Source organism: Moschus berezovskii, chromosome 9, assembly GCF_049115385.1.
Source record: "Moschus berezovskii isolate FMDL1 chromosome 9, NW_MosBer_1.0, whole genome shotgun sequence".
Lineage (NCBI taxonomy): Eukaryota > Metazoa > Chordata > Mammalia > Artiodactyla > Moschidae > Moschus > Moschus berezovskii.
This window is the reverse complement of record NC_142468.1, coordinates 103,127,616-103,257,766: the sequence shown is the minus strand read 5'-3', so window position 1 is coordinate 103,257,766 and position 130,151 is coordinate 103,127,616. Positions and strand designations below refer to the sequence as shown.

The window sequence follows — 130,151 nt, the reverse complement described above, 5'->3', positions numbered from 1 at the left end:
TTTTTGCACATGTATGGGGCTGTAGAGTCTGGGGAGTATGTGAGTGGTATATGCAGGCTATCCTAAAAGATCATTATAGGAGGCAAAGGGAACATTAGAGAAAATAGGTGGGGGAAATCTTATGCCAACTGTTAAAATATTTCAAGATTTTTAATATTTACATTAAGATAAATAAGCAAATTATTATAAAACACAAAAATTCGGAGAACATTTCAACATGCTTATTTTGCCAGATACAATGAGATACTAGGAATAAACAGAAGAAATTTCTAGAACCATCCTGTCTTTTGTTTTTCATCACCATAGGGTGACTGGTTGTATTTTATTCAGTGTATTGTACATGTGGGTGTGAATAAGATGGAACTTGTCTCAAACAGAAATGAGCAAAGAATATACGTTGTCAACTTGTCTAAAACATTTTTCATGTTCTGACTCATTTTTCTTTGTATTGGCATTTCAAGATATTTTGGTTTTTGTTTTTATAATTTGACGATTATAAAAATCTTGGTAACTGAAGTCAAACCTCATGAGAGTAATATAAACAACTGTAATGGAGAGTGAAAAGATGATACTAGCAATCAGCACTGCAGTATTTCTTGTCAGAGTTCTGTATCACTTAGAATAGTCACAAATACCACATTAACTTGACTTTTTGACCTTTAGTCTTTACTTTGGTGGAAGAATTTCTTTTGAGAATCAATTTCTCTCTCTTTGCCTATTATTTCTTTGCAATTAATTAATAACCATACTTCGATATGATTATCTTAGAGTGGTATCAGTTCAGTTCAGTGGCTCAGTCGTGTCCGACTCTCCGCGAGGAGGATAATTATGCAACTATTTATTAATCTATGGGTTCAGTGAAGTTTAAAGACTTGATGTTCGAATCTTATGGAATGGAACCCCCTTTTCCAGAGGGAAATGAACATATCCATGCACTTATGTCATTTAAAATAAATCAACACAGGTTCGTAGAGGCACCTCCTATTCTAGGCATGGTCAGGTACAGGGAAGAGGAGCAAGAGAGATCCCCAACTCAGCCTGAATACACTGAGAATGAAGGTGAGAGGCTAAGGGGCTTCTCTGGTGGCTCGGTGGGAAAGACTCTGCCTGCCAGTGCAGGGGACCTGGGTTTGATTCCTGTCTGGGAAGATCCCACACGCCACGAAGCAGCTAAGTCCCTGAGCCACAACAACTGAGCCCACACAGCACAACGACTGAAGCCCACACGCCCTCGAGCTCGTGCTCCACAACAAGCCCACGCACTGCGGACAGAGTAACTTCTGTGCCACAACGAGAGAAAAGCGTGCCCAGCAATGAAGACGCAGAACAGCCAAAATATAAATATGATTATACAAATTAAAAAATTAATGGGAAAATAATTTTTTAAAAGATGAAAACCTAAGATGGAAGTGAAAATGTCAGCTAGAATTAAGGATACACTTCGGCTGAAAGTGAACATACTGAAAAAACATGCAGAAAATGCTAAAGATTTCACAAAAATATCTAGTAAAACTAATAAACTTAGCAGTTCATTTGCAGAATACAAAACCAGAATACACATATTACTTGTACTTCTGTACACTAACAATTAACAATCTAAAAAAGAAATCAGGAGAACAATTTCATTTACAAGAGTATCAAAAATAATAAAATATGGAAAAACTTAACTAAAGACATGAAAGACTTGCACACTGAAAACTACAAAATGTTATTGAAAGAAATTAAGGAAGACATAAATGGAACGATATCCCATGTTTACGAATTGGAAGACTTAATATGTTAACATGTCCATATTACACAAAGCTATCTACATTTTAATGCAATACCTATCAAAATCCCCTATTCTTTCAGAAATAGAAGAAATTAGTCTAAAATGTATATGTAACCACACAGAACCTTCAATAACCAAAGCAATCTTGAGAAAGAAAAACAAAGTTGAAGACCTCACTTTTTTTCTTAAATCAAGTTTCCTTGTTATGCTAGGTAAAAAATCTGAAGTCCTTAAATGTCCAGAAATAATCCTCCCAAATGTCTGTTTTAATTCATTCTCAGTGGTAGGGCTTTCAGTGTCTCAGTGGCCTGAGGGATCCTTCCATATCTACAGCTTGGATTTCTGTCACTGACATTGGCCTGGTCTCTCAGGATCTTGGCTGTTCTATCAGTTTATTATGCCCACAATTTAAAAAATCTCAAAAGCAAGCCAGTCCCCACTCCGAGAATAATGAAACTGGGCACATTTTCATTCCCAGAATCCAGTACAGAAATTATCAAAGAACATAGCAGAAACTCAATGGCATTGGAAAGAAAGATAAAGTCTCTTTGATTTTAGCCTCACTAGGATGTCAATGGCAACCCACTCCAGTGTTCTTGCCTGGAGAATCCCAGGGACAGGGGAGCCTGGTGGGCTTCCGTCTGTGGGGTCACACAGAGTCGGACACGACTGAAGTGACTTAGCAGCAGCAGCAGCAGCAGGATGTCCATCAGTCTGTGCCATTTATCTGAAATTCCTGACCTGCAAACTTAGAACCAGGAGGACTTTTCTGGCCTAAGGTTGATTGGTCGCTATGAATTTGCCGTGTGCAGTGCACAGCCCTGAGCACCTATCACGCATAGACTCTTGAGCTATCCTTCCTCTCTGATGATCTTGTTCACCCTGCAGTACTGACCTGATTATGGGTTCTATCCAGTAACATTTTACCTCCAGTTATGATGTGTAGATTCTATGGTCCTATGGCATAATAGCCATTTTCACTGCCTCTGGCTATGGAACTGCATAGACCAAAGAAGCCTGCCTTTTAGAGAACAGTTCTTTTTCCACGGTAACTGACAAATTCCATGTCAGCTTGGATCCACATGTAAAGGGATTAACTTGAGCCTATGGTAACCATACGTGTCAATGCTGAGAAGTTCTGTAACATATACTTTCCTTACAACTACGTCTTTGTCTCAGTCAAGCCTGCTTGGGAAAAAACTACCTGAAGAGTAAGCCAAGGTGAGCAGCTGCCTGAGTATTTCCTGCCCTGTAAACTTCTGCCCACCCCAAAGTTAAGAGCCGGGTAAAGTTCTCTGTATACTAAAGACCCTCCAGGCGCCCTATTCATTCTGCTCCAGGCATTCGCTCAGCCACCTGCAATTCCCTAGGGCCCCTTTTCTTTATGCCAGACCTTTACTTAAGTGGCTTGACAGAAACAGCCACTCTCTCATGCAATAAACTGCAGCCAACTGCAGAGTCTTATTGTTGGTGTAGTGGGTTGATGATGACCCCCGAAAGGATATATTCATGTTCTAATTCTACTGTTACCTCACTTGGAAAAAAGGTCTTTGCAAGTTTCATTAAGGATCTTGAGATGGGATTCCCATCCTGTATTAATCAGATGGGTTCTTAATATGATGACAATTGTTCTTATTAAACAAGAAGGGCAGAGGGCAGTTTGGACCAGATGAAAGAAAAATACAGACATACACCGGGAGTGAAAACAGAGACTGAGTGATGGGGCCTCAAGCCCAGGAAGCTGCTAACCACGGAAGCTCAGAGAGACAAGGAGTGCACCTCGTCTCAAGAGACCAGGAGACGCCGTTAGGGAGTGCAGCCCTACTGACACCTTGAAATCAGACTTTTGACCTCTAGAACTGTGGGATGGTACATTTTTATCATGTTAAGCCTCCAAGTTTATGCTGATTTGTTACAGCAGGTACTGGAAATTAACACAGCACACATTAAACCTTTTCTCGACTTCTGCAGTTAACTGCATAAGCCTAAGTATTTTCAAATAGCCAAAGGTCCCAACATCCCACCACACATTAAAGACCAAGGCACAAGACTACCTTGCATGGAAGCACCGAAACATTCCCATGTGGACATTTTCCTCTCCAAAAAGTCTGCTCCTTTCTTTTTATTTCTCAGTGTTTCCAGGTAACACACCAAATGATGCATTTGTGCAAGTACAACAGATACAACACCTTAATGACATCTAGGTGGAGATCAATCCTGGGTGTTCATTGGAAGGACTGATGCTAAAGCTGAAACTCCAATTCTTTGGCCACCTCATGCGACGAGTTGACTCACTGGAAAAGAGTCTGAGGCTAGGAAGGATTGGGGGTGGGAGGAGACGGGGACGACAGAGAATGAGATGGCTGGATGGCATCACCGACTCGATGGACATGAGTTTGAGTGAACTCTGGGAGTTGGTGATGGACAGGGAGGCCTGGCGTGCTGTGATTCATGGGGTCGCAAAGAGTCGGACACGACTGAGTGACTGAACTGAACTGAATGGAGTTAATTAAGAAACAAGATGAAAGAGCGAAGATGGAGGTCCAAATATTCCTGGTACTGATCTAACCCTGGCTTCGACTCCAGTTTGAATGAAATGATCCCATAACTGAACCCCAGAAATTACTAGTCCATAACTGAACTAGTAATACATAGGATGACAGAAACAGAAGATACCAACTCTCACTCTCAAGGGAGAGAACAGAGTTAGTTAAGACAAACATGCCCACTTAATTCTTTTCAAGCTTCCTATATAAGTCACTTGATCACCCTGGGGTGGAGTAAGTAAAGAAGCAGGGCTGAAATTACCCTAAGATCTCTCTTGACAGGATTGAAACATCAAGATGGGAAAAAGACCATTCCCTCACTCCCCACCACCACCACCCCCAGCATTAAAAAATAATAACCTACACTTACAATGTAAAACAAATCAGAAACTTCTTTAGTTCTGATTCACTCTTAGTATTACTAATACCTAATCAGGAGTCTTGTGCAAAAACATCTTGATTAGTTGCTAATAAAACTCTTTAGAGGCAGAGTCTCCATATGCCTCAAAGGAAAGATGTAGACCTCTTATGTGTCAAGATTTTCTCACCAAAAATCACACAATGTCTTTACTATTCCAGCCAAGTGTAGCCTAGCCCTACCCTCATTCCTGCTTTACTTGGATAAGCAAAAAATATATAGATGGAAATAAAGAAGAGATATCAGGTACAAATACATAAAATAGTGGGTAAAACATTATAAGTGGAGTCAAGTACCACCACCATTCACTACAGTAGAAGTGAACATTCAGCACCAACAGTAATGTTTTTTCCTGTAATGTCTGGAAAGTCATAATAAATCATATGTACCTACCTTTTCAAATTTGTTCAAATCTCATTTTTATATTAACTACTGCATGCCAAGTAACATGCTAAGGCTGCATCAACAGATGAAGAAAAGGTAGTCCCGGCCCCAAGGAATGTTGCCCAGAAGAAGCCCGAGATATGTAAAAAATCCAACTTTGTGTAAACAAGTGCAACAATCAGGTATGCAAAAGTGTAATGGAAGCAAAAAGGAAAGTGATCACAACACTAAAGAGAAGACAGCACAAAAGAGATAATATGTAAACTGAGTTTTGACTCAGAAATGAAGCAGGTTTTCCAGGTGCCCAATAGGGAGGAGAGAATTCTTCGAGAAGGGAAAAGCATAATTCAAGAGAGTGAATTGTTCATATACTCCTAGAAGAGAAGCAGGGAGCAGCAGAAGAAATACTTGGATATAGGCATCATGAATATTTGTATGTTTCATTTTGGCAAAACCATTCTAATGGAAATTTTGAAGATCAACTCTAGAGGGGATAAACAGAACTAGTAATTACTGCAGGAAATACTAGAACCAATTTCTACTATAATCTACCAAAAAGAAACAAAACTGTTTCAATGACAACACAGTATCACAGAAAGGGCTTGGGGGGTGTGTGTGTGTGTGTGTGTCTGTGTGTCTGTGTGTGTGTGTGTGTGTACAGTTTAGTTCAGTTCAGTCACTCAGTCGTGTGTGTGTGTGTGTATTCAGTTCAGTTCAGTCACTCAGTCGTGTGTGTGTGTGTGTGTGTGTGTATTCAGTTTAGTTCAGTTCAGTCACTCAGTCGTGTCCGACTCTTTGTGACCCCATGAACCATAACACATCAGGCCTCCCTGTCCATCATCAACTCCCGGAGTTTACCCAAACTCATATCCATTGAGTTGGTGATGCCATCTAACCATCTCATCCTCTGTCATCCCCTTCTCCTCCTGCCTTCAATCTTCCCCAACATCAGGGGCTTTTCAAATGAGTCAGCTCTTTGCATCAAGTGGCCAAAATATTGGAGTTTCAGCTTCAACATCAGTCCTTCCAATGAGCACCAAGACTGATTGCCTTTAGGAGGGACTGGTTGGAGTTTAGTGTATTAGGTGTCACTTAAAATTTTGACTCCACAATGTACTTGCTTTAGGATCTTGGACAAGACTCATAACTTCAGCGAGTCTCAGTATAGTGAGAGTATGTGATCACCTACATCTGTACCTGCACTGCAATCTTAATGTAAACTCAAGTTCCAGTCCAAGCCTAGGTTCTCTGTGACTCCTCCTCTGGTTAATTCAAAAGCTATCTCTCTCTTCTTCATTTGGCTTCTTTATGGAAATATCATAAGAATGTCTATGACTTCTTGGTGTCTTTTGCTGTCGTCTGTTTTTTAAATTGAAGTCTAGTTGATTTACAATGCCATGTTTGTTTCAGGTATACAGTTCAGTGATTAAATATACATCCTTTATCAGATTCTTTTCCATTAATAAGTTATTATAAAATATTGAGCATAGCTCCCTGTGCTATACAATAGATCCTTACAGGTTATCTGTTCTATGCCTTCTTTGAAATATTGTAGCACTTGTTGTCTGTATCATTTACATGTTTCAATTACATTATGACTGAAAACAAAAAATTTATATTTGCCCATGCCCTGGCCCATACTTTAAAAATGTGTTCATTGATTTCCTATTCATTGGCTACATTTTAGACACTGTGTTAGCTGGTGGTTCCAGAAGTTAGTAAAATATAGATGTTCCTGATCAGAAGGTCAGGTCTTTGTGGGAAAACAAACAAAAATAAACAATCCGTGTCTCAAACAGCTGTTTACTTCCCAAAGAGAACACGCCTAGTTGGTACAGTAAATACATGGATCACAAATAAATGTATCAATAGTTATTTGGTGTTAATAACTTCAGATAACTGCTTTTCTCTTTTGAAGAAATGATGACACTGTTTCACCAGGAGCTCAATACCCCTCTGAGACTGAGGACTTCACTTCCACTTCCATCCTGACTCACCACAGTGCTTTCTTATATGAAAATATACAAGTCCATCCATACTCCCTATTAAAAGGATTATCTAGCATGACTTTCTGACAGCATGAAGAAAAACTCAAGAGGTTCAGAATTTTAGTTCTGAGATGCATCCAGAAGTTCAGATGCTCTAATTCAACTTGCTTGACTGGAAAATGGATCTGTAAATCTCACAAGATCAGATGATCTTTTAAGAATTTCAAAACTTCCTGCTGCTGCTGCTGCTGCTGCTGCTGCTTCACTTCAGTCGTGTCCGACTCTGTGTGACCCCATAGACGGAAGCCCACCAGGGTCCCCCGTCCCTGGGATTCTCCAGGCAAGAACACTGGAGTGGGTTGCCGCTACTAATTAGAAATTCTAGAAGAATAGCTTCTTTTAAAATACACTGATAATATGCTTTACAGCTTAATATCCAGCAGCCTATGTTTCCGTTAAGTGAGCTTCGGGAAAGAAGAAAACTTGTGGTTTAGTTGCATTTACTTTGGAGCCTCTGGTCAAAACATCTACTTCTGTGCTCAGCCATCTTTTCATTTTTAAAATAGGGGCAACTCTAAAAACATGGTTACAGAGATGGTGCACAGCTTCACCTGTCATTGTCTTCATTTGTTTAGAATACCAATAAAATCGAAGCTATCACTGCAAAGAGTGGGATGTTATTTGGTGTCACCTAGTGCAACTCTGTGGAAATAAAGAAAAGGAAAGGGGTCTAGAATAACTACAATTTTCCTGAGAACACAATTGTTTTATGGTAAATCTGGGACAAGATTCCTGATCTCTTTGACCCACTCCATGCTTCTTTCACTGGGATCTGAACAACCCAGAGGAATAAATGTGCTGTGCTCTATGTAACTGGTGCAGGACTTGGCAAGATTGGAATTGTAACACTATGTATGAAGAGTTATCTGGAAATTCTTAAAAATAAGTGAGATACAGCCCAGGTGTATAGAACACTATGTTTTATGAAAATTCTGTGGAATGAACAGAACTGGTAACTGAAGTGTGTGTGCTGTGCTGCAGTTTCAAGTAGGTAGGGTGAATTCTTGTTTTCTGGCACCTTGAAGATTTCACTCCATTATACACATGAAAATGAAATTAACATTTGAACTGTGCTAGTGCTAAGTCGGTTCAGTCCTGTCTGACTTGGTGACCCTATGGACTGTAGCCTGCCAGGTTCCTCTGTCCATGGGATTTTCCTGGCAAGAATATCGGAATGGGTTGCCACTTCCTTCTCCAGGGGATCTTCCCAACCCAGGGATTGAAACCAGGTCTCCTGCATAGAAAGCAGATTCTTTACCATCTGAGCTACCAGAGAAGCCCTAGTAGCTCAGATTTGAACTTGGTCATATTTAATTCTGCATGGTCTTTTAAGTCAGAAAAATATTCCATGTATCAGTTAAGTTGCGATTTATTTTTATCTTGATTTTTTTTTTTGAGTAAGATTTGTTTTATTTTCTCTTATAAAGATTAAAAATATAAGGGTGTGTAATGGTGTGATTCATGGGGTAGCAAAGAGTCGGACACGACTGAGCGACTGAACTGAACTGAATGGTGTTTTAGTCACTGTCATTCTCCCTCTGACCTGACCCTCTCCCCATAAACAAAAATATCCCCCATCCTTAGAAGAAGCCTGTTCTCAATTACTTGTAGATTCAGAGATGATGGTTCCTTTTGCTTTTTACAAATGTGATTGGGACCATACCATCCATGCTGGGGTCTTGAGTTCTTCCACCCAAGAAAGATCTTGATCTTGATCTTTAATTTCTAAAAGTCTTTCCAAACAGAAAACAGAGGTTAGAAATGGTATGTGGGAGGCTTTCCAAGAAGAAATAAGCTCATTTCATTCAGCACAAAAATGAACATCCAAACTCTTCACTGCTGAAAGTGTCCAAAGCTGCTAGCTTCATCTTGTAGTTAAGGCATCTGAAAGAATCATGCTCAAGGACTCCTAATCACCCAGATATCCCATATCCGACTCAGTAGGTATAATTATCCATTATGGGTATTTTTCTGAGTGACAGAGAACAATATCCTGGCTGAACATCCCTCTGCCATGACACAGAGATGATGGTCTCAAGCTATCTTGAAGGTGTTAGAGCCCTCTTTATCCATTACTAATATTAACAGAGGACAAAACTTAATACTCTCTTTGCTCTGTATTTGTTAAATCACTTCTTGCCTTCATTAAAATGGATGGCCCATAATTGAGTCGGTAGTATGTGTATCACTGGAAGCTGAACACATGTTTGTTGGTTTTATTAATGTCATAGATTTCTAGGGAGGGTCTACTCAAAAACTAAGTCTAGTTTCACAGACACAAATAAATTATGATATAATTTTGAACAAATTTAGCCTCATCATAAAGGAAAGATACTGATACTTACTATAACCCTGCCCTTGAGGGGCTCTTGTAAAGCACTAAATAAAGTAATAGAGGCATGCACACATGCATAGATTTTCAGTGATATCTGTGCACACTTAAAAAGAACTCTACACAATGTATTATAAAAATCTTGATGCTGTGTGTCCCTAGTTGCCAGCTCTCTACACCCGGGGCAGATTCATGTCAATGTATGGCAAAACCAACCAATATAATATTGTCAAATAAAAAAAAAAAAACTATCTAAATTAACAAGACCTTATCTATTAGGATAGCTATCAGAGTATTCCAAATTCTACTTCTTGTAGTACCCTGTCCCAACCATTTTCCTTCCTCTTTTCATTAGCCCTCAATCCAGAAGCCCTGGAGATTTGTTCATTAATTTGTGTACCTATTTAGTGATGTGGCCAATTTCTTAATCCCTTATCAAATTTCAGGCACCATTCTTCAGTATGTTTTGTAGGGTGATGACACGGCAGTGATCAACACAGATGAATATACCCTCTCTCCAATTGAGGGGGCAGACAAAAATAAACAAGCAAATATAAAAAAATATAAGTATAAATATGTAAATAAAAATTACATAGATGCATAGAATAACTAGTATATCAGGTAAGTGCTAGGGAAAAAATAGAAAGCATGGTAGGGAGATGGAGATGGCTGATAGAAGGCACCTGCCACTTGAAATGAAGTAATAAATGAAGGCTTTATGGGGAAGATAAAATGTATCAAGGAATTTAAGGTGGTTGTGGAAGGGAGCAAGGTGCATATCTGGGGAATGAATATTCCCAGCAGAAGGAACAGTCAGATGGCAAGAGGAGGAGGCAAGAATGTGCCTAGAGTATTCAAGGACAGAAAGGGTGTCAGCGCGTGGGAAATAGAGTGAGCAAAGCAGAGAGGAGAAGGAACAAGTCAGGAAGAAACAGAGGCCCAGATTTCTAGGCCTGTGGAGGCACTCTGAGGACTTTGCTTTTTAAGTCACTGAAGAGATCTGAGCAATACGACCCGATTTACGTTTTAACAGGATCTCTCTGAATGCCCTGTTGATTAGAAACTGCAAGAGAGTAAGGACAAGCTCCGGAAGACCAAGAGTTGACTCAAAGACATGATTTACTCAAAAACGCACCTCTTATTCAGTGACAATGTAGAGCAGGGACTGGCAAATAATTGCTCACAAATCACTGTGAGCTCAGCCTGTTCTTTTATGACTGCTGAGCTAATACTGAACCTCACATTTTGAAAGGCTGCTGAAGAAAGAGGAGGAGGAGAAGCTACAGAAACTGTATGCGGCCCACCGAGTCTAAGATACATATGTAAAACTCCAGAAAATGTTTTCCAACACCTGATGGAAATCATCGGGCTGGTAGTAGGTCCACAACAAAACTGGGAGGAGGAATCCATGAGTGAATTAGCTGCTGAAAATATTGTAAAGTGACAGGTGTCAAGAGACATTCACGGTTTCACCCTTAACCTTCAGAAATGGTGCTATTTTCATTGAGCTGTTGAAAAATATAATCTAACTTTCAAAACAACAAATCAGAAGGCATCTTCTCACATAAGCAAGGTCATAAATCACTGTCAAGTAAAACTGAAGTAGCAACAAATCAATAACCAAAAACATTTGTATGGACTTTTAAACTTTAGAAAGCATTTGCATCTTCATTATCTAATGTAATTCTCAAATAATCCATGAACTAGTTATTATTACTTTCCCATTAGAAATTTGGAGAAGGCAATGGCAACCCAATGGCAACCCACTCCAGTACTCTTGCCTGGGAAATCCCATGGACAGAGGAGCCTGGTAGGCTACAGTCCATGGGGTCACGAGGAGTCGGACGCGACTGAGCGACTTCACTTTCACTTTTCACTTTCATGCACTGGAGAAGGAAATGGCAACCCACTCCAGTATTCTTGCCTGGAGAATCCTAGGGACGGAGGAGCCTGGTGGGCTGCCAACTATGGGGTCGCACAGAGTCAGTACACAACTGACGCAACTTAGCAGCAGCATTAGAAATTACCACATACTAAGTCCTTAGTGATTGCCCAAGAAAAGCTGAAATCTTGAGTGTTACACCTATTAATGCCAAGGTTTCCCCCCCACCTCCCCCCCCCCCCCCCCCCGCATGGAAATGCTGGATGCTAGAACTGACAGGGATTTTCAGCTCAAGATGCAGACTAGAACACATATTTACTTTCTCTTCTTTCTGAAACCATATTTAAATAACTGTAAAAATACCAAAATTAACAAGCCAATAAAAGCCAAGAGGTTGTGGAAGTCATCAACTACAGAAAGCTTTCAACATATTTCTAGAAGGCAAAAAATGAAAGAGAGTGATGAGTAAAATAATTAAGGAAAGATTGTCCTAAGAAGGGTCAGCACAAAGCCAGTCAGCTTTTGGTGAATTCTGGTTTTAGTAAAGGGCAAGGAGACAAGAGGAACTGAAAAACAAGGAAATTAAAGTTATTTTAGGGAAAAAAGTTACTCGAATGAGCTCCAGAGACCACTCAGCCTGATGTCATATTAATTCATGGATTACAATGGATTGTTGGTAAGCAAGACAAGGAAACAGGGAAGAAACAAAAATCAAGAGGTTGTTCCTTACTGAACTCTTCTCAAACGAGATCAAGGAATTATGGTTAAATGCCACGGCTGTAAATCATTTCTGCTCCTAGAGAGGTCACATAGGGCTTATGACATTTCTCGCTTTTTTCAGACATAATTTAGGTCTGAGAAAAACCTTTTGTGTCCTCCAATCTCAAGTCTTATTGGGGATGGAAGTCCAAATTTACTCTGACATACTAGAAAAAGAATCTCAAGAGCAGAGGGCAAAACTAATTTATAATATATGAATTATGTCCAGTGTTATTTTAAATATATTTTAAATGAAAATATATAAATCAAGTTTCACTGATCAATACAATTCTGGGTTCTGAAACCTCTACATGTCACATGCCTAATGTGTAACCACATGTCAGCCCAGGAGAAAGAAAACACTCCAATGAAGTAAGCCAAAGAAACAAGATTTAAACTCAATAAAGCCATGTTAGACTAGGATTTTTCAGTTCTTTCCCATTCTTTTGAAGCTTCTACCTTGTGAATAATAACATGTTTCCCTTGTTCTAGACACACAAGAGTGCGTCTTCTCTCCTGGGCATAAGAATCTCTAGAATTATATATAGTAGTAAAGAGTGGACCAAGCTGACATGCTCACAGTGACCAAATTGTACTATTCTAAACTGACACAGTGCTCCGCTATGAAGCTGCAATAAATTATGTGTTTGCTTTCTAGACGTGAATGAGTTGCCTCACTGAACATACTCCAGGAAGGCCATCCATAGAAATTGGCTTCTAATCCATACAGAATAATTCACTGGTAAATTTCTTTCAGGAAAGCCCACGCTTTATCTAGACTATAATCTTTACACATCTGGATTCTTCAAACTAGACCAAAGGGAAAACCTCCGCTGGTGCTCTGCTGACAACTGGTGGTCCCTCACCTGCATCTTCTGAGATCAGAACCCAGTGCGGTAGGTGATCAACTCATGAACTGAGCAAAAGAAAACCTCTACAGGGTAGGATATAGGCTCATTATCGGTATGACACTTGGGGCTGATTGTCATCAGGAGTACAAGAAAAGAACAGTCATACATGAAGCATGGATGACCAGGAGGCACCACAGCCCAGAGAAGGCTTGGTTCAAATCCTGGCTAAGCCATCACTCTCTGCACACCCTGAAGACCAGTCTAAAGTCGAACTGTTGTACCAAATTTCTAAAAAGACGTGAAGAGCCTTACCTGCCAGGAAGGGAGGTTGTGGGGGGCAGCATCCGGCCAGGTGAGGGCTCTGCATTCCCTGCCGGCTGGTGATGATGGCAGAGGAGCAGCAGTGGAGAAGGTGCTCCTGGTTCCAGGTCTCGCAGAGAAGCTGGGGAGGTCCCCATAGGTGCTGGACCACCCCCCGACAGGATGGGTGGCTCTTGCACTCAGCTTTGCACAGGCCTCTGAGACACAGGCAGGGAAGGGCTGACCGATACAAATGCAGGCACCAAGGGGGCTGCATGAGGAGGTGCTAGACAGGATGAGCTCTGGAGGAGGAGGCCCCCACAGTCCTTACCAGTCTTTGCATGGTGGCCCCTCTGGTGCCAAACACCTGCCGCCCACAGTGGGAAGTCTCAGCTGCTAGAGAGCCTGGGAGGGGTCATGCGCTGGGGCCCTGCCCTTTGCCCTGTAATTTGCCACACCCACGCGCGCGCAGCACAGTTTCTCTGTGACACGTATACCATGGACTCATCACAAAGGCCAGGCTGAGGACTCCCCCCTCCAGTGCATGCTTGACCACGAGTGGAGTCAGAAGCTAGGGAGGCACTCTCCCAGTTTCACACTCTATTCTCTGGCGTTTTGGTGTGCAATCAATACTGTATGGGCAACTACGCTCCTGAGTTCACTACCTGAGCTACCTGCTCAGGTGGTCAAGCCTGGGAAGCTGGTACCAACCAGTCACCTCCCACTTCCTTGCGCAAAGGAGAGAGAGGTGATGGGCCAAGAAGAGCCCAGGGAAGGCATGACAAAGGAGGAAGGCCACGCAGAGGCCGAAGGACAGGACGATGGTCTGTACCACAGTGGGGATGTGACAGGGACACCCAGGCCCCAGGAGACCAGCGGGGTCCTCACATCCCTGCAGTGCAGTCCTGAGCCTCCAAACCTCCTTCCGGTGCACCCAGAAGGCAGCTTCCGTGAGAAAGCCCAGGGGTCTCGGCTGAATTCCTCCGGAAGCCCCGCCATCTGCTCAGCCGGCACTGGTGGAGACGGCCAGCCTCCCTTGCAACCTGGGCCCCTGGCCACGGTGCTCTCTGCCCCAGGTCCGTGCTGCAACCTGCTGCCCGAGAGGCCAGTAGAGGTGCTGGGAGAAGACCACCGACCCAGCTCCCCAGAGTCACTGATTTCCGGGAAGGTGCTGCAGCATAAACAACCTTCAGACACCCCACGGAGAAGCTCTTCGCCCCTGGGATCTGCCAGCAGTAGGCACCCCGTCAAGCGGAAGACACCCGTGCCGCTTTTTCTGCCACTGCCGCCACTGCTGCCACCAGTGCCACCACCGCTGCCTCTGCCGTGGGGTCGCAGCAACCTTCCCCCTCCTCCGAAGCTTCCAGGCATGACTCTCGCCAAAACCTGGGGCACCCTGAAACAAAGCATGCAGCGTCAGCGGAACAAAATCCTGAAAGATGCAAGGAAGGCCATGCGACGCCACAGTGTCCCTCCGCCTGCCCCAGGGACGACAGGCTCCCTGATTCCGGTCAGTCACACTTTGGCGGTCCCTCCTGCTACCAGCAATTTGGCCGACCGGAACTCCAGATTCCTCAGTCTGGCTGGCCGTCCACCTTGCCTGACAACTTGTCTGGATCAGGGGGCAAGACACACAGCCCCCGTGTACTCTCACGCTGCTACTGCTGCACGTGCTCGTCTTCCTCCAGTTTGCAATCCCATTGTGGGAATGAACCTTAAGAAGGATGAAGGCACTCGGTGTTCAGTCAGAGCAGCACCCCCTTTTACTTCTGACCTCTCCAAACCACTGAGCACCCCAACCCTCTCCTTACCACCACCCTCCTACAGAACTGAATCCCCAACACCCATGTGTGTAGATCCTGCCCCTCCCTTATCCTTACTCACCCCTCTTCCAAACCCTCCCATCGCCCCCGCTATTCTGACTGTGCAGCCCATCCCTGCTACTGCCGTCCCTTTTCCCACCACAGTCCCGGCATCTGGAAGTGTGACCTCCCCGTCTTCTTCAGATCCGGGCATCACAGCCATGGACACTACACCCCCTTCTAAAGCTATGATTTTTCGGTCTCCCCCAGGGATTGGGGTGCAGCAGACACACACTGCACCAGGCACGACACTCTCATTTATGCCCATGGTCTCCACCCGCGCTGGGGCTCCGGCTGCCGTCTTCCCCGGGCCCTCATCTGGGGCTCCGGCTGCCGTCTTCCCCGGGCCCCCACCTGCGGCTCCGGCTGCCGTCTTCCCCGGGCCCTCATCTGGGGCTCCAGCTGCCGTCTTCCCCGGGCCCCCATCTGGGGCTCCGGCTGCCGTCTTCCCCGGGCCCTCATCTGGGGCTCCAGCTGCCGTCTTCCCCGGGCCCCCATCTGGGGCTCCGGCTGCCTTCTCTGTTCTAACTGTGCAGCCCATCCCTGCTACTGCCATCCCTTTTCCCACCACAGTCCCGGCATCTGGAAGTGTGACCTCCCCGTCTTCTTCAGATCCAGGCATCACAGCCATGGACACTACACCCCCTTCTAAAGCTATGATTTTTCGGTCTCCCCCAGGGATTGGGGTGCAGCAGACACACACTGCACCAGGCACGACACTCTCATTTATGCCCATGGTCTCCAGTCGCGCTGGGGCTCCGGCTGCCGTCTTCCCCGGGCCCTCATCTGGGGCTCCGGCTGTCGTCTTCCCCGGGCCCTCATCTGGGGCTCCGGCTGCCGTCTTCCCCGGGCCCCCACCTGGGGCTCCGGCTGCCGTCTTCCCCGGGCCCTCATCTGGGGCTCCGGCTGTCGTCTTCCCCGGGCCATCATCTGGGGCTCCGGCTGCCGTCTTCCCCGGGCCCCCATCTGGGGCTCCGGCTGCCGTGTTCCCCGGGCCATCATCTGGGGCTCCGGCTGCTGTCTTCCCCGGGCCCCCACCTGCGGCACCGGCTGCCGTCTTCCCCGGGCCCTCATCTGGGGCTCCGGCTGCCATCTTCCCCGGGCCCTCATCAGGGACTCCGGCTGCCTTCTCTGTTCTAACTGTGCAGCCCATCCCTGCTACTGCCGTCCCTTTTCCCACCACAGTCCCGGCATCTGGAAGTGTGACCTCCCCGTCTTCTTCAGATCCGGGCATCACAGCCATGGACACTACACCCCCTTCTAAAGCTATGATTTTTCGGTCTCCCCCAGGGATTGGGGTGCAGCAGACACACACTGCACCAGGCACGACACTCTCATTTGTGCCCATGGTCTCCAGCTGCGCTGGGGCTCCGGCTGCCGTCTTCCCCGGGCCCTCGTCTGGGGCTCCGGCTGCCGTCTTCCCCGGGCCCCCACCTGGGGCTCCGGCTGCCGTCTTCCCCGGGCCCCCACCTGGGGCACCGGCTGCCGTCTTCCCCGGGCCCCCACCTGCGGCTCCGGCTGCCGTCTTCCCCGGGCCCCCACCTGGGGCTCGGGCTGCCGTCTTCCCCGGGCCCTCACCTGGGGCACCGGCTGCCGTCTTCCCCGGGCCCCCACCTGCGGCTCCGGCTGCCGTCTTCCCCGGGCCCTCATCTGGGGCTCCAGCTGCCGTCTTCCCCGGGCCCCCATCTGGGGCTCCGGCTGCCGTCTTCCCCGGGCCCTCATCAGGGACTCCGGCTGCCTTCTCTGTTCTAACTGTGCAGCCCATCCCTGCTACTGCCGTCCCTTTTCCCACCACAGTCCCGGCATCTGGAAGTGTGACCTCCCCGTCTTCTTCAGATCCGGGCATCACAGCCATGGACACTACGCCCCCTTCTAAAGCTATGATTTTTCGGTCTCCCCCAGGGATTGGGGTGCAGCAGACACACACTGCACAGAGACCACGCACGACACTCTCATTTGTGCCCATGGTCTCCAGCCGCGCTGGGGCTCCGGCTGCCGTCTTCCCCGGGCCCTCATCTGGGGCTCCGGCTGTCGTCTTCCCCGGGCCCTCATCTGGGGCTCCGGCTGCCGTCTTCCCCGGGCCCCCACCTGGGGCTCCGGCTGCCGTCTTCCCCGGGCCCTCGTCTGGGGCTCCGGCTGCCGTCTTTCCCGGGCCCCCACCTGCGGCCTTGGGTCCTGGTTTCCCCAGGCCCACTATCTAGAACTCCAGCCTATGTCTTCCCCATCCCTCCCTCTTGGGTCCGGCCACTGTCTCCCCTGTCCCACCCCCCCATCTATGGCTTTGTGTCCTGTCTTCCCTCACCCCCCCATCTATGGCTTTGTGTCCTGTCTTCCCTCACATCCCCCCCCCATCTAGGACTTTGGCTGTTTCCCTCAGTTCTCAAATTATGATTTTGGGTCCTGCCTCCCCCAGCCCCCCAACTATAGCTTCAGCCCCTGTTTCCCCCAACCCCCCATCCATGGCTTCAGCTCCTGTTTTCCCCAACCTCACATCTGTGGCTTCAGTTCCTTTTTCCCCAGCCCCACATCTATGGCTTCAGCTCCTGTTTTCCCCAACCCCACATCTATGGCTTCAGCTCCTGTTTTCCCCAGCCCCCACCTATGGCTTTGGCAGTTATCTATGCTCCAGCAGATGGCATCGCGACAGATGCCAAACCAGTCTTTGACACAGATGCTATAGAAACCACACCTGCTCCTCAGACTGTTATTTTCCAGTCTACCTCTGACTCCAAGGAGAACCACTACCCATATCACGTGGCTGTTCTTGGTTGTGAGAACACAGCACCCAGTGGCAGCAATGCCTGGACCCAAGCCTCGACTTATTTACCTGTGGAGTTGGTCATCAGAGGTACCCACATTTCAAGTGAAGCTTGAAACCCAGAAACTTGGACTCAGAACTCACCCTTTAGCCCACATCTGGGGCCAACAATAGGAAGAAGCCTAACAAGTCTATTCCACTGGGAAACCCATTAGCCCTAGCACAAGATAAAAAGCTAACCTCTTCTGCAGTCCAGCTACCCAGAAGAAGCATAATGGATTCAGGTTTGCCAGATCCCCTGTCTGAGACCACCACCATCAACATGCAGCCGGCCTTTGTGTACAACTCAGATATTTTCCCCAGGTATGTATCTGCTACTACTGGTTTTGGAGAGGATACCACAGTGCCCGGTACTGGACACTGGTACTTGTCCCTTCACACAAATTTCTCCTCTATGGTGATGGGATTTGTAACTGTAGCTTTTCTACACTCAGGTGGCTCCTGAGTGCAGCGATGGGAAGTGGTAACACCCCGACCTCTAACCTCTAACCATAAGGATGGCAGTGTCCCCTGCCATCACTCTACCACCTGGATTCGGCTCAGGTAGACCCCAGGCATTTGGATTCAAGTTAGAACCAGATATGTGCCCAGATGCTGGGAGGGCGGCTTGCCCTTCCTACTGCAGCAGCCATGCTGCACTGAGATGCCCCCAGGTGATCTGGCCCACAGTAGGAACACTAATGGTGCTGGGTGCCCCACACAGTTCTGTCCAAAAGTTAGGTGGGCCAGATGCTTCTGAATAAGTGAGGCCTAGGGCATTCACACCAACCCCAAAACTCCCACCAGCCATAGAGGCTGCAGGTCCCATCAACAGTGGGCCTGATGTGGTACTGCAGACAGCAAGCTACCGTCTCCAGTCCTCTGCCAGAGCTGCCCCCGTCTAGGGCCCCAGAAGTTTTTTACTCACGAATGGTCCCCTCCTCCCAGAGTGCAGGGGACAGTCCCTGGAGGAGGGTCTGAGTGAGGAGGGGCAGACAGTAGCATCCAGCGGGGAGAGAAATGACAGGAAGGGGTCCTCCCTCAGGTCACAAGCCAGCGAGGACTAAAACTGACCTGGGTTTCCTTGAGACCTCCCTCTCCCTGCCTCCTCACCCCCAGCCCTGGCAGGTAGCTTAGGTCCCTGGGAAGAAGGGGGTCAGTTCCATCTTACCTGTGGTTTGGGGATAAGGCAGTCAAAGGAACTTGTTTTCATTTCTAAATTATTCCCATGAAGGTGGCCTGGTCCTTTCCTATTGTCCTTCAAAAGTTCTCTCACAGGAGTAATGTGTTCTCTCTTTCCTCATGTGGCTCAACCCTCTCCTCTGAGGAGGTGGTGAGGGACAGCGCTAGCCTGCGAGGAGGAGGAAACGTGGGCCTCAAGGCCCCAGGTGCAAACACTCGAAGAATCAGGGCCAGGCAGACCAAGGAACAGTGAAAGCCTCCAGCGAGGGGCAGCCCTCCTGCTGCTCTCGTGTCCTGAGTTTCATTTGCCACTATGGGCTTCCCTGGGGGCTCACAGAGTAAAGAATCTGCCTGCAATGCGGGAGACCTGGGTTCGATCCAGGTTTCAACCCCTGGGTCAGGAAGATCCCCTGGAGAAGGGAATGACAACCCACTCCAGTATTCTTGCCTGCAGAATCCCATGGACAAAGGAGCCTGGGGGGCTACAGTCCATGGGGTCACAAGAATCGGACACGACTGAGCGACTAACACTTTCATTTTCATGGCTCACGAACCCCTGCTTCTGAAGGACTTGTTACAAATGTTTCCCAGACACCATCCCAGTGGGTGAGGGTGGAGCCCAGGAACATGCAGGTTTAACAAGTTCCAGGTGATTTCCATACAGGTGATCTGTTCACCATGCCTGGAGAACTTTGATGAGCCCTTGCTACGGGCGTACTAAGTCACTTCAGTTGTGTCCGGTTCTTTGCGACCCTATAGCCCACCAAGCTCCTCTGTCCGTGGGATTCTCCAGGCAATACTGGAGTGGGTTTCCATGCCCTCCTCAAGGGGATCTTCCCCACCCGGGGATTGAACACATGTTTCTTTCAACTCCTGCATTGGCAGGCGGGATCTTTACCATTAGCGCCACCTGAGAAGCCGGAGCCCTCCCTACTCACCCCCATAAACATCCACACATTTCCCCAAACAGCTGCACGTTCTTAAGGAGAAGTTCGTCCTGCTCACTGCGAAGATCCAGACTATGGAGGAAAGGGCCTTGCTGAACAAGCGCCGGGACAGTGCGCCCATCCTGCGACAGAGGGTCACTGGTCATGGGAGGCCCATGTACGAGGGTCAGGCCTGGGTGTTGGCAGCTGCTGCTTGCACAGGTACAGAGCAGACTTGCCTGCCACACCCAGGCAAGTCACCTTGGCTACCGCACAGAGTGTCTGCCTTGCTTCTTGCATTGCCCGGTCCCCCCTGCCCCGTGACATCTCCAAAAGCAGCCACTGCCTCCACTCCGCAGCATCCCCCACCTCCACCACACCTGTGCCTGCTTCCCATGCGCCATCTGGCCAAGACGGCTTTTCCCCAGCCACTCCTCCCAACCAACTTCTGCTCCTTTTCCCAGATTCAGCAAAGCTGGGCCCATCTGGCGAGCTCTGCTCCCAAACTCCCCAAAGCTCCTGCCTGCCTCTGCCCCGGAAAAGCCAGTCCCAGCGCTCTGTTGAAGCCCCCCGCTGTCCACTCCACCTGCTGTGTATCTTGTCTGTTTCTCATTACTTGGCCTGCACGTAGCCTAGGTCGGGCGGGTGTCAGCTCCCGTGCCCCTTCTTTCCACAATGTCACCTGGCATTTAGGACCATGAAAGTGCCCGGTGTCCAGAGGAGACACTGAGAACGCTAGCCATAGACCCCATCCCCCGCGTCCCAGGCCTCTCTGGTGCCCTGACCCTCTGCCCGCTTGCCCGCAGTGCTGCGAGGCCTGGGAATCCCTGCCCGTGTCGTGACCGCCTTCACCTCCGCCCAGGGCACCGGCGGGGGCCTGCTGGTAGACGAGTACTACAACGAGGAGAGGCGGCGGAATGGAGAAGGCAACAGAGGCAGAGCCTGGTGAGAAGCCCAAAGGGGATGCCTGACGTCCCAGACCTGAAAGGGCTCCAAACCCGCAGGCTCTCATCCACGGGAACTCCCCGCCCCAAGCAGCCCTGCTTTGAATAGGCCTTCCGGATTCTGGAAGGCAGGATTCCGAAGGTCAGGGTGAATGTGAGATGCACGCCCCTTCCTGGGAGTGTTGGAACCACTCGTCCGCAGTGTCCTCCCAGCCACTCAGTATCAGCTCTGTCATCTCCAGGGCTGCTTCCGGACTCCCCCCCCCCCCCCCCCCGCAACTTGTATTGTTCCCTTTGCTTCAGGATCTTCCAGACTTCCACGGAGTGCTGGATGGCCCGGCCTGCTCTGCCTGAGGGTTATGACGGATGGCAGATTCTATACCCAAGTGCTCTTAAAGGAGGTGAAGGTAAAGCCTGGGGTGGGCCTAGGACCCCTGGGTTACACAGCGCTGCAAGAGTACAGGGAGTCCCTTGGAGAGGAAGCAGGGGCAGCAGGTGTTCCATAGTGGGTCTGCAGCCCCTAAAACAGAAGGGGTGGCAGGACTGATGGTGAGCAGTGGGATGCCGGCCCAAGGCCCCCCAGGAACAGAACAGTCACAGAGCCAGGCACGCAGGAAGTGCTCAACAAAGGCAGCCTGCTCCTGTCATGTCTGCGCTCAAGCTGGCTTAGGAGCTCCCATGTCCTCTGTAACTCTGAGGTCTCGTCCAGCTTCTGAGAGGGCGCCTGCCATAGACCATGACCAAAAAGCTTTGTCACTACAAGTGAGCCTCACCTCCTCTGTGCCCTCAGAAACCCTGCCTAGTGCCCACCTCTGACCTTGATTCCAGCAGAGGGGCAACAGGGCGTTAGGATGGGGACAGAGGTTTGGCTGCTCTGACCGAAGCCAAGGTCTGGCTGTGGTTCCTCTCACTCACTGACGTTTCTCTCCCTCAGTCCTGGAGGCCTGTGATCTGGTCCCAGTCAGAGCGGTCAAGGAGGGGATAGTGCAGCTGAGCCTGCAGCAGCAGACATTTTTGCCTCCATAAATGCCTCATGTGTGGTCTGGAGGTGCCGTGAGGACGGGACCCTGGAGTTGACTGACTGCAACCCTAAGGATTTTGGCAATAATAGCACCGAGAATGTGGACGGTGACCGCCGTGAGGACATCACACAGAACTACAAGTATCCTGAAGGTACCAGGCAGTGGGGGTCCTCTCAGGTGGCTCAGAGGTAAAGAATCTGCCCACCAATGCAGGAGATGCCAGTTCGATCCCTGGGTCGGGAAGATCCCCTGGAGTAGGAAATGGCAACCCACTCGTTTTCTTGCCCAGAAAAATCCCTTGGACAGACTGAACGGATGCAGTCTGTGGGATTGCAAAGGGTTGGAGACGACTGAAGCAATTTAGTATGCACGCACCAGGTGGAAGAGGGCCCCAAACAGCAACAGAGGGAAAGGAATGGGCCAGACACATGCAGGTCAGGGAGACGTGCTGTCCGCTCCCCATCACATAAAACAGGACTGCTCAACCTTGTTTGACTTTACTCACATTTTGGACCAGATATCTTTGCTCTCTGGGAGGCTGTGCGACCTGGGACATTCAGAAGCCTTCCTGGTCTCTCTCCTCTAGATGCCAGCCCCTCCTCAACCAGCACCACCAGTTGTGACAACCAGAAATGTCTCCTGACATTTCCAAATGTCCCCTGGGGGCAAAATTGTCCCCAGCTGAGAACTACTGCTATAGAACAGAATACTTAATACCAAGCCCAGGTGACTTCCCTGGTGGTCCAGTGGTTAAGACTCTGCACTTCTACTGCAGGGGGTTAATCCCTGGTTGGGAAGCTAAGATCCCATATGTCACATGTGGCATGGCCAAAGACAAAAGAAAAACCAAGCCCAGCTGCCAGGAAATATTCTCTGTCTCCTGCTGTATTCCAACACTCCCCACCCTCCCTGTGGATTCCCCTCCATATTAGTTATTAGAGTGCCCCGCGGCCCTGTCCTCCCATTTGTCCAAACAAGAAGGCCTGCACTGTTCTTGAGCCGCCCAATGGCACCCTCACCCCCATCTCCTCATCTCCTTCCCCGTTGCCTGCAGGTCACTCAGGGCCTCATCATCTCTTTTCTAGAGGATTATAGTAGCCTCCTAACTGGACCCCTGCCTCCAGTTTCCCCATCATTATTCCATCTCTAACTTACAGTTTCCAGAGTGAGCTTCCCAGGACACAGATATGTTTATGTGACAGAATATTCCTGCTCCAGAATATTCCATGGCCTCCATTTCCCTTGGAATAAGTCCAAACTCCCTCACTTAGGAAAATACAAGTTCCTGCAACTTGGGCAAAAACTAGCTTTCCCACCGTTCAAGGGGCAAATTCACAGTACTTGAAGAACTTGACCCCTGAGTGACTTGGAAGAGACACACTGTATCTGTGGTGAGTTTGTCTAACACAAACCTTTCTTTTAACTACACGTGGCGCAAGAGGTTTGCAAGGCTCTTGTGGCCTTGGGCAATTTGAGCAGTAGTGGGTCAATGAACCTTAATCCTGAGCTTTTATTAGAAGAGTCTATACCTGCTGGGTAAGAGGCCTGCTTTGTTTATTCCATTCTTCAGGATCTTCTCAAGAAAAAGTGGTGCTGGAGGAAGTCCAGAAATACGTAATGAAACACAAGAAAGATGGTGCCATCTATCCTCCTTGTTGTGAGACTGATGATCCTCTACATCTCTTTTTGAAAGCACCGAGTTCCCTAGCCCTGGGAAAGAATGTAGAGTTCTCTGTGAACTTGTTAAAGCCCAGGGACCAGGAGAAGGAAGTGTAGCTGGCAGTTGGGCTGCAGGCAGTGTACTACAATGGCGTCCTTGCTGCCAAGCTCTGGAGGAAGAAGTCTGTCCTTACACTCAGTGCCAACTCAGGTAACGCTCTGGGGCCCCTTCCCAACACTCTACACACCCAGCTCCCACCTGTATGGCAGCAGCCATACAGCAACCCCTGCAGATTTGAAGACATGGTTTCTAGTTCCTGATGGGCTCGCTCGCTCTCTGTCTCATTCACTACATATTTACTGAGCGTCACACAGGAAAAACAAAACCCACAATTCTGATTGTAGTCGTCTGAGTCAACAGACTGTGGAGCAGGGTAAGAAGTGTTTGACGAAGTAAGCACAGTACAATGGTGGATTAGCATCTCTCCCAGGCAGGAGCAGGCTGCCCCCAGGTAAATCAGGCTGCCCTGGGTCTTGAAGGATGAGTAAGGCAGTGTCAGACAGAGAAGTGAGTCATGGGCTTTCCAGGCAGAAGGGACATATGCCCAGGTTCTTCCTCCTCCTTGAGAATCTTATGTAATTGATCTGGAGCCGGATCCAGGCACTGGACTTTTTTCAGAGCTCCCTGTGTTATTCTAGGGTTGAAATTCTCTGGACTAGAGCAGCTAGTTCTGCTCTAGTTCTCATGGAAAAGTTCTCCAACTTTGCTGCATGTAAGAACCAACTGGGGGAAGTTTGATGCTCACCTTGCACCCCAGACCAATTAAGTCAGAAACTCCACAATTTGACCCAAACATCAAAAATATTGTTAAGTCCCTGGGTGACTACAATGTGCAGGCAAGAGAATCAGTGGAATAGAGCTTGTTTACATGATTGCAGCTCCCTCCTGACTGGTCCCCCTGCCTCCAGTCTTTCCACCCTGTTCCCTTTCCAAGAGTGGGAGGAGTGGAGTGGGGGAGTTGCGTGAGAGCCAGACTGGGCCAGATCTTGAAGTGGCTTGTAGATGCTGCTCAAGAGTTGGGTTTTATTCTCTGGGCAATGCGGAGCTGGTAAAAGGTTTTAACCAGAGGAGTCAATGGGATTAGAAATTCATTTTTGAAAAAGAACTTTTGGTAGAATGGAATGGAAGGGGTCATATTAGAGTCATGTATCTCAGCCTTGTCTGTATGTTGAATCACCTGGAGAATTTTAAATATACTGATTCTTAGGTTTCTCGGTCGGAGTCTGTTTTAATTGACTTGGGGTGTGGCTTGGCATTGGGAATTTTTAAAGCTTCCCATATGATTCTAATGTGTATCTAATGTGTATCCAACAACCACAGATTAAAGTTGGAAGGTTTTGAAAAAATCGAAGGACAAAGTAAACTAGCAAAACTTTTCAAATGAAGTCATATTATAGAAGTGGGCTAGATTGAACTTGGGTATGCGGCTAGAAGGTGCTTCCAGTTTGGATGAGCCTCTAAAGTAGGGCCAATGGGAAAGAACAGGTTTGGGGAGAAAGATGACGAGTTCTGTTTGTTGCGTGTTGGGTTTGAAATCCCAGAAGACATCTGAGCTGTGATGGACAGTAGGCAGCTGGAAACCTAAACCTGGTATTTTGGATAAAGTCCTGGATGGGGGCAGGGGCGAGTGGGGAAGGGCTGAGAAAATGAGAGGGTGAGGAGGAAACCCAGGCAGCACCAGCGTGCAGGCAGCAAACAGGGAGACCTAGAGTGGGAGACTAAGTCAGAGAGGAGGAGGGGGAGCCCAGCACGGCCAGCGGAGGGGCTGGGAGAGGTCAAGGCGGGGAAGCCTCTACTGACAGGGAGGTCGGTGGAGAAGCAGTAGGATCCTGGGGCTTAAACTGACCGAGAGCTGAGGAGGTGAGACAAGGTACGCAGTCTTTCCTGGAAGAACGGATGGAAAAAGAAGAGAGGCTGGGTGGCAGACGGGGACACTCGGGAGAGGGAAGGTGTTCTTTCTTTTAAGATGACAGAGAGCAGAACCTGCTTATATGCTGAAGAAGAATTAATAGAGAGAAAAAGACAAAGCCTCAGGAGAGATGGGTTATAATCGATGGTGCAACCTCTGAGGAAATGAGACACAACTAGAATAATTATAGCTCACATTTATTGAGCACTTATTTTCGGCAAACACGATGTTAAGTGTTCTGTATGCATTATCTCATTTATCCTCATAATGACCTTATGAGGCAGGAACCATTATCATCCCACTTTACAGATGAGGAGACCAAGACACAGAAAGTTAACTAAACTGCCCACAGTCACACAGCTAAGCAGCGGTGGGGTTGGGATGGAGCACTGATCTAAAAAGCAGAGGACAGGATCTGCGCACAGAGCGGGGCCGCGCCCTGAAGGCAGTGGTGAGGAGGGAAGCTGGCTTCCTTTTCTCTGCAAACGGGAAAGAACAGAAGCAGAGAAGGGGAGGGGACCAAGCAAGCGTATATCCAGCCGTGACTGGGTGGCAGGTCTGAGGCCAGCACTTAACAACTGCCTCATGAACCAGAAGCCACCCTGCCAGGTAGGTGTTACTACTAGACAAGGGGACTGAGGCTCCACTTGTCGTCCACAGGGCCCTTTCCAGAGCCCTGTGGAGGCGGTCTGCCAGGAGTGTTGTGCCCATGGTGCTGATGCTGGTCTTGGATGGGTTGCTCGTTGTTTTATTTTGGCTGCCCCTGGTCTTAGTTGCAGCATGCGGGCTCTTGGTGGTGGAATGTGGGAATTGTTGTTTCCTGACTGGGGGTTGAACCTGGACCCCCTGCCTTGGGACCACGGAGTCCTAACCACTGGACCGCCAGCCAAGTCCTTTTGGGTGGGTTCTTGAGCGAGTTCCTTCTGAAATTGCTGTGAGGAATGAGGCATCTTTCTGGCGTCAGTGAGGCCCTGATTCCTGGGAGTCATGTGTGAAACCACTGCTTGTCTCCGGGGCACTCCTGGTCCCTGACTCCCCCTGTTACGTGTTTCAGCTAAGAAAATCTCTACCTCCCTGTTCAACTCCAATTTTGAACAAAGCCTGCCAGAGAATAGCTTCCTCAGACTCACTGCCATGGCAACGCACTCCAGCCTTACCTGCTTCGCCCAGCAAGACATCGCCATTTGCAGACCACACCTTGCCATCGAGGTTGGCACCGGTCCTTCCCCAAGTCGCTGTGTTTGCTGCTATTCAGAAAGAACAGAGCCCCTCAAGCTTCAGAGCAGGTGACCGTGCTGAAGAAACTATCAGGAAATGCTGGGTTGAGAGCTCCTTCTCTTGAAAGAGATGATTTCTTATAGATGATACTAAGATTTAAATCTTTCCACTTTAAGTAAAGGTTTCTAAAATCGGAGTCTTCTCAGTGGCTGCCTCCAAACTTACAAAGATAATAGCCTACGGTCATTTAGCACTTTATACAATACCAGTGTATTTTCACGTTTTACTTCTTTGAATACAACAGCCCTGGGAGGTGAACTCTTCCCGTTATTCAGATGAGGAAAGCATCATGCCTACAAATCTTAAAAATGGCCTGTCTTAGAGGCTTAGGGCTCTTAGTCCAGTCCCCTTTCCACATGTGTACTCGGACCAAAATGAATGTGACTTGGTCTCTGCCCTGGAGGGGGTTACAGTTGGGCAAGGGTGCCACCACATGTGGTCTATGTACCAGCTTTCAGAGGAGCAAAGTCACTCTGGCACAAGTGAAGTAAAGAGGCCTATTTCCGGCTGGGGGTTTGGGAACACCTCATGGAGGAGGTGGCATTTGTGTCAGGCTTTGAACAATAGGAGAGCTTTCAGTGCAGAGGAGGGAGAAGGCCATTGCAGATGGAAGACTGAGGAAAGAGGCCCAAAGGAAGGGAGCCTGGGGGCTGTGCTGGGGCTGGGAAACTGTCCACAGAGGCTAGGGTGGAGTCAGGGGTAGGACAGATGAGCCCGGGATAGATTGGGGTTAGATTGTGACGGGCTCTGAAGGCCAATCAAAGCTGAATTCTGAAGACAATACGAAACCATCCAAGGTTTCCAAGTGAAGGAAAGGCACCATCAGTGTTGTCAGTGATGGATCAAGGCTGAGAGGACATTCAGAAGACCACGTAGAGGGGAGGGAAGTCAGCAGTCGAGTTTAGGTGAGGATGGTAGAGATAGGAGAATAACCAAGAAAGGGTTCAGGACGGTAGCCAGGAGGGGAAGGCGTGACTACAGCTCTGTGCTCTTGGGATCCCCCATAGATGCCAGAGACAGCAGAGCAACATCAGCCCCTGATGGCCTTGGTCAGCATCCATAAGCCCCTCGATGTTCCCTTGGAAGACTGTGTGATCTCCATCTTCGGAAGGGGGCTCATTCACAGAGAGAAGAGCTACAGGTAAGAGACCACAAGCTTCTCCTCCCACAGAAGTGTCTCACCCTGTCAGAAAGGCAAGAACCTGGGCTTCCCTGGTGGCTCAAATAGTAAAGAATGGCAGGAACCCAAGACTGATGACACTCTGTTTGCTATGTCCATGAGGACAGAGCAAATACCTGCTAGAGTTGAACTAAAAGATCAGGGCCTCTCTCACCCTGGGGCCACCAATGTTTACTGGGTACAGGAGAGAGGGGGGCTCTGTGCCCCTTGGGCACCTGATGCTGGCTGAGGCCCTGGTCATGCAGAGAGGGCCTGAGGATTACTGATGAGCGCAGGTGAGGGGGTTAGGGAACATCACAGGCAGGAGTCGCACTCTACCAGTGACAACACAGCACAGGATTTCATTTCCACATCCCTTTACTCCTATTCCCTACTCCCATTCTCTCAGATCCTTGTCTTAGTATGTGTACAATGTGTACTGTTGCTTCTCGAGCCTGTATTTTTAAACTATATAAATGTCAGGTCTAATTCATTTCACTCAGAACAGGTTTTCACTCACCCACAGGTCGTCCATTGCTTCTGTTACAAATTCCTCCGTCACGTATACCCCTGCTTCCCACCACACCACTCCACAGTGCCTCCAACTCTCAGACACCGCAAGTACACACATTCCCTTATCACCTGCTTGAAAACGTGTGTGTCGGGGGGTAAATACACAGGAACGGAGTTGCTGAGACATGGGATAAGACCTGGTTTGACCACATGCTACCAGATTGGTTTGTAGAATAGCTGCAGTTCCCTCCAGCAGTACTTGACAGCTTCTATATTCTTACCATTCCTCCATTCTTGGCAATACACAGTTTTCTCTTTTAATCCAGTCTAACAGGAATAAAATAACATCTCATCATTGTTTTAATTTGCAACTCTTCATGTTTATTAGCCTTTTCCATTTCCTCCTCTGTATAGTTCCTTAACTTTGCCCACTTTTTTTGCCGTTCCTTTTTTCCTTGTTGATCTGTGGGTATATATATACACACATATATTCATACACACAAACCCTGTATAATCTAGGTTATTAGCACCTTGTTGGCTTTAGATGTTGCAAGTATCTCTGTTAATCATTGCTCCTTCTCTCGTCAGGTCCACAGCATCCTCCACTAAACACACACATACAGTTTAGAGTTCACGATGCCTATTCCTACAACCCCGAGGTCCCTGACAGGTTGTGTGGTTGTTGAGCCACCACCTCAGCCTCAAGAAACTCAGTCAGTCACTCTTGGCCATAAGTTGACGGAAGGACTGCCAGCATTTAACCAGACTTCTGTGGTCTCCCAGATAGATTGTTAAGATAAAGCTTCTCAAAAGAAATCTGCACTATGTGCTCAGTCACCGTATGAAGGTCCACAGGTAGACAAGAAAGCTGCTGATAGGCCTCCAAACAGCAGCTGCCGGCATCCTGACGTCTCAGCATGCCCACTACACCCGCTGCAGTTAGCAACGAGGATTCTAAAACCATAGTTTTCACAAGCCTACTATTACCAAGAATGGGACCAGACTGAAGTCACAGGTGATGAAACAACAGATGCAACCTGGAAGCCCTTGGAATAGGATGTTTCTCTTCTCAACCATACAGCTGCTCACCATGGAGGCTCCTGCCTTCCACCCTCTTCCAACCTCCTCTGTTTTAACAGCTGGGTACTTACATGTTTATTTCTTCAGGGTCTGTAAGCAGGTAAGCATCAGATTCACTGGGACCAGCAAAGGAATGGCCCTGAGACAGAACTAGGACGTTTCTTTTCTTCTATTTCAGCGTGAATTCGGTGCAGCCCAGAAACACTTTGCGCACCCAACTCGAGTTCATGCCAATGAAGGTGGGGCACCAGAGGCTCACTGTGGAAATGGACTGCAACATGTTCCAGAACCTAACCAACTTCAGAACTGTCACGGTGGTAGCCCCTGAGCCTCCAGCTTAAACTTCCAGCTCCCGCATCACGTTCCCCAACCACCTCCTCAATCTACAATCTAAAACCAAGCATGCTGGGAAGAGAAACTTTGCTTATCAGACAAATGATTCTCTGCTCAGGTTAAGCAAGAGAGGACCAAGAACAAAACCAGATTCCCCACCTCAAAAAAACTTATAGTCTCAGAAATCAACAGAAAAAACACTCATTTCTGTCACCCCAGCTCAAGGCATCTATGAAGACTAGTTGTCTTAAAATAGAAACTATTGGGCTTGAGGAATTTTTTTAAAAAGCCTTTATAAAGGTATTCAGATAATTAAGATTTTTTTTGAGTTCAGGGTTTTTCATAACCATTAATTTATAGGTAAGGAAAATAACCTAATATTTAAAGCACTCTTGTATTTCTGATGAAATGGGACAATATTAAATAAAAATATGATTTTTAGACAATCCTGATTATACTGGTCAATGCCATCCCTGACCATTATCCTTAAAGATCCAAAGATGACTAAAGAAAGTTATAAAATACACAGCATAAGACCTGAGTGGAGAATGATCGTCAATATTTAGCTATGGATAAGTCCTTATTAGAGTTGAATATTATAAAAGCGTAAATATTCCACAATTAAGTGTCATGTTAAAAACATGAATTTGGTCCAGTAGAGAAATATGCAGTTATTAAGTATAAAGAAAATAGGACCTATAAAAAAAACTGGACTCCTTTTGTACAAAGTTAACATTTGTTTCATTGTTTCCATGTTGTTGCTTTGATACTCTCGGTTTTAGTTCCTTTTCTTTGGAATACTTGTGAACAAGTACAGAATGGCACTTTATTAAAGTAAAGTAAAACTCCTGACCCAAAGAATTTCAGCCTCAAGTACACAGTATTCTCTCAAAAGAACGGATGCTGGTCTTGCAGGCTACTATGCTAAGTGAAATAAGTCAGACAGAGAAAGATAAACACTGTATGATATCACTTACATGTGGAATCTAAAAATAACAAATTAGTGAACATAACAAAAAAGAAGGGGTGGTGGGAATAAAAAACAGGACAGCGACTGTTGCTGAGTGCACCTAGAGAGACCATGGGGATGTCAGATGGGCTGATGTGATGAAGAACATCTACACAAGACAAAGGACGCCCAGAAGAAGTGCGGAGACCTGTAGGACAGGCATGAGGCCTAGTCAGGTATAGCACTGTATACCCTGCTTTCTAAGATGTACTTTCCAGGTTTACCTTGCTTTCCAATACGTGATCTTCCAGACTGATGCAAAAATATAATTAACCGGTGATGGTTTTGCAAAAGGATTAACTGAAGAGGCCCTTAATACTACATAAACCCTATAATCTTATACATTCAAAATTTTTTGATTTATAAAAATTTTGTACTTACATTTGGGGACAGGCAATACAAAACAGAGAACAATATAAATATGTATAAGGAAAATAAGTCTGTTCAATACAGTGAACACACCTAACAACTGAGCTTGTTGACCTAAAATATGAAACAGCCAGTTATTTTACCAGCAAAACGGGTTTATTCGGGAACAACAAACAACTGCAATTAGGGTCAAGCCAGCGACAGTAAAAACCACAGCCAAGTTCCACAAAGGAAGGAAGCAAAGGGAGGAAGTTGGGAGCAGTTGTTTGGAACAAAATTTCATGGAGGAAAGCGAGAGTTCAGGGTGACGAGGGGTTCTCATTAGCTTCGTAGCTAGGGTCAATTTCCTGGAGGAGATAAAATGTACAACAGTCCTGTCTATAACTGACAATCCTTCCTGTTATATACCTAGAGTAATACTGTGTGAGAGCTCCTCCTTCTGGCCTCTCGACTCCATTTTAAATAAGGTTTCACTTCATTGATTTTCCAGCTTCCCAGGTGGCACTAGCAGTAAAGAAACTGCCTGCCAATGCAGGAGACGTAGGAGACTCGGGTTTGATCTCTGGGTTGGGAAGATCCCCTGGAAAAGGAAATGGCAAATCACTCCAGTATTCTTGCCTAGAAAATCGCTAAGACAGAGGAGCCTGGCAGGCTACAGTCTACAGGGTCACAAAGAGTCAGACATGACTGAGCGACTAACACACTTAATAATTTTCACAAGCTCAACACCAACAGAACTCTCTCTTGTGTGCTCAGCTGTGAGGCTCTTCTGTCCATGGAATTTTTCAGGCAGGAATACTGGAGTGGGCTGCCATTTCCTTCTCCAGTAGATCTTCCCAACCCAGGGAGTGCACCTTGTCTCCTGTGTCTCCTGCATTGCAGGCAGATTCTTTACTGCTGAGCCACTGGGGAAGCCCTTCAATAACAATATAGTAATGGAACAAACTGGAAGAACATTCAAAAGAACGTGCTGGTAAGAATAATATTCAGCAACATGCTAAAATATACCTTTGACAATGACACATTTTATTGAGTAGGGAATACGGCAGCTTCCCCAGGGATCTCTGAGAGGCAACTCAATCACAAAAACTCATGTAATTGTCTTTTGTATCTAGCACAGAAAAATATACTCATATGGTTTATAAATAATTGCCAGTTTGGCCTAATCACCAAACTTTGGTAATTGTGTCTTTTAGTAAGTACAGATACTCCCTTCTAATCCAGAAAGCATCCTAGCTCTATTCTCAAAGCAGACATCAGAGCTTGGCTGTAACAGTAAGACAGAGAAGAGAGTTCAAATGAACCATGATTAAAATTCATGATTCAACTTCATTCTGAGTGAGTTCTTTGATTCTGTTCATGCAATGATCAACAGCATTAATGAGTAAAGGAATCCAATTATCTTCTGGCTGTGGGGTCACATGACTTGCTCTGCAAATGCAATGGGGAAAAGAGAAGTTAAATTTATTACACTGTCAAGGGAAAGACCTATCCTCAAAAGGGGGCACAGGGAAAACTACAGTAAAAGAGGGCAAGGGTCTCAGCTGCTCCATAAGCAAAGCTGAGAGAAAATACCACATTCACTCTCGACGCTTCGAGATGGGGGTTTGGGAGTTGAGAATGGCTGTTCAGGCTTATTCTCAAAAAGCTATTTCGGGATAAGTCTTCATACTCACTTTGTTATTTCCAGTGCCGCCTTTAAAACGGATACAAGTTTTGCAGACTAGAAAAAAAAAGAAACAAGAGAAGTTACTCACTCTGAGCCCTATCACAAAAAGGAAAGGATAGGGGACTTCCCTGGAGGTCCAGTGGCTGGGTCTCTGAGCTCCCAGTGCAGGGGGCCTGGGTTCAACCCCTGGTCAGGGAAGTAGACCCCCCAGGCCACAACTAAAAGATCCTGCATGCCACAACAAAGACCAAAGATACTTCGGGGAATAGCTAAAACTCAGCACAGCCAAACAAATAAAACAGATACTTAGGGGAAAAAAAAGGAAAGGAGGAAAAAGGGGAGGGGGGGGAGTAAAGCTAAAAATATTTTACTTGAATATTAAAATATTTAATACTTTAGCTCTCTTCCCCTTTTTTTTTCACATTCACTTTTTAAAAACGGACTGAAGAAATAAACATCTTTAGCATTTCGCCATGTCAATTACCCTAGAAACAATTTTAAGGAATGCACATTGGTAGCATTCATACATCCTCACGTTATTTTGTCACTGGTATTCTTAAAATTCTGTAAGTTAAAAAAAACAAAAACAGTTGTTTCTGCTATACATATCCTGAACTATCAGCAGAGGTGGGACAAGAAGTCAATTTTTTAAAAGTGAAAGTGAGAAAAAAGGAAGGAGAGTTAAAATATTACAATATTTTAATACTCAAGTAATAAGAAGTCATTAAAAAAAAAAAAAAAAACCTTGGAGGAAACAGTCAAAAATAAAAATGTTGATTAGGTGGCCAGATCATGGACTCTTTTCTATTTAGCAAAATCTTATTAATACTGCTGCCAGAGTATCTTTATAAGCTTTTTTATATTTAAAATTTTTTTAAAGAAAACAAAAAAAGGAAAAATATAACCTAAATTTGTCCTAACTGCTGATAGTTCAGGATATATACAGCAGAAACAACTGGGATTTTTTAAAAAACTTAAAATTTTAAGAATACCAATAACAGGGTAACATGAGGATGTATGTATCCTACCAACATACCATGCATTCCTTAAAACTGCTTTTAGGCAACTGACATGGCGTATTACTAAGGATGTTTATTTCTTCAGAAGTCAATTTTTAAAAAGTGAATGTGGAAAAAAAAAGTTAATGTCCAAAAGGATCCTAATTCTACTCCAAGGTGTTTCCACATTGTGAAGATACATTTGATGACTCTATTAATAATTTCCACAAATTTACCAAATATTATTGGAACTGATACATCTGATGGTAAAATATAAGCTAGCCACAATTTATTTTTCTTTCCTATGAGACATAATAACTTAAAGTTTATACAAAATAAGAGAACAGAACTCTAGCACAGGACCTAGGAGTTCAAAGAAAACAATAAAATCAGATTTTTATAAAGAGCTTAACCTACTTCATGACCACTCATGGTTAAATCACATAATATGTCGATATTAGAATAGAGAATAGATACAGAATTAGATATTAAACATATTCTAATATTTTAAATTATTCTCTATTAGACTATTCACCTATTTTGGCCAATACTGGAAATGAGAAACTTGTAACTTCACGGTGAAAGAATCCTAAAGCACTGTACTAATTTCTCTCAAGGCATGGTTATCTAAGGTCTTTGGGTGCGTGCATACTAAGTCACTTCAGCTGTGTCTGACTCTTTGCGAACCTATAGACTGTGGCCCACCAGGCTTCTCCATCCATGGGATTCTCCAGGCAAGAATCCTGGAGTGGGTTGCCATGCCCTCTTCCAAAGGATCCTGCTGACCCAGGGATCAAACCATGTCTCTTACGTCTCCCACATTGGCAGGTGCGTTCTTTACCGCTAGCACCACCTAGGAAGCCCCTCTAAGGTCTTTGGGTTTTTCTAAACGATTACCCAAGTGGTTATGGAAGAGAGAGTACTATCAGAGCTCACTGCTATCAGAATTCAAATTCAACAACTATTTATCAGGCACAAACACATTGTGACATTACTATTGTACTTGCATCCAAGTGTAACAAACAAACATATTCCCCACAGTTAAAGAAAATACCAGTGATTCCTGAAATTCTACCAATTAGGTCTGCCGCTATTCCCTCAAAGCTAGTACTTAACATTGTTTCGCACAGTCAAAGGGCACACAGGTGGGTAAATGCTCAGAGCCAAATCATCCACACTAAAGGGAGAAAGAAAAAATAACCATTAACCAAGAAGGAACAAAGCTCAACTAGGTGGTCTCCAGGATACAACTAAGAATGCAACGAGTGAGGAAATAATTCCCAGAAATGCATCAGTTCCTTATTCTGGCCAACCAATAAATAACCAATTCAACTGGTATTTATGGAACACATACATACCCTGTTTTACTAAGAAGTTGAGGGTGGGGGGAACTCCCTTGGCCAGTAGGATGGGATATTATTAATTCAGTTAAAATTTTGGGATCTGAAACCATAAGTTTAATAACCGATATAGGCAGGGTTCATCCCTGAATGCCATTAAAGGAGGCACCACTTTAATCAAGCAATCAAGTTAGTGCTGTACCACCAAAAAGAGGACAAACTAATACCATGTGCCTTTCTGATGTGATGCAGTGAAAAGCATGAAACACTCAACCAAGTGATATTCTTGCCAAAAATGTTTAACCCGAATATAATTATGAGAAAACAACCACACGAATCCAGATTGCTGGATATTTTACAATGCAACTGACTTGGATTCTTTAAAAATGTCAAGAAAATTTACAAAATTTTTAAATGTCAATGACAAAAAAAGCTAAAAAAGGACAGGGACTGCTTTAGTTGCAAGATGCCAAAGAGAAGACAACCAAATGCAGTACGACCCCTTGACAGAACACTGAATTAAACAAACAAACAAAAATGCTATAGAAGACGTTTTAGAGACAATTTGGGAAATGTGAATATTAGATAATATTATTATATTCAGTATAACCTTTATCATCAGGGAATGGCAAACCACTCCAGTATTCTTGCCTGGAGAATTCCATGGACAGAGGCGCCTGGCAGGCTACAGTCCATGGGGTTGCAAAGAGCAGAACACGACTAAGCGACTAACACACACAAACACATATTCAATGTAAATTTCTGAAATGTAATACTAAAACTGTTTGTTCTTAGGAAATACATGCTGAAATATTCGGGGAAAACGTCACTTACGTCTGCAACTTACTCACGAATGCTTCAGGGATAAAAACAGCACATCGATTTCGGTTTTTAAAAAGGTACATCTAATTACACAGAAATAAACCAATACAGGAAAAAAAGCGAACAACAGGTGAACCTAGACAGAAGTACAGGTGCTCACTACAATACTTTTTAACCCTTCTGTGAAGAAAGCTGATTGCCGAAGAATTGATGCTTTTGAACTGTGGTCTTGGAGAAGACTCTTGAGAGTCCCTTGGACTGCAAGGAGATCCAACCAGTCCATTCTAAAGGAGATCAATCCTGGGTGTTCATTGGAAGGACTGATGCTAAAGCTGAAACTGCAATACTCTGGCCACCTCATGCAACGAGTTGACTCACTGGAAAAGACTCTGATGCTGGGAAAGGTTGGGGGCGGGAGGAGAAGGGGACGACCGAGAATGAGATGGCTGGATGGCATCACCGACTCTGTGGACATGAGTTTGAGTGAACTCCGGGAGTTGGTGATGGACAGGGAGGCCTGGCGTGCTGTGATTCACAGGGTCGCGGAGAGTCAGACACGACTAAGCGACTGAACTGAACTGAACTGAACAGGTTTGAAAACTTTCAAAACAAAAAGATGGGGAAAAACCTTCAGGTGACGGCACAAGTTGAGATCAGAATGCTGCTGCTGGGAGGTTTTGAGTGGAGGTCACACCTACCTAGGGCTGATCTCATTAGAAATGTCCACAATGTCATCCAGCTGGGCCACCTGACTCTTCTTCCCGTTCTCCGCCACTGAGAGCCGGGTTTTCTTCAGGCAGGCTTTGGATGCTCTCGCCAGTGCAAGGCATGGGATTATGAGCTCCTGGTCTTCCTCTGACCAATGAGTCCCGACTGTTTGGACATCCCAATATATCCTCCTCATCAACACGGCTGTCAGAGCTGTCCTCCTCAATGTCATTCAAGAGGCCACAGGAAGGGTCACATTCTTCCACAGCCTAAGAGACAATATGATATATGTGAGTGCCAGAAAAAAAACACAAGTATTAATACTTTCAGCATCATGTCTGGGTTGTTCCCAAACTTCAGCCAGCTATTTCCCTAAACGGCTACAGAGCTGAATCACCTCACACATGCTGTTCTAACTCTCCTAGTGCAGCAATGGAGCAGAGAGGAATGGTACAAATCGCACCCCCACGTGGGGTGGGGGAGACGGGAGATGGAGGATGGGAGTGAGGGGGGACCCATGTGGTCCACGCTTGACACATCTTCTCTCTCTATAACCAGTTCTCATCTACTAGACACAGAGTGGCCTTCCAATGACCATCAAAGACAGAGGTCCTCTCATCTGCTCCACCTCCTCATGTGCATCCTTCACAAGATTCACTCTCTGTCAGCACTGAAAGGGCTGCAGCTTTGTTATCTATGAGTGAAGAATCAGAAGCACCAGTTAGTGGAGAATCCCAACAATCCTCTTGAGTCTGCAAAAAGCAACAGTGTGCTCATCTGAAGGGAGTGCCAAGGACAGTAAACAAGGGCAGCAGTTGAATGTACAATTCTTCTCATATACATCCTCTGGGTGCCCAGACGGGGGTAAAAAGCTTTCTGTCATTCACCATAGGAAGAACTACAACAGTCACATGCTGGTTCTCAGCGTGGTGCCCTGGCATGACCACTGCTCTCGGCCTAGCAGGCTCTACCCCGTAACTGCTTCAGTGTCCCCAGAATACTGCCCCTGAGGCAGGACCAGAAGAGGAAACCACATCTGTTCAACAAGAGACAGAGCCACAGCCAGAGGTGTTTGAGTCTAAAAGTTATGTGAACTAAAAAGACTGGCAACAAGAATTAACACCTATCATTTCATGTCGGCGATAAACTAGACCTGTTTCACTAAGTTCTTTACGTAAGTAAAGATACATACATACTATAAAACCGGCAGTTAGATGTGAGGTCTGTCAGCTTTGGCCAGCAGAACCAATGTCTACTTTCCACTCTCACCCACCTTTAGGGATCTGAGGGACACGTTGGCACGCATCCCAGACACTGTTATAGGAAATCAGGTTCTCAGGGCTGCTGAAAGCCATCAATAAGGTTATATCAATAACTGGGTTCCTGTTTCCTACAAAGGTCCTTCCTGCTGGTCATTAATCTCAGTTATCAGTAACTTTGCTGTTAAAATGACTTTCCCCCCCTCCCAGAACCAAAGAACCCCATTACCCAATAACTCCAGCTATGGCATCACTACTCTAAGCTGGATTGATGTAAAGTGCTTCCCCAAGCTGAGCCATGTCATCCACGATGTCCAGAGTGGCGCTCCGCACCAGCTTTCGCAGGGTGATGCCTGTAGCCAGACCCAAAGACTAAGCAGCCTATTCCTCTTTCCAGAAGTCTGGAAAGTCTTCCCGAGAATCTAAGCCCTACAGAATTTGAGGTGATGTGCACCCACGTGCTTTAACTGCAGTGCCAACACAAAACCCAGGTCTCATGTATATCCCCATGTCATTTGCTTGCTCCTCCCACCACTCCTTAGTGGTATTCTCCAAAAGAGATCTGGAACAAAACTGTTCCATGACAGCATGTATTCACTCATTAAAGAGTAGTTTCTTTCCTGGGGGTCCAGTGGCTAAGACTCTACGCTGCCAATGCAGGGGCCAGGGTTCAATCTCTGGTCAGGTAACTAGATCCTACACGCCACAGCTTAGGAGTTCACACGCTGGAACTGAAGACCCTGCGAGCCACGGCGAAGGCTGAAGAGCGCCCCTGCCACAACCAAGACCCGGCCCAGCCAGAACAGAAAAATCACAAAGTTTTAAAGAAACAGTGACTTCTTGACGTTTGTGGATCAAACACTTCAAGTTTAAACCACATGAGTTAACCCTGAAGATCCATGAGACATGTCTTCATCTATAATTGTAACCTGATAATAATCAAGACACGAATATGCAAGCAGAGCTGGAGGCTACTTAACCTATAAGGGAGCTCAGAAACAGCATGTGATGAGGAGGAGGAGCCTGGGGATGGCACTGATAACCAAGCAGTATCTGTGGTGATTATAATGAGTTAGAGACAGAGAAGCCAGTGAGAATTAAAGACGTAAGGCAGGGGACATGAGAACACAGGATCTGAACTTTAGCACAAAGGCTTACTTACAGAGGTCACTTATATAACTACCTTTGACCGCATTTAATGGGAGAAAGTTACATTACATACTCAAATTGAGGAAAAGGTAAAATTCTCAGGACATAAGCTGTCACATTAGCAAAGATCTACCCCATAAACTGAATACTTATGTGTATGGAGTGGCTTACCCTGATCCTTGGGAAACAAATAGTACACTGCAATAATTGCCTTGATGGCAGCATGCACTTGTTCACAGAACCCCTGGGTTTCCTATGAGAAGATAAGCCAATTTCACAAAGAAAAAAGAAATGGATTAGATCAATGTGGTCAATCCATCTACAGGGGAAAACAGCAGACATCTGTACAGCATCATCAAACATTTTCTGAAGTCCTTTTATGCATCAGGCCCTGTGCCGTTCTCATCACATACCAGGGAGGAGTTAGCTGGATACCAGATACTGAGCAGAAACTCAGTAAGACATGAAGAAACTAGGAAAAACATCCCTGATAATCTATATCCCAAGCTATCTGTGACTGGCTTTGAGGTATTCACAGTATCTTAGACCAGGAGTTGGCAAACTAGGGCCCAAGGGCCCAATCCAGCTCACTGCCAGTTTTTGCAAATAAAATGTTTCTGGGACACAGCCACAATCATGCGTTTACATGTTATCTATAATCGTATTCGCACTACAGAGGCAGAGTGGAGTAGCTGGACTGCAAAGCCTGGCATGTTTACTCTTTGGCCCGTTACAGAAAAGTTGTCAGCTCCATCTTAGACCATTAACCAGCTGTCTGTCTCTCTGCCTCTGTGTCTGTCTCTGTCTGTCTGTCTCTAACAGAATCTCAGTATACCTAAAGGAAATTAGAATGGACTTTACAATGCTCAGTGCTGACTATTTTCCTTTGAGGCAGTCACTGGCTTTCCCTTATCTTCCTTGTCCTCACTGCTCTGCTAAATTCCAAGCAAGGGCTACGCAAAATGTGATCTACGAGATTGGAGCCAGTCCATGAATGATCTGTTACCAGTCTGAGATGGATAGGTACAAAGATTGAGAATACTTAGAAACTTTTATGCCAATTTGACATTGTTTCAACATCCAAACATATAATTTTGTAAAAACACCACTTTGTATGGACTGCAATTAAAAAAAAAAAACAAAAACACCCATTCTTTGGCAGAATTAATGTGCTGAGATCCTAAGAAAGCAATCGTGATTCAAATATATATAATTCATATAAAGCCATATTCTAATTTTTCATCTACGAATGAAAAAACCACTGCCCTGAGCATGTACAGAGTAATCAAACTGATAACAATTAAAGACAAAGATAAAATATGAAAAGCAACAAGGGAAAAGTGACAAATAACATACAAGAGAACGCCCATAAGGCTACCAGCTGATTTCTCAACAGAAACTCTTAATCACATGTGTAAAAAGAAGAAACCATATGCATTTAAGTGTGAATATGCATAGCATATATATGGAATAATACCAAAGGAACCAGAGACAGGAGATATAAACTGTTTAGTACATTTAACTTTGATATCTTCTGAACCTTATACTGTCTACATTATTAAAATTAAGTATAAAAATAATTCAGTACAAACGAGTATTATGTAGTATAATAGAAAAGGTAGAGCTCAAACATCAGACAGAACCTCATTTAAGTCCTAGCTCCACTACTTATCTACTTTAAACTGAGCCTCTGAGCCTGCCTGTTCATCTGTCAGAAAGGGATCATGTATGTGAAAACACTTAGCAAACAGAAAGTACTTTTAAAAATGTCAGCAAGGAAATAGCCAGGATGAACCGCAGAATGAATCAATATTCAGAAGAGCCCTCTACCCCGTGACAACTACTGCATTTGACAAGCTGATCTTCAGAACAATCCTGTGGTTTGAGAAACTTCATCTTACTCGACAGATTGAGGCAATTAAATCCTCAGATTTGAGTGAAAAAGGTGGAAAGAAAATGAGAGGCTTCCTAAGGAATACTGAAGCAGCACAAGAATTCTAGAAAAGTGAAGCCCACCTGTGGAGATGGCAGTGGAAGTCGAGAGAAGGCTACGGTCAGAGTCGTGGCTTCCCTTGACACTGTCACAGCTGCCTCATCTGGGGGGGGGGGTGACAGCAGGTGGCAAGAGCCAATATGTTAGTGCCAAAAGGACAAGGCTGCAACGGCTGCAAGGCCTGTGAAGATGATGCGTTCCCTCTCCACCCATGCCCGCTGAGACGTCTCAAAAACAACTCCAAAAATCAGTGTTTTCTATTTCAACCTCGGAGGTACCAAGGATGGGTAAGCAGGAGTATCCCCGCAGAGAGGCTGGGGCGGGGGGAGCAGGAAGGAAAGGAGGCGGGAAGAGATGAGAGACAGCAGGCTCCAACCGGAGAGGCACTCGCTGAGTCTTCTCCAAAAGGCCTCCCGATCTGACTCCTTGGTGGTTTCCTGCGCTTCGCCGACTAGTGGGTGCGGGGTGTGGGCCGGGCGGCGACACACGACAGAGCACAGGTAAGCGGAACGACCTCCCGGCCCCACCTCCTCCGCCCGGGACGCCGCCGCGGCCGCCAAGGCCTGGCCCCTTCCCACCCAAGCCCGGCGCTGCGGGCGCCCGTCCCCGCTCCGGCAGCTCACCCCGCGCTCCAGGAAGCGGGGCCGCAGCTCCCCGGCCAGGCGCCGGAGCTGCTCCAGAGGCGGATCCACGTGGGGTCTGGGGCTGCAGCTCCAGCTGCGCTCTCCATCCCAGCACCGCGGTAGGAGGCAGCGGACCGAGCCACACCGCGGCCTCCGGAGCCGCCCCGCGGCCGCAGCTCCTCCTCCAGGCCGCGGTTTCGCTTCACAACAACCTGCCCCGCCTCGGAGCCCCGCCACGCCCCTTCCGCTCTCAGAAGCCCCGCTCACTCCCGCTCCAGGACACAGGCAAGACCCAGACCGAGCTGTTTCTTATTCATCCTTCATTCATTGGTATTTGATTAGTGGAAAACACCCCCGACTGAGGAAGCAGAGAGCCCATAATTCTGTTGAAAAAAAGACTAGGAATTAATCAAGGGTAGTCAGGGTCAGGTCCAAGTTTGCACGTTCCCTGTCAGATTTTATTTTTTTGGGCTCCAAAATCACTGCAGATGCTGATTGCAGCCATGCAATTAAAAGACGCTTGCTCCTTGGAAGGAAAGTTATGACCAGCCTAGATAGCATATTGAAAAGCAGAGACATTACTTTGCCAACAAAGGTCCGTCTAGTCAAGGCTATGGTTTTTCCCGTGGTCATGTATGGATGTGAGAGTTGGACTGTGAAGAAAGCTGAGCGCCGAAGAATTGATACTTTTGAACTGTGGTGTTGGAGAAGACTCTTCAGAGTCCCTTGGACTGCAAGGACATCCAACCAGTCCATAATAAAAGAGATCAATCCTGGGTGTTCATTGGAAGGACTTATGCTAAAGCTGAAACTGCAATACTTTGGCCACCTCATGTGACGAGTTGACTCACTGGAAAAGAGTCTGATGCTAGGAGGGATTGGGGGTAGGAGGAGACGGGGACGGCAGAGAATGAGATGGCTGGATGGCATCACCGACTCGATGGACATGAGTTTGAGTGAACTCCGGGAGTTGGTGATGGACAGGGAGGCCTGGTATGCTGTGGTTCATGGGGTCGCAAAGAGTCAGACACGACTAAGCGACTGAACTGAACTGTCCCTAAAGTGGCCTCCTTACAGGCTGCCAAGTTCCAGACACTGTGCTAGGTACTTTACATGAGGTATCTAAAAAACACACTGAGTAGGCCTCAGATACTCCCGTATCCATCAGCCCCTGCCCTGTGGATCTCCTAGATAAAGGCTTTCTCTTCACAAAAGGAAATCAACCCTTTACCTTCTTGGGGAAAGAAGGAATCACGGCATTATATACAGAATTTTCTGCAGTCCATTCTGCAAGAATCAGTAGTAGGTAATCCCCCAAACTCCCAGGTGTCCAAGGAACAGCAGCTCCCTGAAGTTTGCCCATCAATACTGGCCTTTCGCCTGCTGCTGAGGCAGAGTCCTGGGCTCCAGAGGTGGATGAGGAGATACAGACTTCAGGAGCTCAAGTGTCTTTTGAACCGCACTATGAAGGTTCCAAGCTCAGCAGAGTTCAGTGTCCAAACACAACGAATGAGAACAGGTGTCGCCAGTGTCAACCAGGTCCGTAAAGGGGAGAATAGTAAAGCTAGAGTGCCATATGTCATATGAAGAAAGTAGTAGGAATAAATCTGCCAGATGTACAGCAGTAACATAAATAGGTGGACAGGTATAATTTTCAAGTATTTTCCTTGATGGAGATGAGACCTGAAGCTGTGACCAAAGCACCGCTGCAGCAAAATCCAACACAGGTAAACCATCAAGGGGATGTTAAAAAACACCAGCTGGAAAGAACAGAACAGAACTATTAGCTTATTAAGCCCTGGTGGGGTCAGGTCTCACTAACACATTATTGGTGGCTCCTAAAAATATGTTGCTTTCTCTCTTGGGGGTTAACTGATCCTTTATGCTTTAATCACACTTGTGTCAAAGTCGTTTATTTGCCTGCATCCTTCTGTTCACCTTAAAGGCAAGTGTCATTTCATTTCTGTTGAAGCCCTCAAATGTTTAAGGTAGAAATGAATATATATGTCTATGTACAAACACACACACATACATACATACAGTACTCTTTTTTTTGGCAGAGTGAGGGGGGAACTTGGATATCAATATTTTTTCTTGACTTTGCATTTGTAATTGAAGTAACATAATGAATACTGGAATACAAACTAGAAGATTTAAGATTTATAATCCAACCATCACTACAATATGAGTTTTCATTCACCAAATAATTATCGAGCACTCATTATGTGGCAGGCACTGTGCAAGGCTCTAGGCAAGGGACACACTGATGAACAAGTCAGAAAAGATGCTTCAGACAGCTTACATTCTAGGACAGAGAAGAGGAAACCAACCTCCCAAAAAAGAGGAGGGGGAAGATGATTTCAGATGGTGATAAATTCAATGGAGAAAATAACTGGTTACAGGGCAACGGGAGATGGGCCCTCTGAGGTCTGAAGGACAGAAATGAGTCAGTGGAAGAGCATTCCAGGCAGAAGAATAAATAAAAAGCCCAGAGATGGGCCCATCTCCCCTTACCCTCCTGTTGGCCTAGAACATGATAAGGCAGGTGGAATTGGGGGCAGTCAGCAGGACCCAGATCATGTCACTGATCTGTTTTAAGCTGACAACAGGGAGACAAGAGCAATTAGGGGGTTAGAGGGTTACTGTAGTAGCCCAGGCAAGAAATCATTACTGGGGACTTCCCTGGTTCACTGCAAGAATCCACCTTGCAATGCAGGGGATGTGGGTTTGATCCCTGGTTGGGGAACTAAGATCCCATACGCCGTGGAGCAACTAAGCCCATGCACCGCAATTACTGAGTGCCTGTGATCCAGAGTCCAAGCACCACACCTGGAGCCCACGTGCTGCAAGGAGAGGCCCCTCATGACGCAACGAAGAGCCTGCATGCTGCCATGAAGACCAGACCCAGCCAAATAGTTTTCTTAATAAAGAAATATGATTAGGTAAGAATGGTGGTAACAATGACAGAGAAAAGACATGCACAGTGCTACTTGCTGATGAACTGGATAAAGAGTGTGAGGGAAGGGGAAGAACAAAGATGCATCCTAAATAATGTATTGAAACGGAGAAGAACTGGGGAGAAACAGGTCTGGGGATTCAAATGAAAGGTTCTCTTAGAGGTACATTAAGTTGAGGTTCCTGTGAGATATCTAAGGAAGATGCGAAATGCCAGTTGTATACACAGGCACCTGAGGAGCAGAGAAGTGGTCCAGGTCAGAGATAGAATAGATTTATGAGCTAGGGGCCTAGATGATACATAAAATCCATTCTGTTTATTAAAATAGGACTGTAAACCCACCTTTTGGTAAAGCTCAGATTTTAGTTGGAATAAGGATGCTCCTGTCAAAGCTATGGTTTTTCCAGTAGTTATGTATATAGATGTTAGAAGTGGACCATAAAGAAAGCTGAGCACCAAAGAATTGATGCTTTTGAACTGTGGTGTTGGAGAAGACTCTTGAGAGTCCCTTGGACTGCAAGGAGGTCAAACCAGTCAGTCAGTCCTAAAAGAAATCAGTCCTGAATACTCATTGGAAGGACTGATGTGAAAGCTGAAGCTCCAACACTTCGGCCACCTAATGGCGAAGAACTGACTCACTGAAAAAGACCCTGATGCTGGGAAACATTGAAGGCACGAGGAGAAAGGGACGATAGAGGATGAGATGGTTGGATGGCATCACTGACTCGATGGACATGAGTTTCAGCAAGCTCTGGGAGCTGGCGGCAGACAGGGAAGCCTGGCGTGCTGCAGTCTGTCGGGTGCAAAGAGTCAGACATGACTGAGAGACTGAACTGAACTGAAGGATGCTCCTGAGAGACAGTCTCCATCTATGTAATAGAAAACTGAACTAGACCTGGATCTCGTCACATATGAAATGCTGCTAACCAGAATATTCTGGCTTGTGGTCAGTGTTCACTAGGCAGAGATCGTCCCTACTTGTCTGCAGATCATGCTTTACTGTCCTCTTACGAGGCTGTGAACTTATTTTGAACCGTGTTTTTGGATCTCTTATAAAACTTCAGATCATCACCTCAGATTTTGATCCATTAGCCCCATTAGGTGAGAACAATAAATAAATAAATTGTTAGGTAAACAGTTTTCAAACCTGTTTACAGAGGTTTGCTATAGGTCTGGGTTTTTTATTTGCGTTTGTTCTAAAGAAATCTCAATCCAAATGTAAACCTAATATGTCAGTGTTTTCATAAACAACTGAACTGCTAAGACAGCTAGATAGCTTACACTGGGTAACTGATCCACTTTTCTTGTATGTCTACTTTTCCTTTCCTCCCTCTAAAGTAGTTTCCTTCTTCATTATCATAACCAATTTTGGTTTACCCAGAGGTCTGTCATTTATTCTACTATAAGTCTCTTCTTTCACTGTTTGTAGATGAAAAAGCACAGTGAAACAAACAACAAAAACCTCTCTCACCTCTTATAAACCCTCCTGCCAAAAATGTATTTTAGATGCTTACAAGAGTGGTGGAAGAAAGAGCTTGGAAAGCACTATAAAAACAAATAAAACACCAAATACTAAAGACTGCCCTGCCGGTAAGTTAGGACACATGATCTGTGGTATTTAATTTGGGATTTGGGATATAATTCATAATTGTTATGCAATTAGTCCAGCAAGACCAAGATGTTCTTAAATTGTATTTCCGAATTCTTACCTGGAGAATTCCAACTATAAACGTCATACTGCCTTGTAGGAAATGTCCATCAACAAAGATCCCAAAGGAAAAGCAGCAGCCCAATTTGCCTTTAGTGATTTCACCAACAAACCATGGGCCTGAAAGAGGCAATGGACAGGAAAGGAATTTATATAACTATGACTCTGATTACACATACCACAAGATACATTTTAGGACTAATGAAGAAATATGGGACGAGTCATCTATAAGCATTCATTTGCATAGCTTTTCTTCTCTGTTAATCTCTGGTGTACCCAATATCCCAGCTAACCAATTATTTGCTCTTTTGCTCCCTCTTTCTCTAGATTATAAAATTGCCTAAGTGCTATATCTGGAATAGATTCCAGTAACAGACTGGAGTACATACACAAACTTTAGAAGATTCTATTGCAGTAATGCATTTACTTTCCTTTAAGAAGCAAAGAGGTACTCCATCGACACCATACTTAATTTTCCAGATAACTGAAATTTACTCCTTTAAGCAATAAGACTTCAACCACTTTAATCATTCTAAAATGTACTTATCTTTCTTATTAATGTTAATGAATATATTTTATCCTTTTCTTGCTGACCCACAATCCTTACTTTGTACATCAACTACATACTCTGGGTTAACATGTTCATAGCTTAACTCACTTCTTTAATTTTTCAGCTGCAATGCCAGAATGACTTTTCTCTACTCCCTGTGTATTTACTGCTCCTTCTCAATGTGCAGGCTTCTGGAACTACTATATTGTCAGGAGTGATTAAGAGACAGTCGGATTTCCCTTCTCAAAATGCAATACTATGATTTGCTGGTAAGAGTAGAGTTCAACTTTAAAAAGTCACAGGTAATTTTCTCAGATATATATTATATATACTCCATTAGATACATCTTAGTTTAAGTTTTAACCTTGAAAAATGAAACAACTTCTCCTTTTCTAATGTTTCCCTTTACAGTCAGGAAACAAATCACTTGCTTTGGTCCTAGTGGAAAACAAGTGTCTGAAACAGCCTCAACCCATCTTCTAACAAAGAAACCGACCTCCAAAGGGGAATCTGCCATAGCTTGTTATACACAATTGTAAAGGGTCATATTTTTATTTAACTACTTTCTGTTCTCTGGTGAGAGTAACTAATGAGGAAATAAAAGTCCAAAGATGGACTAAACGTATGAAATATAGACTAAAGATATATTAACTCCTAAATGACTCTTAGTAAAGAACATTTGTAAAAAGTTTTAAAAAGAGACTCACAGGACTTTCCGTTTCCATAAATGACTAAAGTGATTTTGTCCGTATTGAGTGTAATAATTAATATGAGAAGAGCTCAGATGCCTGAACTCACTGCTTATCTCGGCTTCTCTCTCGTTTGAGCTGAGTGTTTAGGAGTCACATGGCAGTAAAGAGTCTTTCAACTACATAATAGGCATTGTGCTTACTGCTGTGCATAGAGAGGAACAGGATAGATAAGACATCAGTCGATATTCTAATGAGGGGAGAGAAGACATACACAGAAGATAATCACAAATTCTGACAAAGTAATGAAAGAAATAAAGTGTGGTGAACTAGAGGACAAAACTTTCATATGATCAAAGGCTGCTCTGAGGAGACGACATTTAAACGGAACTCCTGTCTTCTATTAAGTTTCTACCCAAATACTAATTCTCACGGTCCTCTCGGCACCCTTGAGTTAGCGTGGTGTTGATTGAATGTGCTTTAAGTTAGGACATCTGTATCCCCCAGATCATGCCCCAGGAAATGGAGAAGCCACGTGCCAGGCATCGTGCTCCTCAGAGCCTAAATGGCTAATGTGAAAATTTTCAGTACATTCTTGGGCAGAATTCTCCACAATTTTCAGGTTACCTAAATGACTTACCCAGCACTGTATACAGGGTCAGCAACAACACAGAATAGTAGGAGAGATTGAGTTTGCTCAAGACATGAAGGGAAAATGACGTCAAATTTATAAATCCCGGCAGTCCTAAACAGAATAAATTTGAAAACTCCAGTAAACACATTCAAAGTTCAGGTTCTTTAAAATACTTTCTAGAAGACTTCCAATGGCTATCTACTACATCTACAGCAAATCATTTGTAATATGGATGACTTGACTTTAAATCAGAAGTTGGCAGGAATTCTGGTAAGCCATTTCACTTAGAATTACAGAGAAGTTCAAAGCAATGGTGTAGTTGCAAGACAGACAGACACACACACACACACACGCATAAATATTCTGTGCTCAAAAAATGATCAAGTCTTTGGTTTCCATGAGACTTAGTATCTGAATGTAGAAACTTCCAAAAGTTATATCAAAGTAAGTCAAAGGTCACCCAGTGTTCTGGGTGCACTGCAACACTATTTACAACAGCTAAGACATGGAAACAACCTAAATGTGTGCATGCGTGTGTGCTCAGCCATGTCTGACTCTTTGTGACCCCACAGACTATAGCCCACCAGGTTCTTCCATCCATGGAATTCTTGAGGCAAGAATACCAGACTGGGTTGCCATTTCCTATTCCAACACACTGTGTATAAGACAGATCATCAACAAGGATCTACTGTACAGCAGCTTTGGTTCCAAATTGGGAGAACTGTACATGAAGGTTGTCTATTGTCACCCTGCTTATCTAACTTCTATGCAAAGTACATCATGCAAAATGCCGAGCTGGAAGAAGCACAAGTTAGAATCAAGATTGCAGGGAGAAATATCAATAATCTCAGATATGCAGACGACACCAAACGTACGGCAGAAAGCAAAGAACTAAAGAGCCTCTTGATGAAGGTGAAAGAGGAGAGTGAAACAGTTAGCTTAAAACTCAACTAAGATCATGACCCCCGATCCCATCACTTCATGGCAAATAGGTGGGGAAACAACGGAAACAGTGACAAGACTTTATTTTCTTGGACTCTAAAATCACTGTGAATGGTGACCACAGCCATGAAATTAAAAGACGCTCTTTCCTTGGAAGAAAAGCTATGACCAACCTAGACAGCATATTAAAAAACAGAGACATTACTTTGCCAACCAATGTCTGTAGTCAAAGCTATAGTTTTTCCAGTAGTCATGTAAAGATGTGAGAGCTGGACAATAACAAACACTGAACGCTGAAGAACTGATGCCTTCAAACTGTGGTCCTGGAGAAGACTCTTGAGAGGCCCTTGGACAGCAAGGAGTTCAAACCAGTCAATCCTGAAGGAAATCAGTCCTGAATATTCATCGGAAGGACTAATGCTGAAGATGAAGCCCCAATACTGGCCACCTGATGTGAAGAGCCAACTCACTGGAAAAGACCCTGATACTGGGAAAGATTGAAGGCAGGAGGAGAAGGGGACCACAGAGGATGAGACGGTTGGATGGTTTCACCAACTCAATGGACATGAGTTTGAGCAAGCTCCAGGAGCTGGTGATGGAGAGGGAAGCCTGGCGTGTGACAATCCACAGGGTCACAGAGAGTGGACAGGAGTGAGTGACTGAACAGAAACAACTGTACAGCACAGGGAACTCTGCTCAGTGTTCTGTGATGACCTCCATGAGGAGAGAGCCTGAGAGAGAATGGACACATGCATGCGTTTACCTGAATCACTGTGCTGTGTACCTGAAACGCAACAGTATAAATCAAATGTACTCCAATGAATTTTTTAAAACTATATATATATATATATATCTCAAAGGCAAATATCAAACTTTAATCTTAAGTATGAATATCTAAAGTTACCATGAGTATCTGTCCAAATATTCCCTTCCCATATGTGATGCAGCTCTTAACTCAGTTATCCTCTTACTTCAACTGAAAGGGATCCCTAAAAGATCTCCAGATTAACACCTCTGAAAATACAGTGCCAGAAAGCCAAAGCGCCAGGGCTTTATTCTGCAGCCACAGACTAGAGCATCACAGATCCTCAGCCCCAGCCAGCCAGTTCACTGGTCTGCGGCTGATCATGTACCAGGTATCAGAAGACTGTGATGGGAAGCTCAGGACACGCTGAGCAACACCTGAGGGCAAACTCTCTAAAGGACTGGCCCCAGGGAAAGACAGCCTGAGAGAAGTGAAATGGCAGGTCTTCCCTAGTAGACCAGCACGTTCATTTCACACTCATAACGCTGCGCAACCCGACAGACAGTCACAGACGAAGCCTGACGCCGCGCGGCCTTTCTCACCCTGGGTGTTGCATCCTTCCTGCTCAATCCTCTCTCGTTCCAGCCTGGGACTCCTCAGGGGATGGTCCACGTATCCATCCATCATCATTGTTTATTTATTTTAAATATAGCATTCTTTAGCCTGAGAGGCAGCTATGCTCTACATTTTAAGGAATGATTCTCTACTTGGACCATTCATTAGAATAACCTGGGGGAACTTTTAGCAAAGACTCATGCCCAAGTCTCACCCTCCAGAGATTCTGATTTAGTTGGCCTGGGAAAGAGGGGAGTTGAGGCAGCAACCCAGGGGATTCTAGGCAGCAGGACTGAGAAATACTGCTCTGGACAGAGCCGTGCTTCTCAGCCCTACCACACACTGGGATCATCTGAGGAGCTTTAAAAAATACTGATGCTTAGGTCCTACCCGCAGACATTCTGTGTAAGCACTGAAAGTACTGTGTAGACACTGCGATTTTAAAAGTTCCCCAGGGCATTCTAAGGTGTAGTCAGATTGAGAAGTGTTTACAGAAAAGAACTGACCTGGAGTCAGACTCTTATTAGTTATAAGACACTAGATAACCTACATTAACTCTGCAATCCTCAGTTTTCTAGCCTTTAAATGGGAAACAATAATACCTACCTCACAGGATTGTTGTAAGATTAAGATAATGTAAGTAAAAATACGTTGTGAATTTTAAATAACTGTACAAAAATACTGGTAATCCCACATGAGGCTGAGGCCTCCCTCAAATATTTATTTATTTACATTTTGTGCAATAATGCTTTTTGAACTTTTTCACAGAATTTAAAAATATATATATAAGCAGGAAAACATTCAGTAGGATATGAATACTACCTATGCAGTTAACCATCTTATGGTTTAATCTTTACTACAGTCCTCCCCTTCCCCACAATCAGTTCCTGGGATTTCATCCAAGCCAGGAAGGAATAAGGAACATTTACTTCAACAAGTGTCAATATTTATTGTCTGTAATACACAAACTCAGAGCTGGGTGCTGTAGAAAACAGAAAAGAAGTACTAAACAAGGACTCCTATATTGAGGAACTTGAGTCTGATTGAGGAGAAAATATATACATTTGAAGTGGTGATGTAAACAAGGTGATTGGCTGGTTAAGTACAGAATTAATCCTTAGGAAGGACTCTTGGCATTCAGAGACACAAAAGTTCATTATGACCTGGAATTGTTGGAGAAAATGGTACGGAAAAGGGGGTTTGAAGTGAACACGAGAGTTTGAAGGATGCACCTCACAGAGTTCAGGCAAAGACAGTCTGCACTGGTATTTGTTTAGTCAGGAGATTATGGGATGCATAAAAGTAAGGTCTTCTAAGAATAAAAGGAACCCATGGTGACTAACCGCTATGCTCTGCATATGCTCGATACCGAAAAATAATGCGAACAATGAGCCGCATCAGCGCAATCATCACAAATATGACCCGGGCCTGCAGACAAAGAGAGATTAACATGGAACAGACAAATGGCTACATCTTCAGTTTTTATAAACAGCCCTTTAACACAAATGGAAATGACATCATTAGGAGAAATGACTATCTAAGAAAAATATACAGTCAAAGAGAATTGAAAATCTGATGCAGCAAAGAAGATAATTATAAGTTGCCACAGCATTTGTCTTTTAAGATTTGGATACCTGGACCAACATTGAAACTAAATAATCTCATACAGTTACATAAAATCAAATTAAAATAGTCCACTTTCAGTGTACTAGGTTAAGTATACTTTGTGCTGTTTTATTTAAAGTGTTCAAAGGGTGTTACAAACTTACAGTTACAGGGGGAGGGCAGAAGGGGAGAAGGGATAGTTAGGTAGTTTGGGATGGACATGTACATACTGCGATATTTAAAGTGGATAATCAACAAAGACCTACTGTATAGCACAGGGAACTCTGCTCAATATTATGTAACAACCTATATGGAAAAAGAATTTGAAAAAGAATAGATACATGTAAATGTATAACTGAATCACTTTGCTGTACACTTGAAACTATCACAACACCGTTAATCAACTACACACCAATATAAAACAAAAAGTTCTTTTAAAAAGTATAAAAGTGGAAAAAGAAAAAACCCAGCATGCAGTACACTACAAGCTGAATGAACAGAGACTGTATTTCCTTATGCTTTCTCCACCAGGAAATCACTTACTTGAAGGTGAATTCATAGTAAAGAGACATGTAATCTAGGTTCTTGTGCTCCAAGGACGGGCCCCAGGTCATCTCTGGAATCACCTTGAGCCTCTTAGGAATGCAGAGTCTCAGGCCCCATTTCAGCTCTACTAATCAGAATCAGCCTCTTATTCACATTTCCAGGTGATTCATAAGTACAGCAAAGTTTTCAAAGCCTGATCTAGGTGACTATTAAAAATCACCCAAAAAAGAAAAAGTAATAAATGATTTGTAAAAATGAGATGCAAATGCCCATTAGGCATATTTTTTAATGTTCAATCACACAAGAAATAAAAGTATATTAAAATAATAAGTAATGCACATTAGGTCTGTGAGGATATAAGAGGATATTAAGCTATCTTTGGAAGGTGAAATGAAAGGGGCTTAAATTTTCTTCTCAACATTGTAGTGCACTTTATGTTAATACCCAGGAGACGGAGATCTGAGGAAACTAGACTGTAAATTGCCAAAGATTCTCTGAAAGACAGTTTGACAGTGTATTAAAAACTAAAAAAACAACAAAAAAATTTATTCATTCAAGAAATACTTATTTGAGGGTCTACTTGTGTTAGGCATACCAAAAAGACACACTTGCCCTCATGGGACTTATCTTTTCGTGAGGGAGAAGAGACCAAAAACAACAAATGTAATAAATAATTTTAAAACCTGTGTAATTATATAAATTATATAATAAATAAATGAAGCATGTAGAATAATGTGTCCATTCTTTGATCCAACAATTCATTTCTAGAAATTTCCAAAAAATCTATTAAATGCAGAAACAAGCAATATGTTTACAGTAGAGGGAAAAATTGGAAACAAATGCTCAGCAATAGGGAAATGGTCAAATAAATTAAGATATGTCTATGACAATATAATACAGCCAATAAGAATCATTTATAAAACAAATCTGACGTAAGAAAATCATCAAAACAAATTCCTCAGTAGAAGAAATCAAATGGAAAAACAGAATGAAAAGTATATTACCATTTTATACTAAAACTTATATCCAAATGTAAATAAGAGAAAAATAAACAAATAGTATTCTAAGGAGAAATACAATGGTTCTAATGGTTAGTGTGATAAAAGAATGATGTGGGGTTCATAATACTTTATTTCTAAATTTTCCAGTTTTTCTGTATTAAGCATGTATTATTTATGTGGGAAGAAATATTTTTGAAATATCCTAATTTAGCCCAGTTCCTATAATTCCCTTAGTGATCCTTGTTTTACGTCATTACTTAGAACCAGGTTCCAGAACAGGTACTCCATGTCCGTGTCTCCTCTTCTTTTAATTCAAATCAATTTAAAGTCACTGTATTCTTCTAGACAAACAACTAAACTTTTAATCTGATAAGGTTCTGCTTTCTCATCACATGAGTATATTATTTATGACATTAGACCTACCAAATCTAGTAAAAACATATATAATACTAAGTTGAATTTACTCACCACAGTACAATGGTCAGTAAAGAGAATAAATGATGCCAGGGGATCAAGTCTGAGATGAACATCCTCTCGAGCTGAAAATATGCGGTGAGCACTCTTACTTCTTCCGGCGGAATCCTAGTAATAGGCACAATAGGAAAGCAGCCCTCACGTGCAAATATGTGCAACGGCCCAGGATTAAGTTTCCAATGATTCTCGTCCATTATCTCAGAATAAGTGACACCTTTTTCATTTATTTTTGAGTCTTCCTATAAGAACTTGACTTTTTTCCCAGAGTTATCTTCGTACTTTATTTTTTTTATTTCACTTTAAACTTTTTATTTTGTACTGGGGTATAGCTGATTAACAATGTTGTGGTAGTTGCAGGTGAACATACGAGCACTTCAAATAAAACTTCTTTTAAACTTTGTAATTCTAGATTTGAATTGGAAATAGCAGTGTATATCACAAAGTAGTCTTAGATAAAACATCTGTATTTCCTTTTGTTTATTGAAAAGACATAAAAACAGTAATGAGCTGTCTCAAAATAAAATTCTCCACTGCATGAAACCAATGGTCTTTAGAGAAATAGCTGATTCCAATTTTTTAAAAAATTTATTTATTTATTTTAATTTTTGAGTAAGAAATGCATGAGGGCTTAGAACATCTTTGTACCAGAAAGCAAGAAAATGTAACAAGGACTATTAGAATTGTATCAGAGGACTTAGTGGCCAACTTAAAGAGGCTCCTACCAGCCAAAGATGGGACGACTGAGCATCAAAAAAATAAATAAATAAATGCAATGGAGTGAAACATACCAACCACGTTTTTTTAAAGTATGACTTCATAATGATACTAAAAGACTCATTTGGTGACCTTTGGCAGACGGTGGAGAACTCATTATTCTGAAAGCAGGTTTAGAAAAGGGAAGGTGGAGGATGAGTGAAGACTCTATCCTGCCTTTCCCGTATGAACTCTGTATCTGGGGATCAAATAGGTGAGGCAAATTTTTTCTTTATGGGAATCTTCTAATTAATACTCATGTAAGTAAGAGTGGCAATTTGAATATCACCATTTTATAACTCCAGTGAAGTAATGTGTTAGTCTCAGACTCTCAGTAGGTGCTAGAACTCCCACAGTGAAAAGCTGGCGGGTACTTCATAATGAATGGAGGATAAGCCAGCAATGTGCTGGCACTGACTTGTCTGACGAGGGCCAATTGCTACATGTTCAGGAACACTGCAGACCAGCTAATGTGTTGGTAGCTTAAAACCAGCTACAGGAGGAATATTTATACTATGGAAATTGGGATAAATCAAGTTCCTCCCTTCAAACATGCCCCAAGTTAGTAGTTAAACATTTACCAGCACACCACTGTGTAGGGTCAACAATATGTACATACAGTGATCAATTTTGATATTGTTAAAAGAGAGACAACCAGATATTATAGACTTCTGATAAAAGCATAAAACACCAAAGGAAGTATTCCTGCCAAAAAACAGACTCAAATATGATCAAACCTTAAAATGTAACTACCAGTTATAGAAACTAGAGGGGACGGAGAATCATACTACATAATACCACATGGATACAAACGGCAAAAGTCTAGAATACAGAAACACTAGAGGATAAAAGGTCCAGTTTCCAAAGTAAACAAATTGCAAGGGGGAAGAAGGAAGGAGGATGGAAAGGTAACCTACAGATTAAGAAACTGAAAAGACAAATCAGCTAAATGCAATATTTGAGCCTTGTCTGAATTCTGATTTGAACCAACCAAGGGCAATATAAATGACAAAATGAGAAAACTGGAACATTAGCTAAATAGTTTGAAATTAAGGTATAAGTGTTAATTTTTCAGGTGTGATATGGTATTATCATTACTTTTTTAAAACAGTTATCTTTTAGTGATACATACTAGCATATTAATATTTACACAGATGAAATAACATTGTGGTACACGAGGAAGTAGATGGGGTATACATGAAACAAGACTGTTCATGAGTTGATAATCTTTAAAGTTGGTCAATTCGTTAAAGTTGGGAATTCATTATAGTATTATCTCTTGCACTTATTTAAAAAATTCCCTATCGTGAAAAGCTTTAAACCAGCAAAAAGAACTTGCACTGGTGTTTATCGAACTTTTATTTCTCAAATGTTCTTACTCTGAATTACATATTCTTGGTTTTTTTTTAAGTTCTTATTTTAATGCAGGGATTCTCTTTGAGAGAGATTTCTAAAGTTTACTCTTTAAATTGGCAAAGTAGGCACAATAATCTTACATTCTGGTTTTCAAACTTTAATGTACATCAGAATCACCTGGAGGGATTGTCAAAACATAGGGTTAGCTTCCATCTCCAGAGTGTCTGATTCATAGGTTTGAGATGGGACTTCTAATGAGTTTCCAGGTGATGTTGATGCTACTACTTCAGGAAGCACACTGAGAACTGATTGAAAGGTCTAGTTGGTACTAGGTTGCCTGGAAATGTACAGATATTCAATAAATACATGCATAGATAAAATAAAATAAATCAGTGTCTTCTCCCATGAAGTTTTCTCTCAGACTTATCTTTATCTATATGTAAACTATATTTGTAAATACAAATATCTATATGTAAACTATATAAACTTATACATAAACTTATCTATATGTAAACTATATGTAAATCTGCATGTAAAAGGACAGAATTTTCTCATTGATGAATAAGGGGACTAGGTTCCCTATTTTAGTATTCAGTAGACTAATTTCTTAGAATTATATTCATATAGACAGAAAACAGATCAGTGGTTGCCTTAAATGGGGGTAGAAGGAAAGCAGTTGCAAAAGGACATAAGAAGACTTTCGAGGGAGACAGATGGTATTGATTGTAGGAATGGTTTCAAGGATGCGCAAGTCAAAACGCACCAAACTGTACTCTTAAATAGATGGGTTTTAAATATAAATTACATCTCAAAAATGTAAGAAATATGAAACATATAAAAATATATGTTATTTCACATTTTTACTAAGGATTCAACTAAGCAGGCAGGAATGTTTTGAGGAAAGTGAACTATGGTTTCTTCCTTATAAAACAAGCAATCCAAAGATTTGGGAGTTCTACCTTCCTACAAGGAGCAGGTCTCCTGTGGTTGCTCTCACTTCTTCCCCGTGACTGTAAAGATAGGGAACAATTTATTCTATGTGTACTTAAATCTTCAAGTCGTTTTAAAATAAGCCAACTTCTAATATGAAAGACATTAAGGAGAGCATCCCCTCCTTCCACATCCTACCCATGAGTTTCTTCTTCCTTCTAAGCAGATGGGTGGCACTGCCAAGTGCCTTCTCCTGTTTCCTCATCTATGAACTGGGGATAAAACTTACATCATGGAACATTGCTACATGGATTTAGGAAAAAAAAAAAAATCCTAAGTGTCTTAGAAAAAGAAGCTCAGTAAATAGCTCCTTCCTGCTCAAAATCCTTCTCTGAGACACACATATAAAAAAGACGAGACTAATTACATGTGTTTTCTGAAGGATTACTTGGCAATCTTCAAACTAAGACTTAACATTAAAAGATCAGCTTCAAACTGTCATCAAACCATAGTGTGGTAGAGATTGACAGGTTTTTTTTCAAGAAACTAATTTTTCAGCACAGTCTATCACCTAACGCGTTTCAGTGTATTGATAAAACTGCTCGATTTTGGTAATGATGATCACTTTCTACTCTGGCAGGTCTGCTGAATTAAATGCCCCACAAGCTGAATCACAAAAGGGATAGGCAGGCAGTCACTGCACACCCTATCAAATGCCCACTCCTCCCCAAAAAGATCTCTTTGATGCCTTGAAAATTCTCTATCCTAGGCTTTCAAAACAGTAAAAATAATTTTTTTTACTATGTGTACTTATATCTTCAAGTCATTTTAAAATAAGCCAACTTCTAATGTGAAAGACATTAAGGAGAGCATCCCCTCCTTCCATCCTACCCATGAGTACAGCAGTCAAAGGTGTGGACACATAAATACATGTTTTCTGACTTATTCTCTTTAGATACCTTGGGGAAATTCTGGTCAAAGTTGGAAGAAAGCACAAGAATGATTCCCTGGGATTAAAAGAGGGAACTGTAGTTGGTAGTTGCACACTCATGTTCTCTGCCCAGTTTTCAGTCTAACAGCAGAATTGCTCCTGAGTGGATATGTTCAGAAGATATTAAATCCAGTGTATTCAAAATTTTTTACTTAGTTTCATCTTAATCAACTGACTAAGAAAAAAAAAAATCAAAGTTCAATGTGGCTACTAAGCATTTACATACCAAGTTCAAAATTACTAACTTACCTGAACGATTACTTCTATGTTATGTGTCTTATTACTGTAGTTTTTCGGGTTCCACTTTAGTATGAAAATAGGACCAGACAAATGACTAGCTTGCCCTAAATGAACTCCATCAATCTTAACTGCAACTGAAGTAATGGAGGATAAGGAAAAGGCCAAGACTCTAAAATGAAAGCATAAATGCAGGGTTTTAGGTATTTGCCATTGTTTCTATAAAGAAGAATAACCCTGTTATAACCTGAAAAGATGTAAGTACAGTAAACCTTCTGTCGGTTGGTCTTCAGGTTCCTGAGATGTGGAACCTGTGGATTCAACCAACCATGGATTGAAAATATTCAAAAAAGAAAAATTTCACAAAGCTTGCATTTGCCTTGCACCAGTAACTATTTACACAGAAGTTACATTGTATTAGGTATTATTAAGTAATCGTTATTGTTCAGTCACTAAGTTGTATCCAACTCTTTCGCAACCCCATGGAATATAGCCCAGCAGATCCTTTGTCCATGGGATTTCCCAGGCAAAAATACTGCAGTGGGTTGCCATTTCCTTCTCCAGGGGATCTTCCCAACCCAGGGATTGCACACGCATCTCCAGCATTGCAGGCAGATTCTTTACCACTGAGCCACCAGAAAAGTCCATAGGTAATCTAGGTAAGATTTGAAGTCTAGGTTATAGGCAAATACTACACCATATTACATAAGGGACTTGAGCATCTGAAGACTCTGGTATTTGCAGGGGGTCCTGGAATCAGTCTCGCAGAGATACTGAAGGGCAACTGTAAAATAGACCATTACACTCTGCAACTGTTCATACGACACTATTCATATGATCTGATTTCTTTTTAAACGGTGGCTTCTGGAGTTGTATAACTCAGCAAACATGAAAAGGTGAGAAATTAGAAACTACTCTAAATCTAAATCTGATATCCAGCTCCTATCAAGAAACTTAACTGAGAGATATACGTTCCACTTACCTAGTAATCAAAAGAAATAAAACAGCTTGGTACCCTTTTTTTCCAGAATAATGAGTAAATATTTTTAAAAGTACAATATCCAATAATGATAAGAGTTCTGTGAAATCTGCACTCCTATTTCTTGGTAACATTATAAATTAGTTACAGTTTCCAAATAAGGAAAGGAGTATATCAAAGCTGTATATTGTCACCCTGCTTACTTAACTTATACGCAGAGTACATCATGAGAAACACGGGGCTGGAAGAAGCACAGCTGGAATCAAGATTGCAAGCAGAAATATCAATAACCTAAGATATCCAGATGACACCACCCTTATGGCAGAAAATGAAGAAGAACTAATAAAGACTTGATGAAAGTGAAAGAGGAGAGTGAAAAAGTTGGCTTAAAACTCAACATTCAGAAAACTAAGATCATGACATCTAGTCCCATCACTTCAAGGCAAATAAATGGGGAAACAATGGAAACAGTGACAGACTTTATTTTGGGGGGCTCCAAAATCACTGCAGATGGTAACTGCAGCCATGAAATTAAAAGACGCTTGCTTCTTGGAAGAAAAGCTATGACCAACGTAGATAGCATATTAAAAAGCAGAGACATTACTTTGCCAACCAAGGTCTGTCTAGTCAAGGCTATGGTTTTTTCAGTATTCATGTATGGATGTGAGTTGGACTATAAAGAAAGCTGAGTGACAAAGAATTGATGCTTTTGAACTGTGTTGTTGGAGAAGACTCTTGAGAGTCCCTTGGACTGCAAGGAAGTCCAACCAGTCCATCCTAAAGGAAATCAGTCCTGAATATTCATTGGAAGGACTGATGCTGAAGCTGAAACTGCAATCCTTTGGCCACCTGATGGGAGGAGTTGACTCATTTGAAAAGACCCTGATGCTGGGAGGTATTGGGGGCAGGAGGAGAAGGGGGTGACAGAGGATAAGATGGCTGAATGGCATCACAGACTCAATGGGCATGAGTCTGAGTAAACTCCGGGAGTTGGTGATGGACAGGGAGGCCTGGCATACTGCAGTCATGGGGTTGCAAATAGTTGGACACGACTGAGCGAGTGAACTGAACTGAACTGACATCTCCAGACAAGTTCTGGATTTAAAAACCAGCTCCATATTGGATGTCACCAGTTATTTCAAGGCTTGTGAAGTGCCCCTTGCCTCATTTGTGCTTCTTCAAGTGACAGTTAAAATTCACTGTAATAAATCCCAAATACCTTCCTAATCACCCACTAGAGTAAACTGCTGGTCCATTTTTCTCTCCCAGTACTGAGGTATTAAAATTTCATCTTCTCTTCCATCTACAGGTCATTCAGCAGAGGAATTGATGCTACCGGAACGGTCCATAGCCTTCACACTTCAACGTGTATAAGAATCACCTGGAGTTTAACATAACCTTCAGGTTCCCGGGCCCTCCTCACAAGTCTATCCCAGGCCAGGCACTGTGCCAGAAGATTTTACATGCAAAATGTGAGGGAGACATTATTCTTTTCAAGTGATAAAACAGAAACTTACAGACATGAAGAGAATAGATTTTGCCATAATTCAGCTAGGTGTTTTATCTTTCAAGAGATTAGGATAGCCCTAGTGAAAATTATACCTAATCTGAGTATGGCTTCTAGCTAATGTTTAACTGTAATGTTTTCCCTCTTTGCTCTGGTCAACATTATAACATCATTTTTTTTTTTTAGCTGATTTCTTAAATAATGTCACCTAAAGCACTATGGACATGAGTTTGAGTGAACTCCGGGATTTGGTGATGGACAGGGAGGCCTGGCGTGCTGTGATTCATGGGGTCGCAAAGAGTCGGACACGACTGAGCGACTGAGCTGAACTGAACTGAAAGCACTATACTTGATCAACAGCTCGATTTAATAAAGAAACACTTAATGTTAGCTCCTGAGAGACAAGATTAATTAATCTTTGCCCTCAAGGATTTCACCGTCTAGCCAGCCACCCTGATCAGACCATAGTCCTAGGGGCAAAAATCTACTCAAGGGCAGAATTTCAGACTGATTCATTTTTATCTAATGAAGGAATTATGTTGTCATCCGAGGCTGATATTGATGTACAATCTTGGCCAAAGTGCTTTCTGTAGGGAGGAGAGAGAAGGATGTGTTCTTCCGTTCGGCACTCTGATCCCTTCAGCACTGGCCTCTTTTCTCCAAGCTGTCTGCACATTGGCCCAGAGTCACAAGGTGGCAGGATAAGCCTCATCATTTCTCATCCAAATCAACTGAAGCCATAGGCTTTTAAGAGCATGCTCGCTCTGCCCATACCTCTCAAACACATGCTGGGAGATATTTAGAGCAAATATTATCCACATTAGTTTTAGCTCGAGTAACTTGTTTCCCTCTACCACCCACCCATCAGTTCTACTCTGCTTTCAGTGCTAACTCAAGGACATTCCAAGGTTATACTTTGGAGTACCCCTGGAGCATCTGGGATTTCATCCTGCGTTTCAAAACCTTTTCATGTCCTACTCATTGATCTGTTTGCATAAAAAATCTGTTAATTTTGCCATTTTAATGGCTATCTAGCTGCTTTAATATGAATGTCTTGGTATTACAATAGCTTGTATATTTCCAAATCAGTCCGAGATTCTTTTTCTTTTAGTCTAAAATGAGCTGTAGCGCAGAATCTGTTCTTCCATGAAGCCATATCTCTCCAGGACTTCCCTGTAGCTCAAATGGTAAAAAATCTGTCTGCAATGCAGGAAACCAGGGTTCAATACCTGGGTTGGGATGATCCTCTGGAGAAGAGAATGGCAATCCACTCCAGTATTCTTGCCTGGAGAATCCCATGGACACTCAAGGAACTAGGTCCCGGCGCCGCACCCCCGGCCGGGAGCCGCCTGTTGATCGCGGTGCTCACCGGGGCCATGGCGCCGCCCTGCTCGCCGGCCCCGCTCTTCGGGGCAGACGCACTGACGGCCCGCACTGCCCGCTCCGGGATGGGCGCACGCACGGTATTCTGAAGTCTCAGGAAGCTGGCCCAGTTAAATGTTCATGGCCCAGGAGAAAGGCATATAAGAAACCATGGCACTCCCTTTTCAAAAAGAGCTGGAGAAATACAAGAACATTGATGAAGATGAGCTTCTTGGCAAACTCTCAGAAGAGGAACTGAAACAGTTGGAAAATGTTCTTGATGACCTAGATCCCGAGAGTGCACTGCTGCCAGCTGGATTTCGACAGAAAGACCAAACACAGAAAGCAGCCACAGGCCCGTTTGACCGCGAGCATCTCCTTATGTACCTGGAGAAGGAGGCTTTGGAACAGAAAGACAGGGAAGACTTTGTGCCCTTCACTGGAGAAAAGAAAGGGAGAGTCTTTATCCCCAAAGAAAAGCCAGTGGAAACTCATAAAGAAGAAAAGGTGACCCTGGACCCAGAACTGGAAGAAGCTTTGGCCAGCGCCTCCGACACTGAACTCTATGACCTTGCAGCTGTTCTTGGAGTACACAATTTGCTCAACAATCCCAAGTTTGATGAAGAAACAACCAACACAAAAGGCGGCAAAGGGCCTGTGAGAAATGTGGTCAAAGGTGAAAAGGTCAAGGCAGTATTTGAGGAACCACCCAATCCCACAAATGTGGAAGTAAGTCTACAGCAGATGAAAGCCAATGATCCCAACTTGCAAGAAGTCAACCTCAACAATATTAAGAACATTCCAATCCCAACCCTGAATGAATTTGCAAAGGCTCTGGAGACCAACACTCACGTGAAAAAGTTCAGTCTGGCCGCAACCCGCAGCAATGACCCTGTGGCAATTGCCTTTGCAGATATGCTAAAAGTAAACAAGACCTTGAAAAGTCTAAACATAGAATCCAATTTCATCACTGGTGCTGGGATCCTGGCCCTGGTAGAGGCGCTAAAGGAAAATGACACCTTGATCGAGATCAAGATCGACAACCAGAGACAGCAGTTGGGAACAGCTGTGGAGATGGAAATTGCCCAGATGCTGGAAGAGAATTCCAGGATCCTCAAGTTTGGATATCAGTTTACCAAGCAAGGACCACGAACAAGAGTGGCAGCTGCCATCACAAAGAATAATGACCTGGGTAATACAGGCATAATATGGGCTGTTAGTAATTACAAGAGCAGGATAACCATTCATTTCTCCACTTCAGATATAACATCTCACAGATAACCATTCCATTGGCCTTTGGTGTGAGCCCTTCATCAGAAGTATATTATTACATGGTCATAGGAATCCACATCATCTTTACAGTGTTTTTATCGTGGCATTCTTTCAAGAGAAATTTTTTTTCCCAAGCAGCCTTTGATTTTTGTTTAGTTTCCTTTGTGTATTTACTTCTGCTTTACTTACTTCTTATGCGTAATCACCCTCTGTTGTTAATCTACACCAGAAAGTGGACACAGTGACATGGAAATTTCCAGTTCACTTATGTTTGACTCCCAACTGTGCTTTTGTACTTGGGTTTAAGTATGGTTATGTCTGATACTTTGGTGAGTTACATATGAAATGACCTAATAGAGCTATGTTTTTTAATGGTTAAAAAAAAAAAAAGGAGCTAGGTGGGCTACAGTCCATGGGGTTGCAAAGAGTTGGACATGACTTAGCGACTAACACATGCGTGCCTGCGCGCGCACACACACACACCCATCTCTCCAAGTCATGGGAAAGTCAGCCTTTCTGAGAAAGTTTTTGTTTTCCTCAGAAGTTTCAACACTTTTTCAACTCCAAGGTTAGAAACTACATTTTTCTATTATTCTTCAAGTGTTCTTGCATTTTTCTCTTTCCTTTCGCTTCTACCCTTCTCTGTGTTATCGTCTAAAAACTGCTGGCGTGGAAAGAGGCTCAGTGACATCTCTGGTGAGCTCATTGTCTTCTATTATGCTTAATTTTGTAGGTATCTGGCCCCAGACAGTAAAACTCCGAGAGTACTATAACCACATAACCTTAGTGTACCAGAATAATTCTGAGCTCATCCACTGCCAAGTAAGACAAATTATTTCAGTGCAATGGCAAAACAAAACAAAAATAAACAAGCGAAAAAACCTCCCTGAACATTCTTTCAGGACTCAGGAGCCATTAATTATAATAACTAAGAATTCCTGAAGAAAATGAGATCCTGACTGGGTTTCTGAATTTGGCTGCTGGGTAGAAACTAGGACCGAGAAACAATTAGAATGAAATGGCACACCTGCAGTGGAGCCAGCTTTCCCAGATACTCTATTTAGGTAAGAATAGGTCTGGAAGCATCACAGGCTTGATTACGGGTCAGGTCTCTTTAAGCGGTACTGCTCAAGACACTTGGAGCCTTCCCTTTCACTCTGTCTTTTCTGGGATAATGTATGTGGCTCTGAAATCTTTTATGTTCCCTTCTGTAATCTAGAAGAGGGGAGAGAAGATGCTCAGCGCATATCCTGTGTCGTTTAGTAACTGTGTTACAGCAGTAATTTATCATCTTTTGAAATGAGATTTGGTTTTTACCACCCTGCTCTTATCCTTCCCTGATCCCTCCAAATACGTTGTAACAAACTGTGTGTGTACCTTCCTTTTGAGAGTATCAATTGCACCCACCTTTGAGGTAACTCTTTGTATTTTGCTGCTGCTGCTGCTCCTGCTGCTAAGTCGCTTCAATCGTGTCCATTTTGGTTGCTTTCAAACTTTGTCAATTTTGAATAAAAATGCTAAAAACATCTGTGTGCAGGTTTTTGTGGGCATAAGTTTCAGCTCTTTTGTGTAATTACTGAGGAGCACACTTGCTAGGTTGTATGGTAAGAGCGTGTTTAGTTTTGCAACAAGCTGCCAATTCTTTCCAAAGTGGCTGGACCATGTTTCATTCATACTTGCAATGAATTAGAGTTCTTGTTCCACATTCTTGTGAGCATTTGGTGTTGTCAGTGTTCCAAATTTTGGACATTCTAATAGGTGTGGTCATGTATGGATGTGAGAGTTGGACTGTGAAGAAGGCTGACCGCCGAAGAATCGATGCTTTTGAACTGTGGTGTTGGAGAAGACTCTTGAGAGTCCCTTATACTGCAAGGAGATCCAACCAGTCCATTCTGGAGGAGATCAATCCTGGATGTTCATTGGAGGGACTGATGCTAAAGCTGAAACTCCAATACTTTGGCCACCTCATGCGACGAGTTGACTCACTGGAAAAGACTCTGATGCTGGGAAAGGTTGGGGGCGGGAGGAGAAGGGGACGACGGAGAATGAGATGGCTGGATGGCATCACGGACTCTGTGGACATGAGTTTGAGTGAACTCCGGGAGTTGGTGATGGACAGGGAGGCCTGGCGTGCTGTGATTCATGGGGTCGCGGAGAGTCGGACACGACTGAGCGACTGAACTGAACTGAACTGAACTGAAAGTTATTTGTCTGTTTCCTTGAAGTGAAGACAAATGCTACACTCTGGCAAGAGGAACTTCTTCGAACTCAGATCTTTTCTATCAGTCAATATATCTCAGTGGAAAATCACCAGCTTACAGTACTAATCCCCAAGTCAACCTATGATCTCTATTACATGTGTATTATTAGTTGCTTCAGCGTAGTAATGCAAAGTAGACTTCTATCTTCTTTTTAGAAACCAAATTATGTATAAAGGGACTGATAGGTTTAGACATAACAAATCTCACTTACTTGATAGTAACTTTGGGGGCTTCCCAGGTGGTGGAGTAGTAAAGAATCCACCTACCAAATGCAGGAGATACCAGAGACATGGGTTGAATCCCTGGGTCAGGAGGAAATGACAACCCACTCTAATATTCTTGCCTGAAAAATTCTATGAACAGAGGAGGCTGGTGGGCTACAGTTCATGAAGTCACAAAGAGTTAGACACAACTGAGTGAGCACACAACTTCAAAGTTGAATTCACTTGTTAAAACATATTTTTTCTTAAATAAGACTACTGCATTTTGTGGTGAGTGGTAGTAAGGTGATAACTGGCCCTCAGTACAGTAGCTTAATAAAACAATGAATTTGGAGACAAATATATCACATCATTTTTGTAGGCTTACTGTTTATTTGTTTTTGTTTTTTAATTGGACTACAGTTGCTTACAATGTTGTATTAGTTTCTGCTGTATAATGAAGTAAATCAGCCACATGTACATATGTTCCCTCCCTCTTGGAACTCTCTCCCACCTCACCCTCCATCCTTCCCATCTAGATCAACACAGAACACTGAGCTGAACTTCCCACACTATACAGTGTGTTCTCACTAGCCATCTATTTTACACATGACTTGTTAAGGTGAGTTACATTTGAGAGATAAAATGTAGCTCTCATTTGTATTTTATTAACATGTCCAATCCCAAGACTTTCATTCGGGCACCCTTCATCTTCTTGTTCCTGAGGCTATATATTAGAGGATTGCATAAAGGTGTTATCACAGAATAAAATAAGGTAATGAATTTTTGCATTTTCACTGGGTGTCCTGATCCAGGACTAACATACATCACCATAACAGAGCCAAAAAACAGAATTACCACAGCCAGATGAGAAGCACAAGTAGAGAAAGCCTTGCGTTTGCTGGCTGCTGAGGGCATCCTTACCACATTCAGAATCACCAGTGCATAGGAGCAAAGGATGAAGAGAAATGTACCGATCATGAACATAACATTAAAAGTAGAGTAAATGAGTTGTGTGGTGGTGTCTTCAGAACAAGACAGATCATCAATGGGACAGGATCACATATAAAGTGGTCGATGATATTTGGGTTGCAAAAGGGCAACCGTGAAATGAGAACAACTGGGGTTACGAAGAGAATGAACCCCCCAGACCACCCAAAGATGACGAGGCCAGTGTAGAGCTCTTTCGTCATGATGCGTGGGTAATGCAGAGGTTGGCAGATGGCAAGATACCTGTCAAAGGCCATGATGCAAAGGTAGAAGCCCTCATCACACCCGAAAGAGAAGAAGAAGTAGAACTGTGCAAAACAACTCACAAAGGAGATGGACTTGCTTGAGGACAAGAAGTTGGCCAACATATTAGGGACGGTTGTGGTGACATAACATATTTCCAGGAAAGAGAAGTTCCCCAAGAAGATGTACATGGGGGTGTGAAGGCGCTGATCCCACTGCACAGCACAGACAATGGCTGTGTTTCCCATCAGGGCCAGAATATAGGCTGCTGAGAAGAGCCCGAAGTAGAGGAGCTGCATTTCTGGGCTTGAGGGAAAGCCCAGGAGGATAAAGTGGGTAACAGAGTGGGTGGTTTCTCTGCTGGACACATTCATTAGGCTGGAAGACCTGGAGATGACAGTGGTTTGTGCTTTAATGGACTGCACTGATTTTTCCTGAAAAAAAAAAAAAATTTCTTTACCTTGCATTTCATAAAATTGCAAACAAAATTTTAGCAACAAAACTGTGGCTTTCATGGCTCAGCACTGAACATATATTACTTTAAAAATTCACAGTAAGAGAAGAGGGAAAACATGAAACAGGGAAACATTTTTACTTTTCTAAACTTAACTAGATACTAGGAATGTATGTAATTCTGATAAATTACCTATGTTAGTGTGTTCTTTCATCTGTTTACCTATAGTAATGATATTACATGTCTATGCATATGACGTTTTTCTAATGTGCCTGTGTTTGGTATCCATGGTCAACTTAGATTTTATATATAAGTGATATCACACAGTGTTTGTATTTCTTTGACTGATTTCACTAAGCAGAATGTTCTCTAGGTCCATTCACATTGTTGCAAATGGCAGATATGGAAGCAAGTCAAGTGTTCATCAACAGATGAATGGATAAAGAAGATGTAGTATACACCCACACACACATATATATACCACATATATTATTGTATCAGTAATATTCCATTGTAATAGAATATTCAGTTCAGTTCAGTTCAGTCGCTCAGTCATGTCTGACTCTTTGCGACCCCATGAATCACAGCACGCCAGGCCTCCCTGTCCATCACCAACTCCCGGAGTTCACTCAAACTCATGTCCATAGAGTCAGTGATGCCATCCAGCCATCTCTTTCTCTGTCGTCCCCGTCTCCTCCCACCCCTAATCCCTCCTAGCATCAGAGTCTTTTCCAGTGAGTCAACTCGTCGCACTCAGCCTCAAAAATATCTATTAACATGTTCATTGTGTCAGGTAGGCTTTTAAGTGCTGGAGGAACAGCTGCAGACATGACAGATCTTGAGCTTCTAGAGCTTATAATCAAGAGATTACTATAAACTTTTAATATATTTTTTGCAAAATTTTGATTTGTTTTCCACTATTGGAAATATTTTTGCATTTTACAAAGAATATTTAATAAATCAAGGAATCTTTTTCGAGGTGGGAATCCAAGACTTTGAGTCAGGGAGGCCTTTGCTATATTTCTGTGTAGGAAGGTAATATCTGGATTCCTAAGTCAGACCACATAGAAGACTGACTCTTATTTGATGATTGAGATGGCACCCAAATTGAAAGGACTATTTATAGATCCTCAATGCCCTTTGGATTGTATAAATCTGGATGTAGTAAATTAAGCCAGCTAAATATGTGACGGTGCTATCTAAAATAGTCTGTTAATACTTTTAAAGAAAGAACCCACTATTTACACAAGGCTTCTTAGGAAACACATCTTCTAATAACTTGTTTGAAAGATATTTATGTATTTGAATGGATTATCTCTCTGTCTTTTAGAAATTTCTAAATCCTTTTTACTCAGGATCCTAGTATCAGCCACCTCTGTTAATTTATTTTACGTACAGAAAAGTCATTGACAAAGGATTCATTTTAAATCATTACTGATACTTACCTTTTTGTTTTGGAATATTTCCTGGGGACAGTAATTGTCCAGTGACAGATTTAGAATAAATCTTGTATGTACAGCAAAGACTCATACATGTGAAAAATTGTTACTTCAAAAAGAATTAATACATGTTAAACCAGGGCTCATTAATCTAATGGAAGTGAGAAACAATATATGAGCTTGGAAAAGAATAAATCTCTGAGATGAAATACTTGCTGTATTTCCTCTACTACCAAACAACAGAAATCATCCAAATAAATTCTTATCCAACAATTTATGAGTTAATATGAACAACAACAACTGCATCTTCATTTGAAATCTTAAGCCTCTTTGCTTATATCTCTTATTCACCCTTTAGAGAAAGAAAGAAGTGAAACTTGGAGCTTAAGATTCTAGGATTTAAGTAAACAAGAAGGAACATATATTATTTAGGGTTTTTTTGGGGGGTGGGTTAGCATTTTGCCCTCATGAAATATTTAGTTTTCTCAAAGAAGAAAATGCTTCCTATTAAATTATTTTTGAAAACTATGGAGCACATGTGGCTCACATGATATGGTTTCCACTCACGTTTTGGCTGAATGCTGAGAAGAGTTCAGGGATGGAAGATTAAATATTACTCCATGGAGCAAAAGGCATGTGAGGGACTTTCAAGAAACTGGATGATCCAGTCTGTATTCTTTTAAGAGTTGCAAAGGGTGAACCCTATAAGATATTTTTTCTTGAGTTTCAAGGCACATGTTTGTGGTTAAGACAAAAGCATAGATGATGGAAATATATATGCATACTTCCTTGCAACATAATCTTTCGGGATTTGGGGTTTTCTCTCTTAATGATCTATTAGATTTTTTTAAAAGAGGAGATAATTTTGAATTTTCACTTATATATAATCAAATGCCAAGTCCTAGTATTCTCCAAAGAATAGTGAAGATGTGGAAATCGATTTTATTTATTTATTTTCATTCTCTAGTATTCATGTATAGTTGAAGTTTCCTGGGGAATAATTAAGTAATAATTGGAATTGTCATAATAGCTACAATAGGAAACTTTACCAGTGGGTTCCTGATACCAACTTTGAAGAAGAAGAAACCATTCTTCTTGTCCATCAGATATCTGTTCTTGTGTAGCTTGTTAGAGATATTTAAGCTGCTTTTTTTTAGAGTAAAAAGAGTTGACAACTCAAATTCGTAGAAGTATTTGAGGCCAAAAATTTTTTTTCAGTTTTTTCTGTAAGGTGTTATGGAAAAATTCGATGAACTTCTTGGCCAAAGTGAGAGAATGGTGATTGCTGGGAACTGGGGAATGAAGGAAATGGGGGGAGGTTGGTCAAAGGGTGCAAACTTCCAGCTATAACGTGAATAAATTCAACTGTACAGCATGGTGGCTATAGTTAAACTATATTACATACTTGAAAGTTGCTAAGGAAGTACATCTTGCATCTGCTAATGTAGTGTATTAATTAATTTTCATAAGTTGAACTCTCCTTGAATTCATGGGATAAATTCTTCTTAGTCATGTGTATAAGCCTTTTAATATGCTACTGAATTCAGTTTTCTAGTATTTGTTGAGAATTTTGTGTCTATATTCATGAGGATATTGGTCTGTAGTTTTCTTATCTTGTCATATCTTTTCCCGGCTTTGGTATTTGGATAGGACTAGCCTTTTGAATAAGCCACTCCATTACTCTTACCTAGAAAATCCCATGGATGGAGGAGCCTGGTGGGCTGCAGTCCGTGGGGTCGCTAAGGGTCGGACACGACTGAGCGACTTCACTTTCACTTTCCACTTTCACACATTGGAGAAGGAAATGGCAACCCACTCCAGTGTTCTTGCCTGGAGAATCCCAGGGGCGGGGGATCCTGGTGTGCTGCTGTCTATGGGGTCGCACGGAGTCGGACACAACTGAAGCGACTTAGCAACAGCAGCAGCAGCCTTTTGAATGAATTAGGAAGTGTTTATTCCAATGTCAGCACAAAGTCTCTCAATTCTGTTGATATTTTCTATATTGTTTCTTTATAAATCAATTATGATTCTTAACACTTTTTTCTGCTTTTTCTTTAAAGCCAAATGAAATGTTGTTCTAAACAGTTTATAATTATTAACTCACATTGATCCTATAAACTGTTGTTAGTAGTTTCAGAATCAATAATATTTATTTGTGCTGAATCTGTTAAAGACAATCTCAGGCACATTGTGGTATGGCTTGAAATTCAAGAGGAAAATTAGGAAGAATTCCTGGATATAGATAGAGAGGCCTGGAAGAATATGGGAAAAGCTAGACACAACTATTAACGAAGCAAAGCTTGTTGAAATACACAAATCGTGCCACTTCCCCATACATAGGGCTGATACAACTCTGAGAATATTGTCTCAGGAAGACAGCTTCAAAAGCCTGAGACTCACGGGACTAAATCTCTCTGAAAATACCTCTTCTAGTGCACTCTCATCCCAGAAATAATATCACTGACACCTTTTGCATGTAAAAATTTTAATTAAGTTTCATACCACTGTAGGTATTTGCTTTTTGACTTGTTACTAGACATTTACACTATGTCAGAAAATTATGTGACTAATTTAGAAAATAAAACTAAGAAAGATAGTCAAATATGAAAATATAAAGCAGAGCGACTAAACTGAACTGAATACTGGTAAAATATTCTATCACGTATACCTACTGGGAACTTCCCAAGTAATGATAGTGGTAAAGAACCTGCCTGCCAAAGCAGGAGACATAACAGATTTGTGTTTGATCCCTTGGTGGGGAAGGTCCCCTGGAAGAGGACATGGACATCCGTTCCAGTATTCTTGCCTGGAGAATCCCCATGGACAGAGGAACTTGGCAGGCTATAGTCCATAGGGTCACAAAGAGTCAGACATGACTGAAGCAACTTAGCATGCATGCGCGCATACTATAATGGTCTTAACAATTTATTTATTGGTGCATATGTAATTTATTGACAGTTTCAGATATTCTCCAGGGAAGACTTCGTATGAGAAAGCTTGAGGAACTGAGATACAGAAGAGAAACTGTAGATGACAGAAAAGAGAACTGGTTTGAGGAAAGAGCACAAAACCAGGAGGAAATTTTGGTCATAGTTGGGGTACTTATGTGATGAGTCTATAACACTGATGCTATTAAGAGGACACTGGTGACGTCCCCAAGACTACGCATGCAGCAATTGTGTCTTAAGTGAGCTCTAGGTAGCAAGTAAAATTTCTAAGAACATTTATAGGAAATACAAGACTTAACAAGTTGTGTATTTGTGTGTTTTACGTAGGCTTTATTTTGTTCTTGAAGTATCAAGTATGCATTCAGTATACTGGTTTTGAACCAGTTTTAGTTTTGGAGATAGTCTACCATCGAAATTCTTTCCAGATTTTGCTGCTAAAGGTTTATCAGTGGCTGCTTCAGCCAGCAATGTATTAACTCTGGATCAAAGTCTTAGTTTGTTGGCTCAGCTTCAGTTCCACAAGCAAGATTCCCCCGTTTCATTCTGAGGGAAGAATTCAGTTCAGTTCAGTCCCTCAGTCATGCCTGACTCTTTGGGACTTCTTGGACTGCAGCATGCCAGGCTTTCCTGTTCATCACAAACTCCTGGAGCTTGCTTAAACTCATATCCACCGAGTCAGCGATGCCATTCAACCATCTCATCCTCTGTCGTCCCTTTCCCTCCTGCCTTCAATCTTTCCCAGCATCAGGGTCTTTTCCAATGAGTTGACTCTTCACACCAGGTGGCCAAAGTACTGGAGCTTCAGCTTCAACACCAATCCTTCCAATGAATATTCAGGACTGATTTTCTTTAGGATGGACTGGTTGGATCTCCTTGCAGTCCAAGGGACTCTCAAGAGTCTTCTCCAACAACACAGTTCAAAAGCATCAATTCTTCTGCGCTCAGCTTTCTTTATAGTCCAACTTTCACATCCATGCATGACTGCTGGAAAAAAAACGTAGCTTTGACTAGATAGGCCTTTGTTGGCAAAGTAATGTCTCTGCTTTCTAATATGTAGTCTAGGTTTGTCATAGCTTTTCTTCCAAGGAACAAGTGTCTTTTGATTTCATGGCTACAGTTACCATCTGCAGTGATTTTGGAGCCCAAGAAAATAAAGTCTGTCACTGTTTCCATTGTTTCCCTAAATATTTGCCATGAAGTGATGGGACTGGATGCCATGATCTTAGATTTTTGAATGTTGAGCTTCAAGCCAGTCTTTCACTCTCCTCTTTTACTTTCATCAAGAGGCTTTTTAGTTCCTCTTCGCTTTCTGCTAGAAGAGTGGTGTCATCTGCATATCTGAGGTTATTGATATTTCTCCCGGCAATCTTGATTTCAGCTGATGCTTCGTCCAGCCCAATATTTCATATTATGCACTCTGCATATAAATTACATAAGCAGGGTGACAATATACAGCCTTGACATACTCCTTTCCCAATTTTGACCAGTCCTTTGTTCCATGTTTGGTTCTAACTGTTGCTTCTTGACCTGCATACAGGTTTCTCAGGAGGCAAGTAAGGTGGTCTGGTATTCCCATCTCTTGAAGAATTTTCCAAAGTTTGCTGTGATCCACACAGTGAAAGGCTTTAGAGTAGTCAATTAAGCAGATGTAGACATTGTTCTGGAATTCTCTTGCTTTTTCTATGATCCAATGGATGTTGTCAATTTAGACATAAAGAATAAGCCTTCTTTAACATTGTTAACTTGAGACTTTTGAATTAACTTTAAAAAGATTTTGGTAAGAAAAATTAACAGCAAGCTTATCATAATAAATTTGTAAAACACTTCAGGAAGCAGAACAAAATCTCCTATCAGTTCAGTTCAGTTCAGTTCAGATGCTCAGTCGTGTCTGACTCTTTGTGACCCCATGAATCACAGCACGCCAGGCCTCCCTGTCCATCACCAACTCCCGGAGTACACTCAAACTCGTGTCCATCGAGTCGGTGATGCCATCCAGCCATCTCATTCTCTGTCGTCCCCTTCTCCTCCTGCCCCCAATCCTTCCTAGCATTAGAGTCTTTTCCAGTGAGTCAACTCGTCGCATGAGGTGGCCAAAGTATTGGAGTTTCAGCGTTAGCATCAGTCCTTCCAATAAACACCCAGGACTGATCTCCTTTAGAATGGACTGGTTGGATCTCCTTGCAGTCCAAGGGACTCTCAAGAGTCTTCTCCAACACCACAGTTCAAAAGCATCAATTCTTCGGCGATCAACTTTCTTCACAGTTCAACTCTCACATCCATACATGACCACTGGAAAAACCATTGCCTTGACTAGACGGACCTTTGTTGGCAAAGTAATGTCTCTGCTTTTTAATATGCTATCTAGGTTGGTCGTAACTTTCCTTCCAAGGAGTAAGTGTCTTTTAATTTCATTAATACCTACTTATTTTAAGAAAAAATGAATAAAACAGAAATATATAAGAAGTTTAAATTATTCACAATTCCATTTCTGGGGCCATTTCAAATTTACATTGCTAATCTTCTCTCTTCTGGAGGTGGTTTACTCACTAAATTGTGTCTGACTCTTGTGACCCTATGGCCTGTAGCCCAGCAGGCTCTTCTGTCCATGGGATTTTCCACCCAAGAATACTGGAGTGGGTTGCTATTTCCTTCTCCAGGGGATCTTTCTGACTCAGGGATTGAACCTGGGTCTCCAGCATTGCAGGGGGATTCTTTACCAACTGAGCTACCTGGGAAGTCCAATCTTCTCTCTTCTACACATTTCCTATGTTAGGTACATATACAACTTTTTCAAAATTGGATTATAGTACATGCAATGGGTAAATTTTTTAAACATTTTTAAATTAGAGTAGAATGTTTGTTTCAGGTGTACAGCAACATGAATCAGTTATATATATACATATGTCCACTATTTTTTAGATTCTTCTCTCATATAGGTTAATGCAGAATATTGAGTAGAGTTCCCTGTGCTATATGCTGAGCTGTGCTCAGCTGTTTCAGTCATGTCCAATTCTGAGGCCCCATAGACTGTAACCCACCAGGCTCCTTTGTCCATGGGATTTTCCAGGCAAGGAGACTGGAGTGGGTTGCCATGCCATCCTCCAGGATCTTCCTGACCCAGGGATCAAACCCGCATCTCCTGTGTTTATAGCATTTCAGTCAGATTCTTTACTGCTGAACCATCAGAGCAGCCCCTCTGTGCTATATAGTAGATCTTTATTAGTTATCTTTGTATAGAGTAGTGCTTATATGTTAATATTATGTTACAAGTCTTTCCCCATAAAAGTACATATCCTTCAAGCATGATTTTTAATGGGTTCATGATATTCCATTTTAATCAATGTACTTAAACTATCTTCCTCTTTGGGAACACTTGTAACATCATGCAATTTTCTGGTAATCTTTTAAATTTTTCTTTCTTTAAAAAATTTTGGGGAATTGATCCTATATTTGCATATTTTTAAGATATTATCCATATTTGCCTATTTTAACTTTTTTAGAAGGTCAAGTTGTCCTAGGTTAGAGATCACTGGAAGGCAGTAGAGTGGAGCTAAGCAGCAGCCTCTAAGAGAGGCCCAAGCCTCTGAAGTGGGAGACGGAGTATTTCTGAGATTCAGGTTGCTCAGTGCCAAAACCTGTAACTTTAGAGGCAGCTCCTCAAGTAGCATCTCCAGCTTCACTGAACTTGGGGCATAGCACATCCAGGTCTCCCAGCTCCAACACTTGCAGCCTGGGCATCGCAAATAAACATAGACCTTCTGTACCCTCATGATCAGACCAGAAGTGCAAGTGCTCCAGGAGCGGAAGCTGTGGGAGGAATCCCTAGATGAATGGCTAGAGAAGATGAAGGGGCTGCAGCCTCTCAGAGTGAGGTGACGCAGGGTGGACGGTGTCATCTGGATGCAGCGATGTGAGATTCTCCAGGAACAGGAAGGGGTCTCTATAAACTCACTGCAAACTTCTGTCCAGTCCTCCAAGCTGAGCAGTGCTATGATGCCAAGGAAAATAGGTCTCCAACATCTCAGGAGAATCCAGTTGCAGATGGCTCAGGTTCTGGGAACCCTGGAGCTGCCTAAGATCCACTCAGGAGGTTCGGTGAGGTGAGGGCAGGAAGGGAGAAGAGTCAGCCTCAGTTTAGTTCCACCTCAGGTTTAGGGTCTCTTCAGCCACCTCAGTCCCTCCAGGTTCTTGTTGGGTAAATTGGAATGATTGTTACCACTCAGCCAGAGCTCCTGGAGTTGAGGGAGAAAGGAGGGGACCCCAGAGCTTGTTGTGGGACAGATCTAGCACCCTCAGGCTGAGCTGAACTGGCCCACTGGGAGCCTTCTGGGCTGTTTATTCTTTGATAGAGTGAGCCTCTGTAGCTGGGGTAGAGCACTCAGGAGCCTGGAAGGAAGTGACTGCAAGCCATTGGCATGAAGTCTGAGGTGTTTCAGGGAGCAATAGCTCAGGAAATCCCTGTCCTCTACAGTTTGAATTTGGTTCTTCCCAAGGTTCAAGTATACAAAGCTGGAAGCAGTAGAAATAAGTGGTAATCACACATCGCTCATCCCAGTCCAAGAAAGATAGAGACAGGCGACCAGACTGGTGCCCTGAGAGACCAGATGTCAGTTACCACAGTGAAGACACCCTCCTAAGAGGGATTTAGCTTTTTCAGTAACTCGAGACTTTGGGCAAAGGACGATTTTGTATTGAAAGACACAGACTTTTCCACCTTCCCTTCAGTTCCCCATGAAGACAACATGCTTGGGTGATCACAAAAAGGCTGACTCTGGAAGCACTAAACTACCTTTCCTCAAGCAACACAGTTGTATGCATCTCAGACTTCAAAGAAAAGTTCAGGGGAGGCATGAGGAGAATTCCTGGGGATATTTGTCCAGGTAACTTTACCTTGCAAAGCCACCAGCCTCACTGTGTCACTCAACATACTCCATGCTGAGTCCTTCTGTCTCCATGGCTATTCCTTGCATTCTAGAAAGACTGTTTCTTGAGCTCACCCCTATAGTCCTCTATATGTCAAGTTGCATGCCCTTTATTTCTTGGACGTCCCTCTCTTTTCTAGTACCTATGAGATTTCAGAGCCTGGAATAGATCTCAGACTAGGAACACACAATGACCTTGGAATAGAGATCCAAGGAATACAGAAGAGTTATGGACTGTGGAATGCCCTTTGTCCTTAGGAAATTAGCTTTGTTGGCATCACTTAGATTGTCCACAAATGATGGTTCCTCATTTGGCCAGTTAAATGTGGCAAGTTTTAACTCAAATGTTCCCCTTGAGCTCTGCCCAGCCCCTGCCTAACTTGAGGCTTCGGGCCTTCCCTCAAGAGGTCCAGGGTCTCTATGTAGGAGAAATTCTCCATTTTTGCTTTCACCCTTGTTTGTTTTCACTACTTACTCTTCCACACTGTCCACAAAGCTTACCTGGCACTGGAACAATTTTTAACCTTTGAACAGAGGAAATGAAGATCAGTGGAGACAGAGCTGACAGGTCTCAGGAAGGCCTTTTTCTCATCTCTTCTATTTTTGGGCCTCGTTGGATCTTTGTTATGGTGTGTGTGCTAGTTGTGGTGTGCGGGCTTCTCTCTTGCTGTGGCACCCGGGCTCTAGAGCGTGCAGACTCAGTAGTTGCAGAGCACGAGCTTAGTTGCCCCGTGGCATATGGGATCTTAGTTCCCTGACCAGGGATCGAACCTGCATCCCCTGCCTTGGAAGGTGGATTCTTCACCACTGGACCACCAGGGAAGTCCCTCTTTCTCATCTTCATTTCCTCTGTGATCTTTCCTTCCTCTCATCCATAAGTGTGACACCCTTTTCAACTGAAGGTGGGAAGTGTCAGGGCGAAGAGTAGGGTGCTTTGTTGACCTCTTAACTTCTCCAACTTACAAGGTTTTCTTTCTCTTTTCCCTCCTAATAGCCTTTTCTGTTTCAAAATTTCTCTTTTCCAATCTGGTTTGGGGGTTTCAGTTCTCACTGCTTTCGTGTCATACCTCCTGATGTCTGAAATAATGAGATGCTTCTTTGTTTCCCAGGAGAGTCTATGTTCTTCCTTATCGTAAGTACAGCCCACTGTCTTCACCACGTCCATCTCTTTCCACTGAGTCCTTTCACTAGTCTTAATGCTGAGTCCCTTTGTATTAGGAAGATTAAAGATGGGCCCATGGCTTTTCTGGAGAGAGCTTGACCTTCAAACTCTAGATTGGGAGTGTAGAGGAGGAAGGAAGAAGAAACAGAATGGTAGATTTCTACCTGAATGGTGTATCTCCTTACCCAGAGGATATGGGCTATTGAGATACTTCTGTGAGGAAGTCATGAAATCAGAACCAGGGTTGGGTTTTGGTAACTTAGTGTCCCAGAGAGAAGGCTCCCTTGATTCACATCATGCTTGACTTGACTGAAATTCTTTTTGGATTTTTATTTTTTGGGCCTGTTTTTGGAGTAAGAATCTCATAAATTTGCATATGGATATATTTCTTTTACCACTTGTATCAATAATTCTTTTTTTTTTCAAGTACTGTATGAGGTGATTTTGTTTGTTGAGGGTCAGGGAAACAAAATTTTGTTTTTTCCACGTACATTCATGGGTTTTTACTGCTTTACAACCTTTGCACAGTATAACGTAATTTGTATCTGACATTTTTTCAAGGCCAAACTGTATCCCAAAGACAGAGAAAAAGACAGAGAGAGATGGAGGGATAAAGAGCACTAGGAATAACAGTAAGAAGATAGTGTTCTTTTTGTCTGTTTCTCAGTACTTAAGCTTTCAAAAGAACACAGAAAGGTGATGCTTAAAAATAATTGTGATGGTTAGTGGTTTCCTCAGAGGAAATAAAAAGAAAAAGTCAGTATTTTTTTTTTATCTTTAATTTGAGTCATCATATTTATTAGCAGCCTTTGTACTGCAAGGAGATCCAACCAGTCCATTCTAAAGGAGATCAATCCTGGGTGTTCATTGGAAGGACTGATGCTAAAGCTGAAACTCCAATACTTTGGCCACCTCATGCGACGAGTTGACTCACTGGAAAAGACTCTGATGCTGGGAAGAATTGGGGGTGGGAGGAGAAGGGACGACAGAGAATGAGATGGCTGGATGGCATCACCGACTCTGTGGACATGAGTTTGAGTGAACTCCGGGTGTTGGTGATGGACAGGGAGGCCTGGCGTGCTGTGATTCATGGGGTCGCGGAGAGTCGGACACGACTGAGCGACTGAACTGAACTGAACTGAAGGAGTCCTAAATTAGGTTTTCAATGTATCTCCATGGCAAATCTTTATAAAGGTTTTATTAAGGTACTATTTTTTACAATAAAATAATGGAAATAATATTCAAGAAAAAGATTGGAAGTGGATGGAACAGGAGTCTGATTCCCTGAGTACTACTTCTTAAGCAGTCATTATTACTTAGTGGTAACATATATTTTTCTCTTAATATATGTTCTGGAAATTCCTTTTTATATCCTTCACAAGTCAGCTACAAGGGACTTGGAAGAACAATTTTCCTTCTAGGAGAATAGTCACTTCACTACATAAACAATCCATGCCATATATTTGAATGGAATATTATAGTTTCTAAAAATAATTATAAAGACTTGTCATAATATGGAACAAATTTGACATTATATTAAATGACGCATAAATACAAATGAAAATACCTTTATTGCAGGGATTGAATTCTGGATGCTTTTCTTTAAAATTGTCCCTCAATGTTATTTTAACACTATTTTAGTAACAAATAACCTTGAACTGACATTCATTTCTTTGATCTTAAGTAGTATATCCCCAAGACTGTTTCCCTCTCCAGTTTCTAGGTGGAGATGTTCTGTTACCTAAAACCCCATTACAGGATCAATCTTTTGGTGACACTTTGATGAAAATATTAGTATTCAGAATACTGAAGTGAATTAACACACATGCACACACAGCTGATTAACAATGGTGTGATAGTTTCAGGTGGACAGAGAAAGGACACAGCCATATATACAGATGTATATATTCTCCCCCAAACTCCCCTCCCATTCAGCCTGCCACATAACGTTGAGCAGGTTTCCATGTGCTATACAGCGGGTTCTTGTTGGTCATCCATTTTAGATAAAGCAGTATATATAGGCGAACATACGTTCTCTACAGAAATTTTGGATAATTGCTTTCAAGTGTTTATTCACTAAGAATAATAAAGTCAAATATGATAAGAACTACAATTGGAAAATAATATAGTAATGATTCCTTTTTTACTTTACAACTAGCCAACTAAACAAGCAAAATGACATAATTACAATTTTATTGATCCCAGAACTATTAACCTAAATTATCAAATAGAAGATAGGAATTTTGACCACAGGTGAGTCATATTAACTCTTCAAAAACACCTAAGTGTGGTGTACATTCCTTATTTAACATACAGGCTAAATGCCAAGGAGGAACCCAACACTATCAGTTATCTATAAAATCTCAGCATTTTATGATTGTAAGTGGCCTCATAAATGTTTTATTTCACAGGCTGATATAAGTTAATATCACTAGACCCACATTTGAAGCTTAGATAACAATATAATTCTGGTTGTTTCATGTTAGACTATACTGACCTGACAATGGATGGATCATCTAATATGTCTTACATTATGTTGAAACTCCCGAGAAGTTTCCTCAAGGCTGCTTTTATCTCCTTATTCCGGAAGCTATAGATAAAAGGATTGAAGAGTGGGGTCACCATAGCATAGAACAAAGTTGCAACTTTCTGCATCCCAGCAGAATGTCCAAGTCCTGGGCTCACATACATGACCATCAGAGAGCCACAGAACAGGATACCACAGCCAAATGAGACCCACAGGTGGAGAAGGCTTTCTGTCTCCCAGTAGCTGAAGGCATACACAACAGAGCTGTTAGGACAAGAGAATAGGACCCCAGGATGAAGAGGAAGTTACCAAAGATAACTATTGAGCTTAGACTGTAGCAAAGCAATTGGGTTTTGGGGGCAGAGACACATGCTAATGCAAACAGTGGCCCTGGGTCACACACAACATGGTCAATAATGTTTGGTCCACAGAAGGGCATCTGAGAAATGAGAACAATGGGGATCAGGAACCACAGAAACCCAGAGACCCAGCAGATAAGGACCAGTTTGGTACAGAGATGCCCATTCATGATATTAGGGTAGTGCAAGGGACGGCAGATAGCAAGGTACAGATCAAAAGCCATGACAGCCAAAAGTAAGCATTCAGTCGTTCCCAAGGAAAAAAAGAAATAAAATTGTAGGAAACATCCAACAAAGGAGATGGTATTTTTATCTGAGAGGAAGTTGACCAACATCTTGGGGACTGTAGAAGAGACATACCAGATCTCTAGAAAGGAGAAAATCCCCAGGAATATGTACATGGGGATGTGGAGTCGCTGGTCACACCATAAAGCACAAATAATGGCCCCATTCCCTGTTATGGTCAGAGCATACATCGTAAGGAAGAGTGAGAAGAGGAGCCTCTGAATCTTCCACTCACAAGGAAAACCTAGGAGTATAAATTCTCTTGCAAAGACAAAGCGGGAATCTGGCTCAGAGATGTTCATTGGGTCAGTAACCTGCAACGTCAACAGACATATATTTATCATTTAGAATTAGTTTCAAATGTGTTCTTGTTTGAGAATGAGGAGAAGATATTTCCCTAAATTCATCAGTTAGGAAGAGAATATAGTCTGCTTGTTCTTGGCTATATACTCTGAGTTCTGGGCATAGTAGGTAACTGGTGGCACAGAAACAAACTTTTGCCTGCTTCTGAATTTCTCCCTTAGTTTGATAGAACTAGAGAACTTTAAACACATTTTGTAAACTTGTTATTTTGGGGACAGAGATGATCTGTGACAGTTTCTATACAGCATGTAACACAAAGTTAACCCCATAAATGTACTAGTTTTTTTTTTTTTTTTAACTAAACCTATCTTATGGTGAAATACTCAGCAGAGAAGGTTTTACAATTTACATCTCAGTTGAATATATTCCTTATCATATCATTAAAATGTGAAAAATAAATGGATATATTTTACAGTAAGTTGGTAGTAACCATTTTAAAGGCACTACCTCTGCTTTTCTGCAACATAAAAAATACAAGAGCATAATGTTACTCACCGACATTAGCTTTTGTAATGTTACAGTGATTCTCTAGAAATCAGTGGCTTTCAGTTTGCACTTAGTCTTTTACTTAAAATTTTGGAGAAAAAAAAAGCTAGGTATGGGACTATATTTTGTAGTATTTTTTTTTCCACAAGTTTTTGGGATTGATTTTACTTATAAGCTAGTTTAAAGTAAAACGTTTCCACAATTCAAGAGAAGGCAAATGCTTTCTTTTGTTGTAAGCAAATTTCTTTTTACTCTATATTCTCATGGAAACGATGCCAGGTATCTGAACTTCTTGAAATTTTTTTTTTGTGTGTGGCAATATGCAGGGATGTGAGTCCTAAAAGTTATGAAGGCTTATATTTTCAGCACAAACACACCATTTTCAAAAGTAATTTTCTTCCACTTATTTTCCACACCAGTGTTCTGAGAAGTCTTTCATAATGACTTCATAGAAGTTTGTGCATCTTTTAGTAATCTAAATCCTTTTAAAGTCACTCCAAATCAAAAGCATTAAGAAATCAATGTAAGGAGATGGGGATAAAAGGGGATTAGACTAATGGTGTCAGGACTCTGCTATTCTCGAAAGAAAGACCTGTGGTTTTGATGTTGACCAGATCTCTAAGGACCCGTTTAATAAATCATATCCTTCTGTCTCTAGCTGGATAAAGAGTTTATTGCTTCACAAAATTAAGATTTCACTTTCTTTATCACAGATTCTCTTGAGACGTGGCCTCTGTGGCTTTAGGGAAGTTCTCTTCCAAGCCAAAGCTTCTTTATAAAGTTAAACTACTGCACATTCTCTGAGGGATCAGTAAAGGGAAGTAGCAACTTCTCTGAGACCCCATTATTTGCAAATAACTTGCCCACCTGAAATATGGATTCCAAAAGTTTCCAGAAAACACAGTTTGTGGAGCAAAAAAAGATACAATGTGTCAGCCAAAGTTCTGATAGGAATATTTCAAATATCATTGTGCATATTTTACAGAATAGAGAGGGGATGCGCAGAGACCCCAATGAGGCAAATGTTGATATATAGAAACTGTAGGACACTGATGATAAAAATTTGGAGAATTTAGAAGTATCTTTTAGAAGGGCATTATGGTAAAAGTCTTTAGATATGAGAGAAAAGAGCGAGAAGTATCAATATTTAAGCTTATTAACTAAAATACTTCAGAGGAACGTGTGATTTCCCAGTTAACACATAAAAGTAAACTCTTTACACTGAAAGACTAAAGAGGAAAAGATTACTTAGACTTTATTACCTCTTGGTTATATTCAGTTCAGTTCAGTCGCTCAGTCGTGTCCAACTCTCCTCGACCCCATGAATCACAGCACGCCAGGCCTCCCTGTCCATCACCAACACCGGAGTTCACTCAAACTCACATCCATCGAGTTGGTGATGCCATCCATCCATCTCATTCTCTGTCATCCCCTTCTCCCGCCCCCAATCCTTCCCAGCATCAGAGTCTTTTCCAGTGAGTCAACTCGTCGCATGAGGTGGCCAAAGTATTGGAGTTTCAGTTTTAGCATCAGTCCTTCCAATGAACACCCAGGATTGAGCTCCTTTAGAATGGACTGGTTGGATCTCCTTGCAGTCCAAGGGACTCTCAAGAGTCTTCTCCAGCACCACAGTTCAAAAGCATCAATTCTTCAGTGATCAGCTTTCTTCACACTCCAACTCTCACATCCATACATGACCACTGGAAAAACCATAGCCTTGACTAGACAGACCTTGGTTCCCTAAAGCAGTCTTGATTCTATCATTTGCCTGCTTAAAATCCACCAGTGGTTTCCTTATTAAAAATTTTCCCAGTTCTCTACAAATAGACTTCTAGTGACTTTCTTTCTTACCTTTTCCTACTCTTTCTTTCAGAATAATTTTGGACAGCATTTCATTCTCTGAGGTAGCTTTCCGTTTTTCATATTTGATTCTTTGTGGCCATTTTCTCCATATGGAATTCTCATTACTTCCCTCTATACCTGCACATTGATGCTTTTGAGCGGTGGTGTTGGAGAAGACTCTTGAGAGTTCCTTGGACTGCACAGAGATCAAACCAGTCAATCCTGAAGGAAATCAAACCTGAATACTCATTAGAAGGACTGATGTGGAAGCTGAAACTCCAATACTTTGGTCACCTGATGTGGACAGCCAACTCATTAGAAAAGACCCTGATGCTGGCTGGGAAAGATTGAGGTCAGGAGAAGTGGACAACACAGGACAAGATGGTTGGATGGCATCGCTGATTCAATGGACATGAGTTTGAGCAAACTCAAGGAGATGGTGAAGGACAAGGAAGCCTGGCATGGGGTCGCAAAGAGTTGGATACGACTGAGTGACTAAACGGCAGTACCTGCAAAGCCCCATCTATCCTTCAAGGTCTAGTTCAAATGACATTTTCCCATAATAATTCTCCTTATTCCCCTAATGGAAGCACCTTTTCCATCTCTGAATTTTTATTTCACCATTTGCGTATCTTTCTTTTTACGCTTTTCATAAGCTGCTTTATGTTTGCTTGTTTATATACATATCTTTTCTCTCCTCCCAGATTTTAAGATGTAGACAAGAGGTATTATTCAAGTTTGAACTAAATCAAGATGATAAAAATACATTGTATTTACTTATCCACATTAAATATTTGTTGAATATATGGAACTCTTGTTTTATGTTATCTGAGTTTTATTATTTGTATTGGCTTCCCTGGTGGCTCAGTAGTAAAGTATTCGCCTGCCAATGCAGGCGACATGGATTTGATCGCTGGGTCAGCAAGATCCCTTGGAGAAGGAAACCCAATCCAGTATTGTTGTCTGGGAAATCCCATAGACAGAATAGCCTAGCAGGCTACAGTAAGACATGACTTAGTGACTAAACAACAACCACAATTATTTGTAAAATCAACACCTGGTGCACCAAAGTAAAAAAAGACAACACCAAGGTGCCTGACAATATTACATTATATTCACAGATGGGAAAGAAATTCAGAGGGAAAGAGAGATGTATGTAGGTTACAACTTATATTGAGAGACTTTTTAGGAAGCTCATTGAAGAAATGGCTTGAGATCACATATAAGTGATAACACACAGTATTTGCCTCTGTATGACTTATTTCATTACATATAATACATTTCAGTTCATCCATGTTGTTGCAAATGGCAGAATTTAACTATTTCATTGACTGAGTAATATTCCATTGTGTATATATCTATAATTATATATAGAAATGTCACATCTTCTTTATCCATTCATATATTGATGCATACTTAAATTGTTTCTGTATCTTGGCTACTGAAATAATTGTGCAATGAACATCAGGATGCATGTATCTTTTCTATTAAAGAGGGATTATCAAGGAACATAAAGGCTGGTGGATATGTTCACTATCTTCATTGTGATGATGTTCATTGTTGAACACATATGTCAAATTTTATCAAATTGCACATTTTAAGTATGTGCTGTTTGTTATATATTAATGACACCACAATAAAATTATTAAAAAGACCTAAAAGATCAAATTAAATGTATTTTATGCTAATATCAGTGTTCTTTTGAAGATATTTTAATAACTTGACATCCAGTGCATAACTATCAGGACCTGAAGTAATCATAAATAATGTTGAAACTAATTAGTCAAGTGACCAACATTACCTATCTATTTAGAAAACATTAGGCATGCATCAGAGCATGCCATCCATATCAAGGTTTTCTGTTGGTGGTCATATATCATAGTGGTCAAGATATGATTTCTCGTGGAACTGGAACTATTAATAAAACCTTAACTGTATCTAATGATTTAGATTTAGTTAGAGACTAAGATCGCAGAAGACATCTGCCTAGTACTTATACGTTAAATGAAAAATAATCTGAAACTTCACTTATGGTTAATGCTTAGCTGCTTTATATGTGGATTTTCTTGTCTCCCTCTTTTGATTCTCAGAATATGCAAAATTTATTGCTCTTAACAGAGAAGTTCCCAAGAGATGTCCAGTGCAAATTATTTTCATGATTCTTGTTCTGTCCAAAACAGAGAATAGGAAAATTTCACTCAAGGGATTCCTTCCAGTGGTGAATATGTGTCAGGCTGAGGGAAAGTTCTCTCATAGATACTGTCTCTACCCAACAATGGAGATTATCTCAAGCATATATCAGAAGAGAAGAGTAAAAAGTAATCTGGTCTTAGAGAGAATTGTGAATGGTAAGTTATTTCATATTCTCTGGGACTATCTTTTTTAAAAGAACTTTAAAAGTATATCTGTTTCTGTCTCACACATGCCTGTTATGCTTGGAGCTGAGTATGGCTCGTTTCACTTCTGAACTTTAAAGAGATCATTCATGGGTTTTCTCCTTGTATTCTATTCCTACTGAAATCTCTGCGGTTTCTTTAACAAATGTACATATCATCATGATGCTGTGTCTCAGAGATGCTCTCAAGTCTGCTTTGGGAGATCAGAGGGCTTTGACAGCTACCTGATTATGAGCAACTTCCAGCTATCCTGGCTAAATGGCTCTTACCATTTAAGAAAATAAGTGTTTATACCAGAGAGAGTATTGCATACTAAGACAAATTTTAGCATAGAGATAGAAGTGAAAAAAGTTATGTACCCAGTGAGAAGTGATATAAAACTCATTTATTATGGGACCAACAGGATTAAAATTTGTAACTTGAGAGAAAAGGAAGGCAAATTTAGTTAGAAGAAGGAACTTGGAATATCTCCCTGTGTACCTCATCCAGTGTTTATATCAGGCAATCTATTAAATTCTCTGAGTCCAAGTTTCTCTTTGTAATATTATAAATGTTGAGAATCTCACAGCTTTAGGATTACTATCATGAAAAAATTAATGCAAGGACATTGGATCCAGACTAGGATGAAAAATATGTTGTTATATTTTAATACTCAAAAAGAGTAACTCAGTTTATCTCCTTTCCCTCATTCTTCACTTTCACTAATCCCTACTGAAAAATTCAAAATTTTCAATTTCACTACCTCCTTTTGTGAAAATCCACCTTAAGTTACAGAATTTCAAAGGTGCTTTAAAAGAATGTGTAACTACCTTTTGTCAGTCTTTTTAAAATCTTAAATGCCTCCTGGATAAAAGCAGAATTGAAAGGTAAAAAGGTTGTTAAGCTCGTGGAAAGCAAGAAGCAAGTCTGATAATTCACTTGCATCTACATCCTATAGGGTTGCTAAGCATCTACTTATTACTTTAGAGAAAATATAAGCAGTAGGTATTTTAGGGTCAAACTGGGGTCTCCTGCATTGCAGGCAGATTCTTTGCCAGCTGAGCTACCAGGGAAGCCCACAAAGAAAGGTTATCCCATGTATTTTGGTTACAGAAGGTGGTTGGCCATTCACTAAGATTTTTGCCAGTAAGTTCTGGAAACTGTAGAGCTTTAGGTTGCATTTTAGTGAATGAAGACGGGAAATAACTAATATTTATTAAACATGCACTATCAAAATTTTAATTGCTTTTGGTATATTTTCTGACTTGACTACCAGTCTATTAGATTGAGTGTTCTTTTTTTTACAGATGAGGAAATGGAAACAGAAATAAATTTAGCTCAAAGGCATAAGGTCAATATGTAACAGGGTTCAGACTAGATCTGACTATTTTAAAAAGTCCACGGTTATTCTATGAATTATCCCAAATGTTGGACTGATATTGATCGAATAATATCTCTACTAATATTGTGAAATATTAGCAATTTCAAAACTGATGAAAAATATGATTTCTTATTGATAAATTGTTCTGTTGCAATGTACATATTCATCTTTTAGCAAATTTCTCTCTCAAACACAGTTGAAATTCTACTTTTGTTATTATCTATCTTCCATGTCTCTTATTCCAACAGGTACAAAACTAATTATTGAAAATCAGTTTTGGAAAGATTTACCTTGACGAAATTTAAGTTCAAGGTAAAGGTCAAATTATTCAAATTTCTAAGGAGACATTGGCCTTCTTTTGGGTATAATATCAGAATATTTTTCTTTAGAAATTAAATAAATATTATGGCGGTTATATTTATTTGTTAGTTGTGAAACTATTATCACATGTTCCCATTTTCACAGCAAATATGTGACTTACATAATTCCTTTAAGAAATTCTTCTTTCTTTCCATTCTTTATCTATGCTTCATAGTTCTCAGTATAAGGGAAGGGAAAACAAGTGCTCATGATGAGGTAATGGTTTTCATTTTTGCTCACCTGCTCTCCTTGGTACTACCCTTGAGATTTCAAAGGATAAAAGAAGATGCAACATACGTACAAATGAGATTACATACAAAAGAGAAATAGACCCATAGACATAGAAAACAAATTTATGGTTATAAAAAGGGAAAGGGGTGGGATGGGATAATTAGGAGCTTGGGATTAAAATGTATGCACTATTATACATAACTAGATAGCTAGTAATGACCTACTGTATAGCACAGGGAACTATACTCAATATTTGTAATTACCTATAAGAGAAAGAATCTGAAAAATATGTGTGTGTGAGCATGTGTGTATACAACTGAATCACTTGGCTGTACACCTAAAACTAATACAACGTTGTAAATCAACTATATTTTAATTTAAAAAAATTTAAAAAAGGAGGTGTGACAGCCTAAAAGTAAAATGAAGTCAAGGGAAATAAATAAAATGGAAAGAGAGAGATATAACTACCTTTCCACCAGCCAGCTTGAGAGGAATTCTCAATTTACTTCAGGATGAATATAAGCAATATCATTATTCATTTAGAAGTGATCTCTAAAGTTTTAACATCACATCAGTCAGTACTAACCAAGACGTACTTTGCTTACACATGTCTGTAGCTTATTTTCACTTTAGAAAAGATACATTTAAAAATTTTATGTCAATATTTCAAAGAATCCATTGGCATAGTAGAAGGTAAATATTTTCTATTGATAAACCTGAGTTCTAAAAACCTCTGTTCAGAGGTCATTAAATCAGAATGATTTAATGGGTTGCCACCAAAGTGGAAACTTTGGTCCATCCCTTTCTCACATAACACTCCCCTGACATTTTTTTCCTAATAGATTCAGTTTACTAAATGAATTGCATTTAATTGTGATCCTAATGGTAAATTATGTGCTTATTTTGCGTTTGAATGCTCATGCAATGATATTTTTGTATGGCCTTGTGTGCAGTTTCTCTCCTAAAAACGCTTGTTCAAACATATACTTGAAAAGTGAAGTGGAAGTGTTGGTTGTTCAGTCAAGTCTCACTCTGTGCGACCCCATGGACTGTAGCCGCTCGGATTCTCTGTCCATGGAATTCTGCAGCAAGAATGCCGGAGTGGGTTTCCATTCCCTTCTCCAGGGGATCGTCCAGACTCAGGGATGGAACCTGGGTCTCCTGCATTGCAGGCAGATTCTTTACTGAGCCACCTGGGAAGCACATATTTTAGAGTAATAAACTAAAAGTTTAGTTTAAGTTCATCTGAGGCTTGAAGAAATCATTATGCTTAACACAGAGAAACTGTAATTTTGTGCCATGTTATTTTTTCTGGATTTCAGTATCTGTTCTCCATCATCTTCCTAAGTAGACTACTTGTATTTTAGTTATTAACTTATAACGGTTTTTGTTGGTCACCCATCCAGATTCTTTTCACTGGAGAAGCAGACTGAAGCTAGATTCTAGGTGGCCCAAAAATCTTTTCTCAGCCTTTCATTTTGCTGTCCACCTTTCTCACTTCCTCATTGTGAAAGAACCCTCTCAATCATTCATAAGAATCCGATCTTGGAAAGCCAGTTTTAGGCATTTTACTTCTCTTTTGGGCACACTACCCTGAGTATTTTACCAATATTTATCTTCTCAATTATACTTTTCACTTTCAGATGTAGATGCTAGATTTCAACGAAATTTAAATGTCAGTGGATAAATTTTAACCAAAGTCTAGACAATAAGTACCCTTTTCCATCCTACTAACTGACAATCTATCTTTCTCTCTAGGTTATTTCAGAGGACATGCTGAGTAAAATGGATGAAAGAAATCTGTCTGTAGTGTCAGAATTCATGCTTCTGGGACAAAAAAAAAAAAAACAGAACAGGCCTTCACATAGTTAGATCTTTTCAGAAAAAGGATTTATGAGTTCCAATTCTTGCATCTTCTCATACCTAGAAAAACACTGACATCATTAATGGTGAAATCTGCTTTAGCTATTAAAAAAAAAAGTTTTTTTTTTTTTTTTTTACAATTAAAAGTCAAAATAGAGTAGCTATGGTTCAGACATCCTGGGAAATAACTATTTCCAAGAGATCCTGAAAAATGATATTATGAGTGTGATTTCAGATTAGATGCTGTGACCTAATGTAGAACTTAATGCTCCTGTAATGCACTTTTGCTTCTGTACTTTGCTTGCAGCTCGTAAAACCAAAGTTACTCCATTTTAAGACAAGGTTGTTTTTAAGTGAAGATTCCTAAAATTGTTTTTGAAAAAATAAATTAAAAATAAAATAAATAAATACAAGGGAATGAGAAAAAAAATAAAACAGCAAAAAAAAAAAAAAAAAAAAGAATAGGGTGGAAGTTAAAATTTCAGGATATTTTTAAATTCAAAAAAGTACTTACTAAACTCTATGTATGAAATTAGACAAGAAATGTTTTATTTCTGAGTTGAGGAGGAGAAAGAAAATGAGAGTGCTTGATAAAAAGTAAAAAATAGACTGCTGTGATATAACTGATATCCAGTTCAATATCTAAAAATAAAACACACTATTGGAGTGTGGAAAAAAATTATTTATTTATTTTGGGCTGTGCTAGGTCTTCATTGCTGTGCAAGCTTTTCTCTAGTTGCATTGAGCAGAAGCTACTCTCTAAGTTGCAATGCATGGGCTTCTCATTGCAGTGGCTTCTCTTCTTGCAGACTCGAGGGCATGTGGGCTTCAGTAGTTGTGGCACCCTGGTTCTAGAGCACAGGCTCAGTAATTGTGGTGTAAGGGCTCAGTTGCTCTATGGCAGGTGGCATCTTTCTGGACACAGATGGAATCTGTGTCTCCTGCATTCTTTACCGCTGAGTCATCAGGGAAGCCAACTCAATCTTTTGAACACAATTACGACAAAACAAGGCAACACACTTGCACGGGAGAAAGCCTCAATCCGTGCAAACAAGATCCATGAAGGGCGCCTACTCAAGGCAACCTCCCCCAACTACCTCTCTCTTTGAATCACCTTGTCTCTCTTTATATCCCCTCTATCCACTCATCTTCAAGCCCTGTGCTTTCTTATTGTTGCTAAGTTATGATCATGCTTTAAGGTGTTTGTTGGTGTGTGTCTGTGTGTGTGCGTGTGAACAAACACTCTGGTTTTGCTGTCTGTTCTTTCAGTATTTTCCTGTGTCTAATTATAAACATTTTAATTGAGTGACTTTTTAAATGGGTAAGTGAACTGTTTTATATTTCTCCCTCTTAAAGAAAATGTGTTTACAGTCTATAACTGATTTTTCCCCCATGTGGTTAGCCAAAGCACTTTAATAGAAAAATGTACTTTTCTTACTGTCTCATATTTTCTTCTGTCTCATATTCAAGGTCAAGAAATCTGGTATATGTGACTTGAACAAGTAATAAGGTATAGAATAAAGTGATCATTCTACAATTTATTCCTGGCCTATGTGGTTTTGTGGTTCAGTTAACATCTCAACTTAAGTGAGATATTATTTTTCTTAAATATATTTACTTATATATTTATAAATAACACACATATAGTCTAACATTTAATTAAATCAGTTTTGATACTAGATGCTATGTTATACAGTTGAGAATCTGACCAATCATATGCAAGCTATTCTAGTTTACATTTTTATATGAAGAAACTACAATACAGGATTAGAGAAAAGTGAAAAAGACACTATGAAAATTTTTGAATTGTACCTTACCTGAAGTTTTCATGTGAGAATTATAGTATCTGGTAGAGGCAGACTCCAAATTTATATTTCTCTCTCCTGGAGTATGCAGTCGGCCTCAGTCTCCTTGTTCTCTCATTTCAGCAGAAAGAAATGCACCACAAATTCGAACTGGCATCCGAGTATCTTCTTAATGGAGTGGGGTCGGGGAGGTAAGTGATGGAATGTAATATTATTAAGTATAGCAATTATTTGAAGCCCACAGAATGACCATATTATTTAAACAATTTGAAAGGGTGATTCCATGTGGTTATAAATGGCAATGTGGTCTTTCCTGATTTAAGAAGAACCAATCACACCCTTGTCTCTAAAGAAGAGTATGTATTAGTAGCAACCACATTCTGAGACATGGTTATTTTGTTCTCAACACTCTACCCTGGGAGGAGATGATCCAATGTACCCCATGTGTGCAGTCAGGCCTTACTACTGAACTCCTGTTCATAGCATGCTTTTTAATAAATATATGAAGATTGTGTCTGACTCTCCTAGATCACCAAACTTCTCCCAGTGGCTTCATCTAGGGATAATGATGAGAAAATTTTGGCCAGATGTCAGAAAGTGTTGGTTCAACCTTTAGGGGAAAAAGGAAAGATGATGAGGCAGGCCTGAGGTCCAAGTTGAAGAATAACTTGGCTTTAAGCCTTGAATCAGAGCATTAAATACAACCATCAGCATCTGTATATATTTTTATAGTAGTATAGCTATGTTTCTCCACAATAGAGGTGATGTTGGCTTTAGGAATGAGAATGTAAAGGCAAAAGTTCCACGAAGTCAACAGATATAAAGACAGAAGTTAACTATTGCAAAGAATTTACAAAACACTCCAAAATCTTGCTCCATCTGTTCCCTTCTTTCCACAATTCTACCCCTGAACCAACCCAAGTATGCTATGGTAATGTTTAAATTTTGGGATCAGTAGCAAGTGTTCCAGGCTTCCCAGGTGGCACTAGTGGTAAAGAACACACCTGCCAATGCAGGAGATTGAAGAGACATTGGTTTGACCCCTGGGTGGGGAAGATCCCCTGGAGGAGGGCATAGCAACCCACTCCAGTATTCTTGCCTGGAGAATCCCATGGACGGAGGAACCTGGCCAACGATAGTCCATAGGATCACAAAGAGTTGGACTGTAGCTACTTAGCATGCACACAGCAAATGTCCCATCTCTTCAGTTCAGTTTAGTCGCTCAGTCGTGTCCGTCTCTTTGCGACCCCATGAACCAGACCTCCCTGTCCATCACCAACTCCCAGAGTCCACCCAAACCCATGTCCATTGAGTCGGTGATGCCATCCAACAATCTCATCCTCTGTCGTCCTCTTCTCCTCCTGCCCTCAATCTTTCCCAGCATCAGGGTCTTTTTCAAATGAGTCAGCTCTTCGCATCAGGTGGCCAAAATATTGGAGTTTCAGCTTCAGTATCAGTCCTTCCAATGAATATTCAGGACTGATTTCCTTTAGGATTGACTGGTTTGATCTCCTTGCAGTCCAAGGGACTCTCAAGAGTCTTCTCCAACACCACAGTTCAAAAGCATCAATTCTATGCTCAGCTTTCTTTATAGTCCAACTCTCACATGCATACATGAGCACTGGAAAAACCAGAACCTTGACTAGATGGACCTTTGTTCACAAAGTAATGTCTCTGCTATTTAATATGCTGTCTAGGTTGGTCATAACTTTCCTTCCAAGGAGTAAGCGTCTTTTAATTTCTTGGCTGCAATCACCATCTGCAGTGATTTTGGAACCCCAAAAAATAAAGTCTGACACTGTTTCCCCATCTATTTGCCATGAAGTGATACTTGAGTGTAAATATTACTCCACTTGTTTTGTGATCTGTCCTTTCAATATTACTTCAGCCAGAGAAAAGTAAACATTGAAATCAACACTATGATCGCCACAACTAATAACATGACATTAAAATATTCAAATGAAGGTAAAGATCTAATCCTGTTTGATTTTATCTGTAGATATCAGATATAGAGCCCTTCACAAGTTCTGGGTCTCATAATTTAAGAAGACCATGGGCAAACTGCAGTAAGTTTGTAGAAAACAACTTAGAGATCCTTAGAAGTATGACATATAAGTAACAGTGGAAGGAATTAGAATTTTAAATTGGAGAACAAAAGATTCCATTCAGACAGAGGAAAGATGACCATTTAGTAGAGCAATCCAATCTGTTCCATTTATCCCTCAAAGTAGAGAATTAAAAATAATAGTTAAATCTATAGTGAGACACATTGTAATTCAACGTGGAAAGTAATTTTGTAACAGAATCTTACACAGTGCTATTTTCTATCAGAAGACTAGTTTCTAGCATGGATTTCATCAGATAAAGGCAGGGAAAGTGGTAGAGGGGGTTTAAGCATCAGAAACAAATGTCTTTCAATATTGAAATTTGATTATATGCATTTAAGATGTGTCAAAAACAAAAAGAAAAGAAAACCTATCCAGGCAAAGTCAATGACAAAAAAATGTAATGGGAAATATTAAGGTTAATGAGAACTTGAGGCTTTCATTTATATTGATAAAATGAATGGTATATTTTAATGGTTGTTAGTTGACAGCAGACAAGGGGAGGAGAAAAGAGAATTCTGGACAGTGGTTTGGCCAGCAAAGTCCTTGAGTTATACCCTGGGAATACAGATAGTCTAATTCTATTAATTGAAGAAATTGCATTTTTGTTTCCTGAAAAAATGTGTGTGGAACTTGCTCTCTGAGCCAAAAACTGAGTGGCTCCTCAGTTTTGGTCAAAGACGATTCTACAAGGAATGAGTAGGGGGATCAGAAGAACTTCAGGTCTGAACAAGGAAAAAGAGGTGGCAGCAGCATAAAAAGTTTTATTTGGGGACACTGCTTTGGCAGATTTGCATGCAGGAAATCCCTCAAAGCAGGAGACCTTCCAGAGGCTGTAGCCTTGGGGGCTAGTAAGAAGGGGAGAAGGGATAAGGAACTCCTAGGAGAAAGAAGGAGAAGAGAATTTACTTGTTGAGGTGATGTCAGCCTGATGACCTGAGGACTCCGTGCCAAAGACTGCAAAGGGCAGGAGTAACTTGGGATCTTTATCTCATCTGCGGTTGGCAGAGGCGGGGCACGTTTTCCTGGTACATGCGGAGCAGACAGGCCCTGAACAGCTAAGAATCTGTGCGCTGTGCCATGCTCAGGCTCTTCAGTCACGTACAACTCTCTGCAGCTCCATGGACTGTGGTCGCCAGGTTCCTCTGTTCATGGGATTTTTCAGGCAAGGATATTGAATAGGTTCCCATGTCCTCCTCCAGGGGATCTTTCTAACCCAGGGATCTAACCTATCTCCTGCATCTCCTGCGTTGCAGGTGGATTCTTTACTGATGAGCCACTGGGGAAGCCCAAAACTCTGCATATTGGGGCTACATATGAAACAACTGGACATGTTCAATTTTTAGCCCTGGTGGGTATTTGAGTTAACAGGATTCAACTTGCTGTGAAGAAGTAAACAACTTACAAGTCAATATATAGAAGGCATCTTTGGTTCATTTATATGACAGGTGATCTTTGATGTAGATTGTTTTGGGTGACTTTTCACTCTATTTTCTCCATTTATCTGAATTTCAGCATTCATGCTTTCTCTAAAGCTCCCATTGTGCCACCACAAAGTAGAGAACTACCTAAACTGGTCTGCACTAAAGGCTGTTACTTTTGAAATAGAATTATTTTATTTTTATTATTTTGAAAGTAACATGCTTATTTCAGAAGAAGATGAACAAAACTGAAATATATAAAAAGTTTAAATCATCCATGAAGGGCCATTTCTAGTCTTTTTTCTCTTTCTACATATTTCATATATTAGGTACATATGCAACTTAAACAAAATTGGAATTATAGCACATGTGGTTTGTCAATATTTTTGTTTAGTATTATGTCTTGAGTTTTTTTTTTTTCCATAGAACTAAATATTCCTTAAGTGTGATTTTTAATGGGTGCATGATATTCCATTTTAAACAAATGTACTTTATCATTCTCTTTGGGAAGACTTATTTTATGTAATTTTCTGGGAATCTACTTTCTTTTTCTTTAGAAAATATTTTTGGGACTAGATCACATGTCTATGTCTTTTTAAGATGTTTGACTCTTTTAACTTTGTAGCAAGCCAAGCTGTCATAGGTTAATGATCACTGGAAGATAACTGCATAGACAGCATACTGGAATGTGACTTAAGGAACTGGGGCCAGATCTAAACTTTAGTGATACACTGGCTGCCTGGATAATAAATCCCTAAACTTCATGTACTTAGATTTTCCATTTGTAATATAACATCAAAGATAATATTCTGACTCATGTAATATTGATATTGTGAGAGCCTCATGAGTTAGGGAAACTCTGAATTTTTGGAGTTTTGGTAAATTGCAAACATGATTTCAGTCTAGCTTCAGAACACTGACAAATAGCTCATTGATTCTTGCTACATTCTGCTAGAATATGTATATATATATGTGTGTATATACATATATGTGTGTATATATATATATTTGCTTTTTAACCAGACAAGTAAATACATTCCTTTCATTAGGCAGAATGAATTTATTATGAAAAATGTATATTTTATAACATAGTTTTGTATATTCTCCCCCTCAAACAACAGAATGTCTTGTGTTGAAAGGACTGGCAGCTATCAGAACTGTTTTTTGAGTGAATACCTTGTTTCCAAGTGATTTCTAATATGTTATTCCATTGGGATTTGGTTTCTTTATCTGTAATTTTTAGTGTGGAAAATGAGGTTGAGCTAAGCATTGCTTATAGATTGTCTTTCTGATTATGTCCTCCAGTGATGTGATAGCATATAGGCCCTAGCTGAGAGTTATTATTCTCAGCATGGAGAATCTCTCTTTCACATCCCCTAATCCCCTCTCTCTCCCAGCTTTCCTTAGCCTTTTCCAGAGCTGCTCACAGAAACATCATACTCCACCCACCCTTCCTTAGGACAAATTGAAGTAGTCCTTCTTCTGCAGCCACAGGGTAAGTTTGTGGTACCTGTGCAGCTGCCACCGACAATAGGTTACAGAAATAGCAGCAGGAGGTGAGCAGCCCTAGGCTTGGCCACCTAGTGGTAGGTGGTGCGTCTTAACCCCAGATTGTACCAGGAACTTTCCAGGGCCTGGCAGTTGAACACATAGAGGCTGGGTCTGCTACTCTCCATGCTCGTGGACATAGCATCCATCCTCTCCCGCTCAACACCAAATTCCCTCTCAGGCAGTCATTGCCTTAGACCCTCGCCAACTGGAAAAGATTTCTCCAGGGTGGGAACCAGATCTTCTGGCACCCAGGCTTGGTTTGATTCTTAGCCATGTAATATGTATTAACCCATATTACTATCCTTATTCTATTGATGAGGCAACTGGGTGTTAAAGAGGTAAAAGTGACAGTGTTTTAACTACAGTCCAGGTTTTCTACCTCTAAATTCAGTGGTCTTTCCACAACAGAAGTCCTCAGGCAACACTAAGGGAGTATTTCAAGTGAATTCTCCTTTTGAGTTTATTTTGAGTTTATAAAGAGAATCACAAAATTTATTTCAGGTAAAATATAAAGAAAGTATAGAAATTAATAAGGTGAATGGAGAAATCTAAACAGCAATTGAAAGAAAATGAAACTTTGATAGTTTTATGCTCAGAATATAGTGTGGAGGTAGGAGCTCCCATTGACCGTTTTTCATTGCTTACTTATCCTCCTCCATAGGAAGAACTCCATTTCCTCTTTAAGAAACGGGCCATAAACATGTGTCCCTCATCTAGGTCCCAGAGAAGATAGAAAAAGGCAGTGGACCAGATAGCTGCTCTGGGAGAACAGATGTCAGTTAACTGCAATGAAGGGTGCCACTCTCCTGAGAGGGATTGAGATTTTTCAGTAACTTATGGCTGGGCAAGGAGGATTTGATAGGAAAAGACACAGACTTTTCTGTCTTTCCCTTGAGTTCCCCATGAGGATAACATGCTTGGATGATCACAAAAATGCTGGCTCTGGAAGCTTTGAAGCTACCTTTCCTCAAGCACACTGTTGTATATGTCTCAGACTTCAATAAAAAATTTAGAGGAGGCATGAGGAGAAAGGCCTGGGGAATATTCACCCAGGAAACTTGACCTTGTAAAACCATCAATTTCGTTGTGAACATTTCTCAACACATTTCATGCTGAGTCATTCTGTTTCCATGGCTATTCCCTGGTGTATTACCCCACAGGTGTGTCACCTGCAGTTCAACTGAAGGTGGGAAATGCCAAGGCAAAGAGGAGGGTACTCCATCAACCTCTAACTTTTCACAAATCTACACAAGTTTTTCTCTTATTTTTTTTAACAAAATTTTCTATTTCATGATGTTCTCTTTTCCAGTCTGATTTGGGGATTTCCGTTCTCACTACTTTTGCACCATGTCCAAAGAACAAGATGCTTCTCCATTTTCCTGGAGAGTTTTCTCTCTTGCTTCTATTAATAGCAACACACCATCTTCTCCATTTTTATCCCTGTACTCTGAGTCCTCCCAATGTCTTAATATTAAGCCCCTTTGTGTGAGGAAGATTGAAGATGGGCCCATAATTTTACTGGAGAGAACTTTATCTTCAAAGTGAGACTTGCAGTGCAGAGGAGAGGAAGAAGGAATGGTAAATTTCTATATGAATGGTACTCCCTTCCAGAGGATATGGGCTATTGAGATACTTCTGGGAGGAGGCCATGAAATCAGAACTAGGGCAGAGTTTTGGTAACTTGGCATCCAAAGAGAGATGGTCCCTCCTCCTCTTCTTCCTTTCCTTTACATCATGCTCGATTTGATTGAGGGGCTTCCCTATAGCTCAGTTGGTAAAGAATCTGTCTGTAATGCAGGAGACCTCGGTTCAATTTCTGGGTCAGGAAGATCCACCGGAGAAATGGATAGGCTACCCACTCCAGTATTCTGGCCTAGAGAATTCCATGGATCCATGGGGTTGCAAAGAATCGTACATGACTGAGTGACTTTCACTGACTTGATTGAAGCTCTTTTGACTGAAACTCTTTTTTGATTTTTTTGTCTTTTTTTAGAGTAATGATTTCATAACTTTGATTACGGATATATTAAAATATTTCTCCCATGTCTTGTACCAAGCATTAAATTTTTGAAGTGCCACATGAGGTACTTTTGCTTGTTGAGGACCAGGAACACAAAGTTATGTATATTTTTTTCCATACAGCTTCATGAATTTTGGTTAAAAACATAGGTTCTGTAGTGCCTCATTTTTTTGTTTTAATTAAAATTTTCATCCTTCAAAACTTTTCTGGCCACTAGCTCTTCCAGCCACTATCTTTCTTGCTGTTCCTTTTATATAAAGATTTGCTTGAATATTGACTTCCAAAAGTGGCAGCATTGAGAAAATAGGCTATTTCCAAATTTCCACCCTTATATTCATTTTTTAATTTTCTGCTCAGTACATGTGTGGTTGAGTGTGTTAGTGCATACTTACTACCCATTTTTCTTATATTCCTGCCTAACACAATCTCCATTCTCTTACGGAGGCAATGTGCCCAGGTTGAAAAATCAAATGTTACAGCCTCCCTGGTACATAGGAGCCATTATGTGGCACAATCTGGTCCATCAAAAATATATGTAGAATATAGGTGGCCTCTTTCCTGTTGCAAAATTCAGCTTCCATTTTCAGAGATATATATATATCTTCAAATTCATCTTATTATATAAATATATATATGAATATATATATGCACACATGCATACCCACATGTATATAGCAAAAACAAGAAAACAAGACTGGGAGCTGACTGTGGCTCAGATCATAAACTTCTTATTGCCAAATTCAGACTTGAAGAAAGTAGGGAAAACCATTAGACCATTCAGATATGGCCTAAATCAAATCCCTTATGATTATACAGTAGAAGTGACAAATAGATTCAAGGGATTAGATCTGATAGAGTGCCTGAAGTACAATGGACAGAGGTTTGTGACATTGTACAAGAGGCAGTGATCAAGACCATCCCTGAGAAAAAGAAATGCAAGAAGGCAAATGATTGTCTGAGGAGGCCTGACAAATAGCTGAGAAAAGAAGAGAAGTAAATGGCAAAGGAGAAAAGGAAAGATATACCCATTTGAATGCAGAGTTCCAAAGAATAGCAGGGAGAGATAAGAAAGCCTTCCTCAGTGATCAGTGCGAAGAAATAGAGGGAAACAATAGAATTGGAAAGATTAGAGATCTCTTCAAGAAAATTAGAGATACCAAGGGAACATTTCATGTAAAGATGGGCTCAATAAAGGACAGACATATTATGGACCTAACAGAAGAAGAAGATGCTAATGCTAAGAAGAGGTGGCAAGAATACACAGCAGAACTATACAAAAAAGATCTTTATGACCAGATAATCATGATGGTGTGATCACTCACTGAGAGCCAGACGTCCTAGAGTGTAAAGTCAAGTGGTCCTTAGGAAGCATCACTATACACAGAGCTAGTGGAGGTGATGGAATTCCAGGTGAGCTATTTCAACTCCTAAAAGATGATGCTGTGAAAGTGCTGCACTCAATATGCCGGCAAATTTGGAAAACTCAGCAGTGGTCACAGGACTGGAAGAGATCAGCTTTCATTCCATTCCCAAAGAAGGGCAATGCCAAAGAATGCTCAAACTACTGCACAATTGCTCTCATCTTACCCGCTAGCAAAGTAATGCTCAAAATTCTCCAAGCAGGACTTCAACTGTATGTGCACCAAGAACTTCCAGATGTTCAAGCTGGATTTAGAAAAGGCAGAGGAGCCAGAGATCAAATTGTCAACATCCGTTGGATCATAGAAAAAGCAAGAGACTTCCAGAACAATGTCTACTTCTGCCTTATTGATTATGCCAAAGCTTTTGACTGGGTGGGTCACAACAAATCGTGGAAAATGCTTAAAGAAATGGGAATACCAGACTACCATCAGTTCAGTTCAGTTCAGTCGCTCAGTCGTGTCCGACTCTCTGCGACCCCGTGAATCACAGCACGCCAGGCCTCCCTGTCCAACACCAACTCCCGGAGTTCACTCAAACTCATGTCCACAGAGTCGGTGATGCCATCCAGCCATCTCGTTCTCGGTCGTCCCCTTCTCCTCCGGCCCCCAACCTTTCCCAGCATCAGAGTCTTTTCCAGTGAGTCAACTCATCCCACGAGGTGGCCAAAGTATTGGAGTTTCAGCTTTAGCATCAGTCCTTCCAATGAACACCCAGGATTGAGCTCCTTTAGAATGGACTGGTTGGATCTCCTTGCAGTCCAAGGGACTCTCAAGAGTCTTCTCCGACACCACAGTTCAAAAGCATCAATTCTTTGGCGATCAGCTTTCTTCACAGTCCAACTCTCACATCCATACATGACCACGGAAAAAACCATAGCCTTGACTAGACGGACCTTGGTTGGCAAAGTAATGTCTCTGCTTTTTAATATACTATCAAGGTTGGTCATAATTTCCTGGCTGCAATCAGCATCTGCAGTGTTTTGTGCCTGTGTCCTAAAAAATCTGTAAGCAGATCAAGATGCAACAGTGAGAACCAGACATGGAACAATGAACTGTTTCTAAATTGGGAAAGGAGTACATTAAGGATGTGTTTTTTCACCCTATTTATTTAACTTATATAAAGAGTACATCATGCGAAATGATGGGCTGGATGAAGCACAAGCAGGAATCAAGATTGCTGGGAGATATATCAATAACCTCAGATAGGCAGAACACTTGTGACAGAAAGTGAAGAGGAATTAAAGAGCCGCTTGGTGAAAGTGAGAGGAGAGTGAAAAGCTGGCTTAAAACTCAACATTCAAAAAATGAAGATTATGGCTTCTGGTCCTATTACTTCATGGCAATTTCGTTCAGTTCAGTTCAGTCACTCAGTCGTGTCCGACTCTCCGCAACCCCATGAATCACAGCGTGCCAGGCCTCCCTGTGCAACACCAACTCCCGGAGTTCACTCAAACTCATGTCCACAGAGTCGGTGATGCCATCCAGCCATCTCGTTCTCGGTCGTCCCCTTCTCCTCCGGCCCCCAACCTTTCCCAGCATCAGAGTCTTTTCCAGTGAGTCAACTCGTCGCATAAGGTGGCCAAAGTATTGGAGTTTCAGCTTTAGCACCAGTTCTTCCAATGAACAATTAGATGGGGAAAAAATGGAAACAATGACAGACTTTATTTTCTTGGGCTCCAAAATAACTGCAGATTGTGACTGCAGCCATGAAATTAAAAGACGCTTACTCCTTGAAAGAAAAGCTATGACAAACCTAGATGGCGTATTAAGAAACAGAGACATTACTTTGACAACAAAGATCTGGATAGTCAAAGCTATGGTTTTTCAGTAATCATGTGTGGATGTGAGAGTTGGACCATAAAGAAGGCTGAGAACCAAAAATTAATGCTTTTGAACTGTGGTGTTGGAGAAGACTCCAACATGATCATATTGCTCTATTTTCAGTTTATAAAGGAATCTCCATACTATTCTCCGGAATGGCCACACCAATCCACATTTCCACCAACAATATAAGAAGTTTCCCTTTTCTCCATACCCTCTCCCGCATTTTATTGTTTGTAGATATTTTGATGGCCATTCTGACTGGTGTGAGGTGATACCTCATTGTAGTTTTGATTTGCATTTCTCTAATAATTAGTGATGTTGAGCATCTTTTCATGTGCATCTTGGCCACCTGAATGTCTTAAATATCACCTTGCAGTGTTCTTTTGAAAGCTTAACTACCAAGAGACAAACAAACAAACAGAACACTATCTTTTCACTGCTATTTCTTGTGCTTTTTCTCTCTTCATTTCTTTCTTTGGGAATGCATGTAGGCCTTTAAAAACTATCCTTTACAAGTTGTAATGTTATACTATGGAATTGGTTGTGAAAATATCATAGTATTTTGGGTTTTAAGAAGGGATCATTGAAAACCAGAGGATGCACAAACATATTAATTTACTAATCCAAGGTAGGGAGTCTGACAATATGGTGGAAGCATTTCTTGCCTAGTCAACAGGTCACCAATCCCTTCTTCTTGAGCCCCGTGTTTATCTAATCTCAGAACATTTAAATGTACTGTACCTTGGAAAGGGGTCTAGAATTAGAATACTTCTTCAATGGACTAGATAAGTGAGAGATATATGGTCGAGGTTTGAAAGTAAGATTGACAAAGGAGCTTAGCAAGTTCTCAGATCAAAAGAAAAATTGTCTTACCCAGGATATCTGTTTCAAAACTCAAAATTTATTCCTATCTTTTGAACCAAGTGCTTCCCTGGTGGCTCAGACGGTAAAGCATCTGCCTGTAAAGCTGGAGACTTGGGTTCGATCCCTGGGTTGGGAAGATCCCCTGGAGAAGGAAATGACAACCCACTCCACTACTCTTGCCTGGAAAATCCCACGGACAGAGGAGTCTGATAGTTTACCATCCATGGGGTTGCAAAGAGTCGCACTGCGCGACTTTACTTTACTTTGAACCAAGTCATTCATCTCTTTCCCAGGAAACTGTTCTAAGAGAAAAATTCTACAGGGAAATTGCTACATGCACAAAATATTCTTATATCTTAGATTTTCTGGAGCAGGTTTGTTTTTGGACTAAATGTGTCCTAATATAGATTTGCAGTTTATCGTCATAGCAAACCTTTTAAAGCTTTTATTGTGATAATATTTTTTTAAGTTTATTTATTTATTTATTTTTGGCTGTGCTGGGTCTTCGTTGCTGCATGTGGGCTTTATCTAGTTGCAGCAAGTGAGGGCTAGTCTTTGTTACAGTGTGCGGGCTTCTCATAGTGGTGGCTTCTCTTGTTATAGAACCCAGGTTCTAGGCATGTGGGCTTCAGTGGTTAAGGTGAGTGCATTCATTCATTGTGGCTCACGGGCTCCAGAGTGCAGGCTTCGTAGTTGTGGCACACAGGCTTAGTTGTTTTGTGGCATGTGGGATCTTCCCAGACCAGAGATCAAACCAGTGTCCCTTGCATTGCAAGGTGGATTCTTAACCACTAGATTGCCAGGGAAGCCCTTGAGGTGCTATTTTTAACATTAAAAGAGTGGAAAGACTGTTCAAGGAAAGGATGATACTGAATGGAAGAGTCTGATTCTCTGAGCACTGACTCTGGAAGCAGTCATTATTGTATATTGATGACAGTCTTTTTTTTCCTAACCTCTTTTCTTATACCCTTCACTTCTGAGTGCCAAAGAATTGATGCTTTTGAACTGTGGTGTTGGAGAAGACTCTTGAGAGTCCCTTGGATGCAAGGAGTTCAAACCAGTCATTCCTAAAGGAAATCAGGCCTGAATATTCATTGGAAGGACTGATGCTGAAGCTGAAACTCCAATACTTTGGCTACCTGATGCAAAGAACTGACTCATTGGAAAAGATCCTGATACTGGGAAAGATTGAAGGCGGGAGGAAAGGGGGATGACAGAAGATGACATGATCAGATAGCATCACCGACCCAATGGACATGAGTTTGAGCAAGCTCCGGGATTTGGTGATGGACAGGGAAGCCTGGAGTGCTGCAGTTCATGGGGTTGCAAAGAATCAGACATGACTGGGTGACTGAACTGATAGCCTTCACAAGTCAACATCAAGCTACTTCGAGGACAATCCTCTTTCTAGGAAAATTTCACTTCACCACATAAAAATCTACAACCCATACCACATTACTTGAATGGAATATTATAGTTTCTAAAAAATAATTATAAAGGTTTGCTATAATAAGGGACAACAGAGACTTTATAGTAAATAATATATGCATATAAATGAAAATAAAAATATTGCCATTGTATTACAGGGATTGAATTCTGGATGCTTTTCTTCTTTAAAAATTTTCCTTAATGTTATTTTATCACTATTTCAGCAACAAGTAACAATGAACTGTAATTTTTCTTTTAAATATAAGTGATTTATCCACATGATCATTTCCCTCTTAAGTTTTTAGGAGGAGAGGTTCTGTTTCCTAAAGCCCCATTATTGAACCAATCAGATTTTTAGTCCCACTTCATTTTGGTGAAAATATTATTACTGATAATACCCTCTTTCTGAATATTTTGATAGATACTGTTATATATGGAATTAGAATCACCTTTTAAAGATTTCAGTTCAGTTCAGTTCAGTTGTTCAGTCATGTCCGACTCTTTGCGACCCTGTGAATCACAGCACACCAGGCCTCCCTGTCCATCACCAACTCCCTGAGTTTACCCAAACTCACGTCCATTGAGTCAGTGATGTCATCCAGCCATCTCATTCTCTGTCATCCCCTTCTCCTCCTGCCCCCAATCCCTCCCAGCATCAGGGTCTTTTCCAATGAATCAACTCTTTGCATGAGGTGGCCAAAGTATTGGAGTTTCAGCTTCAGCATCAGTCCTTCCAACGCACACCCAGGACTGAGCTCCTTTAGAATGGACTGGTTGGATCTCCTTGCAGTTCAAGGGATTCTCAAGAGTCTTCTCTGACACCACAGTTCAAAAGCATCAATTCTTTGGTGCTCAGCTTTCTTCACGGTCCAACTCTCAAATCCATACATGACCACTGGAAAAACCATAGCCTTGACTAGACGAACCTTTGGTAGAAAGGGGTAATGTGTAAAAGAAGCAAATTATGCCTGGATGTCATTAGGCTAGCTTGACTTTTATTGTCCAACAGAAATTTTGGATGATTGTTTTTAAGGGCTTATTTACTAGGAATGACCATCACAAAATAATAAAGTAAAAAATGATAGGAACCACAATCAGAAAAGAATATATTTCCTTCTTTTATTTACAACTAGCTGAATAAACATAAAAATGACATAATCATAATTTTATTGATCCTAGAATTAACAACCTAAAATTCCAAAAAGAGTATAAAAATTTTTATCCCAGATGAATCACATGAACTATCAAGAAAACACCCATATGTGTACATTTCTCATTTAATATGCAGTCCACATAATAACCCAACACTTCTACTTATCTGAATAATGTTAGCACTTTAGGATTATAATGACCCTATAGATGATTAATTTCATAGGCTAATATAAATTATTATCACTAGACCCATTTTTGAAGATTAGATAACAATATAATTCTGGCTGTTTTATGTTAGACTATACTGACCTGATAATGGATGGATTATCTAGAATGTCTTACATTATGTTGAAACTCCCCAGAACTTTTCTCAGGGCTGTCTTTATCTCCTTATTCCAGAGGCTATAAATGAGGGGGTTGAAGAACGGGGTCACAATAGCATACAACAAAGTTGCAACTTTCTGCATCCCAGCAGAATGTCTGAGCCCTGGGATCACATACATGACCATCAGAGAGCCATAGAACAGGGATACCACAGCCAAATGTGACCCACAGGAGGAGAAGGCTTTCTGTCTTCCAGTCGTTGAAGACATATGCAACACAGCTATTAGGACAAGAGTATAGCACCCAAGGATGAAGAGGGAGTTACCAAAGATAACTATTGAGCTTAGACTGTAGCAAAACAATTGGGTTTTGGGGGCAGAGACACATGCCAATGCAAACAGTGGCCCTGGGTCACACACAACATGGTCAATAATGTTTGGTCCACAGAAGGGCATCCGAGAAATGAGAACAATGGGGATCAGGAACCACAGAAACCCAGAGACCCAGCAGATAAGGACCATTTTGGTACAGAGATGCCCATTCATGATATTAGGGTAGTGCAAGGGACGGCAGATAGCAAGGTACCGATCAAAGGCCGTAACGGTCAAATGCAAGCATTCAGTTCCTTCCAAGGAAGAAAAGAAATAAAATTGTAGGAAACATCCAACAAAGGAGATGGTCTTTTTGTCTGAGAAAAAGTTGATCAACATCTTGGGGACTGTAGAAGAGACATACCAGATCTCTAGAAAGGAGAAATTCCCCAGGAATATGTACATGGGGATGTGGAGTCGCTGGTCACACCATCAAGCACAAATAATGGCCCCATTCCCTGTTATGGTCAGAGCATACATTGTAAGGAAGAGTGAGAAGAGGAGGCTCTGAATCTTCCACTCACAAGAAAAACCTAGGAGTACAAATTCTCTTACAAAGTCAAAGCGGGAATCTGGCTCAGAGCTGTTCACGTTCATTGGATCCGTAACCTGCAATGTCAACAGACATGTATTTGTCAGTTAGAACTACCTTCACATGTGTTCCTGTTTAAGAATTAAGAGAAGACAAACACAAATTGGGGCACAGGAGATAGTTGGCTTCACAGAAACAAGCTTTGGCTTGCCTCTGAACTTTTTCCTTACTGTGATATCACTAAAGAACTTTAAACTCATTTTGTAAGCTTGTTATTCTTTGGGGAAAGCATGATCTATGATAGTTTCTCATAGATTTGATAGCATATAACAGAAAGTGTTAATTGCTTAGTAGTGTCCAACTCTGCGACCCCATGGACTGTAGCCCTCCAGGCTCCTCTGTCCATGGGATTCTCCAGGCAAGAACACTGGAGTGGGTTGCCATTCCCTTCTTCAGGGGATATTCCTGATCCGGGCATTGAACTTCGGTCTCCTGAAGTGCAGGTGGATTCTTTACGTCTGTGCCACCAGGGACACCCCATAACATAAATTTGCTCTTAATAAATGTACTAGTTTCTTTCCCTAAACCCATTTTGAGGAGCAATAGACTCAGTAAAGAAGGTTTTAATTTTACTATTTATCTTTCAGTTATATGTGCTACTTAACACACCATTCAACAATGAAACAATTGACAATGTTTTACCAACTTGTTAGAAATCATTTTAAAGTCAATACTTTTGCATTCCTGCTTAAGCACCATAAAAATATAAGACCATAATATTACTTACTGATATTGACTTTTAATATTGTAATGTTGCAATGTCTTCTGTAGAAAGCAGTGGCTTGAAGTTTTTGCTTAATCTTTCACCTAGATGGAAGTTTGTAAAATAAACCTAGGTATGAGACTTTAAATTTTTAAGTATTTTTTTTCCACAAAATTTTGGGATTAAGTTTCTTTATAATTTTGACGACGGGGTCACAAAGAGTCAGACATTACTGAGTGACTGAACTGATTCTTTCTATACTCATTTAAAGTAAGCAATTTCCACTCTATGAGAGAAATCAAATGCTTTCTTGGTCACAAGTAAACTTCCTTCATCCTATATTCTCATAAAACTATGACAAGGATATGAATTCCCTGAAATATTTTGTGTGTGGCAATATGCAGGGATGTGAGTCCTAAAAGTTGTGAGGGTTTATATTATGGACACAAACACACAATTTTTAGAGGGAATTATTTTCCCCACCTATTCTCCATACCAGTGCTCCGCGAAGTCTTCTATAATGATGTGGTAGAAGGAATTAAAATTCCTTCGTTTAGTAATATGAATCTTTTCAAAACTGCTCCAAATCAGAAACATTAATAAATCAACATGAAGAAATCATAGTTAAAGGGACTGACAAAGAGGTGTCAGGACTCTCTGCTGTGCCAAAAGATACAGGTGTTGTGGTTTTGATATAGATTGAATCTCTAGGGACCTGTCTAAATAATGATATCTTCTTGTCTTCAGATGGATAAAGCATTTATTGCTGCACAAAAATTAAGATTGCACTTTCTTTGCCACAGGTTCTTCTGGGATTTGTCCTCTGTAGCATTATGGAAGTTCTCCTCCAAGCCAATGGTTCATTAAAAGTTAAACTATTGCATATTCTCTGAGGAATCAGTAAAGAGCAGTGACTATTACTCTGAGGCCCTATTGTTTACAAATCACTTGCCCATCTGAAATATGGATTCCAAAAGTTTCCAGAAGACACCGTTTGAGGAGAAATAAGATACAATGTGTCACAAAACATTCTTATAGGAACATTTCAAAGATCATTGGGCATATTTTGGAGGATAAGGAAGTGATGGGCAGAGAACCCAAAGAGGCAAATGTTGAGGTGAAGAAACTGCAGGACACTGAGGATAAAAATTTGGAGAATTTAGAAATAGCTTACAGCATAGTATTCTTTAGATATGAGAGAAGTATTTAAGTTCGTTGACTGAAATACTTCAGAGGCACACGTGACTTCCTGATTAGTATGAGACATCAATATTTTTTACCCTTCAATTTTTACCTTAAGCCATTTAGGGTTTACCTAGTATACTAAAACACCCAGGTGTGAAAGAAAACTCGTATCATGGAGCATAAAATAATTGAGGACATAAGGAATATATGCCTTGGAACATTGGCCTGTGAACCACAAGCTGCTTATGCATGCACATGTGCTCAGTCACTAAGTCGTGTCAGACTCTTTGCGACCCCATGGACCACAGCCTGCCAGAATCCTCTGTGCATAGGATTTTCCAGGCAAGAATACTGGAGTGGAAATATTTAAACGTAAATTGCTCACACTAAAAGTGTCATTCCATGGTGGTTCAGACAGAAAAGAATCTACCTGCAATGCAGGAGATCCGGCTTCAATCTCTGGATCTGGAAGATACCCTGGAGAAGGAAATGGCTACTCACATCAGTATTCTTGCTTGGGAAATCCCATGCACAAAGGAACCTGGAGGGCTATAGTTCATAGTGTCACAAAGAGTCATATAGAACTGAGCAACTAACACTTTCAAACTGAGAGACTAAAGGGGAAAAAGATTACTTAGACTTTTATTACCTTTTAGTGATACTACTTCAGTCCTTAGAAACTCTTAAAACATTGTTTTGATCTTGTTATTTGTCTGCTTAAAAACCACCACTGGTTTCCTTATGCAAAATTTCCCCAGTTCTCCACATAGACTTCAAATGCCTTTCTCATCTTACCTTTTCCTACTCCCTCTTTCAGATAAATTGAATAATATTTCATTCTGTGAGTACCTTTCAGTTTCTCATATTTGCATCTTTGTGGTCATTTTGCTTATTGGAAATCGTCATTACCTCCCCCTGTACCTACAAAACGCCATCTATCCTTCAATCTCTAGTTCAAATGACATTTTCCCATAATACTTCTCCTTATTCCCCTAATGGAGCACATTTTCCATCTCTGAAATTTTATTTAACTGTATTTGCATTTTTCTTATGATGCTCATCAGAAACTTCTTTGTGTTGTCCTTAGTTATACACTTATTTTTTTTCCCTTCCCAGGTTATAAAGTGTCTGGAGGCAGACAACTATTATTGTTCAGCTTTGAACTAGCAAATGGATAAAAATACATTGCATTTATTGACCCTCGTGAAATATTTGATTAAATGGCATTTTTTTTGGCTATATGAGTTTTGTTATTTGTAAAATCAGCACCTTTGAACCAAAGTTATGGCAGAAAGTGAAGGAGAGTAAAAAAGTTGGCTTAAAGCTCAACATTCAGAAAACAAAGATCATGGCATCCGGTCCCATCACTTCATGGCAAATAGATGGAGAAACAGTGGAAACAGTGGCTGACTTTATTTTGGGGAGCTCCAAAATCACTGCAGATGGTGACTGCAGCCATGACATTAAAAACACTTACTCCTTGGAAGGAAAGTTATGACCAACCTAGACAGCATATTAAAAAGCAGAGACATTACTTTGCCAACAAAGGTCTGTCTAGTCAAGGCTATGGTTTTTCGAGTAGTCATGTATGGATGTGAGAGTTGGATTATAAAGAAAATTGAGCGCCGAAAAATTGATGCTTTTGAACTGTGGTGTTGGAGAAGACTCTTGAGAGTCCCTTGGACTGCAAGGAGATCCAACCAGTCCATCCTAAAGGAAATCAGTCCTGAATATTCATTGGAAGGACTGATGCTGAAGATGAAACTCCAATACTTTGACCACCTGATGCAAAGAACTGACTCATTTGAAAAGACCCTGATGTGGGGCAAGATTGAAGCCAGGAGAAGGGGATGACAGAAGATGAGATGGTTGGATGGCATCACTGACTCAATGGGTATGAGTTTGAGTAAACTCTGGGAGTTGGTGATGGACAGGGAAACCTGGCATGCTGCAGTCCATGGGGTTGCGAAGAGTCAGACATGACTGAGCAACTGAACTGAACTGAACTTGAACCAAAGTAAAACAAAAAAAAAATTCAAGGTGCATTGCAATATTACTCTACATCTACAGATATTAAGGAGATTCAGCCAGGGATAGCTCTGATGCTGTTGCTGCTGCTAAGTCACTTCAGTTATGTCTAACTCTTTGCGACCCCATGGACTGCAGCCTACCAGGCTCCTCCGTCCATGGGATTTTCCAGGCAAGAGTACTGGAATGGGGTGCCATTGCCTCCTCCGAGGGAAAGCTTTATATAGGTTAAAATCATTATGAGAGACTTCTTAGAAAATTCATTCAAGAAATGGTTTGAAATGTGACATAGAACAGTCCTACTCCAAGTGCAGTTAAAGGATTAGCGTAGTCCTCAAATTGTTAGCTGTCTGTGATAAATTCAGATACTAAGATGAAGCATTTAGAAACTTTCATAGTTGACTAGTTTGTGATGTGTTGAATCTAATAATATAAAAGTGAGCTATATTTGTGTTTTTATATTTCATTTTCTAGTTTTTTTTTTTTAATTTTATGAAACTATTAATCTTAGCTGCAATGAATTTGGTTCTTTCACTTCAGTTAAAGGCACTGACTTACAAGACAAGTAGAATTCAAACTGAATGATGAGGGCATTCTAAATAGGAACTGTGTGTGGGGTACATGGGTTGTTAGGCTGTGATGTGCATCTTTGAAGTTGATAAGAGAGAAGAAAAAGAGGGCAGTGGTGGGTGGGAAGAAAGCCTTACTTAGGGTAAGGAAAATGCTTTGGTTAAGCCAGAGAATTAACGAGGAAGAGGCAGAGTAGAGACCGATCAGATTAACAAAATGCTCCCCTAAAGGAATGTCTCTGAAAGACCACGGTGCAGAAAGACTGCTTCCTGAAGTGTCTTTTCTGTTTGTGCTGCTTCAGCGGAAATACTATAAACTATATGTGCCATATTAACAGAATGTTATTTCTCACACATCTGGAGGCTGGGAAATCCAAGATCAAGGCGTCAGCAGTTAGAGTATCTGGTGAAAGCGTGCTTCTTGTTTAGACAGCCTTGTTAACACTGTAACCTTACATGGTGGGAGGGAGGAAGGAGCTCTCTGGGGTCTTTTTTCAAAGGGTACTAATCCCATTTATGATGGCTCCACTCTCAACCTATTCACCTAAAGGCCCCAAATCCTAATAGCATACCATCACACTGGGGGTGTGGATTTCAACATTTGAATTTCAGAGGGACACAAACATTCAGGTTATAGCTTAAAGGTTATAAAGATTCCAAAAAAAAGGAGTATAGCCATCCCTCCATATCTATGGGGGGATGGTTTCCAGGATCCCCTAAGGTAAAAAGCCAGGGAATGTCAAGTCCCTTACATAAAAATGGCACAGTATAGTCAGGTCTTTGATACTGCAGATTCTCTACCCCCAGGGCACCAGACACAGAGCACTGACAGTATTTTCAGATTTAGCAGTGGAAGCAATCCTGCTTCACAACTAACAAATTGTTTTGTTCTGAAATGTGAGAGCATTTATAAGATAGAACACTGGGTTGCCAGATTTCTGTCATGCAGCAACAGAAACATTACATGATATTGAATGATATCTGTACAGTGGAGAAGAGTATTTTCAGGAAGTGCCCGATTTGAAGGCAGATTCCTTTCCTATCAAAAGTCAGAGAGGTCTGTGATCCCTAAGAAGCAGAACAGAGTATGTGGAGAGAGAGAGAAAGAGAGAGAGGGGCATGAGAAGAGAGGAAGCGGGGTGAGGAGTGCAGGAAACTGCAGTCTGTAATTCTGCATGTCTCATGTTCTCTTACACAAGGACATCGGTGTTTAAAACTGGTGATTCAGTGTCTGCATGTTCATTTGCTCATAACTCATGTCATGTCTCTGTCAGTCATATTACTAAGAAAACCATCTTGTTCTTCAACACAGTAACATCTCTGCTTTGTGATTCAGCAACATCTGTGTTATTGATATACTCTTCATTTCTCTCTAATCCTTGTATGTGTGTGGATTCCCATCTCTTTCAGAATGTTCCACAGTTTATTGTGATCCACACAGTCAAAGGCTTTGGCATAGTCAATGAAGCAGAAATAGATGTTTTTCTGAAACTCTCTTGCTTTCTCCATGATCCAGCTGATGTTGGCAATTTGATCTCTGGTGCCTCTGCCTTTTCTAAAACCTGCTTGAACATCTGGGAGTTCACGGTTTACATACTGCTGAAGCCTGGCTTGGAGAATTTTGAGCATGACTTTACTAGCGTGTGAGATGAGTGCAATTGTGCGGTAGTTTGAACATTCTTTGGCATTGCCTTTCTTTGGGATTGGAATGAAGACTGACCTCTTCCAGTCCTGTGGCCACTGCTGAGTTTTCGAAATCTGCTGGCATATTGAGTGCAGCACTTTCACAGCATCATCTTTCAAGACTTGAAATAGCTCCACTGGAATTCCATCACCTCCACTAGCTTTGTTCGTAAACTGTGGAACATTCTGAAAGAGATGGGAATCCCAGACCACCTGACCTGCCTCTTGAGAAACCTGTATGCAGGTCAGGAAGCAACAGTCAGAACTGGACATGGAACAACCGACTGGTTCCAAATAGGAAAAGGTGTACGTCAAGGTTGTATATTGTCACCTTGCTTATTTAACTTCTATGCAGAGTACATCATGAGGAACGCTGGGCTGGAAGAAGCACAAGCTGGAATCAAGATTGCTGGGAGAAATATCAATAACCTCAGATATGCAGATGACACCACCCTTATGGCAGAAAGTGAAGAGGAACTCAAAGGCCTCTTGATGAAAGTGAAAGAGGAGAGTGAAAAGGTTGGCTTGAAGCTCAACATTCAGAAAACAAAGATCATGGCATCTGGTCCCATCACTTCATGGGAAATAGATGGAAAAACAGTGGAAACAGTGTCAGACTTTGTTTTTTTGGGCTCCAAAATCACTGCAGATGCTGATTGCAGCCATGAAATTAAAAGACGCTTGCTCCTTGGAAGGAAAGTTATGACAAACCTTGATAGTATATTAAAAAGCAGAGACATTACTTTGCCAACCAAGGTCCGTCTAGTCAAGGCAATGGTTTTTCCCGTGGTCATGTATGGATGTGAGAGTTGGACTGTGAAGAAAGCTGATCGCCGAAGAATCGATGCTTTTGAACTGTGGTGTTGGAGAAGACTCTTGAGAGTCCCTTATACTGCAAGGAGATCCAACCAGTCCATTCTAAAGGAGATCAATCCTGGGTGTTCATTGGAGGGACTGATGCTAAAGCTGAAACTCCAATACTTTGGCCACCTCATGCGACGAGTTGACTCACTGGAAAAGACTCTGATGCTGGGAAAGGTTGGGGGCGGGAGGAGAAGGGGACGACGGAGAATGAGATGGCTGGATGGCATCACCGACTCTCTGGACATGAGTTTGAGTGTACTCCGGGAGTTGGTGATGGACAGGGAGGCCTGGCGTGCTGTGATTCATGGGGTCGCGGAGAGTCGGACACGACTGAGCGACTGAACTGAACTGAACTGAACTGAATCCTTGTATACAATGTTTTGACTTGTTAACTCTTTATTATACTGCCCACGTTTTCAGCTACATTATAGTAATTGGGAATTTGGGATAGAAAATTAACTTCCAAATTAGAACTTGTAATGAGAGCAAATTCCCTGTGAACTAAAGCATGAAGTATTATAATGATGGAGATATTTTAGGGTTTACTCTTTGCTAGACTCTCTGATAAGCAGATTGATTCACTTCATCCTCACAATGGCACTAGGAAGAAAGCTCTATCACTATTGCTTATTTAAATATGAGTTAATGGAGGCATATACGAAGTCATTCAGTCAGTGGAGACAGAATTTGAAAAAGTTTGGTTCTGACCGTTACCACATAGTGCCTGTTAACTGCAAATTATTTGTAACCTGCTATCAGGATAGTTAAGTAGCCTGTGTAGTGAATATTTGTGAGCTTCCTGACCTACCTCTGATTTTAGTTTCAGAGGTGGTGGGCAGTCCCTTGGGAGCTCAGAATTAGTCTTATGGCATCCCTCCCATCTCAAGCCCTATCCAGGAGTCTTCCTGCTTTCTTCCCAGGGCCTTTTCTGAAGACATAATGGCTCATTTGGTGCATCAGTCAATGTGTTTTTGGAAACATGAGTAGTCAATATCTCCCTGTGCAACCATGGTTAGTCAATAAATATCTTAGACCTGTGCCATTCACACGGACCATTCTCAGAGGTTCTAGTGGAATCAGATTTTCATTGGTCATAGTGGCTTCTTCTCCTTCCTCATTCCTACTGCCTGAAACCACCTTCTATTAATAATAAACTGCTTGCACCCAAGTCTTTTCTCAGCTTCTTTTATGACAACCCAAAATTGTAAACCATTTGTTACAAAAGGATGTATTATCTGTTAGATCCACTCACTTTCACAGTAGAGTGATCATTATTTCAAATTATTTGTTCAGTGTCCCAACTAGAAGCTTATATACCCAAACAATGCAAAATATTGAGGTCAGAACTGGTGAATGGCAGTCTTTATATCTGAAGTGGGAGAAAAGCAATTGTGAAAGAGGATGTGTGAAATAAGTCCATGTGAAACTTCAATAAGAGATGTGTTCTTAGGCACAGCAGCTTTAGGAAAATGTGCATATGTAAGTTGAGGATCCAGAAATTGAACTATGCATGCTTGTGTGCCTTTTGGAAAGTCTTCATGTATCTCGGGGGTAAACAAGTCCCAGTTTCAAAGACTTAATTCTCTAGAACACTGTAAACACACACACACACACACACACACACACACACACACACTCCCAAACCAAAATTAAACTAAACACATGGTATTTTGGCTATAAATCGAGAAAACATAATTTAGTTTATGTCTCAGGGAAAGTTGAGAAGGAGAGCCGTTGTAGAAGGGCTTTGCCAAAAGTTATAGGAGGTGACTTTCATGGAGGAGCTGAGATTTTGATTCCAATAAAGAACATGAGAACAAAGAATTCATTAACATTCAAATTTAATTAGTATTTATTATGTACTTTCTATGTACTGTTTTAGGAACTTTTGGACTCATGATTTATTAAAACACCACACTAATTGTTCTCTGGGGGTGGCAATTACCATTTTAATTTTAGTTGAAATGAAGTTACCTACCAAATTCACAGTTGATTAATGGAAGAATTGAGTTCCTACCAAGATCTTTTGATTTTAAGTCTCACATCCTTTCAAAGACATCAGAGTAAGATTGAACAGAGATCTATCTCTAGCTTTTTAAGGAACATCCCTACTGTTGTCCATGGTGGCTGTGTCAGTGTACATTCCTACCAGCTGTGGAGGAGGGTTCCCTTTTCTCACACCCTCTCCAGCAGTTATCGCTTGTAGATTTTCTGATGATAGCCATTCTGAGTTGTGTGAGATGACACCATCTTGTAGTTTTGATTCGTATTTCTGTAATAATTAGTGATACTGAGCATCTTTTCATGTACTTTATAGCAATCTGCATGCCTTCTTTGGAGAAATGTCTCTATACATATTCTGCCCATTTTTTATTGGTTTTTTTTTCATGTTGACATGCATAAACTGTTTGTATATTTTGGAGATTAATCCCTTGTCAGTTGTTTCATTTGCAAAAACTAAAAACAGAACTACCATATGATGCAAAAATCCCACTCCTGGCATATACCTGGAGGAAATCATAAACTGAAAAGATACATGCACCCCAATGTTCATTGCAGCACTATTTATAATAGCCAAGACATGGAAGCAATCATAAATGTCCAACAACAGGGGACAAGATAAAGAAGATGTAGTACTATACATAATGGAATATCAGTCAGCCATAAAAAAGATCAAACAATGCCATTTTCAGTAACATGTATGGACATAGAGATTGTCATATTGAGTAAAGTAATTTGGATACAGAAAAACAAATTTCATATGATATTGCTTATATGTGGAATCTAAAAAAACAAGGGTAAAAATGAACTTATTTATGAAACAGAAGTAGAGTCACAAATGTAGAAAGCAAACATGGTTTCCAGGAGATAAGCGGGGGGTGGGGGTGGGGAGGGATAAATTGGGAGATTGGGACTGACATATACACACTACTATATATAAAACATAACTAATAAGAACTTGCTGTATAGCATAGGGAACTCTACTCTGTAATAGCCTATATAGGAAAAGAATAAAAAAAAAAGAGTGGATATATGTATATGTATAACTGTTTCACTTTGCTGTACGCCTGAAACTAACACAACACTGTGAGTCAACTATTTTTTATGAAAATTTTGAAAATATTAATAAAAAGAGAAAAAAAAGAAATCTAGCTAGAAGTTAAACAGAACACAAGGTTTCCCCAACTTCATCACAAAATATATGTGTCTGATATGATGTTGACTGAAGTTTTCCCTAACACTAATCCTGGCTGCCCACAACCCTGCGCAAAATTAGTTGCTTTTTCCTTGTGTCTCATATATTGTACATATATTGGTTAGAATATTTATTGCATTTAATGTTAATTATTTTCTTACTTGTCCACACCATTAGGATGCAATTTGAGGAAGAGATCGTGTCTGCTTTATCTTCATAATTATGCTCACAATACAGTGCCGAGTGCAGTGTCTAACATGGAGGAGGCATTCAGTTTCTATTTACTGAGTGGATGATGGTACACATGTGTGAGAGTTCAAGGATGGCCATTTTATCCACATCATACTAAACCAGATTATCCCACATTCCTCCTGCTCCTGCTGCCAAAGACTTTTAAAGAAATTTTAAACTTTCCCAGAACTTTCCAGAGAGCTTTTTTCATATCCTTATTCCTGAGACTGTAAATCAAAGGGTTGAAGAGTGGAGTCAGCATGGCATAGAACAAGGTCATGATTTTTGGCAACAAGGTGGAGCGGCTGGATCCAGGGCTCACATGCATCACCAAAATGGTCCCGTAGAATAGCAACACCACAGCCAAATGGGACCCACAGGTGGAAAAGGCCTTCTGTCGACTGGATGCCGAGGACTATCGAAGAACAGCAAGTAGAACCAGGGCATAGGAGATGAGAATGAAAAGGAAGCTAAGGAGGATGATGAGGGAGCTTAGAGTATAGCTGGTGAGCTTGGACATGGGAGCAGGAACACATGAGAGGGTCAGCAGTGGGCCTGAGTCACATACAAAGTGATCAATTGCATTAGGACCACAGATAGGCAGCTGGGAAATAAGAATAACAGGCACCAGATACCAGAGAAAGCCACACACCCAACAAGCAATCACTAGGTTGAAACAACGTCTGCCAGTCATAATTGTGGCATAATGCAGAGGATGGCAGATAGCAAAGTATCGATCAAACGACATTGCTGAGAGAAAGAAGCACTCAGTGGAGCCTATGGAAAAGAAAAAATATAATTGAAGGAAGCAACCAGTGAAAGAGATGGCCTTGTTCTCTGAGAGGAAGTCGATCAGTGTGTTTGGAACAGTGGAGTTGACACACCAGATCTCCAGGAATGCAAAATTCCCCAGCAGGATGTACATGGGGGTGTGGAGATGCTGGTCCCAGCACACAGCACAGATAATGGATCCATTTCCTATGAGAGTCAGGAGGTAGATGATGGAGAAGAACATAAACAGAATGACCTGAATCTCCCTGCTGCAGGGAAAACCCAGAAGGATGAATTCACGCACTGATTCAGCTGTTGATGCTTCTAAAGTGCTTTCACCTTTCAGAGAAGCTTCTTTACAGACTGACCGCGCGGAGGGAGGCTGGAACCTTTCACCACAGGGACTAATTCCTTCCCCGTGTTCTCACAGTTCCTTCCCTTCTGCTAACAAGGAACCCCCGGGGCGGACTGGTCCTCGGCCATGGCCCGGGAGCAGTGGTGGCCACGCCAGACTGACCTGTGGTGACTCAGTGCCACGAGGGACCCTGTCACTTCTCTGTAGAGCTGCTGCCAAAACGCCGGCACCACGGCTGCAGGTGGCGCTGGCCTGCAGGACCACCGCCTGCCCGAGGCCGCACCCAGGGGCCACGTTTGGCCGTGTAGGTTCAGTGTCACGTCACTGGTGCCGCCTCATCTCCTGCCTGAGAATGTAACTCGTGGAAACCCACTGGACCGGTGTCTGCAGAGGCCTTGCCGACGGCTCAGTGACTCTAGCTCCAAACACTATTCATTACAGAAGCCAGTAGTTCAGTTGAAGTAACCACCAATGACTCTTCAAATCAAACGAACTGTTGTAGTTTACACGAAACCGTACGGTAGAGGTTTGTATTCAGCGCTTATTTTTGCATGTTGGTGTTGATTAGCTAATAAACTGTAAGCATAGGACTCGCCAGGAAAAAAAAAAAAAAAAAGCTGTGCTGCAATGAAACATTATTATTGTGAAGCCAAATACAAACAACTGAGCATAACATACAAGGCCCTTCACAATCTGGTCTTCATCTACTTATTTAACTTCACCTCTTGAGTCCTATGTCCCAGATAAGAAAAGAATAATCACATTTTTGTCAAGTGACATGCTATTCTTCCCACCTAAGATAGCTGTTGCTCCTCCTTCTGGGTTTCCCGCAGGTGGCGCTAGAGGTAAAGAACCTGCCTGCCAACGCAGAAGACGTGAGAGACAGGGGTTGATCCCTCGGTAGGGAAGATCCCCTGAAGGAAGGTAATTTTGCCTGGAGAATCCCATGGACAGAGGAGCCTGGCAGACTGCTGTCCATAGGGTAGAAAAGAGTCGGACACAACTGAAGGAACTTGGCATGCACACAAGTAGCACCCCACACACCTTCCTTTCTGCCTCCCTCTCTTTCTCCCCTCCCTTTCTTCCCTTCACCCTCCCTCCACCCTCCGTCTTTCCTTCCTTTCTTCTTTCTTGCCTATCCCTTCTGGATCCCTTCCTTTCTCTTTCTCCACCTTTTTACTGTTTATTTACTTTTTTTTCTTTGATTGAATAACTTGTACTTGAAATCTACACCGTTTACTGATTGCCGCCTTCATGAAATATTACTGGACTTCACCATCATACAGTAATTCTTTGTTTTTGCCATAGCATCTGACATATGTGTATGTAAATTTATACTATGCCTTCTTGTAACTGGTCACTTTTCTATCTCTTTGCCAGTCTGAGCTTCAGGAAGGCAAAGATGTATTTTTCATCTCCATATTATGAATTCCGAGCACAGTTCAGTTCACTTCATAGGCATGCTAACATATTTCCTGAATCAACATTAAAGAAATGAATTGCTATTTTTTAAAGGTTGAAACAACATTCTAAAATGTTTTCCAGAAGGAATGAGAAAACACTGTAAAAGCTACAGCATTTTTCTACACTAAAGAATTTTCAGTTTATACTTTGCATCATTTTTTTTTTTATTTTGCATGTCTTAATATACCTACTAGACTGTAAACCTCTGAAGACAGAGGCCAAGTGTTAATCATCTTTGATCTTTTTTTGGTATCTACTACATAGCTGGTAAAGAATCTGCCAGCAATGCGGGAGACCTGTGTTCAATCCCTGGGTTAGGATGATCCCCTGGAGAACGGAAAGGCTACCCACTCCAGTATTCTGGCCTGAAGAATACCATGAACTGGGGTCACAAAGAGCTGGACATGACTGAGCAACTTTCACATAATTTTTTAGGCAATATGTACATTGTAATTGCTTATTAAATGAAAATCATTATTTCTGCCCCCCCAATTGAATTTTAATTCAGATAACTTTCCACTTGGAAGCCTTAATCATTTCACATATGCAGGGAAAGAACCATACCATTGGACCTTGAAAAAGAAAGTGGGGGACAGATGCGTGCAAGGATATGGCAAAAAGAGGAGATGGTGGATCAATGTGGTATGAGACTAGAGAAACCAAATGTGCCAGTTCGCCTGGGACTGGACTCATTTCAACCCTGAAAGTCTTGTAACTCAGGGAACCCTCAGCCCCAGGGAAGCAGGGATAGCTGGTCACCCAAGTGAGGTCCAAATTTGACCCAGCTACCTCACAAATGCATGTGCACTGGTCCCCTTGGATCTTACTTAAGTCCCTCCTTTCTCTTATTTGTCCGCAGAGAAAAAGGAAAGGGCTTCACCATGACCATGAGAGTATTCAGAGGACGTAAAAACGTACTGAGAAGACGCTTGGGAACAACATCAGGGGCTGTCCAGATGGACTTCCAAGAAGGCTGGATGTCCTGTGCAGCCAAGTACACTCATTATCGACTGATGTCACACTCCGGAAATGCAGGCTGTGTGGAAATACATGGCCAAGGTCCTTGGGTGGGTAGATGCAGCCCTGATACTCTTTCCACTCTAAACTAAATTACTCAGTAATGCTGTGTTTTTTTAACCCACATTTCCTTTGACTAACTCTGCTTTTTTCTCTTCTTACGGTTATCTGAAGGCAGTTGATTCTTTCAATCAAATTTCTCTGAAGAAGAAAAAGACTCCATGAAGACCTTGGAAATGGGGAAATATAATGGGAGGAAGCAGCAGCCAGTGAGACAGATTGACTTGGCATTGTATTTAAGAAGAAACTGGGGCTGGTATTCTGATCTAGTTTGAGCTGATGATTTTTCAAAACATTTAATGATCTGGTTTCTGATGATCAATATACTGAAGAAAACATATAGCAACCTTGGAAAAAGAAAGACCTAAAATAGTTTAATTTGGTTTCCTTACTTAAGGGAAAGAAATACTTTATTATTCCTGAGGGACACTCTGGTATTGGTATGAACCACACTGATGTCTGACACTTCCTTCAGAAGAACTTTGAATGTCTCCCTGACAGTCGTTAGCCCTGGTTTGGCCAGGATCTGTGTCTCTGTCTCTTCTTTCTAAATGCAGTGATATCATGGAATCTATTTTATCAGATAAAACCATTGTTATGATTTCCCAAGACTTGATTACTCAGTAGATAGACAATTATATATACACATGAGCAAAAACAAAACAGAGTTAGTATTCTTTTAGGTTTTAAAAAGAATTTGTGAAACATTCCCAAACTGATTTGCTTTTCCTAATTCCTTAACCTACCTGGACTTCCAAGTGGATGGTAATTATTGTAGTTTGTCGTCGGTTTTGTCTCTCTGAAACAATGTAAGGATATGTAGATACAGCTCCTATAAGTGGAACCAGGGAAGCAATACTTTTAATCCTATTTGACATCATCTCCTATGAATTGCTAGTCATAACTCAACTCTTTTCCTGCTTTCAAAAGAGAGCATACTGTTACTTAGAGTTGTGAAAAAGCTAGCAAAAGGATTCATCTATACTTACTTCCTTTAATGCCAAACGCCACAGATTTGCCTGGGAATTGAAGCTATTTGGATTTTTGGCCTTCAGATCTTTTATCAAGAATACCACCACCACCAAGAAACAAATTTAGGATTATTTCTTGAGGAGAAAAGAAAAGATAGGGACATGATGTGATTTCTGCATACCTGCGAGCTATGCTCAGGAGGAACTGAGTCAGCTGTGTTCTTGCTTCTTAGCTCCTATCTCAAAAGTGTGATTCCCAGGACTTTCACTGAAAAACAAACCTCCTTTTGTACAATTAACTTGGCAGTGACTGCCAAGATTCTCATCAGGGGAGATGTCTGGAGGATGATGAAGGTTAGACTTTGGGAGTGGTTTCTAGTTTCTAATTTGGAAGAAAGGATTCAAGTACCATCTACGTAAAGTTTTTAATCTAAAAAAATGGAGTTCTGAACCAACACAACATTGTAAAGCAACAGTTCTCTAATTAAAAACAAATTTAAAAAATGGAGTTCTGGAGAGCATCTTATTCTCTATTTTTGATCAGTATTTCCAAAGATTTGGTTCTTTGTATATTTTGAAAAGTTGTCCTTTGGGAAGGCTAGTCTCTCAGGCCAGTATCTGCCTTTGCCATCTGTGATTAAATACCTTTTAGAGAGCAACTAGGAAGAATAAGTAGTTGTGTGAACTGAGCATATGGTTGTGTCTTCTGAACTCAAAGTTAATTATGAAATATCTTTTTATTCTGTAAGACCACGGTTCCTCTAGGGAAAGGTGACAGCCATATAATCGATCACCAGAGAAATGTAGAAAATTGAAAATGTTTTTCTTGTGAGGAAAAAAAAGGAAAAAACTTAAGGAATATGAGATCTTTCTAGTGGTGCCATTATGGTTTATCTTTTGTTTCCTTCAGAATCAGCGGTCTAACTGTATTAGCTCTGTACTATCATAGTATGAGGCCTTCCCAGTGGAGCTAGTGGCAAAGAACCTGCCTGCCAATGAAGGAAATTTAAGAGACATGGGTTTGATCCCTGGGTCAGGAAGATTTCCTGGAGGAGGGCATGGCAACCCGTTCCAGCATTCTTGCCTGGAGAATCCCATGGACAGAGAAGCCTGGCAGGCTATAGTCCATAGATTCACAGAGTTGAACACGACTGAAGCAACTTAGCACACATCATAGTATGATGAGGTTTCTGTTAAGATTCTTGAAATTATCCCCAATATTATTCTAATTTTTTTGTGTAGAAAATATAATTATCTTTTTTGATCAATATAATAGGCCCAATAATGCTATTCCAAAAATATCTTCTCTGAGGTGTTACCTACATATATTTTCAGAGTCACTCTCTGAATGACCATTTATTTCTTTAAACAAAAATCACATTTCATTTAGGTTGAAATAACCTTTACAAAATTAAATTTTTCACTAAAAAATATAACGGGAATATTTTCTGTATTATTCCTGGATAAACCACAAAACACTTATTTTTGTAGTTTTGCTTGTAAATCAAGATGAGGCAGTACATACAGTCGTGGAAAAAGACAGAAGGAAACAGAAAATTCAGTTGTGAATGACCATTTTTTTATACCTTAATTTAAAGAAGTAACTCTGGTCATGCTGTGCACCGTGTGTGGTTTTAGTTCCTCAACCAGAGACTGTACCCAAGCCCTTTGCAGTGAGAATGTGAAGTCCCAACCACTGGACACATTCCTTGAATGACCTGTTAGAGGATCTCTGGAGTCAGCTATAGTAACACAGATCGATATAATCAGTCTATTAGTGTCTATTTCTATGTGGTAGTGAAAGGTTGAGCAAAAAGTATTAGAAGTTTAAAGTGTTTATAGGTCATTATAGTGCAAGGTGGGGAGCCGTGAGCACCCAGAGCCAGTCTGAGGAGGCAGAACTACAGCATGTGTATGACTTAGAATGGAGGACCCAAGGGAGCGTGAACGTGACCAAGACGCACTTTCCCTCCTGAACGGTTTTGTCGGGTCGGTTCCATCTTAATTCCTTCTGTGCTAGGCACGCCATAGGTTGCCAACTCTTGGTTTTTACCCTGTCCCCAGGAAAACTCTTTCTGCGTTGTGATGAAATAAGACCAGTGTTTCAAACTTCACGTGCATTGTGGTGGGAGGTTTTCCACTGTGATGCAAATATTTTCATTAGTATCAAGTGTGCAAAGATATCTATTCTATTTCACAAATTGGGAATTCATTGGACGTATCTTCTGTTTAGTGGACAGAAACACTTGACATGTAGATTTGTTTTCTATGATATTTAGGGTCATTTTAGCTGACACAGTCCCTCTTCTGGCTGCTGGGGGAAGCCACTGTTCCCTAGCATTGGGTTTAGAACCAGAAGGCATCTTTTTCTCTTCTCCCTAAAAGCTAAGGCTCAATGGTAAAGAATTCACCTGCCAGTGCAGGAGATGTGGTTTTGATCCCTGGGTCAGGAAGATCACTTGCAGCAGGAAATGGCAACCCACTCCAGTATTCTTGGCTGAGAAATCCCATGGATGGAGGAGCCTGGAGGGTTACAGTTCATGGGGTGGAAACGACTGAGCGACTGAGCACACACAGACATCGTTTTCTCTTCTCCATAAAAGCTAAGGCTCAGCATTTTTTTTTTTTTTTAAACTTCCACCTCTTTCAGTCCTAAAAAGGCAGAAAAAGATAAGAAAATTAACAAAGGGAAATTCCCTGAAGCCCCGGGGGTTAGCTCTCTCCGCTTTCACTGCTGAGAGCATGTGTTCAATTCCTGGTCAGGGAACTAAGATCCCTCAAGCCAAGCTGCTAAATAAACAAGCCAAAAAAGAATGTCAACATATTTTTTAAAAGGCTAGACATCTGCTTTCCTAATAACTTTTCCTTGAAAGGGGACGGAGACCTTCTTGCATTCTATCATGGCGATTGATTTAAACTTCTCTGTCATTTAACATCTTTACCCACTAGCTTCAGGTAGATGTGTCAACATGTTGATTAATGGATGGGGAAATATTCTTTGGAGAAAAGTTAATGACCATCCAGAAATTTAAAAGAAGAAATTTAATGGTCTAGTTTAACAGCAGATTGGAGAGCAGTTAAAAAAAATATATTAACTTGAGACTACATCAGAAGAATAAGTAATGCATTCTGAATAGATAAAAAAGGGAAAAATGAAAGAGAAGTTAAAGTGGAAGTCCAATATTAGTTTGACAACTGAGAAAGATGAGAGAAGCAGACAGAAGCAAATATTTAAAGACAAAATGTTTGAAAAATTTTATAGATTTGGTCAAGCACAAAAATCTACAGTCTCAAAGAGCAAGCCTAACACATTACAAATAGTATAAATAAGAATATAACTCATGCTTATATGAGTTATATGTAAGCAACAGAAAACTAAAGACAAAAATATTACTTGAAAAGGAACAAGAGGGAAAAATTGTTTGATTACGTCTCCAGAAGTAGGACTTATGCAGAGAGTTGATTTCTCTATATCTACAGTGGAAACCGGATGTGGAATTATATCTTGAGGGAAACTGCCAAATCAGAACCGCATCAGCTGGAGCAACATCCATGGAGGATCGGTGTTAAACAAAGACACGTTAAATAAAAGCAGTGTGGAAAAACATGTGAGGTGTACCCTTCCTAACTCTAATAAATATCCAAACCTTGTGTTTCACTTCTTTAGACATAATTTTTAAACCATCTATATCTGAGAGTTCTTTTATAAACCACGTGTGATAAGCCCAGTGTCTGAAGTCTGGGAGTCTGTCTCTGCTGTCTGAGTTTTTTGTTGGCTGTAGTTTGTGACACTTTGTTATACTGTATATTGTGGTAAGAAAAATAACAGCGCCAAAGATATCAGAGGCTTAATCCTCAGACTACCAAACCTGTGAATCTGCTACTTCACCTGGTGAAATGGACTTTGATGTACTAAGATAAGGAGTTTCAGCTGGGAAAACTTTCAGTTTCTAGGTGGCCCCATTCAAGGTGTATCCTTGTGTCCTTAAAAGCATTGAACCTTTCCTGGTTTCAGGAACCAGAAAGATGGTAGGTGTGAGACAAGGCTTGATTTAGTGTTGCAGGCTTTGAAGATTCTTGCCAAAGCCTCCAGAAAGGACTATAGCCCTGCCAACACTGATTTTTAGCACAGCAAGACATTGTTAGACTTCTGACCTATAGAATTGTAAAGATAATAAATTTATTTGTTTAAGCCACTGAGTTGGTGGTAGTTTGTTGCATTACTGTAGCAGTACAAAAGTATTACAACTAAAAAAAAATTTTTTTTAAGTAATACAGTTATCTTTGGCTTTGTCTGCTCGTTGTCCTTGAAAAAGATGTTAGTGTGGATCCTGTGAGACAGAGGAGGAAAATGCCTTCCTCACCCAGAGTTTGGGCTTGTGGCTGTCAGGCACCAGAGGACACTGTTTGTTAAGGATATCCTTAAATGAAAGCAAAGTCTGAGATTCCTGATATGTAAACTAAGGCTGCCACATTCGTGAGGGCCTCTCTGTTACCCCAGCTTCTCAAGGGCTTTTTTTTCTTCCCATCTACTTATTACCAAGGCAAACTTCCCTGTATACAGTTCCCTAGAATTGGAGTAAGAAGCATGCTCAGTTCTGATTTTTCTATTTTTATGCATTATATATATTATAGAATGGCTATTTGATAACAGTTTGATAGGGTGTTTAGCTACTCTGAAACCATGTTACGGCACATTTTTATTTTCACCTCTTTAAGAAACAAAAAGGAATTTTTGTGACTATAGGAATTCATGAAATGTGTGTTTATTCCTAATCTGCTGAGATGCTTGTGTATGACAAAAATCCTCAAGTATCGTTTTGTTGACAAGTGTAAGTAATATAGCTGGTTGAGACTCTACTAGATACATAGGTGGCAAGGAAATACGAATGTATGTGCAAGATAATAGATATGTTTTTACTTATTAAGAGCAAAGAAGAGTAATTTGTTTGAAAACATAAATGGCTAATTCAGTTCAGTTCAGTTGCTCAGTCGTGTCCAACTCTTTGCAACCCCATGAACCGCAGCACGCCAGGCCTCTCTGTCCATCACCAATTCCTGGAGTCCACCCAAACCCATGTCCATTGAGCCGATATGCCATCCAACCATCTCATCCTCTGTCGTCCCTTTCTCCTCCTGCCCTCACTCTTTCCCAGCATCAGGGTCTTTTCCAATGAGTCAGCTCTTCGCATCAGGTGGCCAAAGTATTGGAGTTTCAGCTTTAGCATCAGTCCTTCCAATGAACACCCAGGACTGATCTCCTTATGCCGGATATATATAAACTAAAAATGATAAAACATAAAACTCGAGATGAAACAGAAAGATTTAGAAGCTTGAAGGAAAGTAAATTATTCACTTTAGTTCAAAGTAACTGCAATAATTTTTCTAAATAAATATTATTTTGGGTTAATTTCTATCTCTGTTCATTGAAAACCTAAAAATGGTGGAATGTCAACTATGTTAATGGGAAGTAATTCTTAGGATAAAACTGATTTGGAAATTTTTATCTCGAGTAAGAAGATAATGAATGGCCTATTAAGAAGCCATAGATGAGGCCGATGAGAAGCCAAAGATCTGGGCTTTCTGGAGAGCAATGACTCTAACAACTGGGTATGTTTTTTTCAGGGACCCTGGAAGCTCTGCTGATGCAGTTGGATGGGCAGTATTGACCTTTACAATGCCTGAGTAATCTAACTCGGTGTGGGTCCTACTCTCACCTGGGTGTATCTCATCTTTTCCCTTGAACTGTCACTTTTCAGTGGGAGGGAAAAAAAAAAAATCTAAAAACCTGTCTGCCATGAGAACTTCTGCAAAAGAGACATGTCTGATATTATCCTGTTGGTGTGCTTTATTTCTTATTCTTATCCTAAAGTGAAATCTAAGTATAAGTGTGACCTTTTAATGTCATGTTAAAATATTATTTAACAAGCCTACTTAAGACTTGTCTAACTCTAGAAGGATGTAATTTTAACCTAGTATTTGCTATTTATGGGATTTCAGATGTGTACAATTATATAGTCAGATATAATAGAAAACTGCTAAACTGTGTTAATTTTCTTGTTAGTGTGGGGGGAAAGTCCCAAATGTTAAGGTTATGTTTTCCTTTAGGGCATTAACTGGTTTAGACTCACTAGAAAAGAGTCTGATGCTGGGAGGGATTGAGGGTGGGACGAGACGGCGACAACAGAGAATGAGATGGCTGGATGGCATAACCGACTCGATGGACATGAGTTTGACTGAACTCCAGGAGTTGGTGATGGACAGGGAGGCCTGGTGTGCTGTGATTCATGGGGTCGCAAAGAGTCGGACACGACTGAGTGACTGAACTGAACTGATATACCTTAGAAATTTTACTTCAGTGTTCTTTTTTATACTGTAATTATATAAAGTCATTATTTATATTGTTTTTTGAATTGGCTTTGTCATCCTACCATCCCTCATTAAAGAATTAAATACAATTTTGACATGTGTTCATCATCTATTTCAGAATTATGTTTTTTTATTTCTTTTTTATTGAAGGATAATTGCTTTACAGAATTTTGTTGTTTTCTGTCAAACCTCAACATGAATCAGCCATATCAGAATTGTGTTTTATAACATAAAAAATTTTACTTTGACAGCAACACAGTCAGTTACTAAAGATAGCATCTTTGTTTTCTGGGTAAGATCCATACATAGGCACCAGTTAGAGAAGATGCTTGAAGTATCATCAAGAGACTTGTGTTGTATTAAGGCTCTGTAACACCCTGAAGGAAGTGCTCCTGCTTGTACAGCTTCCTATGGTAATGTGGCACTTATCATTCAGCTAACCCACCATAGGAAGCATGGTTGGGAAACCACTGAGAATTGTTTTACTCAGATAACAGACTGACATATGGAAAACTGGGAGTACACGTAGTGTCAAATTAATCAACACGAAGTAGGTAAATGGGACGGCTGTGTTGTACAATAAGGTCTGACTGTTTCAGAACCTTCAGAGCCCTGGTCAGCTTTCCAGGAAGAACTGTCATACAGACAACTCAAACAGCAGCCCAGGGAATCCCAGGGCTCATTAGGCTGAATGGTGGCATAAGGACCATAAAAGCTTCAGATACAGACAAAGCCCAAGGGAGAGGAGATCTCTCCAGTCCTTACAGCCAGCCCTCAGTTAGGGCTTGACTCATAAGAACACCATTAGGGCACAGACAGGGCAACTTTGATGGTCATCTGAGGATTTCTCATTTTGCTAGCCTGAGACTATGAAGAAGGGGCTGGTGGAATGAAGAGCAGGGTAAAATGTTTTTTCTTTGAAACTGCATAGATCCTGATATGCAATGATGTAAGTTTCTCAGATCTCCAGTCTCCTCCCTTACACCTCTTTCTGACTCTGAAAACCTTTTTATACCTCCTGTTGTTCATACTCTTTTTCTCTATACACTGACTTTTATCAATCTTAAATTTAAGAAATCATTTGAGTCTTGTTCTCTGTTTATACACTTAGAAGCATTCACAGAACAGTGAAATTCCCACAGCATCAGGGAATTCTAGGGATAGTAGTATTTTGGAAGGTGACTACAGGATTTGGATAAGATAGGATCAAATTTACATAACAGAAGGCACTGGATTCATGGGGGCTTCCCTGGAAGCTCAACAGTAAAGAATCCATCTGACAATGTAGGAGATGCAGATTCAATCCCCA

General features: G+C 41.6%; 4 protein-coding genes and 6 pseudogenes across 4 annotated transcripts; 4 read left to right on the top strand and 6 right to left on the bottom strand.

Annotated features, from left to right (window-relative positions):
• The first annotated feature begins 13,105 nt into the window (after positions 1 to 13,105).
• On the top strand, positions 13,106 to 17,354 carry LOC148776803 (uncharacterized). Its single transcript, XM_088840237.1, has 5 exons — positions 13,106 to 13,343; positions 13,807 to 15,646; positions 15,899 to 16,255; positions 16,511 to 16,881; positions 17,140 to 17,354. Exons 1-5 carry the CDS (start codon positions 13,106 to 13,108, stop codon positions 17,352 to 17,354), a joined length of 3,021 nt encoding a protein of 1,006 aa, XP_088696363.1.
• A 2,632-nt stretch (positions 17,355 to 19,986) lies between these two features.
• Positions 19,987 to 24,004, top strand: LOC148776802 (protein 4.2-like; annotated as a pseudogene).
• A 2,714-nt stretch (positions 24,005 to 26,718) lies between these two features.
• Positions 26,719 to 29,269, top strand: LOC148776801 (protein 4.2-like). Its single transcript, XM_088840123.1, has 3 exons — positions 26,719 to 26,862; positions 27,939 to 28,072; positions 29,192 to 29,269. Exons 1-3 carry the CDS (start codon positions 26,788 to 26,790, stop codon positions 29,229 to 29,231), a joined length of 249 nt encoding a protein of 82 aa, XP_088696249.1. The 5' UTR covers positions 26,719 to 26,787; the 3' UTR covers positions 29,232 to 29,269.
• A 3,130-nt stretch (positions 29,270 to 32,399) lies between these two features.
• On the bottom strand, positions 32,400 to 43,215 carry LOC129562352 (uncharacterized). The gene is made up of 6 exons (XM_088840236.1): positions 43,211 to 43,215; positions 41,956 to 42,204; positions 39,511 to 39,592; positions 36,922 to 37,200; positions 33,071 to 33,117; positions 32,400 to 32,825 (listed from the first exon to the last, which is right to left on the bottom strand). Exons 1-4 carry the CDS (start codon positions 43,213 to 43,215, stop codon positions 36,955 to 36,957), a joined length of 582 nt encoding a protein of 193 aa, XP_088696362.1. The 3' UTR covers positions 32,400 to 32,825; positions 33,071 to 33,117; positions 36,922 to 36,954.
• On the bottom strand, positions 43,141 to 62,551 carry LOC148776800 (transmembrane protein 62-like). Its single transcript, XM_088840235.1, has 8 exons — positions 62,506 to 62,551; positions 59,393 to 59,471; positions 58,700 to 58,859; positions 54,415 to 54,528; positions 52,138 to 52,222; positions 48,499 to 48,603; positions 46,621 to 46,739; positions 43,141 to 43,715 (listed from the first exon to the last, which is right to left on the bottom strand). Exons 1-8 carry the CDS (start codon positions 62,549 to 62,551, stop codon positions 43,389 to 43,391), a joined length of 1,035 nt encoding a protein of 344 aa, XP_088696361.1. The 3' UTR covers positions 43,141 to 43,388.
• LOC148776799 (tropomodulin-2 pseudogene) lies at positions 61,999 to 65,110 on the top strand (annotated as a pseudogene).
• Positions 65,111 to 66,922: 1,812 nt separating this feature from the next.
• On the bottom strand, positions 66,923 to 67,881 carry LOC148776798 (olfactory receptor 11H6-like; annotated as a pseudogene).
• A 13,071-nt stretch (positions 67,882 to 80,952) lies between these two features.
• On the bottom strand, positions 80,953 to 81,899 carry LOC148776797 (olfactory receptor 11H12-like; annotated as a pseudogene).
• A 24,528-nt stretch (positions 81,900 to 106,427) lies between these two features.
• On the bottom strand, positions 106,428 to 107,405 carry LOC148776796 (olfactory receptor 11H12-like; annotated as a pseudogene).
• Positions 107,406 to 117,959: 10,554 nt separating this feature from the next.
• On the bottom strand, positions 117,960 to 120,658 carry LOC148776795 (olfactory receptor 11H6-like; annotated as a pseudogene).
• Between the last annotated feature and the right edge of the window lie 9,493 nt (positions 120,659 to 130,151).

What these genes read in the sequence shown, in the direction of transcription:
- LOC148776803 (XM_088840237.1), top strand. Translation starts at nt 13,106, where the DNA reads ATGACACTTGGGGCTGATTGTCATCAGGAGTACAAGAAAAGAACAGTC. An exon ending in GGGGGGCAGCATCCGGCCAG is followed by an intron (nt 13,344 to 13,806) that starts GTGAGGGCTCTG and finishes CTCATCACAAAG; the next exon opens with GCCAGGCTGAGGACTCCCCC. An exon ending in GCTGCCGTCTTCCCCGGGCC is followed by an intron (nt 15,647 to 15,898) that starts CCCATCTGGGGC and finishes CATGGTCTCCAG; the next exon opens with TCGCGCTGGGGCTCCGGCTG.
- LOC148776801 (XM_088840123.1), top strand. Translation starts at nt 26,788, where the DNA reads ATGGCAACGCACTCCAGCCTTACCTGCTTCGCCCAGCAAGACATCGCC. An exon ending in GACCACACCTTGCCATCGAG is followed by an intron (nt 26,863 to 27,938) that starts GTTGGCACCGGT and finishes GATCCCCCATAG; the next exon opens with ATGCCAGAGACAGCAGAGCA. An exon ending in CACAGAGAGAAGAGCTACAG is followed by an intron (nt 28,073 to 29,191) that starts GTAAGAGACCAC and finishes TTCTCTCGTCAG; the next exon opens with GTCCACAGCATCCTCCACTA.
- LOC129562352 (XM_088840236.1), bottom strand. An exon ending in CCCGCTTCCTGGAGCGCGGG is followed by an intron (nt 39,593 to 41,955) that starts GTGAGCTGCCGG and finishes ATCTTCTCATAG; the next exon opens with GAAACCCAGGGGTTCTGTGA. An exon ending in TTTGTTTCCCAAGGATCAGG is followed by an intron (nt 37,201 to 39,510) that starts GTAAGCCACTCC and finishes ATTGTCTCTTAG; the next exon opens with GCTGTGGAAGAATGTGACCC.
- LOC148776800 (XM_088840235.1), bottom strand. Translation starts at nt 62,551, where the DNA reads ATGGCCCCGGTGAGCACCGCGATCAACAGGCGGCTCCCGGCCGGGG. An exon ending in ACATAGAAGTAATCGTTCAG is followed by an intron (nt 54,529 to 58,699) that starts GTAAGTTAGTAA and finishes GCCTATTACTAG; the next exon opens with GATTCCGCCGGAAGAAGTAA. An exon ending in GACCCTGTATACAGTGCTGG is followed by an intron (nt 46,740 to 48,498) that starts GTAAGTCATTTA and finishes TGCCTCTTTCAG; the next exon opens with GCCCATGGTTTGTTGGTGAA.